The 121896-nt window shown below is 39.4% G+C and overlaps 1 protein-coding gene across 7 annotated transcripts; it reads left to right on the top strand.

Annotated features, from left to right (window-relative positions):
* The first annotated feature begins 704 nt into the window (after nt 1-704).
* On the top strand, nt 705-94216 carry NNT (nicotinamide nucleotide transhydrogenase). 7 transcript variants are annotated; one of them, XM_033421162.2, is made up of 22 exons: nt 705-791; nt 8602-8805; nt 13854-14083; nt 16389-16606; nt 20648-20735; nt 25660-25748; nt 29512-29699; nt 46816-46949; nt 47443-47634; nt 48184-48337; nt 51714-51875; nt 52678-52788; nt 53645-53790; nt 54995-55190; nt 58026-58259; nt 59556-59716; nt 60885-61064; nt 68288-68447; nt 70540-70621; nt 89402-89520; nt 91589-91704; nt 93249-94216. In XM_033421162.2, exons 2-22 carry the CDS (start codon nt 8655-8657, stop codon nt 93396-93398), a joined length of 3261 nt encoding a protein of 1086 aa, XP_033277053.1. In that variant the 5' UTR covers nt 705-791; nt 8602-8654; the 3' UTR covers nt 93399-94216. The 7 variants fall into 7 exon arrangements, with proteins under 7 accessions (XP_033277053.1, XP_004265994.1, XP_049564364.1 ...); XM_004265946.3 differs by having other exon boundaries at nt 766-923; XM_033421160.2 differs by lacking the exon at nt 705-791 and adding an exon at nt 1178-1329.
* Nucleotides 94217-121896: the final 27680 nt, after the last annotated feature.

Here is a 121896-nt window from a genome sequence, read left to right as displayed (position 1 = left end):
TTAGTTTTAATCCTTATCAACTACTCCTGCCTTACTGTACTTGCAGTATCTTGAAATTGTTTCTAGGGTTGCACTTATCACCGTTCATTATTATTTTAAAACATGAGGCTGTATCCTTTCCTGTCTGTGAATTCTTCCAGGACAGGAAGAGTGTTTTTACCTCGTCTGGATGCAGTGGAAGTCCTCAAGTTGTAGGACCTTTTGTGTTGGTTAAAGACAAGAAAACTTCTCAAAATAAGGGTTTCCCTGTAGTTTATTTCTTTTTAAGGATATGGAATATGTTTGCCTCATGCCTTTGAGATTCATAATTTTTAACTCTCTTAGATATTTCAATTAAAGTAAAAATGCAGTGACCATACTGACACTTCGTGATGATTCAGCTTTGGGTAAGTGAACCAATTTATACTCTCTACCTTATTATTCCCGCTTTTAATCAGAAGACACCTGCATACTAAGTAACACAAGTCATTACGTTTCAGCGTCCTTTAGTTGTTTTGCCGAAATGAGCCCAGGCCTGGTCAGGACACTTAACGTCCACCAAGGGCGCTCTCCAGCCCCTGGATATTAATACGAACAGAAGCACACGACTTTCTACGGGCGTGCCTAAGAAGACCAGTCAGCAGATGTGTGTTAATTTTGGGGCCTTGACTTCTTCTCAGAGGAATTTAACTCCACCCTCCGTCCGGAATGGAAAAACAACGCCCCCATTCCCGCCCTTCACCACCTCCTGGCCTCCTCCCACTTGCCTTTTAGAAGTTCTGATTTTTCCTAGACAGCTAGAGGAAAGTCAGGTACCAAAAGTGGAGCTCTGTTATTTCATTTGTTCTGGTGGGACACTGGAGAGGCGATCACACTTTGTAACTGGCTCTCCAGGAGAGGACCAATGTAGCCCTGGAAACTTCAGCGCCTGCGTTGGGCTCCAGGTTTGATTGACAAGGACGGGCCGAGGGAAAACGCGGGAGTGGGGGCGGGTAGGCCACAGGTCGAGCCCGGGACAAAGAGGTTTTTGGCTGCCACCAAGGAGAGGGAAGTGTTCCTTGGCGTAACTGGCCTTTGTGCGCTAAGGGGCATTTCGTGAGGTGTTTTCATTCGGAGAGAGGGCTGGCTGGCGGGCGGGCGGGCTGGTGGAGGCGGCCGGGCGGGAAGAAGGGCCCGGCGAGGAGAGGGCGCTGGGCCGGGGTGGGGGCTGTGCTGTCGTCACGTGGCCTCAGCCACCACCGGCTTGGGGCTGTTCTTCCGGGTTGGAGGCGCCGCGCCGCGGGGCTGGAGCCCAGGTCTGCCAGCGCGGCGTCCCCTCGCAACCCGCGGCCGCCCGGCCTCCCTGCCAAGGTGAGCGTCAAGGCGCGGGCAGCCCGGGCGCGCTCCTGGGGCGCAGCTGGGGAGGGGGCGCGGGGCTGGTCCAGAAGATCCCGGCGCCCGCGGAGAAGGAGATCTGTCAAGGAGCCGAAGGGGGCGGGGTCGGCAGTGACCCCTGCACGTGGTGGACCCTCGGGAGCCTTGGGCCGGGAAGGAGAACAGTGCCTCGAGGGCCCCCTTTCTTGTCTCGAGCGGGGGCGACGTGGAAGCAAGTGGGGGATGGTGGATTCGAAAACTGCATCTTCGCTGAGGGCAGGGAACGAGGTGTCAGCTGTGCAGGTGCAGATTTTGGAGCTGTGTGGGGCGGCGGGAGTTGTACGGGGTTGTTTCAGGTTACAGGATGGAAGAAGGGAAGGAGGTCATAGAGGACTCTTGGTACGTGGTGCACCCAGAGAGGTGGCACCTGGACCCTCCGAAATTGTGCTTGAACCCGGAGGGAATTTGGGGTGGGTGACTGGCTGGAGACACAGTTGGTGTCGAAAGTTGTGAGTGTATGTCGGAGGCGGGCTGGTGGTGGTCGGGGCATGCCTCTATTGGGCCAAGAGTGGGGCCGGGGTTGGCAATGCGGGAGAGACAGCGGAGGGGGCAGAGCTGATTCGAACTCCGGAGGCGGAATGACTATTACGCCGCCTCGGCCAATCGGCTTCCGGGGAACGTTATAAATAGCGGTCCCGGGCAAATGCCAGCAGGGTGGCAGTTTAGTTGCAGAGGGAGGAGCTGAACCCGTGGCTTTGGGCAAAGTCACGCTGCCTGCCAGTCTAAGCTTTTGTAGGGTATTGTGTCCTTGGTTGGTATGTCTCGTTTTAGAAGTGTAACTTGTTTATTAAAGTTGCAGGCGTCCTTTATTTGCCCTCTGGTGCAGGGAAGTCCTTAAGAAATCTGTAAGGAGTCTTGTAGGACAGGCTGTGTTAGCAACGGTGAGGCTTGTGAGCTTTAATTTAAAATATTTCTCTCTTCTCCAGGGCACCCTTTTACTTGCAAACTTTGGCTTTTTTTTTTTAATTGAATGGACAGTTTAGGATTGCTTTCTTATTAGCAAGCGTGCTCAGGCTGCTTAGCTTTGCTGATGGAATCACTTTTCCACAAAGCTACATAGCATTTAATTTAATTTTTTTTGTGTGGTACGCGGGCCTCTCGCTGTTGTGGCCTCTCCCGTTGTGGAGCACAGGCTCTGGACGCGCGGGCTCAGCGGTCATGGCTCACGGGCCCAGCCGCTCCGCAGCATGTGGGATCTTCCCAGACCGGGGCACGAACCCGTGTCCCCTGCATCGGCAGGCGGACTCTCAACCACTGCGCCACCAGGGAAGCCCAGCATTTAATTTTTAAAGGAAATTTCCTGAAGTTTCTTGGAGAATGTGTTCATAGATCCCCAGGCTTCAGGTTACCTAGCCCTAGTTATTCATTCACTCAGTCAAACAATACTTGTTGATTTCCTCTATTTTGTGCAAGGCACTGGGCCAGAGGTAATAAAGTGAACACTGATAGCAATGAAGATACTGTGTCCTTTTAATCCTCACAATAACCCTATATGATAGGTGCCATTATGATTTAACCCATTTTAAAGGTGGTGAAATCAGACACAAAGAAGTGACTTGCCAGGGTGACACAGCTAATGTGTTGCAGAGTGGGGCCTTCCAACCAGGAGTTTACCCTCTTAGCCTCAATACTATCCTCTCTCAGGCGCTTGCCTCCGAGGATTTTAATCTATTAGGGGAGATATTTACCAAAATAACTTACATTAAACGGCTGTATGAATGCCATACTAAAAAAAAACAGTTTTTTTTTTCAATTTTGAGTTGTAAAGTTTTTCTCCATTGCTTAAAAGCCATAGAAGACATGGATAATAAAACAGCAAAGAGCTTTAAAGCGAAGATAGGGGAAAATGTGACAATTAAGATATTGAATACAGAGGGCCCTTGAATAAGGGCCCTCTGTATCTGCCGTTGCTCCCCATCCGAGGATTCAGCGGACCACGGACTGTGTATATCGTAGTAATGTTAATATTTACTGTTGAAAAATAACTGCCTAGGAGTGGACCCATGCAGTTCAAACCCCCGTTGTTCAAGGGTCAACTGTACTATCTTTGATGTTAACAAGTCCTAGGCTGTGATAGCATGGTTCAAATATTCTCTGAATATCTTTCAGGGTCATTTTTATTTTATTTAGGCTTAGTGACATTTACAAGTAGTCAGGGCTGATTTTCCAGGCTCCAGGCCATGAAATAGGACTTCAGCTTTAAAGCATTGCAAAATCTCATCTAATCATAAAACTTATAGAGCCTAATGGGGTCCTACGAAGGAGCTTTCCTGTGCTCCTTTTATAGATGAGCAGACTGGGGTGCTGAGAGATTCAGGTCAAACAGCGAGTGTGTGGCAGGCTTAGACTATACCCGGCCTGTATTCTAGGCAGCTTTGTTCTTTTGCTGGTGAGGTCTGGCTAAGCCTGACCAGTGAGAATGATGGTTGTTGGGGAGCTGGGATGATCCAAGAAGAGAAACTAGGGTAAGTGGGGAAGTTGGGATAGGACTAGGTCCTTGGTAATGGTAGTTCAAAATCTCCCTCAAGACAAGAATTATATTTTTATTTTTAAATTAAATTTAATTTTTTTTATACAGCAGGTCCTTATTAGTCATCAATTTTATACACATCAGTGTATACACGTCAATCCCAATCTCCCAATTCATCACACCCCCACCCCCACCCCCCTGCCGCTTACCCCGCTTGGTGTCCATACGTTTGTTCTCTACATCTGTGTCTCAATTTCTGCCCTGCAAACCAGTTCATCTGTACCATTTTTCTAGGTTCCACATATATGTGTTACTATACGATATTTGTTTTTCTCTTTCTGACTTACTTCACCGTATGACAGACTCTAGATCCATCCATGTCTCAACAAATGACCCAATTTCGTTCCTTTTTATGGCTGAGTAATATTCCATTGTATATATATACCACATCTTCTTTATCCATTCATCTGTTGATGGGCATTTAGGTTGCTTCCGTGACCTGGCTGTTGTAAATAGGGGTGCAGTGAACATTGGAGTGCATGTGTCTTTTTGAATTATGGTTTTCTCTGGGTATATGCACAGTAGCGGATTGCTGGGTCATATGGTAATTCTATTTTTAGTTTTTTAAGGAACCTACGTACAGTTCTCCATAGTGGCTGTATCAATTTACATTCCCACCAACAGTGCAAGAGGGTCCCCTGTTTTCCACATCCTCTCCAGCATTTGTTGTTTGTAGATTTTCTGATGATGCCCATTCTAACTGGTGTGAGGTAATACCTCATTGTAGTTTTGATTTGCATTTCTCTAATTAGTGATGTTGAGCAGCTTTTCATGTGCTTCTTGGCCATTTGGAGAAATGTCTATTTAGGTCTTCTGCCCAATTTTGGATTGGGTTGTTTGTTTTTTAATATTGAGCTGCATGAGTTGTTTATATATTTTGTAGATTAATCCTTTGTCTGTTGATTCGTTTGCAAATATTTTCTCCCATTCTGAGGGTTGTCTTTTCATCTTGTTTATGGTTTCCTTTGCTGTGCAGAAGCTTTTAAGTTTCATTAGGTCCCATTTGTTAATTTTTGTTTTTATTTCCATTTCTCTAGGAGGTGGATCAAAAAAGATCATGCTGTGATTTATGTCAAAGAGTGTTCTTCCTATGTTTTCCTCTAAGAGTTTTATAGTGTCCGGTCTTACTTTTAGGTCTCTAATCCATTTTGAGTTTATTTTTGTGTATGGTGTTAGGGAATGTTCTAATTTCATTCTTTAACACGTAGCTGTCCAGTTTTCCCAGCACCACTTATTGAAGAGACTGTCTTTTCTCCATTGTATATCCTTGCCTCCTTTGTCATAGATTAGTTGACCATAGGTGTGTGGGTTTATCTATGGGCTTTCTATCTTGTTCCATTGATATATGTTTCTGTTTTTGTGCTAGTACCATATTGTCTTCATTACTGTAGCTTTGTAGTATAGTTTGAAGTCAGGGAGTCTGATTCCTCCAGCTCTGTTTTTTTCCCTCAAGACTGCTTTGGCTATTCCGGGTCTTTTGTGCCTCCATACAAATTTTAAGTTTTTTGTTTTAGTTCTGTAAAAAATGCCATTGGTAATTGGATAGGGATTGCACTGAATCTGTAGATTGCTTTGGGTAGTATAGTCATTTTCATAATATTGATTCTTTCAATCCAAGAACATGGTATATCTCTCCATCTGTTGGTATCATCTTTAATTTCTTTCATCAGTGTCTTATAGTTTTCTGCATACAAGTCTTTTGTCTCCTTAGGTAGATTTATTCCTAGGTATTTTATTCTTTTTGTTGCAATGGTGAATGGGATTGTTTCCTTAATTTCTCTTTATGATCTTTCATTGTTAGTGTATAGGAATGCCAGAGATTTCTGTGTATTAATTTTGTATCCTGCAACTTTACCAAATTCATTGATTAGCTCTAGTAGTTTTCTGTTAACATCTTTAGGATTCCCTATGTATAGTATCATGTCATCTGCAAACAGTGACAGTTTTACTTCTTCTTTTCCAATTTGGATTCCTTTTATTTCTTTTTCTTCTCTGATTGCCGTGGCAGGGACTTCCAAAACTATGTTGGATAATAGTGGCGAGAGTGCACATCCTTGTCTCGTTTCTGATCTTAGAGGAAATGCTTTCAGTTTTTCACCTTTGAGAATGGTGTTTGCTGTGGGTTTGTCATATATGGCCTTTATTATGTTGAGGTAGGTTCCCTCTATGCCCACTTTCTGGAGAGTTTTTATCATAAATGCGTGCTGAATTTTGTCAAAGGCTTTTTCTGTATCTATTGAGATGATCATATGGTTTTTACTCTTCAATTTGTTAATATGGTGTATCACATTGATTGATTTGCATATACTGAAGAAGCCTTGCATCCCTGGCTCTTTTGTGGGCTAATGGCGGACGCTGGGAGGGCTCATGCCAAGGAGTACTTCCCAGAACTTCTGTTGCCGTGTTCTTGTTACCATGGTGAGCCACAGCCACCCCCCACCCCCGCCTCTGCAGGAGACCCTCCAATACTAGCAGGTAGGTCTGGTTCAGTCTCCCATGGGGTCACTGCTCCTTCCCCTGGGTCCCTATGCACACACTACTTTGTGTGTGCCCTCCAAGAGTGGAGTCTCTGTTACCCACTGTTCCGTTGAAGTCTTGCAGTCAAATCCCGCTGGCCTTCAAAGTCTGATTCTTTAGGAATTCCTCCTCCCATTGCCGGACCCTCAGGTTGGGCAGCCTGACGTGGGGCTCAGAACCTTCACTCCAGTGGGTGGACTTCTGTGGTATAAGTGTTCTCCAGTCTGTGAGTCACCCACCTAGCAGTTATGGGATTTGATTTTACTGTGATTGCACCCCTCCTACCGTCTCATTGTGGCTTCTCCTTTGTCTTTGGATGTGGGGTATCTTTTTTGGTGAGGTCCCATGCCTTCCTGTCGATGATTGTCCAGGAGCTAGTTGTGATTCTGGTGTTCTCGCAAGAGGGAGTGAGAGCACGTCCTTCTACTCTACCATCTTGGTTCCAAATTCCAAGAATTATGTTTTATTATCTTTGTATCTCCCTCAGTTCTTGGCATAGATTCAGTGAATGTTTCCAATGGGTGGCTGAATTCTGAACTTATATGCTCTCCATTCCCAGCCACGAATAACCGTAGAAGTGACCTGTGAATGAATGAGGAAGGTATTTATTGACTCAGGAGTGCTTTAGGACTGCGATGAAATGACATATATGGAAATGCTGTGAAAATATAAAACCTTCTATTTGAATGCAAAGAATTATTCACATTTTTGATTGCATGCCTGAACACATCTTGCATGCTCCCTCTTCCTTAGCTTTTCTCATAGTATTCTCTCCTTCTCAAATGCCTTTGCCTTCCTTTTCTTAGCCTTATAGGAGGACATGATCTCCTTTGATGCCTGGAACTTTGGATTTGTGTTACTCTGCTTGCCGTGTTATTACTTGTTGACTTTTCTTATCTCCAAGTCTGTGACCTATTCCAGTTTAATTCTACAGATGCTCCTGACGGCTGTGCCTCTGAGACTCAGCCCTCAGTACATGTTTGTTGAATTAAAGGACATCTTAAGAATAAGCCCTACCTGGATCGCGTACTTCTGTTCCCGTTGTTGCTTTCTGGTGTTTGTAGGAAGTTGCTTCAGGGAGTTGTGGCAGTAGTTATGACATAAAAAATGAGTTAGACCCTTCTGCCTCTGGAGGCTGGAAGTATGTTTATGGAGTCTGCTGGGTTTGGGTGCTGGACCCCAGGAGGGACTGCATGATGGGGCAGAGCCTAAAGGCATAGTTAGTGGAGTTAGCTGAGGTTGATTGATGGAGTTCCAGGTCCTCTACTTCTTCCCATTTTTGAAGGAAAGAGAGCATTGGGAGTCAGGGGGATGGTGGGAGTGCCTTCTATGTACCCCTGGGGATCTGCCACGGAGGGTGGTGGAGGTAGCCACTGAAGCCTCAGAAACAGCAAAGGTCAATGACACTTCACCTAGCTCAGTTAGAGCTGGCAAAAACTGCCCACTTGTGGGAACCACTGAGAGAATTCCTAGTTATGCCCACATCTGCAAGCACAAACCTATGTGATAAGGTTCACCATGGAATTTTTTTCTTTTTTAAAATTGGAGTCATATTCCATGCATGTTTAATTTTCTTGCGATGTACACCTAACAAACATGAATCTATCATTCACTCAGTCAGTCTGGGTTTGGGGGGGTATCTCACAGGATGAATATCCTGGTGCACTGAAAAGTATGTGGGTGTTTTCTGTATAGCGTGGTGGCTAAACAAGTACTACTGTATTGTACAGTATTTTAGACAATCTAAGGGAAATTACTGGTAATTTTGACTTTATGCAATTTTTGCTGGACAAGCTGACTTAGACAGTAACTTTCATGTAAGATGTGACTGGACTTTATAGCATTTTTTTTTAACTTTCCAGCTACATTAAGGATCAATTAGACTTATGTGACCTAGGCTTGGAATTGAATAGTGAGTTTATAACTACAATTTAAGTGGGAAAACGGATTCCAAGTTTTAAATACCTGAGTTAGAAACAAACTTTTGAAGCATCTTCTGTAAGTAAAGGACTTGGCAAATAAATTCATTGTAGATGCCCACATTTAGCTGTTATTTTCCAACCTCTTTGAATTAGCTTTTTTTTTGTTTTTAATGTTTTTGATGTACGAAAGGCAAAGTATGTCTTTCTCAGCACAGAAATGTTTCGTTTTCTTTCCTTTAGTGATTTACCTTCAAGGAAATTGGGGATTCAGAAAGTTGGGAGCTCCTGTGAACATGGCGAACCTACTGAAAACAGTGGCGACTGGCTGTTCCTGCCCTTTCCTTAGCAATTTGGGGTCCTATAAGGTTCTACCTAGGAAGAAGGATTTTTTACGAACATTTCATACTCATCAGGCGCTGCGGTGTAAAGCCCCTGTAAAACCAGGTAAAGTCTCACTTCACGTCATAGGAGCCAATAGATCTCCTGATGATAGATAAAGTAAGGCATGCAGTTTTACAGCCCTGTGTTTGACAGTGATCATTTTGAGTAAAAAACGAAATGAGTGCTTTCTTATATTTTCCATGCATGGAAGTTCCTGACTGTCAGTGCTAACAGAAAAGAAAATATAATAGAAAAAAAAAATGTCAAATCAGTTGAGTTGTACCCAGGAAGCTATTGCTCATAGTATCCATTTCTCCTAGCAGCTCTTCCTCTTTCCTGGTCGGTGTTGGGGAATTGTACATATATGGGTCAGCTATGCTCAGGAATTAGGAACTAGGTGTATTAATTGATCTGCATTAATGTTTCTTGATTTAGTAAATGGCAACTTCATCTCAGTTGCTCAGGTCAGAAACCTTGGAGACATTCCAGATCCGCATAGTAGGTATAGGTCAGCTCTACCTTTTATCCAGAATCTCTCCTCTTTTCACCATCACCCCTGTTACCATCCTGGTCCAAGCCACTACCATCTGTCACCTGGATTATTGCATTAGTCTTCTAAGTGGTCTCTGCTTTCTACTTCTGTCCCCGACAACAGTCTGTTCTGTACATGACAATGAGAATAATCTTTTTAAAATGAAAGATCATGTCACTCTTCTATTCAAAATTTGCAGCTAGCTTCCTAGGTCACACAGAGTAAGAGCTGAAGTCTTCTAGTGGCCTCCAAGGCCTTCCTTGCTAGGACCCCCACTTGCTTGTGTTCTGGGGTGCAAGCCAGAAGGAGGAGAGTGTCAAAGGGGAACCTTCTAAGCTGAGTCAGATCACTTTAGGCATCTTGCCCAGAGACCCTCCTAGCACTCTGTCTACACCTCATTGGCCAGAACTCAGACAGGTGGCAATATGTAGCTCTAAGGGAGACTTGGCCGTTTAGTTTTTTTATTCTGCATGGCAACATACTCAAATTAAAAATAGCATTCTGTTATTTTTAGGGAAGGAACAGCGTGGTTATTTGAGAGAAACCAGAAGTCTTTGCCAAATAGAATAATTCCCTTTTTGTTTGTAGGACTATTTGTACATTAAGGCCGCCTAAACTGCTAGGTGTTTTGAGTTTTTTTTTTTTTTTTTTTTTTTGAGGTACGCAGGCCTCTCACCGCTGTGGCCTCTCCCGTTGCGGAGCACAGGCTCCGGACATGCAGGCTCAGCGGCCATGGCTCACGGGCCCAGCCGCTCCGCAGCATGTGGGATCTTCCCAGACCGGGGCACGAACCCGTGTCCCCTGCATTGGCAGGCGGACTCTCAACCACTGCGCCACCAGGGAAGCCCCAAGGTGTTTTTGAGTTCTTATGTCTGCCTTTTGTAGACTTCACAGCTCTTTTCTTGTTCTCTCATGACACGTCACTATTGGCAGGGTACCTGCCTCTGAGAGCCCTCAGCCTTATCTTCAGATTTTTTTAAAGTGTTCTGAAAAGCCAGATTATCCAGTGTGATAAAATTGTGTATAAAGTAAAAGCCAATAACTACACTGAGCACATGGGAATTGTCCTTGTGAGTGAAAGCGCGGACTTCAAGATCTCTATATCAACTATGCATAAGACTTTTTTTGTTTGTTTAACTTCTGGTTCTTGACTGTTTCCTAGATAATTATTTTTTACCTCTAAAAGATGAGGGTCCTATTTATTCCGTAATATAACCACACTTTCATTACCACATTGAAAAGCATGAAAAGTAATTTCAGTCAGTATTCATATTTTCTCAATTTTTTCTTTTCTTTTCTTTTTTTTTTTTTTTAACAGTTGCTTTGTTCAAATGGTGATCCGAACAGGGTCCGTGTCTTGTATTTGCTTGCTTGTCTCTTAGGTCTCTTTTGGTCTGTATGTTCCTCTCCTCTGTTTTCTTTTTAATTTATTTGTTGAAGAATTTAGTTCTGTAGAATTTCTCACATTCTATCTAGGTTTAGCTTATTGAATTCCCTTGGTATTATTTAACCAGTTTCTCTGTCGCTTGTATTTTCTGTAACATTTAGCTAGAGCTAGAGGCTTGATCAGACCCAGGTTTGCTTTTTTTGGCAAGTGTACTTCATAGGTGATGCTGTGTACTATCTGTTGCAGCACATCAAGAAGATTCATCAGTGAGTTTAGATGCTGTCAGTGTGATCCATCTATTGTGAAGTTCTCATCAGTTTTTCACTCAAACGCTGTAGCAGTCATTTGATGATCATTAAGTAAATCCGTGATTTTATCAGGGGCTTTAAAATGGTGACATTCTATCATTTTATCTTCATTTATTAGTTAGAATTTTTCTATTAAAAAATCTTTCCCTGTATTATGTCATCCCTTGGTATCCATGGGAAATTGGTTCCAGGACTTCCTGTGGATACCAAAATCTGCAGATGCTCAAGTCCTTTATATAAAGTGGTGTAGTATGTGCACATAACCTCCACACATCCTCCTGTACACTTTAAATCGTCTTAGGTTACTCATAATGCCTAATACAATCAAGTTTTGCTTTTCAGAACTTTCTGGGATCTTTTTAATATTTTTGATCTGTGGTTGGTTGAATCCGTGGATACGGAGGGCCAACTGTATTTAGTCTCTCTGAGATTGTACTGGAAGGGTGGGTAGATGTTTGATTATTTTCCATTATTTACTAGTTTTGCTAATCAGCTGGTTTTCTTATGTATACATTTTCTACTTCTGCTCTAACAGATGATCACAAACTTACTGCCTTCATATAACACAAATTTATTATTTTACACTTACGGAGGCCAAAGTCTGAAATGGTTCTCACTTCCAGAGGCTCTAGGGGAGAATCTGTGCCCTTGCCTTTTCCAGCCTCTGGGGACTGCCTGCACTCCTTGGCTCATGACCTCTGCCTCTGCCTTCCAGTCCAGCAGCATAGCACCTTCAAATTATTCTTTGACTCTGACTCTTCTGCTCCCTTCTTCCACATTTAAGGACCCATGTGATTACATTGGGCCCACCCAAATAATCCAGGATATTCTCCCTGTTTCAAGGTCAGCTGATTAACAACCTTAATTCCATCTGCTACCTTAATTCTCCTTTGCCATGTATTGGATTCTGAGGATTAGGACATGGATATATTTGGGAGACCATGATTCTGCCTATCACACCTTACTTCCTCCAGAGTTGACCAATAAAACTTTTAGAAAATATTTATTTATTTATTTATTTTTTTGCGGTATGCGGGCCTCTCACTGCTGTGGCCTCTCCCGTTGCGGAGCACAGGCTCCGGACGCGCAGGCCCAGCAGCCGTGGCTCACGGGCCCAGCCGCTCCGTGGCATGTGGAATCTTCCCGGACCGGGGCACGAACCCGTGTCCCCTGCATCAGCAGGCAGACTCTCAACCACTGCGCCACCAGGGAGGCCCAGGAAATATTTATTTTTTGGATTTTGAAATATTTATTATTATCCTGAACTCATGGATTTTAACATCTTTAGATGTGTTTTACTACATTGCAATTAATTATCTTTTTGATGCTCAAATTGGCTCATATTTGGCCAGCGGAAGCCCTTTGAGGTTGGATCCTAAATCCTTTTGATACGACTTCATTTGTCTTTGGTAGAACCTAGATAATTTGAGGTTGTCAGATAAGTGAACTCCAGATTAGTTTATGTGGTTTAATTTTGCACATTAATTCAAGATATTTGCCAGCTTTCAATTATTTTCCTCCCTCTTCTTTTAAGTAGAGAGCAAGATTCAGCATATATTTGCCTTTGGCCTACTGTCAATTATTACTGCTTAAACAGTGTGGGATCTAAGACTGTATGTCCAAATGCAACTATTTTAGGTTGATTTAGTCTCTCTAAGGTCTCAATACATTACTCTGTAGAGATAATTTGATTTATCTTTTTATTATATATACTCAGAGTTTAGATTGCTAGAGTGGGTTTTCTAAACTTTAGTAAAACTTATATAGAAGCAGACGCTCTTCATTAAAAAAAATATCTGTTTGTGTCCATATATTGAGTAAAACAACAGAAGAAACTAGTCTACTTTAGCTAAGTCTGGTCTGAACCATATATAAATAATTTAACTCTGTGTTATACAGGTTCTTTTGTGTTGCAGGCAACACAATCACATCATGTTATATTTTGTGATGAGGGTTTATTTTTATTTTATGGATTCTTGGGAAGTATGGGAGCCCAGGAAACCCTTCATCTACTTCTTGGAAAAGTGGGATGTTATTCTGGATTTCATAGCCATGACTCCTCTGCATGTCCACTACTGATGTTTCTACTGTTGTGGCTGCTGACCTCCCTTTGATTATCTCATGGCTGTGTTTATGAATAGCTGCTGCACCCTTCTACTCTCTTTGTCCTTTTTGGTGGGTCTTGCATCCAAACTCCCTTTGAGAGAACCTGATTGGGTTGGATAGTCATTGGCCAACATGGAGTGTCCTCAGGCAGAGTTCCTGTATAAGTCATCTCATGGGCTGCTGGTTTTCCTTAGGTCTGGCCTGTAGACTGTTATCTCTGACCCAGCTGCCCACCCCTGGTCTAATCAGTTGTGGCCAAGAATGGAAGGTCTTAAGATACAACACTTGGAAATCTATGAGGAATTGCCTATGGCCAAATTGCCAAGAAAAGGACTTTGGGTGTGGCAGGCCATCAAAGTGTCTAGTGTAGGATTGTTTTTCAAAATAGTTAATTACTTCTGTCTTCCTTAAAGGTAAAGACCAGGAGACCATAAACCTGAGAGGGTTAGTTAGATGAGTGGGGTTAGCCTGTTGAGTGGCCTTTCAACGTATTTTTCCCTAAGAATAAGCTAAGCTAGTTACAGGCCTTGAAGAGAGCCATTTGGTTAAATAAAATATTTGGGTTTTCAGGAGAGTGGATATAAAAATTTCTAGTCATCTTATCAAAAAAAGTAAAAAAATTATGAGTATGAATCAGGAACATCATTTTGAACAGCAGCCTGTATGTGCAGTATATTTTGAACAGACTGCCCATTTCTGCTTTCTGAACGGTATTATTAAAACACTGACTTTTGGTGGTGTTATTTACCAAATTTTTTTTTTTTTGTCTTTGTTGTAGGAATTCCATATAAGCAACTGACTATTGGGGTCCCCAAAGAGATTTTCCAAAATGAGAAGCGAGTGGCATTGTCTCCTGCTGGCGTTCAGGCCTTGGTCAAGCAGGGTTTTAATATTGTTGTGGAGTCGGGTGCTGGCGAAGCTTCCAAGTTCTCAGATGATCACTACAGAGCAGCAGGTGCCCAGATCCAAGGGGCGAAGGAAGTGCTGGCTTCTGATTTGGTGGTCAAAGTAATTATTCCTTTCCCCCTTCCATTTATGGCATGCTGACTTTTCTAAATCTTCTTGTAGAAAGATTAAATTACCTCTTCTATGCTTATAGTTTTCCATACTTTCAAATGATGCTTTTTTTATCAAAGAAATGGTTGCATGTTGTGAATATTCTTCATGTTCCAGTAGAACTTTTATCAGGCAATGTGACCTATATTTAACCATGAGAAAAGAAGAAGTGATCTTCCTTTTTACATTTGCTATGTGGAAGTGCCCTTCTTATTGCCTAGGGAAAATTTGCAGTGCATGGTTCCTATATGTCCACAATACCCTCAGGTGAGTGTTTAACTGCTTCTAGAATGGAAAGGAGGCATGGAACTCCTCCTGGGACCGAATGTAGAATGATCTTCTGATACCTTGAAGGAATAGTGATTTAACTGACGTAGGTACTATTTCTAGAGAGGGAGGACTATTCTGGAAAAAGCAATGTTACAAATAAAAAAGCAATTTTACAAATAAAATCTTAAGTAAAAAATCATGTAGAGAAAAGAGAGACTGTATCTGAACGTTAACTTAAATCCTAAGCCTTCTGTAACCAAGGCAAGTAAGGAAGTATGGATTAAATAAGCATGATTATCTGGTTAAAATAAGCTGCTTACTTTTTCAGGATAGACCCGCTTTTTTCCTACATTAATTTCTCAGGGGAACTCAATCACGTCGTTTTTTTTACATACAGTCCACTGAATAACTTGATAGGGTCTTAAATCATGTTTTTTGCAGAGACACAAAACTTTTCTTCTATAGAAAATTAATAACAATATGATATGGAGATAAATAGTAATTCAGTTTAAGTTTTTAAGTGTTTAGGTATACTGATACTTGGTAATGTAACTTGGTATAATAAAAGAGCTTAGAGAAAATAGAAAAATGAGTATAACCCATTGTAATGTATGTTATAGGGACCAAAACCTTTTGAGATGTCCCACAAAAAAGGATTAGTAGGGTGCACATAAGTTTTAGAAACGCTCTGTGTTCCTTTTAGGGATTCACAATGCGTATGAGCATGTTAAATGCACTGAGAAATCCTATAATATAAAAACTTAAGTAACCTTATACTCGTACTAATAAACTACTTGATCTTAGGGTCTCTTTTTTGAGTCAAGTCTATTAATATCCTGAGGAACTAGAGACCCAAAAGCACCTTCAGGGAAATATGTTCTAGTGGCTTAACTCGCTCAGATGTCAACAGTCTCAGCTGAGCATTTGATAGGGGCCAGGAGAATTAATTCAAAGTTGTCCTCTAATTTTTATTAAATCTATATTATAGATTCTCACTGAGGAAAAATAGACCTTGTCAGAGAGTCTTAATTAAAGTCCAGAACCTAAAATCGCATGCATCACCAGATCAACAACTGAAATGGGAATAACAGATAAAGGTGTCTCATAGGTAAATTGAGATGAAATGCTGTGAAATGACAGTATTGACCCAGTGTTTGTGTTTCTGTTTCCTTTTAAAACATAAGTCTCAGAGTTGTTTTTCTTTTTCTGTGCTTACTAGCCTAAAAGCACTATTGCTGCAAATTGGGAGCTAATGAAATTATATACTTTAAGATTGATTTTAAACAGGGATGTGAAACACATTTTAAAACACCTTTTTAAATGGAATTTTAAAAAAGTTGGCTTGAAAAAGTGGACGTTTGAAACTTTCAAGCATGTGCAGTGTGTGTTCATTGACTGATACTTAACAGAATATATTGTAGCTTTTTGCTTAAACCCAATTCAGTAAGGCTACTAGTTTGAGTTGTGTTCATCTATAAATATTCTTCTGGAATTTTAAGGTGACATGAATTGATACATATTACCATGGATATTTTAGTTTATGTTGTTCTTAACTTCTCACTACTCCAAATGTTTGTGCTTGCCAAAATTAACAAGAGTTGATTCTTTGAACACACAACAAAAACTTCCTGCCTGTTTATTCTAATATGTCTTAATTTTACCAGAGTAATAGATTTTGGGAGAACAGGTTTGTTGTAGAACCTACATATTTTTTTACTGCTCTACCTGTCATTATCAAACCTGTCCCAACACTATTTCCAGGTATGTGTGCTCCTTACTCAGGACGAGGTCATAGGTTCAGTGAGATGATCGGTGGCATAGATCTTTGTGTGCTTTATTTTGTTTAGGAATTGAGTCAGAAATTTATTGCTGAGAGATTACTTCTGGAGTGTTATTTCAATCATGGCATATTATTTTAATTGTTTTGTTTACTTAAAACTATTATAAAGGCATTTACATTTTTAATTGGTGATGACTTTTTTCTTAGGTGCGAGCCCCTATGCTTAACCCAACGTTAGGTGTTCATGAAGCTGACCTTTTAAAAACATCGGGAACACTGATTAGTTTTATTTACCCAACCCAAAATCCAGACTTGCTAAATAAACTTTCCAAGAGGAAAACTACAGTTCTGGCGATGGACCAGGTTCCAAGAGTCACAATTGCTCAGGGATACGATGCGCTAAGCTCCATGGCCAACATTGCTGGGTAGGTTGATTCTTTTCCATTCCAGCCGAACAAAAGCACAATGGTACTATAGAAACACTCTCACTGTAGCTCTTCTCTCTCACAGTGATTTTACTTGTAATGATTGTGGGAGATTGCAGCCTTCTGAGAGTGCACTTAAATTATTTTTAAGACTTGTATTGTTTCACTGTCATCAGTGGGAAATGGCTCTTCACTTTGCATGCTATTGTACACTACTTTTTAATATTCATGGGGAGAAGGGAAGTAGTATTTCCTTCCACCAAAGGAAATGACTTTTTTTTTAATGAAATGCAATATCTTAATATCTGTTTTCATGAAAAACTATGGTAAGTAAACCATAGTGTTAGTAATTTCTAATTGTCCAAAAACCTTAATATAGTAAACTCATATTTTACTGAAGTCGATAGCAAGGGTAGTGATAACAATTTAGAACAAATGATTTAAAATTCACATAGATCTAGTACTGCTTTTTAGACTGTTAGTCATAAAGGATGAGAAAGGGAAAGGGTGCAATGTAGAAAGTCTTATTTTTAGTTTACTAATTATAAGGCTTCTGAGTCTATGCTAAGAAAGTACTTCTGACTTCCGAATACATAATGTCCCAAATTTTGTTCTTTGGAATTTATTTGTACTTTAACAGGGATACACTGTATTTCATGTGTGTGTGTATATATGTGTATATTTTTGTATATATTAGGTTGAAATTACTGTTTTTTCCCTCAGTTTTATTACAGTATGACTGACATAGAACATTGTATAAGTTTAAGGTGTAAACAATGATTTGCTATATATATATATATAGTGAAATTATTACCACAATAAGTTTAGTTAACATAAATTGCTGTTGTCATAGGGTCAGAAATGGTTGGATATTAGCAGTTTCATATGGTTCAATCTAATATTTACATATTGGTAGATTTACCATTTTAATTAGCTTTTACATAGGTAAATTTATAAAATATTTAATGAATAGGGAAAATGTGTGCGCTTGAGGAAGTTTCATCTTGTGTCAAAACCCATATTGATAACTGAGGGCTAACTATGGCCAAGATGGCAATAAACTTCATTCGCCCACCAGCACTAATTCATTCCCCATTGATTGCCTGGACCACTGTGTATAAAAGAATTCCAAGGCCCAATCAACTCAGAGGAATGTGGCTCTGACTGAGTAACCATGCCTGCCACGGGGCAGGGATAGGAATAACTATGTGAGTACAGTGTATTGCTGACTCTGCCTGGAGAGTGGGAAAAATCTGGAAGTCAGATGATGCTTATGAAATCAGCTCATTTAAGAAGCCTGTTGAATTAGATTTTAAGCATGAAAACTATTAGTAGTGACAACTTGCTGATATGAATGAGGCACCGACAAATGAAAATGTTTAAAAAATAAAATGGCACATGAAAAAAGACTAACCTGAATAGACTCTTAAAGCTAACACATGAACTGAAAGTTTTCTTAGGTTTCATATCTTAGATGTAGCATATCAAATGTGCCACAGATTCCACTTTGGGTTTCAACTTGTTCACATTTGATATAAATGAGATGCAGTAAACAAAAAGGACAAGTTAACAACACATTTTGTTGTCCTTATGTAATATGGCAAATGGTTGGTTTGAAGATATTTCTTGTGATGTGAATTAATACTAAGGGACAAAATAAACTTTTGTCATATTTCTTTAGTTTCTGGAAGAGTTATGCAATATGGGACTTAAACTTTTATATAGGAAATGTACAACGTAAAGTTTTAAGGGTGCTGTTGATTTTTGTCATGTGAAATGCACATGTGTGAAAGGTTATCGCCACCAGTAACTCTAGATCAGTGGTTTTCTGCTGCAGAATCTTTTGAGCAAATGAAATATGAAGCAGTATAAACAAATCCAATAAGAACAGAGTGGTCTTCATTGAATTGAGGGATGGAAGGGTGTGTAGAAACATTCTCTCCCTGTTCTCCATCCCAGCCACAATGGCCCCAGAGTTGGCTGAAATTTGAACTTTTGGGGATCCAGGGACACAGTTTAAAGAATCACTGCCTTATGTCCTGAGCTGGTATATGCAAAAGGCATAGTTTGAGATGAATCACCTAGTATATTTACCCATACAATGTGTGATAAATCATTATCTAACTCACACACACAGCTGTACTACCGTGAAGACACCCTCCTTCTAGTTCCCTGATGTTCATTCTGACCCTTTTTGCTTTCATCAAAAACAGGCCCACTAATTTAAAAAAAAAAAAAATGTCATGAAAAACCTAGGGGTGAAACAGGAATAAAGACACAGACTTACTAGAGAATGGACTTGAGGCTGTGGGGAGGGGGAAGGGTAAACTGTGACAAAGCGATAAAGAGGCATGGACATATATACACTACCAAACGTAGGGCAGTTAGCTAGTGGGAAGCAGCCGCATAGCACAGGGAGATCAGCTCGGTGCTTTGTGACCGCCTGGAGGGGTGGGATAGGGAGGGTGGGAGGGAGGGAGACGCAAGCGGGAAGAGATATGGGAATATATGTGTATATATAACTGATTCATTTTGTTGTGAAGCTGAAACTAACATACCATTGTAAAGCAATTATACTCCAATAAAGATGTTAAGAAAAAAAACAAACAAACAAAAAAAACAAAAAAAACAGGCCCACTTTTATCACCTTTTCCCACTATCAACGTTTTCTTGTACATTTCCTGTGTAATCAGTCTCGTTTTTTTTTCCAGTATAACAACTGAATCTTAAAACGTTAATTCCAAAATTAATTCCTTATAGTGGCCTTTGAATCTTTATCATGTTTTCTTTCTGAAAATTTCTATCACTTGGATTCAAAACTAACAAATAATGTAATCATTAAAATATTTTTCTGCTCTAATATGATTTAACTTAAAGTAATAGTGGTAACTGTTCCATGCTTTTGCATTAATTATTATATCAAGTATTATTTTACAAGAATATGACCAGGGAAAGGTTTTTTTGTCAACTAGCAGGTGGATCTTATCATTATAATATTTGCATTATGATATTAATCTTTGTATCATAATGTTAAGGTAGACTGTGTGTTACTGAGAGTGTGCAAAAGTGCCTTTTAAGTATAAAATAATATGAAATTAATGTAATAGGAAATGAAATTAGTGTAATAAAAATATCCTATTAAAGAAAAGGTGGTATAAATTACTAGTTTTTGATACATAGAGCATTTCTTTGGCTAAAAACATATTTACCAAGCACTTACTGTAACAGGTTTTATGATAAGGGCTTTACCTGCATTATCTCATTTAGTCCTCACAACACTAAGACTCTTTTTGTTCCCATTTTAAAGATGAGAAAACCAAGGATTAGAGAACTAAAGAAATTTGCCCAAGGTCACAAGCTAGTTAGTGATAGAACTTGGACTTGAACTGAGGTCACTCTGTCTCAAAATCCCATGGTTTCAACCATTAGAGATCAAGGGAAGTGTTTTTTGCTGAGAGGTTGGAATTTTATTATGTACAAGCATATAGCCAATCCATTTTTTTTAATTTGAAAGATTTTTTTCCTCTATTATATAAAGACTACACAGTCAAGAAGGAAAATTTGAACAATAAAGTAAAACAGAAAGTTTGAAGTATCTGTAGTCCCAGCTGCCAAAGAAAACCATTGTTAGCATTTTCTTGTCTTCCCTTCATTTTTTTTTATCCCAACTGAGCTTCTGTAGTGCTCATTAGAAAGAGGTCAGAGAGCGTCACGGGTAAGAGTGTGCCTCTGTAGGCAACATGCCAGGGTCAGACGTCTGGCTCTGCCATTTACTAGCTGAGAGACCTCAGTCAAGTCTCTTCACCTCTGTGTGTCTGTTTCCTCACCTATAAAATGAAGATAATAGTTATACTTATCCATAGGATTGTTGTGAAGATTAGGAGTAAGCATATATACAGCACTTAGAACTGTTTTTGACAGATAGTAGTCACTATAAAAATGTTAACTATTATTCTTATTCTTTAATAATTTCTCCTATATAAACTTAAGTTCTTTAATTTTATAGAATTATTTATCCATTTATTTTTCTATTTTCTTAAGCTACAAGGCTGTTGTACTAGCAGCAAATCATTTTGGACGTTTTTTTACTGGTCAGATCACAGCTGCTGGAAAAGTTCCTCCAGCTAAGGTAGGTAAAACTTTAATATTTCTTCATACTATGAATTAGGCAAGGGTATTATAGTTTTTAAATAGTTATTTAAAATTTTTTTGTTTGCAAATTATGATGTTCATGTCATATACAAATATATGGCAGAGCCTCAAAGCTACTTAAGGTTACTTGAAAACAATGAATTTTGACATTTCTGGAAGTTCAATTTTTTTTTCCTGTTTTTCACTTTCTAACTTGAATTCTTAAAGGGATTTTGGATGACTTGTTTATTAGTAATTGTTTAAAAAGCCTCGTGATACATTCAGCAAATTCTCAGCTTCCCAATGATTGTGACACATGGGCTCAGGAAAGACTTGGTTTTCTCACTTTTTGCCAAATTTTGGGTCCAGAGGACAGGAAATAGTAGGTGGTATAATCAGGGTGTTTGGCAGGGGGAAAGGGTGCGGTTTCTTTAATCTATATTGAGAGCAGAGAAGAGCAGTTGATGAGAGGTGGTGGTGGCTAGGTGAAAGAATCGACTATGCTGTGACCCTTCGAGGCCACGGACCCTAAATAATAGTGTAAGCCTTTCAGCAGAGTATAGGAAACAGGACCTTAAACGTTGTCATCTATCTGCAGAGTATACTCTGTAGGGTGCAGGTTTACTTGGTGCTTCCTGCTCTTAATTACTTTGTTATATCAACCCAGAGCTCTCACACAAAATAAATCTCCTAGAAAAAATGAAAAAAAGATAATAGCAGCTTTGAGAAATCTAGTTATACATGGCTTTAAAAACAGACCAGGTGAAGACGGTGGCACGTGGTTCAAGTGGAGGCCAGAAAACTTAACAAGAGAGTATGAGCAAACAGCACAGAGGTGTGATACGTAAAGTGATTACATCTGACTTCTTTCTCGGGATCGTAAGAAAAGGTCTGACCCTCATGGTGGCCAGAAGTTGGCTGCTGTTCTTAGACTGGCTGAATGCTTTGATGCACAAATCCACTACTCAGTTTTGGTTAGAATCTGTCTGGAAGGTGAGAGGAAAGCTGTTAATATAAGGGATTAAAAAGTGAAACGGAAGACAAGAGGTGTAAAGGAAGGAGAATCAGTCAGCTTTTAGAAGGTGGAAAATTGACTCTCTTTACTGAAAATTTAAATTGCAGCTTAAGGGATTTTAGTTACATGTCAGAAAAACTTCCCTGATATTGAAGAATTGGACAATGGATGGACTTATCAAGGTAGATTGCTTAGGGACTTCCCTGGCAGTCCAAGGGTTAAGACTCCGTGCTTCCACTGCAGGGGGCGTGGGTTCGATCCCTGGTTGGGGAACTAAGATCCTGCATGCTGTGCAGCACAGCCAAAAAAAAAAAAAAAAAGTAGCTTGCATAATATTTTATTGGGGTTTCCTTTAAACATGGAGTGTTCTTACATGTCTAGAATGAGCTAAAATCAATCGGTTGATGGCTTCTGATGTGCCAGGCACTGTTCTAGTAGCTGGAGATACGGCATGAACAAGGCAAAAAAATCCCTGCCACAGAAATTTACACATAGTAGGGACCACAGCGAGGAGATAAATAAACCATCAAACACATATGGGATATCATTTTAGATATAAAAGAAAGGAACAGCATGATATGGGGGTGAGTCATAGGAGCAAGCTACTGTAGTTAGGGTGATGGGGAAGGCGCCTCTGACATTTGGTTGGGACCTAAAGGATGGGAAGAAAGAAAACGGGGTTCAGGATTCTAGGCCAAGGGAACAGCACACATAAAGGTGCCGTGATGGGAAAGAATTCAGTGCTTCTGGGAGAGTGAAGAAGGCCATTGGTCTTCGAGTGTGGTGAGCAAGGTGGAGAGTGATCTGATGATGTGGAGCCTTTCTTCTAGGTCATGTTACAGAGTTCAGAGCCTCTTTTTTTAAAAAAATTATTTATTTATTTATTTATTTATTTATGGCTGTGTTGGGTCTTCATTGCTGTGCGCGGGCTTTTCTCTAGTTGTGGCAAGCGGGGGCTACTCTTCATTGCGGTGCGCAGGCTTCTCATTGTGGTGGCTTCTCTTGTTGCAGAGCACCGGCTCTAGGCGCATGGGCTTCAGTAGTTGTGGCACGTGAGGTCCGTAGTTGTGGCTCACGGGCTCTAAAGCTCAGGCTCAGTAGTTGTGGTGCACGGGCTTAGTTGCTCCGCGGCACATAGGATCTTCCCGGACCAGGGCTCGAACCCGTGTCCCCTGCACTGGCAGGTGGATTCTTAACCACTGTGCCACCAGGGAAGTCCCAGATCCTCTTGCAGATGAGGGAATGTCTGATTTAGGATTGTTTAGGAAAAACTCCACTCTTGCTCCTGTGTCTCTCCTTAACTTTCATATAGAACACTTCACTTCTGATACTTCCAGTCACCAAATGTGTGGGGATTTTCCCCACACCAAGCAATTCTGTGACACCAGCTGGGTGCCCTACAATTTCACTTAATTCTGAAACTATCTGCATGGAGATAGCATCAGATCTCACAGGTTAAGGACTCAAGCCCACAGGACTGTCCCCACCCACTTTCAGATGCCAGTCACAAGTCTAGGTTGTCACCTGTGCTTCTGACAGGTTGGCCGTAAGTCAGAGGTTCCCACAACCCGCCTTGGGTTCAGTTAATTTGCTAGAGGTGCTCACAGAACTCAGGAAAACAATTTACTTCCTATTTACCAGTTTATTATGAAGGACTATGATAAAGGATGCAGATGAACATCCTGTTGAGAGAGATGACTAGGGAAAGGTACGTGGGATGGGGTGTGGGGCTTCCATGCCCTCTTTGGACACCATTCCTGGAAGCTTCCGGAACCTCCTGGAACCCTGTACTTTTGTGATTTTTATGGCGCTTCATAACGTAGGCATGATGGATCATTAACTCCATTTCCAGCCCCTCTTCCCTTTTTGAAGAATGGATTCTGTGTCTTAAATCATGGGGTCTTTTGTTATTTCTTTTCTTCTCTTTTTTTTTTTTTTGCGGTACGCGGGCCTCTCCCTGTTGTGGCCTCTCCCGTTGCGGAGCACAGGCTCCAGACGCGCAGGCTCAGCGGCCATTGCTCACGGGCCCAGCTGTTCTGCGGCATGTGGGATCTTCCTGGACCGGGGCACGAACCCGTGTCCCCTGGATCGGCAGGTGGACTCTCAACCACTGTGCCACCAGGGAAGCACCCTCATTGTAGTTTTGATTTGCATTTCTCTAATAATTAGTGATGTTGAGCATCTTTTCATGTGCCTGTTGGCCATCTGTATGTCTTCTTTGGAGAAATGTCTATTTAGATCTTCTGCCCATTTTTTAATTGGGTTGTTTGTTTGTTTGTTTGTTTTTTTTTTGCGGTACGTGGGCCTTTCACCGTTGTGGCCTCTCCCATTGCGGAGCACAGGCTCCGGACACGCAGGCTCCGTGGCCATGGCTCACGGGCCCAGCCGCTCCGCGGCATGTGGGATCTTCCCAGACCGGGGCATGAACCCGTGTCCCCTGCATCGGCAGGCGGATTCTCAACCACCAAGCCACCAGGGAAGCCCCTGCTGTTATTTCTTGATTCAGGATAACTTGGCCCAGTCCTATGACTTTTACTTATTTTCATTTCATTTGTTTTTTTTTTAGTGGTGGTGGGGCTTCAGTGTGTGGAGTGGGGATTGGTGCCTTGGAGCCCAGCAGCGTCTTGTTCCCTCTGGTCCCTCTTTGTCCCCTTTCTTGTAGACTCCCCAGAGAAAGCATTCCCATTAAGATCAATTCACATAATCTCTGAGACACTGCCCAGGGGTCACCAGAGCAGAGTTCCACTAGCCTAGTCTTCTTAAAGAGGCAGAAAAAGTGGGCGTGATGGGTGGGTGGGAATTTATAAACTTCTCAGTTTCTGTGGGTGGCTTTTTATTTTTTTTTTTGACTGCGAAGTATAATAGGTCTTTTCTCTGGAAGGTCCATTCCAGATGACATTGTTCTTAGTTTGTTTCTTAGAAGACGGAGAGACTCTTGTTTCTGAGGAATTCTATGATTTTCTTGGCTCTGATCTTCCTTGGTTAGGGAGATTAGTTACATTGCTTCGGATTTCAGGTGCAGTTCATTGAAAGTGGATCAAAATTAGATGGTTGGTCACCTGCTGTTCCTTTTAGAAGCTCAAAATAGGAGTAGGTGTTTCACCAAAGTTGTACCCGTCTTTGAAACTTATTTTGGTATTTTATGAACATAGAAAACCTTAAAATTTGAGAGGGGAGAGGGAGCTAGAATACTATAATATATAGTATTAGTAGAAGTAGCTTTGATAGTGTGGGAAAGAACCTGTCAGTCTTTAACATACGTAACACTGATGGTGCTGTATGTAGCTTTTACACTGAGATGCTGAGTGTCACACTAGTTTTAGTGAAGTTTTTGGCCTTTGCCATCAGCTTTAAAAAACTTTTTAAAACAGTGGTGGTCCGGGGGAATTCCCTGGTGGTCCAGGTTAAGAATCCGCCTTCCAAAAAAAAAAAAAAGAATCCACCTTCCAATGCAAGGGACTTGGGGGTTCGATCCCTGGTTGGGGAACTAAGATCCCACATGCCGTGGGGCAGCTAAGACCCCGCACGGCAACTACTGAGCCGGCGAGCCACATCTAGAGAACCCGTGTGCTGCAAATACGGAGCCTGCTCACCACAACTAGAGAGAAACCCCTGCGCTGCAACAAAGAGCCTGTGAGCCGCAACAAAAGGTTCCACATGCCGCAAGGAAGATCCCGTGTGCTGCAACTAAGAAAGAAAAAACCCGAAAAACAGCGGCGGTCCAGGTACAGAGTAGCCTATCCACACAGTACATTTATTCAGGGCTGATCATCGCCGCCAGCACCACCTGTTGTATTACTGCGTGCTGACTGTGTACCCGGCCCTGAGAGTTACTAGCGGATGATTTTACATAATCAGTTGATCATGAACTTTATTTAAAACATATGGGTTCTGCCTTCTTTCCTAGATTCTGATAGTCGGTGGCGGTGTGGCAGGGCTGGCCTCTGCAGGTGCAGCAAAGTCGATGGGTGCGATTGTTCGGGGATTTGACACAAGGTGAGGGCTTTACTAGCGACTGCTGTTAAGGTAAAAACGTTTTGTTTTAGGTGGATGTTATGCTTTCCTTTTGCAAATTGAAGTAGCACGCTGAAACTGCTCTGTAAGCTCTTTTCATTTAAAAATGTATCCATTTGTTCAAAGTTAACTCAAAGTGAAAATGTATTACTTAGTGGAAAAAAAAATTTAAGGTCTCAGGCCCAGTACAGCAGAAATAATTTTTAAAAGTTGCAAATGAACCGCTCACACTCAGTCTTGTATTTTCATGTAGATTAGCAATGGGACCAGAGTTCTCTGCATCCTGACTTTCTAACATGTTGCTCTACTGTGTTTTATTTCTGCTCAGAATGTGTTTAGTCACTAGGTAGGGCATGAACAAAGATGTTTGTGAGTGTGAAGAAGGGGAGTAGTATGGGAGACATCTTGGAGAGCAGACTGGGGTGGGGGGGTGAGGGATGTGCTCGGCATCCAACAGACGGAAGCAGATAAAGCTGATTGGGCAGCAGTAGAGCTGCCCGGTGAAAGTACTTGATTATGTTCATTGCATATTTCTTTAAAGCAGACGTATCATCATTTTCCTGGAATTTCTTTAAAGAGAAGTTCAATTAAAATTGTTCTTCATTTCAGAAGATACTAGCTTTTATTACGTGCTTATTGAGTATTGTTATCATTTATGTGTTCTAATACTTTTTTAAGGTTGAAACATGTAGTTAGTTATTATCAGTTGAAGTCAGTAGAGGAAAAATACCATTGCTAATCTTGAATATAGAATGATGAAAAAGAAATGCAACCATTCAAAGTTAAAAAGAATATGACATTTCAGAGTAAAGACTGTTCCAATAGAATATGGTTTACAGTGCTTACCGGGAGTTTAGAGGGGTGATGTGCTGATAAAATGCTGTCTTGCTGAAATGAGAAAAGGCATTTCTGAAGTAACCAGGACACAAGCCAGGGATAGCCACAGTTAAGCATGTCATTAGTCCTAGCTTTTAATTTTTAATGTTTGCAGATGTGAAGTTATTGAAGACCCCCCAAATCTGGCAAAAGTAGGTTGTTCAAGTTTTCATTGTAGTGGACAATACTATTAAAGTGGAAGTGTATATATTTGACTTGGAGATGATGTGAAACTCAGTGTTGAGTTAACTACTGAGAATTTATAAAAGTTATGTTGATGTCTTTGGTTTAGATTATGTAGAGAGTAGACAGCTAGAATATAGCTGTTGCTTAACTTCAATTTTATTTACAGTTTATTAAGATAAGTATACAGTGAAGAAAGATGTGGCTGATGTAATGCTTTTCTTATAATTATAGCTCATTAGTTAATCTAATCACTGTCTTGAGACTGGGGGTTAGTATCATGTTATAAATGTGAAATCTAAATATATTGGAAAACACACTTGATTATAAATTCTTGTTGGAAAACTGAATGGTGTTATTTTCAGTTAAACATCCTAAAAACTTAAGGACAACTCATTGCCTAGCGATATTTTATGGGTGTGATTTTCTAAATTCTTTCAGACAATAACTAGGAAATTCCACTCATTGCCTATTGTCTCTATTACAAAGTTTATAAAGTCTTTACTTTCCTTTTTTGGTGTGTATTCCAAAAAGCTTTATTTGCAAAAACAATTGGCCGGTCAAGAGCTTTAGTTTTCAGATACCTGTACTAAATGCTTACTCTCTTCCAGGCATTGTGCTCTATGCTTTATTTTATTTGTTCTTTATTGTAAGTATATGAAATAGGAATAAATAACCCTATTTTACATAATGTTAAAAGAAATATAAATCAGTTTAATAACTTATCCAGTTTACTTTCTTTCTGATTGTAAAAATGCTTATTCTCCCAATTCAGAAAAATATAAAAAAGTACAAAAAGTGAAAATAAAATACCCTACAACCCTGCTAGAGATATAACTATTAACATTTTACTATATATGTTCCCTTTTCTACACATTAATTAAAAATGTAATTTTACTAATAGTACTATTTAACTTACTTTTTTACTTTTTTTTAACTTAGCAGTAGGTCATGAAGCTCTTTACTTATCTGCAAACATATTTAATGGCTGCACAAGATTCATTGTATAGAAATACAGTGACTTGGGGCTTCCCTGGTGGCGCAGTGGTTAAGAGTCCGCCTGCCAGTGCAGGGGACACGGGTTTGATCCGTGTCCGGGAAGATCCCACATGCTGCAGAGCAACTAAGCCCATGAGCCACAACTACTGAGCCTGCACTCTAGAGCCCGCGAGCCACAACTACTGAGCCCACGTGCCACAACTACTGAAGCCAGCACGCTCTAGGGCCTGCATGCTGCAACTAGTGAGCCTGCGTGCTGCAACTACTGAAGCCCGCACGCCTGGAGCCTGTGCTCCGTAACAAGAGAAGCCATTGCAATGAGAAGCCCGCGCACTGCAATGAAGAGTGGCCCCCGCTCGCCACAACTAAGAGAAACCCCGCATGCAGCAATGAAGACCCAAGGCAGCCAAAAATAAATAAATAAATAAAAAAAATAGACATTTCTAAAACTTTTTAAACCTGTATCCCTTTGAGTAACACCAACTCAGATTGGCCTAAACTATAAGAAAATGTGTTGTCTCTCCGAAGTGAAAATCCATGGAAAGGACTCCCTTTTGACACTAGAGGCAGCCGCTGGTCAGTGCCATCCAGGACCAGGTTCCTTCTGTCTCTCCTCTCTGCTGTCCTCAGCTCTGGCTGGTCCCCGCTGTGGTCACAAGTTGACCTCTGCAGGCAATCTGGGATACAAGCTTCCTTGTACAAGTCAGCAGAAATGGAGAGAAGCTCTTGTTCATCCATGCCTTACCTTTTCTGCCCTGCCTTCATTATCCCACCTCTGTGTCTGCTCCCCGACCATGACAGTTGCCAGGGGACTGATGGGCTTAGTCCACTGTTTCCCAAACTTCCGTTAAGGCAAGAATTACCTACAGCTCTTGCTAAAAATAGAGCTCCTGGCCCCTCTGCTGGAGATTGTAATTCAGTGGGTCTCGGAATGGGCCTGGGAATTTGAATTTTTAACAAGTGCCTGGAGCGATTGTTGTCGTTAGGGAGGTTTGGGATTCACTGTAGTGGGATGGATGTTGGTGAGTTAAACACTGTCCGCCACAGAGCTGAGAGCTTTGTTGGCTCTGGTTTCCCAACTAGTGCACAGAACTTGGCTAGCATTTACTTATTTATTTTTAAACTGAATGTATTTTTACGTAAGTTAAATGTGTTGGCTCTTCACATTTTGCCATTTATGCCATTTATAGATCGCTTTTCTCAAACACAATTTAATGAGGACTAGGGGCAAAAATCACTTTGTAACAATATTTCTAAATAGTCGTTTATGTGGGAAAAGTCCCCATAAGTCAGAACATTTACAAGTGAAGACCTCAACTTGAGTGATTTGAATGATGTCAAATCTGAACGTAGGTCAGATCTCACATCATCAACAGTGGGACTACTGTCAAGAAACTCTACTAACTGATGACTGGAGTTGGCAGTAGTGAAATTCCTTTTGTAACTTAACTAAGTAAGAGTTGGAATTTCCTATAGTTTTTTTTTTTTTTTTTTCAGAAAAAGATATTATCATAAGGGTGTTACCTGCCTTTAGAAAAAAATTCAAACGGTCTGGTCAGAGACCTCAAAAGAAAGTTTCTACTTTTGAATACATAGAGCTTTCTTAAAAATGTGTATGTAACTGATGATCTTGATTTCTGTATTAAGGACCTGAAATGACCACTGCTTTCCCTTCAATAATCACCAGGGCCGCAGCTTTGGAGCAGTTCAAGTCTCTGGGTGCTGAGCCCTTAGAGGTGGACTTGAAGGAATCTGGTGAGGGCCAAGGAGGATATGCAAAGGAGATGTCCAAAGAGTTCATTGAGGCTGAAATGAAGCTATTTGCTCAGCAGTGCAAGGAGGTGGATATCCTTATCAGCACAGCACTTATTCCAGGTGTGTCATTATATCAGTGGTTATCGATAAAGCACTTTTACTAATGATACTTTAAAATGAGGGTGAATAATTGTTTAACGTTTGCATTTCTTTAAGTAAAGATTGATTTACTTTCTAGAAAATGAGAAAGCACACGAAAGGCAGAAAAGACAAAATCACTGTGGCCCCTGGACGAACACGGTCATTAATAATTTGTATATTTTCTTCCAGTCTTTCTTCTGTGTATTTTTATCTATGTTCATAGATCATATTCTGTGTACAGTATTACATTTGTAAGCAGTTTGCTTTGTTTACACCCTTGACAATTGTTTTTTAATTTATTTCTGTTCTCTTTGTTAAGATACTACATTTCTATTGTAGGAAATCCAAACAGCACTGAAAAATATGAAAGAAAAAGTACAGATTGGAAGTTCTACCAGAGTGACCATTATTAATATATATTTTAAAAAATTTATTTATTATTTTTAAAATTTTATTTATTTATCTTTGGCTGTGTTGGGTCTTCCTTGCTGCGCGTCGGCTTTCTCTAGCTGCCGCAAGCTGGGGCTACTCTTCGTTGTGGTATGTGGGCTTCTCATTGTGGTGGCTTCTCTTATTGTGGAATACGGGCTCTAGGCGCGCAGGCTTCAGTAGTTGTGACTTGTGGGCTCCAGAGCACAGGCTCAGTAGTTGTGTTGCACAGGCTTAGTTGCTCTGCAGCATGTGGGATCTTCCCGGACCAGGGCCCGAACCCGTGTCCCCTGCATTGGCAGGCAGATTCTTAACCACTGCACCACCAGGGAAGTCCCATTATTAATATTTTGATGATCTTTTTTTTTTTTTTTTTTGTATGCGGGCCTCTCACCGCTGTGGCCTCTCCCGTTGCGGAGCACAGGCTCCGGATGCACAGGCCCAGCGACCATGGCCCACGGGCCCAGCCGTTCCGCGGCATGCGGGATCCCCCCGGACGGGGGCACGAACCCGCGTCCCCCACATCAGCAGGTGGACCCTCCACCACTGCGCCACCAGGGAAGCCCTGATGATCATTTTTTTATACATGAGAAAGAGAGGGGGACTTTGTGTGTGTGTATATATATTTATGGAATTTCCCGTATATATTTTTTACTAAAGGTTATGATGCTTTGTTACTTTGTAATTACTTCCTTTGACTTGTTTGGTCTTTGCAATCAAATCATGAGCTCTTTGATGGCAGGAATTACTTTTTAGTCCTTTACAACATCCTCTTCTAAAGAATAGATGCTTGATGTCAAACCAGCCAGCATTTATTAATCAGTAATAAACAGTAAACAGTAGCTTGATCTAGCAAGATTTGGGAGTGAAGAAACTCTCTACCTTTTATATTCCTATCTCCTCTCCTGTCCTTTGCTTCTGTTAGTGAATAATGAATACCATGCTGACTCTAATTTTTTTCCCTTTCTAAAAGAAAGTGGGCCAGATAATGAGAACTTACAGGGTTCGTGTTACTTGTGTTCGATCCTCCTAAAGGAGCCTTGCTTTCTCTAGGGGACTGTGGAAAATTAGGAGAAGCTGCTTTGTCATGAGGTTCTGGGAAAGGAGAAGTCCTCTTCTGGCACCCCCTTCCCCCAATCTGGCTAATATACACCCAGGGGCAGGAAGCTGATTGGCAGCATATCTGTGAGCTTGTGGGGGAAAACGTGCCTTTCAGGCTCTTCTTTTTGTCCTCTGTTTACCCATGTGATACCCAGTGGGTGAGCTCTTCTCTCCAGACATCCCCATCCCACCGGAGCTGGCTAGATGAAGCAGACAGCGGGAGAGTGACATGGGCTCAGCCCCTGGAAGAATCTGTGTGTGTGTGTGGAAATGAGGCTGGGGTTGGTTACTGGAGGTGGGTGCAGATCAGACAAGGCAGGGGCCACAGGTGGTGTTTGAAATCTGCCAGCGACAGTAGGACTCATGGACAGGTGGTGGCAGGAGAGCACTTCAGGATTCATCCTTTCCTTTTGTGGCGGTGGCTTCTGGCTCAGCTGTTGCAGGTGGCTTTGAAGGAAGGATGGGGTGGCTTTTGCTGTAGCCACCGTTAGACCGTTGAAAGGTAGTTGCCTGTTGGGGAGATGAGCTGGGAACTGACTGGATGTAACAAGTGGCCAGTAGAGGGTGCTAAAGCATTTACTCATGCAGTAAATGGTGAAGCCCTGAAAGCCCTGAAGCTAGTAGTTTCAAATCATTCTCTTTATAAAGAACTGAGTAGAACCACAGACATAGAAAACAAACTTATGGTTACCAAAGGGGAAGAGGGTAGAGGGATAAATTAGGAGTTTAGGATTAACATATACGTACTACTGTATATAAAATAGATAACCAACAAGGACTTACTGTATAGCACAGGGAACTCTGCTCAGTATTTTGTAATAACCTATGAGGGAAAAAGTCTGAAAAAGAATATCTATATCTATATATCTATATATAAAAACTGAATCACTTTGCTCTACACCTGAAACGAACACAACATTGTAAATCAACTAAACTTCAATAAAAAAATAAAATAATAAAAAATAGAAAAAATAAAATATATGTCACTAGGTTAAAAAAAAGAACTGAGTATACTTTGGATATAGTATATAGAATTATTATTGATGGTAAATCTTAAAGTAAGTTATAGAACTCAAGACTTCTTGTATAAAACACATATGGACTTTTAGGACCTACCCCCCATAGTATCTTTTTTTTTTTGAACAGAAAAAGGGCATGTGAACAGTTGACTAAACTTTAACTTCTTATTTTTTGTAAGTAGTTTACAGTAAGTGTACCTTAGCTGCAGTTCAAATTATATGATAGTGATAAAGAGGACTTGTTGAAGGTTTACGAGTCTGTTCTGCTGAGCCTTTCCTGTTTTCAGTCTTTTCTGAAGCCATCTGGTCAAAGCACTTTAAACTTGCACAAAGTCCCTGACCAGTGGATTGACCCAGAGTTCACACTCACAAGGCTGGTCTGAAAAGCACCTTTCTGTTACTTTTTTGGTAAGCCCCCCAAAAGAGAAAAGCTAATTTGAATATAATAAGGAAGAAGATGATATTTCTAAAGATCTTACATATCCCTAGGGGACTGAAACTTGAAAACCTCTGAGCATTAAAAAAAAAAAAAAAAATTGAAAAGATTATATAAAGGTACACATGCCCTTTGAAAACCAGTGTCCTTGGCATTGTACCCTTACTGGTGTTGGTCCTGAGCCTTTGCATAAGTCACCTGATGGTGTGTCTTGCTCCTGAAAGACTCCTGGAGCAGAAGTTGTTCTAAAGTTTTCCTTGAGTGGATCCAAAGGGGATTAAGTTAAATGTCAGAAGTTCTCCAAGTGGCGGTTCCTTAGACCGAGATCCTCACGGCTGTACTGAAAACCTGGCGTGGATAAGAACGTTGAGAGAGGAACATGGGCAATGAGCTCGCTTCAGGTAGCAATCCTGTGGAGCTGGTAAATTTTCATTCCTCCTAGGCACACGTCAGTCAGTGGGCTTGGACACACAATAACGTTGTACTCATGAGGATCCTGGGTAAAATGAAACGTTTCTGTAGCTAGCTGCTTATTATGCTGCCTGGTGTCTTGTACCATTGTCTAGACCCCCTCAGTTGGGTTGGGTGATGGATGCAGGGCTAGCATTTCACTTAGTGCAGGTAACTTCAAGAGAGGGCCTAGCGGACAGTCTCATTTTGTGGTGCTGTGCCCACGAGGGAAAGCTCCCAACCTTCCTGTCCAGCTCTGTGACCTTTAGGGTTACCACTAAAAAGTTCGGCAGCCTCCCTCTCTGATAACGTTCAGGCTGTGCTCATAATCTTTTCCAGTAAACCTTTTGAGACACAGGAGATTTTTTCAGCATTCTTATTATTCTGAAACCCTCTTAGAGAGACTTTTCATAGACTTGGAAGGTTTAATCAGGAAGAAACTGAATCAGGTTGAAAATCTAATTCGTAAATTAGGGATTACGGGGTGGGGGTGTGAGGAGGAATCACAGTGGTTTAGCAGTGACTGTGTGTTAGGCAAATTTTGCCTAAATTCCTGTGAGAATTAGGAGTACTGTGGGGCACACGCTAAATCTACCCTGACAGAGACAACTTTCTCCATTTAGAACCTTTCCTGATGACGCCTAATTAAAAATCGTAAGCATCATAGGGTCATCTGGTTTTCCTGCTCTCCCCTTCTCCACCTCGGGCCCTGCCCTCATTTCGTAATGGAACCATAGCTACTGGAAAGCCTGGGGTTTTGTTTAGTCATGACAGTGACGTGGACCACTCAAGTTCCCAGCATCATTAGGTAAAGGCATCTAAAGTCCTCAGGATTGGATCACCTCCCCTCCCTCCCCACCCCACCCCACCCTTAGGTGCTCTACATTTTGCACCCTTTGGTCAGGTATTTCTTGCCTTTCAGTTTCTAGTCCCGATTGAGCTTTTGGATCTCATGTGAAACTCATGTCTTGCTCTCTGGGCCAGATTTCAGTCACGCTCGCTGCTATTATCTCCTCAAGGAGGCCAAGGACTTTCAGGCCTTGCATGTATTGTTCCTTCTCTTTGGAATGCTGTCCCTGCCCTTCCCTGCCTTTTTTTTTTTTTTAACATCTTTATTGGAGTATAATTGCTTTACAATGGTGTGTTAGTTTCTGCTTTATAACGAAGTGAATCAGTTATACATATGTTCCCATATCTCTTCCCTCTTGTGTCTCCCTCCCTCCCACCCTCCCTATCCCACCCCTCTAGGTGGTCACAAAGCACCGAGCTGATCTCCCTGTGCTATGTGGCTGCTTCTCACTAGCTATCTATTTTACATTTACTTATAGTATATATAAGTCCATGCCGCTCTCTCACTTTGTCCCAGCTTACCCTTCCCCCTCCCCGTGTCCTCAAGTCCATTCTCTAGTAGGTCTGTGTCTTTATTCCCTGCCTTTTGAAGTCCTACTGAGCTCAGTAGTTTCTCCAGAGTTCCTGCTGTCTCCTGCTCCGTAGTAAACCCTCTTTTTTCGGCATTCATAGCATTTGCCCGTGCCTCAAATTCCAGTAGTTCTCAGTCTCACTGCCCTTTAGTTGCCCTGTCTCATCTCTGCCACGAGGGTGCTTACCAGGGAGCCTTGTGTACAGCTGTGGCTCAGCAGATGTTCCTGAGCTAATGTGGGTTCCTTCCTTAGTTCTCAGTTGGTACAATCCCTTTTGTTTTTCTAGTGCTATCCAAGAAAGAACACTCTTGGATAGGAATACTGCAGAGGCTAGTTTAAGACTGGGAAGCTAGCTTTCTTAAATTTTCAAAAGTAGGACACTTGCCACGTTTGCAGTTTGAGGTGTTGAGCTAGGCCTCTCAGGAGATAGAATTAGGAAGTAGTGGGAAGGTCTGTTCAGGAGTTAGAAAGTGTCCTATCAGGCAGGAGGGAAGATATTCATTGCTTGATTATAAATTATGATCCCTTAGGCCATATATCCTTGGGCCTCTTTTTAGGTATGATCCAGATTAGGGTAACAGTCCTTTTTATTTTTATCTATATCAGATAGGGTCTGTAGTATACACCCATCAAAGGAGCTTTGTGGCAATTTTGCATGACTCTGGAGAATTGGGAGGGAGTGTTTTCCCTTGATATACAAGGGCCTTACACATGTGAGACCAAACCTGAGGGATCTCACAGTCTCCTGGAAAATCAACATTGGTTTTGCATTGGATGCTGCCTGTCTCTTTGAAGCCATCTTTCATATGAAGTAGAAATATAGTACAAAAGAGTAACTTTCCATAGTAATTTTTTTTTTTCTTTGCGGTACGTGGGCCTCTCACTGTTGTGGTCTCTCCTGTTGCGGAGCCCAGGCTCCGGACGCGCAGGCTCAGCGGCCATGGCTCACGGGCGCAGCCGCTCTGTGGCATGTGGGATCTTCCCGGACCGGGGCACATACCCGTGTCCCCTGCATCGGCAGGCGGACTCTCAACCACTGCGCCACCAGGGAAGCCCTCCATAGTAATTTTCACACTTGTTCTTTTAGGCAAGAGAATAATTGATATAGCAGTATACTCTTCGTTTGTGAAACTCCACAAAGATAAATATTGTTTTGATGACTACACAAGGTCTTTCTCTAAAGTAAAGCTTTATTTTTCAGATTGTTCTTTTCATTCTGTAAACATTGTGGTCTTACAGGACAGTGATAGTTCAGGGATTTTCAACTTTTTTTGAATTATTTAACTTTCTTTTGCTGACTAATCTGATTCATCTACCATCCTCTCTTCCTTTAAATGCATTGTATGATTGTATGGAATTTTGTAATATTTCTTGTACAGAGTTTCATTTGTTTTGAGAATTTGGAAGGACAGAGAAAAATACTTAAATGTTGCAACATCAAGGGTTGGTAACCACAGGCTGTCTATACACGTCTTGGTAGCTTTCAACAGAGGCAGGGCAACTTGTCCTTAAGAGGAAGATGCCAAAACTGTGGAGTTTTCCATCGTCATTTATCAATCTTGACTATTTAGAGTGTGTTTGAGCACATTTAGTGAGTGACTGGGCCAAATTTAACAAATGCCCTGGTAGGAAGATTTATGGCCCAGAATTATCTTCTGGTTTGGTCTGTTATTTCTCCCAAAGTATGTTGCAAGATTGGAAAGCACTGTGCTTCCCTCTGTGGCAGTCCCTGAGTTGGAAAGGATTGGGAGGCTGAGGCTGTCCCGTCTCTGGTGAAACAGCACCCGATAGATAGAGTTACAGCTATAACCAGCACTTTCCACCATGGGCATTTCTGTTCTTCCTTATTTCCACTTTCTCTATACTTTCTTATGCCTCAGTATTAGTTAGGATGGTCTAGCTGCTAAAACAAATTCACCCCAAAGCTCAGACATTATAGAAAGTCCCTTCTTGCTCAGTTAACAGTAATAGGTGGTTGATACATTGGAGGGCAGCTTTCCTTCAGGTGGTCCTCTGGGGATTCAGGTACAGCAATATTGTCGTCATCGTTATGAGGCCGTGAAGGTCGCTCAGGGCACTGTCTCTGTTCCAGCCAGCTAGAAGTAAAGGGCCAAGGAGGAGTGTGCATGGGATGCCCAGAAGTGGCATGCACCACCCCTGCTCACATTTCTTCTGCTAAAGACCTAGTCACATGGCCAAACCTAACTACGAAGGAGGCTGGGAATGGTTGTCTAACTGTGCCCCCAGGAATAAGAGAACATTGTATTAGTTTGCTAAGGGTAGTGTAACAAGATCTCACAGACTGGGGAGCTTAAACGACAGAAATTTATTTTCTCACAGTCTGGAGCCTAGAAGTCCAAGATCAAGGTTTCTTTTGAGGCTCCTCTCCTGGGCTTGTAGAGGGCCTCTTCTTGCTGTGTCCTCACATGGTCTTGGTGTCTTTTTTGTGTTCACATTTTCTCTTGTTTTTAAGGATACCAGTCAGATTGGATTAGGGCCCACCCTGATGGCCTCATTTAATGTAATCATCTCTTTAAAGACTCTGTCTGTAAATATAGTCGTAGTCTGAGTGACCGGGGGTTAGGGTTTCAACATGTGAATTTTTCTGGGGACACAATTCAGCCCATAACAAATGTGGATTTTGGTGAGGAACTAAAAGCTTCTTTCCTCTTCCCCAGTTTTTAATTTTATCTGCTTATGTTTAATCCATTCATTGGCAATCAGATCATGGATTTAGAACCAGATAGAGTAGATTCAAATTCCAGTTCCACTGCTTAACAGCTGTGGCTCTCTGAACCTCAGATTCCTCATTTCTGAAAAGGAAGTAAACCTTTTTATCTTGCAGAGTTGTTTTGAGAACTACATGAAGAGAAAAGCCCAGTGTAGGGCCTGGCACGTAGAGCATTAGCATAATCACCTTTCTTCCATTGGTGATGCTTGGTCTTGCAAATGGTATCCAGACTGAAAAGCTTACTGACTGTTGCAATAGAAAGTCCAGACATTCTTGAGCATTATGTGGCATGTCAAAGATGTTCTCTGAAATCATCAGGCTTATGGACATACTCATGAAGTTACAAAAGCATTGCCATTAGATGGCAATCTAGCATGGATTTCACTGTGGAAAACCATGGCTTAACTTGCTTTTTATCTGACTTTTCTGAAGATACCCATTTCATTAAGGCTTTTCTGTCAATCTCATTCTGACCTAAGTTTTTTTTTTTTTTTAATTTTATTTATTTATTTTTGGCTGCGTTGGGTGTTCGTTGCTGCGCGTGGGCTTTCTCTAGTTGCGGTGAGCGGGGGCTACGCTTCGCTGCGGTGCACGTGTTCTCATTGAGGTGGCTTCTCTTGTTGCAGAGCACAGGCTCTAGGCGTGTGGGCTTCAGTAGTTGTGGCACGCGGGCTCAGTAGTTGTGATTCGCGGGCTCTAGAGTGCAGGCTCAGTCATTGTGGCGCACGGGCTTAGTTGCTTCTTGGCATGTGGGATCTTCCTGGACCAGGGATCGAACCCGTGTCTCCCGCATTGGCAGGTGGATTCTTAACCACTGCACCACCAGGGAAGTCCCCTGACCTAAGTTTTCTGACATGGAAAATGAAATAAACAGCATTATTTCTCTTTTAAAAAATAACCTCCTAATTATTTTATAAACAAATGTATAATAAATATTCATTAATTTTTTAGGGATTGGTAGCTAATGTACATCTAGACATGTATTGGAGGGAAAACAAAGAATGTTATAATTTATATAAGAATATTATTTAATGTATTATATATTTATATATATATAATATATTATATATGTTTCCTTTTTATGTTACCATTTAGGTTTGGTAAGTTGTTTTCCTTTTTTTGAGAATTCCCATAGCTTATGAAGCCATGGTAAAGCCTTGACTGATTTTGATTTTTATCTATACAGAATTTTGCAGCTATGGCAGGTAAATTATTGAGGTAATCCTCAAAAAATTTTTATAAATGTGTTCTTTAATTATTAGGTAAAGGCTTGTTTTTAGGTTTCTTCTTTAAATAGATCTTTAAGGATTTCTCTTATCTGCTAAAACATTCTGTTGACTAATCATATTTCCTACATATTACATTTAGAAATATCTCAAGGCATCCAATTTGTAACAGTCAAGTTTTTGCCACCTTGCTTTCTCTCTGGTTCCTTATACAAATAATTAATTAGGCAGAGAAAATTTTTATCTAGTTCCAGGAATAGAACTCACATATAAAGCTTGACTGGTTAAGCTTGGGTCAGAATCCCTTTATGTTCATGAACAAAGCTATCTGTAGCCTCTCTAGTGATAACAGAGATAGAGGGATTGTATCCGTGTGTTGCTCTGTGCACCTCGGGGCTGGCAGAATCAGAGACTTATTAGATTACTGGGTCAAATGTTCAGCAGTTTTTTGCCACATCCAATCTATTACATAACCAATTATCTCTTTTTTTTCATATGTGTACATATATGTATAAAAAGCCTTTTGTCCTTATCTGTAACATTTTTATAGTTTAAGACTCAATATTTTGGACTTCCCTGGTGGTGCAATTGCTAAGAATCCGCCTGCCAATGCAGGGGACACAGGTTCGAGTCCTGGTCCGGGAAGATCCCACATGCCGTGGAGCAACTAAGCCCGTGTGCTACAACTACTGAGCCTGCGCTCTAGAGTCCATGAGCCACAACTACTGAGCCCACATGACACAACTACTGAAGCCCACGTGCCTAGAGCCCGTGCTCCACAACAAGAGAAGCCACCGCAATGAGAAGCCCGCGCATCGCAACGAAGAGTAGCCTCCGCTCACCGCAACTAGAGAAAGCCCGCGTGCAGCAAACAAGACCCAACGCAACCATAAATAAAGAAAGAAAGAAAGAAAGAAAAAAAGAAGTAGACTATCATAAAGAATAGGAATGTGTTAAAAAAAAAAAAGGACTCAATATTTTAACCCCATCTATGATTTTGTTATTCCAAAAGAGCCTTTGGTGTGTATCAGTTAGGGTGCCTTTGGCTGCCAGAAGCAGAAATTCCAACACAGTCTGCCTTAAACAAGAAAGGAGATTTGCTGGGTTGCGTAGGTGAAGGAAGCCAGTTATAGCTAGGTAGGTGTGCATCGGGGCCCTGCTGTGCCGCTTTGTCCTCTTTTAGCTCCGCCCTCTCTGAGTTGGTTTCATGGTCAGGAGCAGAGGCAGGCCTCCATTGTGCGCAGCACACATCCGGAGGGCAAGGCAAGCCGTTCTCATGGCTCCCTCTTGAAGAGCAAGGGAACTACTTTTTCACAATCCCTTAGCACACTTTCCCTCATTCTTATTGGCCTTGACTGGGTTACATCCCCACTTATGAACCAATCCATGTAGGCAGGGCAATGAGATGCCCCTCAGCTTACACCTGGATTTCTGAACTGGTCTTCAGTAGGTGCTGAGATTACCCTTAGGCCAGCGAGGCCTGCCTCTGGAGTAGTTTCAGGTCATTTCTCCTGAAGCTCATGGACTGTGTGGAGAAAATGGAAATCAAAGTAGTGACAAGAGGATGCTGGATAAACACTAGTGCTCAGTATAAAATTATATGCTTAGAATGACATTTCTTACTGTATAAATACTGAAGTTCAGAACATTTTTACATGCTCTGTTTTGCATGTAGTCAATATATAGTATTGTGTTACATTAAAAATTATCCTTTATTTATAGTACTTGTTCATGAGAAATCTATTTTGGTTTGGAGACATATACTCTATAATTTATATTATTAATCTCTTTATTACTATACTGTTAAATATACCATGTTCTTGTTAAAGCAGAAAGTTTTTCTTTTTCTTTGTTTTTATAAATTTATTTATTTATTTTTGGCTGCGTTGGGTCTTCGTTGCTGCTTGTGGGCTTTCTCTAGTTGCGGTGAGCGGGGGCTGCTCTGCGTTGCAGTGCGCAGGCTTCTCATTGCGGTGGCTTCTCTTGCTGTGGAGCACGGGCTCTAGGTGCACGGGCTTCAGTAGTTGTGGCTCGTGGGCTCTAGAGCACAGGCTCAGTAGTTGTAGCGCATAGGCTTGGTTGCTCCGCGGCACGTAGGATCTTCCCGGACCGGGGCTCGAACCCGTGTTCCCTGAATTGGCAGGCAGATTCTTAGCAACTGCACCACCAGGGAAGCCCAGAAAGTTTTTCTTGAGCCTGCTTAATTTGATGGCTTACAGGCCAGGAAGTTAGGAATTTCCCCATCTGATTAAATGCCATTGAATAATTCCGGTAAATAATGCTAAATGCTCTTGGGAATTATTATAAAATTTTGTGGTAAGCCTTTTTCATCTTGGTGTCTTGTTGTTCTTAATATTTTTAGTGGTTTCCTATTAATTTTTCTTTCTTTCTTTTTTTTTTTTTGTGATTAAAGTTGTTTGTGAGGGCTTGATTCTTTTTCCAGTAAGATAGAATCTGAGAATTTATTGATTTCAGATAATCACGTTAGGCCTGATTTATTCAGAGAGGTATAATATATTGCAAAACTTTCCAGTAAATCTTTAGCTGTTGAGATTTAGTTTAAGCCAAATCTCTCTTTTTTTAATTTACTGTTGTAGAGAGGCCAGTGGTATATTCTTTTGCTGCATAGTAAAAAGTTGTTAAAGCTGTTTTTAGAAAGAAGTAATTTTTTTCTAGAAATCTTTGAATTTACTACTTTAAAAACTGCATCTTAGTATTCGTTTAATGAGAAAACCCATGAGTATGAAAAGATCCTATGAATTCAGTCACATTTCAGAATAACTGTGTGAATCACAGCCATACATACATATGTCTAGAAACAGTGCACATGTGTGAGGCGTTTTTTTCTGTCTATTGGCAGTTCTGGGTGCACACAGAGATTCAAGGATGCCTTACACTAATCTGTGGCACCTCTACCCACCCTAAATAATGGCCATCCAATTGGGAAACTATAATTAAAACTTTTAGATGAGTGCTATAAGTATCTTAGCTATTCTCCTAATAAATCTTTGAATGCAACTAATCTTTGAATGCAACCTGTTTCAATCCTAAACTATTAGACCTTAGAGCTGTAAGTAAAGCTTTCCTTCCCCATCTAGCCTGCACGTGGTAGGCACTAAGTTATTACTTGAGTCAATGAATGGATGAATCCTTGAATGATGACTGTGAATGCATGTTGTCCTACCATTGTCTTGGCAAAAGTATGGAAATAAACTCCCAACTGGGAGGGAACTGAGTAATCTTACCAGGAACTTAATGTCCATGAACCATAAGGAGCCAAGAAATATTTCATGAAGTTGAACATCTTTCACCCACAGTTTGTATTGTGCCAGGAAATATATTAAAAAATTTTTTTTCTCCTTGTTAATTTTTTCAATCAGTGATTTTTGGGGGAGGGTGGTTTGAAGAGATGTAACAGTCTTGTTCTTTTTGTGTATCTCATCTTTTGCAGATAAATGATAAAATTAACAGAAATGAGCAGTCAAAAGGGGAAAGCCCAATTGTGCCTCTAAAAAAATACCTCTTATCTGCCTTCTTTTATTAACTCTTCTGCCTTCTACAGTCCTGTCTTGAAACACCTGATATGCTCATTTGATCTTTTATCCTTGTGTCTAGGATCTGCACAGGGCTGTCACTGGGATAATTATGGGACATCTCTATATGGGACATCTCTAATTAAACATTGGATATATTCTTTTCTATGTTACATATTATAAAAAAATCTGTGCACATCTTCCTATTATCCATCCTTAGTTATGTTTCTGTCTGCCTGTATAAGTGTTTGGATTCACTCTTTGAAAGGCTGTCCTAACTGTATAGCTTCCTTTGCTGTAGCAGGGAGGGCAGAGGATTTTGAGTGCAGTGTTTTCAATTGGTAAGTTAACAGACTGGTTAAGGGCATTTCTAAGTTATTTAATTCTTCTAGTGCAACTCTTTAATCTCTGTCCTCAGCTTAAACGGGGAAACTTTAAAACTTTATGCTTTATCTGTTTATAAAAATAGTATGACTTGTTGGAAATGCAGTAAAGTACAAAGTAGAAAATAAAGATCATTTGTGATCCTTCTACTCAGTGAAAAATACTCTTAACATTTTACCATTTTCTTTCAGCCTTTTTTCCATGCATTTTTATCATGTTAGATGAAGATAAAATATCTTTCTTACTTTCTCCACTTATTATTATTATATCATAAGTTTTCTCCCTTAACATAATAAGTCAATAAGAACTCTTTGCAAATATATTTTAATGGTTTGTGGAATTTTCTTGTTTGAATGTGCTGTATTTAATTTAACTGTTCTCCCAAAGTTAGCCTTTTCATTTATTTCCAGTTTTTGTCAATTAAAAATAATGTTCTAACATTTTTTTTCTGCTTTATTCTTGTATCTGTACTTTCATTGATTTCCCCAGGATTAATCAAACCTTAGAAGTAGAATTACTGGATGAATGAATATCAATATTTTTGGCCTGTTGATACACACTTGATCTACTATGCTTTGTTGAAAGATTATACAGTTCATAATCTCATTAGTAGATTTTCCAGCTAATTGTTTCATTTCAGAAGTATTTGGATTTTGTTGACTCTTTCAGTTTGAGGGCAAAAATGTATCTCACTCTTTGTACTCACATTTCTTTTAGTCTTACTGAGGGTGAACTTTCTTCATTTGGTTGTTACCATTCTCTTTGAATTGGCCATTTGTATTTGCTGTTTATTTATCAATTAGGATCTTAGTGTTTTGTTTTTATTTAAATTTCTGTGAGATTTTTATTGTATTAATTTTTTATCATGTTTATTTTTTTTGAGGATAGTAATACATACCTTTTTCATATTTAAGCCTATTGATATTTTCCTTTGTAATTTTTCCCATTGCTGTAAATTTAGGAAGTACTTTTCAATACAAAGACAGGAGAGATATTCACCAAGTGTTTCCTTTTTTTCTTTTCTTTATGGGTTGATTTTTTTCTTTTCTTTTTTTTCTTTTCTTTTCTTTTTTTTTTGCGGTACGTGGGCCTCTCACTGTTGTGGCCTCTCCCGTTGCGGAGCACAGGCTCCGCACGCGCAGGCTCAGTGGCCATGGCTCACGGGCCCAGCCGCTCCGCAGCATGTGGGATCTTCCCGGACCGGGGCACGAACCTGTGTCCCCTGCATCGGCAGGCGGACTCTCAACCACTGCGCCACCACGGAAGCCCTTCTTTTATAATTAATTCTGACCTATAGAGTTCAGAGTTCAGTTTGAAGTAAGGTATTAGGTTTGGGGAATTTTTTCCCCCAAAACCTAGCTAATCATCTTATTCCTTTTGTTCCTTCCATTTTGTGATGCTGCACTTACCTTACATTACATTTTTATCATAGTAGGCCGTCAGGGTAGGATAGTACTTTGAAATTTCCTTCTCAGTCTTTCCCTCCCTTGGCCTAATCTTTTGAGGATTTGCTCATTTGGAACTTTTTTGTGCTACTCTGCTCCTCTTTTGGCTCCCTTTCTTCCCTTCTGTTTTTAATTTGCATTTCTGCACTTTTCAGAATTTTCAAAAAGTTAATCCACATGTGAGTTCTTAAAGGCAGCTGCACTGTTATATTCATCATTGTATTCCCTGTAGCCCTTATTGAATTTTTAAAAGTATGACATGAAAAGAAGCTCTTCTAGAACACTTGGGAGATAAGAAAAAGCCAAAGAAGGAAATAAATTATTCTTAGTCTTACTACTCAAAGACGTCCTGTTATTGTTAAACATTATACTCTACAGAATTTGCTAGGAACTATATAGTATATGTAATATTGTGTGTGTGTGTGTATCTACACACACACACACTTGAAACATTCATACATATGTATATGTAAATTTTTTTTTACTGAATGGGAACATCCTATACATACTGTTTTGTTGTGTGCTTTTACTTGTAATAATTCCATGTCTTTTAAACATTCCTCTGTAACTTAAATCTATTTTGTTAACTTACCCTCCTGTTATTTGGCTATGTACTAAGTAAAATACTGTTATGTGAAAGAAAATGCTATCCTTTCAAAAGCGGTTGAATTTCAGAGTGATAATATGGACGGAACACCTGTTACCTCTGTTATGACACACACGTGTGTGTGTGTGTGTGTGTGTGTGTGTGTGTTGTGTCAGCCACTGCAAAATTGTTTTGTGAAGGTTGAGTAAGTAAAATCAAAGAAGAGAAATAGGTGGTAGGTACATCAGATGTTTTCTAGGGAGCCTAAATGGTTTTGGCCACTTGACGTCTTATAAAGTGGGCAGCATTACAGATGCAGGGTCTGATCTGTAGCTATAGATATCTCAGAAGGAAGAAGGAATCCAGAATGTCTAGGGCGGGAGAAATTAGTTAGATGCCAAATCCAATTTGTGAGGTCGATGGTCGTAAAGTTGGTGTGGTTAGAATTCAAAGGGGTTGCACCTGGATCCAACTTGGTTCTAGCCAGAAGAGTAGCGTAAGGCACGTCGACCTAAGACTGGAGGGTACAAGTAAGGTGGGAGGAAAGGCTGTGGCAAACGAGAGTGTGGTTAATAACGAAGGGGCTCTGGACAAGGGCTGGGGGTGGGTGGTGACGACAGTAAATACCTGCAAAGTACAGGTTAGCCCTTTAAATTCGCCGCTTTATGTAGATGCAGCCACGTCATCCAGAGCTTTACATCACTGCAGTGCTGGTCAGCATGACCTTTAGTTTGGGACGAGTCCTCAGATGCTGTTGTTTGCATCCCCAAATTCCCTTGCTCGAGTAATGTTTAAGTATTCAAGATACCTTTAGTGGACTACAGTGCGGGAGGGTAGAGGAAAGGAATACGTAGTTCCAGAGAATTTTGAGAAGTGGCGAAACTACCAGGACCAAAGGGTGTGTTGTCTTTGGGAAAAGATCTCCTCATTCTTGCTCTTTTTCATGGAGACTCAGAAGAGAGAACCAGAGCTTCTCTAACAAACCATTGTGGCTGGAGCAGAAGGTCCAGTGGGACAGTAGTGAGGAGAAATGCTAAGAGGAGTGCTTCAGCCCGGGGAGAAAGGCCTTGGGTAATAGGAGGCTTAGGAGTTGGGCTTGATCTTGGAAGTATAAAGTTCGCATTGAGAAAGGAGGTACACCCACACGTATCTTTACAACTTTGTCTTTCACACGTGCTACAAAAAAAAGGTTATTTTTCTTTTTTGAATCGCATATATTCCAGTCAAGTAGATTGAAAAGCAGATTATTATCATGCAAATTTTACTTTGAGTTGATTTCCATTTATAAAACTGACAGTGCTTTTACTAAAATTCTGTAGACACAGAGTTGAAAACTTTCGAAAAGGAAAAAAAAGATTAGGCCATTAATTCTCTGCTTTCCTGTGGCCAGTCTCGCAAGTTTATTTCCTTTCTCTTTTGGCTTAGATATTTACACTGTTTTATGAAACTTGAACGAGGTATTATACCCACAGTGTGGACCCCTGTTGAACATATTAATTTATGTTAGCTTGAAAAATCCTTATGTTTGGTGCTTTATCCTCTATGAAAGAATTAGTAAACGATTTATTATAAGATGTGAAATATCTCATGAGGGGCAGGCTCCATGAGAACAGGGATCTTTTCTGTTTATCTACCAGGACACTCCCAGCACCAGGCATGGAGCTCGACTCACCAGAGGTGCAGAATACATAGTTGTTGAGTGGGAATAAAAATGTATGAGTGGTTCCTAAGATTGTTTGGAGTTGTGGTATCCTACTGTTTCCATTTCATGGTACTTCCCTGTCTCTCCTCGAAGTTATCCTGTGTTAAATTAAGGTAGATTAATATAGCATGTGGGAAAATCTGGTGCCATTGGTTAAGACGATTGGAAATACTCTATTTTGTCAATTCATAGATTACTGTTGAATGTTCCCTTGACGTTTGTGATCTTTATGAATCGTCCAATTTGGGTGCACATAGTTTCCTTACTAGCTTATTTATTATGCATTTTTAAAGAAACAGGCAAAATGTTGATCTCTTCATGAGTGGTACAGGGTGTAAACCAGTTGGGAAGAGCAGTGCTAGCTGAAATTTCCATGCTTAGCAAATGACAAGGCTTGCTCTCTGGCTAAGCGGCTCCCTCCCACCCACTGGCTTTGCAGCTCACACTCATCCTATTTCTTCCTTAGGAGACTGACCAGTCTCACCTGTGTTATGAACTTTAGGGGGTCTCTTTGAAAGAGTTATACATTCAGATGTTAAATTCCTGGGTACCCAGAGACTACTGTAATAATTAGAATATAAAGTTTTAAGAAATTACCATGTAATTTGTACTCTTTTCTTTGGTTTTATTAGGTAAAAAAGCTCCCGTTTTGTTTAGTAAAGAAATGATCGAGTCCATGAAGGAAGGTTCAGTTGTTGTGGATTTAGCTGCTGAGGCTGGTGGAAACTTTGAAACCACCAAGCCAGGAGAACTTTATGTTCATAAGGTACAGCACAAAGCTTCCTCTATCTATGAACCTGTTCCTATATCTTTATTGATTTGTGAGAGGGTGTTTATTGCTTTAAATATTTGGAGAAACTGAGGCCTGAAATTTTCTAAACTTAAAAACAGTCACATTTAAAGCTCCTTTTTTTTTTGTGGTACGCGGGCCTCTCACTGTTGTGGCCTCTCCCATTGTGGAGCACAGGCTCCGGACGTGCAGGCTCAGTGGCCATGGCTAATGGGCCCAGCCGCTCCGCGGCATGTGGGATCTTCCCGGACCGGGGCACCAACCCGTGTCCCCTGCATTGGCAGGCGGACTCTCAGCCACTGCGCCACCAGGGAAGCCCTAAAGCTCCTTTTGAAATATGTATTTGTGAGTGTGTGTGTATATTTATAAAGATTTGTAATTTCAGAACTTAGCCTTGACTGAGAACTGTCCTAGAAAGAATATGGGCATTTAGTAACAGACCTTTCTGACTGTATTTTTGTTTGTTTAGGGGATTACTCACATAGGCTACACAGACCTTCCCAGCCGAATGGCCACTCAGGCCAGCACCCTGTATTCCAACAACATCACCAAGCTCCTGAAGGCCATCAGCTCTGACAAAGACAATTTTTATTTTGAAGTGAAAGATGACTTTGACTTTGGTACAATGGGTCACGTCATTAGAGGAACTGTAGTGATGAAGGTAAGTGAAGAGATCTGTTTCTCCTGTGTTTTCATTATATATTTGTTTTAGGATTTTTGTTTACAGAACGATCCTATTTTGGAATTGGGATATATTCTAATAAAGTATCGATGTGTTGGGTTTATGCCAATAAAAATTGTTTAAAAATGTAGAACAGTTTAAAGAAAAATATTGCAAGATTTATCTACATGTGTGACTCACCTAAAATATGCATTGCTTTTGATAAACAGAAACAAAAAAACAGACAAAAAACCCAGAATTGAATAAAGTCAAAATTAAATATTCCCCCTCCCCCACCTATCTGCTTTTAAGTTTGTTCTGTATTCTTCCTTATATGTTCTGTACACGTACTAATTGTACATCTATGTGTGTATGCATGACACAGACATTATTTATATACATGTGTGATATATATTTATATAAAGTGATATTATAAATTACGTGAATTTCTATATTTATTTAAAATTACTTTTCAAAGAAGAGTTTTTCCCCAACACTGGATTGACTGAATGCTGGATTAAAAAGTGCTATTTTTCTGATTTCTGTTAGGATGGCGAAGTGATCTTCCCTGCTCCCACACCGAAAAATATTCCTCAAGGTGCCCCAGTAAAACAGAGGACAGTGGCTGAGCTGGAGGCCGAAAAAGCAGCTACTGTCACGCCCTTCAGGAAGACGATGACATCAGCTTCTGTATATACAGCAGGTGAGGGTCCCATCTATGAAGATTTAGTCCAAATTCTTTGAATTTTGTGAGTTATGTATTAATTGTCAAAATTAGTAAATGAAATGCTGTTGTCCTTTGTTGGATTCCATCAGGACTTGGGCCTGTTAGAAGCAATTTTCACATACATGTCATCTGTCCCACCTCTGTGGACGTGGAGACTGCATTGTGTACCCTCAGAGATGCAGGCACTGGGATAAATGCTGGATTGAATGAGTGTGAAATAATACATAGGCTGTTAGTACTTTTATAGAAAACATTTAAAATATCGTTAATATTTTTATATATATCAAATATAATGAGTATTGATGTATGACAGATTGTGTTGGTGTTAAGTGCATGTAAATGTGGTTATTGGTTTATTTTTTGTGGTTTATAAAACATTACTTGTGATTATCTGCACCTCTGGATAAGACTGGGGAGCCAAATATTTGCATTGAAGAATGAACAGTAAGTTATTCACCTAGTAAAAAAAAATTCAATTTAAAAATTTTTATCTCTTTCTTTACAATTTAACATAGATTCTTTGTTTTCTAATTCACCTTCATGAAGGCAGTAAAGAATTATCGTAAAATAATGATAAATACTCATTCTGGCTATGAACTGTTAGAGTCTGAAATATGGATATTTGATTTTAAATTGGTTTCTGTCTCATAGAATGAAGTAAAAATGTTTAGATTTGCTTAGAGCCAAAATAAAAACAAAACAAAAACAAACTATAAAGAATAAGGACCAGTACAAAGCACACAGAATTCTTGTAGCCTCAGCATTCTCCAAATTCCCATGTGAGTCCAGATGTTTTAAAGCTAAATATGTAACTCTCCTTGAATAAAGAGCAAGTCTCAGCAAAATGACTGAAAAAGCCTTTAGTTGAGAACATTGTGAATAGATGGAGCAGTGTCCCTATTTGCTCTTACTTGTTAAAAAAAAAGAAACCATATTACTGTTTTGTGCATGGAGAGTATTGTCAGCAGGGTTGTAAATTTCCATTTCTCTTTACAATTCATAAGGAAATGTAGTGAGGCATGAATGATGATTTATTTTTCTAGGTTTCTCTTATGTTTATTGAGTCAAGGTTTATTGCATTTTAATAGATATGACATTGGCATATTCCAGTGAATAAAAGGATGGCCTTATATTTATTTTCTGTACCCTAAAACTTCCTCCTTTATAATAAAACCAAGAGTTTTTCTTGTGTATTTGTTAGGAATCTATTTGACTAGCATTCTTCAAAGAATGTGATTTGCTTTTTTTCCCTTTTCTTTTTTCTCTGTTTTTCTTTTCTTTTTCCTCTGTTATACAAACTAAATGTAGCACATTTGACATTACTGAATGTATTATAGAAAAGACTTTAGTTTATTAAATAGTTAATAAGAAAACCTGGGGCTTCCCTGGTGGTTCCCTGGTGCGGTGGTTAAGAATCCGCCTGCCACTGCAGGGGACACAGGTTCGATCCGTGTCCCGGAAGATCCCACATGCTGCGGAGCAGCTAAACCCATGCACTACAACTACTGAGCCAGCTCTCTAGCGCCTACAAGCCGCAACTACTGAGCCCATGTAGCACAACTACTGAAGCCCACGTGCCTAGAGCCTGTGCTCCGCAACAAGAGAAGCCACTGCAATGAGAAGCCCACGCACCGCAACAAAGAGTAGGCCCTGTTCACCGCAACTAGAGAAAGCCCTCACGCAGCAACGAAGACACAATGCAGCCAAAAATAAATAAATAAAATAAATAAGTTTATTAAAAAACAAAAGAAAAGAAAACCTTCAGATGTGGGATTTCTATCTTAGATGCCCAACACAATTGACTGCAGGTTATGGTAATTTAGTGCTTCTGAACTAATGTGGGCATTTAATGAGTGCTAGGCATTGTGCTAAAACACTTCACGTGCCTTAGCTCGTTTATTCCTTATAAGTACTCAGTAAAGTGGGCATATTATTATTTTATTTTTCCAGATGACGACAGAGAGGGTTAATAATTTTACAGATGAGGGTACTGGAGCACAGAGAGGTTAAGTAACTTGCCTGAGATCACACAGCTGACAAGCAGTAGAGCCAGGATTTGAACCAGGCAGTCTGGCTTAAGAAAACATGTCCTTAAATATAACCCTGTACAGCCCTTCTCCGATGTTTAACTGAAACACAAAACAATATTCTGTCTAACTCTCCCTCCAGATGGTTAACAGGCCATCCATTGGAACACTGGAAATCTTGTATGTGGGTAGGAAAATAAAAATTAAAACTACAGAGACTTCCCTGGTGGTCCAGTGGTTAAGACTGCGTGCTTCCACTCCGGGGGGCACTGGTTCAGTCCCTGGTTGGGGAACTAAGATCTCACATGCTGTGTGGGGCAGTGAAAAAAATTTAAAAAAAATTTAAAACTACAGTCTTATTGACTGATGTAAAGTAAAATGAATGTCAACTGCTAATGTTCCAGCTATGCCACTTATAAAGAAATAGTTTATATCAAGGGATAAAAGTACCTTATTCAAAAAAGTTAAATTCCAGCTTTCTGGTCACCCATTATCAGTTGGTTTTCACTGACCACTAGGTAACCCTTTCCTCTGTTGCAGAACAGCCATCCACATGTTTGCTATTAGGAAAGGCGATAATTAAAGATGTATGTTGAGAGCTGACTGTTTGTATTCTGCACATTCTTAATTTAATTCGTATTTTTTTTTTTTCCTTTTCTTTGTAAAATCCTGTTTGCTGACTTAGTGTTGGGGCTGGAGCTGACTACCCTGGCCAGCAGTCCAGTCCAGATTCAGGAGCAATTGCAAAACTTCTGTCCCGGGTGGGTGGAAGCCATATGTTTTGGGGAGGTGCTGGAGTGAATGAAATCCTTCCTACTCTCTTAAAATCCTTCTTCCTCAGCCAAATCTGAGAGTGACATGAACTTGGCCTCACAGAAGTCTGTCTTATAAAGGTTGTGTGTTGCCCAAGTAGAAAATGCTTTGGTAGATCCTTTATAGGCCTATAATTCTGGAATAAAAACACTTGTATAAACACATGTGGCACTGTCAGTGAAAGTTAAAATGGGGAAGAGGACAAGTTATACAGAGGAAAATGTGCAAATTGTTATTAAGGTGACTCATAAATTTTACTAGATGTTTAAAATTTATTTTATTTTGGGGAGTGGTGGTCAGGAAGTTGAATTTTGTTCGCAATACCTTTAACTCCCTTTCACCACCCCTCTTCCCAGTCATGGAACATCTCAAAAAATCTCATTATTGGCAAGGGTGTGGAATTTTAAAGCATTGACTGTCCCACATGTTTGTTTGTGTGTGTGTGTGTGTGTGCTTTTAATCCTCCCGAGATAATTGGATGTGAACTCACACTCTTTCCTCTCTTTCTCTAGGTCTCACTGGGATACTGGGTTTGGGCATTGCGGCTCCCAATTTAGCCTTTTCCCAGATGGTGACCACTTTTGGCTTGGCTGGCATTGTGGGCTACCACACTGTCTGGGGAGTGACCCCCGCTCTCCACTCACCACTGATGTCTGTGACTAATGCAATCTCAGGTTTGTTCGCCTCTTGTTTTCCCTCAATTTAGGTTTTCAAGGGCTTATTCAACTCTAGGAGTGCTTTCCATGAGGTTTATAAAGTCTGTGTTTTCCAAATTGTAGGACTTGGCATCTTGGTGGTTGTGGTGACTCGGGCTCCCGGAGGGTGCAGAGGTGGGGTTGGAAGTGAGAGGCCGATGGAGTGTGTCATACCTTTGGGCTGCTCCTGTTGCAAGCAGTGCAGAGCTACTGTTCCTTCTTTCAGTTATGATTTCCTTTAAAGAAGGGATTCCTCTGATAAAATTTGGAAACAGTGTTTCACAGCGGCAGCATGGTCCATGCAGGGTCCACACAGCTACGTGGACAGATGTGGGAGCTGCTGTGGCTTGGAAACCATGGCCCCAGTGGGCATCTCTTGCACAGGCATGGCTTTCAGGATCTCCACCGGGAACAGGTCCAATTCCAAGAAGTACTATGCTCAGGAAAGCCCAAAGCTATGGGCTTTCACCATCATATATTTATTGTTCATGCATAGTATTTTCCAGTTGTGTAACCACCAGAGGTCCCTTTGCACCATGAACAATGTTGTCTAGTAACATTATTGATTTATATCTTTATCAGGGGAACAGAGCTAGAAAGTAAAGGTTAAAATTCTTATGCAAAAGGAGAAAATGTTTTGGTAACTCTTTGCCCACAAAAGTACTTCAGTGAGAACTTTTTCCTTTATGATGCATGTGCTTGTGAGGTCTTTCAGCGATGACATTTGATTTGGCAGCACGACGATTAGCTACTGTTTAATATATCCATGCTTTCTTCCCAGGGTTGACCGCAGTTGGTGGGTTGGTGCTGATGGGAGGACATTTGTATCCTTCCACAACTTCTCAGGGCCTTGCTGCTCTTGCCACATTCATATCCTCAGTCAACATTGCAGGTATGAGGACAGTGAAAGAACCCAGAGTGCGATTTTTAGTGGAGACACGAGAAGCAAATATAAATCAATATAAAACAAACATTCTGATTTTTAAGGATTTAATCATGCCTTTAAAAAATGTTTCACTCAGATGATAAATGCTCTGTGTGAAGGAAAATTAGTTATTTTGTCCATTGGTAAGTTTTAGAAACTATTTGATAAGAGAACACCCCTCCCCCTGAATGCCCCGAAGGTTAACTACAATGCCTACAGGTTAACTGGAAAGTTATTTAAGGCATAGTTTTGAATTAAGCTGACTTAGAGCTCTCACCATAACATCTTTAAATGGGTATAATTTTAGATAAAACTTTAGCCTTTTGCCTTATCCTGGCCTATGTTCCTGAAAACTGAAAGCCTAGCACATCACTTGTATATGAAACTCATTCGATGATATTTTGTAGCTATAAATTCTTTAACGTGTCCAAACAGACCGGGTGCCAGCTGATATGGTATTTTTTCTTTTATCACTTATTATAGGGTTTAACAAACAGAATAACCTATTAGAAGAAAACCCCTGGCCTTTGATCTTCTGCATTCCCGAGCTGTTTGAATGGCTGTTTATTGTTAGTCATGCAGAAATAGTTGGTTTTATACTCTGAGAGCAAATTTTCTTCCTAAATGTATTAAGGGTTCCTCCCCTCAATGTAACTGGCTTGAATAATAGAATAACTTCTAATTTCGAGGTTCTGAAATGTTACTTAAAATGATATTTATTCCTAGATGATAAAGATGTGCTTAAAATAGAAAACTTGTGGCCCTTTAAAAATTATGTTGCTCAATGAGATACCTCTTTCTGTTTTATATTTACTTTGATAAGGTGGCTTTCTGGTGACTCAGAGAATGCTGGACATGTTCAAACGTCCCACCGACCCCCCAGAACACAATTACCTATATCTGCTCCCTGCCAGTACCTTTGTTGGAGGATACTTAGCTGCCCTCTCCAGTGGTTATAACATTGAACAAGTAAGAGTCTCTTTTGAAAGCTTTTACTTTTGTACTGTGTCTTCATCCCAAGTAGACCTAACATTATCATTACCAAAATTCAAATTCTATCAAGCAAATACGACAGTAACTTTTGAAACATCTTGGTCAAATAGAGCATTCTCATCCTCTAAGAATCAGGACCTTGGATTCTAGAGACAGATTTGCCTGCCAAGTCTGCAAGGATGGGTTTACCTGTTTGTCCCTAAGTTCTTCCACATGTAAAAAGAGGCAAGAAGTTTATTAGTAACCTTCTTATGTATCTGGCTGGATTGTTGTAGGGATACAATGAAATAATCAGTAAAACATTTTTATTATTAGATATCATTAGTCCTTTTCCTACTTACTTTCTTCCCCTGTGGATCCAGGAGATGTTATGCCAGTGCATTTAAAAAAGCTAATTTAAAAATGCATGCTGTGTAGAGAAACAGAAATAATCAAGTTGAACTTTGAAAGTTCCATGTCTAAATATAATTTATAATAGAGACTCAACTTTGTTCCAAACTCAGTCATACCTTTCTTTTCAATGACTATTTCAGCCTCTCTGACAGCTGAAAAATCATGTCTCCTTTGGTTTCTGCTGTTTCTAACATGTACTATTTGTTGAATGAACACAATCTTTTTTGAGAAGAGTTAGAACAGAGAGTCAGGGAGACGTATGTCTGCATCCCAGATTTGCTATTTACTGATCGTTTGCCCTTAGAAAAATTATGTGGCCTCTTTAAGCACTGGTTTTCTCTTTTATAAAATGAGGATGATGATTCTTTCCTCCTGTGACTCTCATGAGACTGAGTTACAGCATAAGTAAAGTATACAGCACGGTCTCTGGCACTTACAACCTCAGGGGATGGCTCACTTATAGCATTAGGTCAGGTCTAGATCCCATAATAACTCTATTTAAATTTAGGTACTTTTATATGCATTTGTATGCTATCAAGTCCAGAAGAAGCCAATGTACATAAATGGTATAATTGCAAGTACAATTTAAAGTATTTAATATGGTAATATCCTTAATGGATAGGAAAATATATTGAAATATTTAAAAAAAGAGCTCTATTGGTCCTTCTATTGTCTGAATTTAAAATTGTCCTTAGAGAATCGTGTTTCCTCAAGAGGAGTTCTCCTTAAGCTAGTAGACTGAAGGTTTTGATAATCTCTCTCTTTCTCTTCCCTTTCCTTTGAAAAGATTGTGTACCTGGGCTCTGGCCTGTGCTGTGTTGGTGCCCTGGCCGGGCTTTCCACCCAGGGAACTGCGCGTCTTGGCAATGCATTGGGCATGATTGGGGTGGCTGGAGGCCTGGCAGCCACCCTTGGAGGCCTAAAACCGTGCCCAGAACTGTTAGCTCAGATGTCTGGAGCAATGGCTTTGGGCGGTACCATTGGTAAGCACTTGTGGGTTTCTGCCTTTATGTAAGTCCATGCCCTTTGAACACCTGACGGCAGTTAGGCTCAGAGATTTAAGAATACTTTTTTAGGAGTAAGAACTTTTTAATTGCACTTCAGTTTCTGAATATACATATTTCTGTTTGAGGCCCATATTGATGAAGGAATTAAATTGCCTTAATGGAAGTTGCTTCAGTAAATATTCTTTTGGCAAAAAGTCATCACAGTTGGTGTAATTCTCATTCAGAAGTAAACATTTTAAAACACTGAGTAATATCAACTGTGTCAAAAGAGTGGGCTGAGAAATGCCTTGGGCTCAGTTCTTGTTTTCCTTTATTGACTCTGTCCAGTTAGCTGATAATTGAACAGGGAATTGGAATACTTATATGTGTACTATCTATAGGCTCATCTTTTATTCTGCTGGGTATAAATAACAGCAGAAGATTCTGCTTCAGAGACCTGTTAAAAACGTGAAAAACACGTGCCAGCAGAAAAAAACACTCTTTTAGTCTTATTCAGTGGTGTGCTGGGGTTGGTTGTTAAATTTTCAAGAATCTTTCGAGCTGGTTATTAAACACAGCTATTATCAAAGATTAAATTATATAAACTTAAAATTAAATAAATTAGAAACAAAGGTAATAATCCTAAACACTCATGACTTTCTAATGAATTCACTAGCTTTTATTATCTCTTCTTTTGAGATTATCCATGTGTCTTGTGTCTGTGTGGTAGAAATACTATGTAATGATGGGGCTTCTGTACATCTCTTCCTGAACCCATATTTAATGACATCATGTTGGTAGCTTGAGAGCAGCCATGGCAGTTGTATTTACACCATGGAAATCAACAAATCTATGAATCTGTGTTTCATTTATTGTTTTGTTCATTGTCCATACCTAGTAAGGTGATGGAGAAAATATTAATAATGCAAGCTTAAACTTAAAAGTGTGTTTTGTCATTACACTGTGAATTGCGCAAAAAAATTGAGCAAATATTCTTCCAGTACTTGGAAACTATTATCAGATTCAGCAAAATTGCCACTCACATGGTTGACAGTGAGTGAAGTTCTTATATACATCTCGTTGTTTCACTCTCGTCTTACTTGTTAGAGTAAACAAAAATCTCAACCAACATTCGTGTGGGAACCACACTCATTCATCAGTTGCAAACACTAGGTTGGCTACATATACCAGAATTTGGTAACATTCTGTGAGTCAATTGGTTATATGAAACTTACAGTAAAGAGTATTGTATATATTTTTATTGTTTAAAAATTGTGTGCTGCATACATTTTTATGAGTAAAAACTCATGTATGTATTTACACATGCACGTTTTTATTCTGAGGGGCTGGTGGTTAAATACTTACCAAGCACAGCATTAGCTTTACATCTCCTTTTATACTTACCTGGGAAAGCTGGGCATCCTTTCTTGACAGTCCCTGGAAAAGCACTTGAAGCAAAATGCCTGTGCTGTAGGTTCATGGCAGGACAACCTTTAGGCATGACCTTTGCAAACGTTGTGAGCCCCAGTCCTTCTATTCCCCCTACCTGTAGCCAGGCAACTCCTTCAGAGTCTCCTGATTTGGTTGTTTACTACTCAGATATTTGCATTTCATTACCTTTGGACTTGGCTCCCATCCACTCACCTGAAAACCTAGACCTTCTTCATATTCCAGCTGTTCCTTGTGTGCTCAGGGGCAAATGTTGGCTGATAGGGAGGAGAGCCTGGGTTATTCACGCAGTGGGGGGTTTTTAAGGGGTTTAGTTGGAGCTTTAAGTAATCTGAAGAAGCGTTAGTCCGGGAGAGTGTTCAAAGGTTGTAAGGAACGTTGATGCTGTGTGTTTGGGTTCTTTGGAGTTGGGCATTGGTGAGGTGTGTTGAAAGAGCCTGCTATTTGAAAGGGTATTTAAGCCAGTGTTCTTGCCGGAATAGTCCCTGTAAGAGAATATTTTGCCAGGAAGCAGATAAATACTTATTAATGACAATGATGAATAACCTTAAGAGGCCTTTTTTTAAATTGAGGTATAATTGACATATAATATTATACTAGTTTTAGATGTACATAATAATTTGAGATTTATATATATAGATTGCAAAGTGATCACCACAATAAGTCTAGTTAACATTCGTCACCGTACATAGTTAAAATTTTTTTTCTTGTGATGAGAACTTTTTTTTTTTTTTTTTTTGCGGTACGCGGGCCTCTCACTGCTGTGGCCTCTCCCGTTGCGGAGCACAGGCTCCGAACGCGCAGGCTCAGCGGCCATGGCTCACGGGCCCAGCCGCTCCGTGGCATGTGGGATCTTCCCGGACCGGGGCACGAACCCGCGTCCCCTGCATCGGCAGGCGGACTCTCAACCACTGCGCCACCAGGGAAGCCCGTGATGAGACCTTTTAAGATCTACTCTCTTAGCAACTTTCAAATATGCAGTACAGCTTTATTAACTATAGTCACCATGCTGTACATTCCATCTCCAGGACTATTTATTTTATTACTGGAAGTTTGTACCTTCTGACCCCCTTCACCCATTTTGCCCACCCCCCATCCCACCTCCCGCCTCTGGCAACCACCAATCTGTTCTCTGTATCTATGAGCTTGGTTTTTTGTTTGTTTGTTTGTTTGTTTGTTTCAGATTCCACATAAAAGTGAGATCCTATGGTATTTGTCTTTCTCTGTCTGACTTACTTCACTTAGCATAATGCCCTCAAGGTCCATCCATGTCAAGATTTCCGATTTTTTATGGCTGAGTAATATTCAAGTGTGGTCTTTATTGGGTTGTTTCTCAAAGGTCTGTCAAGTTTTAATTTCTCTTTGACTTTCACTTTCCAACAGGACTGACAATTGCGAAACGCATCCAGATTTCTGACTTACCTCAGTTAGTTGCTGCTTTCCACAGTTTAGTGGGCTTGGCAGCTGTGCTTACGTGCATAGCTGAGTACATTGTAGAATATCCACATTTCGCTACGGATGCAGCAGCTAATCTTACCAAGACCGTGGCCTACCTCGGTACTTACATCGGTGGTGTCACGTTTAGTGGGTCTCTTGTTGCCTATGGAAAATTGCAGGGTAAGTGATTCAGTATAACATAGAGGTAAATATCTATTATTTAGGATGTTTAGGGGTCCATTTCAATTTCAGAAAATAGCTTAGTAGTGGAACCTGTTAGGCGAAGAGTATTTGTATGACACTATGAAAGTTTTTTTTTCTCCATAAACATGGCTTCCCTTTATTGATCCTTACAGATCTCACAAAGCTTTGAAGCCATGTTGTCTGCAGACAGCTAGTGAAGGAAACTAATGCACAGAAATTCACATAGAGGGACTAGTTGACCTTTGATAATGTGTATGAACAAAATAACGTCTTTATAATCCTTGGTTAGAGATGCTGGTGTAACATTCACAGAAATGATTCATACATTTTCCAGAATAGAGAGAGGCTTATTGAATAAATTTGTGTGATTAGTATACAGTACTTACTTTTAAAACAAATACACATTTTAGGGGGCTAGCCTGGCAGCTTTTGCTACCGCTAAAGCCAATCATGAAAATAGAAGTGGAGGGGAAAACCTCACATAGCTGCTTTCAGTGTTTTCATGAAAAAGCAAGTCTCTAGAGAAACTAGTTTGTCATTTAAAAACCTGGTCTTGTCTCTCAGTAATCAAGTCATTAGAATTAAGTGGGGAACTTCCATGAAACTTAAAAATCGCAAAAGAACTTAAAGCCTACGATATTGTCTCACGCTTTGTCTTTATTATTTTATTTTTTTATGGAGCTTATATTCTTGGGGAGGAGACAATCAAAAGGAAGATAAACCAAAAAATAAATAAAACAGCAGTGGCAACTTTTACAAAAGAAACAAAAAGGGGCTAAGAAAAGGAGAAGATGTACCATAAGTAAGATGTTAGTACATGCTTTGTCTTTAGAACCAACTAGCAAACAAGGACCCTTCTCCCTTGGGCTCAGTTGATACAATCAGAAAGGCTAATGTTCTAGGACTCTGTTTTGACATTTTCAATAAATAAAACCACACTTAACTTCTGTATTGGTCATACGGGGGGAAAAAAAAATCACTTTTCATGATTCCATGACAAAGAGTAAGGAAATTGTTGTGTGATCAAAGTAAAGGACAATTAAGTCAAGCCCTACTTTTCCTACTTCCATTAATATTTATGTGTAAGAACTCTAATTTACTTTTATGTTTCAGTAGCTGGTGATATAAAGTGATATTTTAAGTAGCATGTTTGTATCCTAATGTTAAATTTTGGTGGTTTAGGATTAAATGACACACACTTAAGAGTGTGTGCGTGTGAGGGAGTTTCTTGTGACACGTTCTAGGTTCTGATTCCCACATGCTTGGCCCTAGGTATCCTGAAATCCGCCCCTCTCCTGCTCCCTGGAAGGCACCTACTCAATGCTGGCCTGCTGGCTGCTAGCGTGGGTGGAATCATCCCGTTCATGATGGACCCCAGCTTCACCACTGGCATCACCTGTCTGGGCTCTGTGTCAGCTCTGTCTGCTATCATGGTAAGAGGTCAGAGATGGAAAGCACATTCTTAGCGAGGAACTAAGTATTTTGTTAGGTTACAGTCTAATCTTATTTCTATCTCTTCAAGACCCCTGATGGAATAAAAATGTTTCAAAATGCTGTTATGTATTCATCTTTGGATAGTCTGGAAAATATAGAAAAGTGTAAGGAGAAAATTACTCTTTCTCTTCACTTACTAATTCCTGTCAAAGTTGTCACATGTGACATCTTTTTTGCTCTGGGGTCTTTTCACTGGATCAATGTGTTGGTGAATGGGAATTTAAAAAGCCAGGGGTTTCATTTCTGTTCATTAGGTGCCTGCTGTGTGACAAGCCCTATAAAATAAGTGTCAGAGAGTCCCTGCCCGTTAGTTGCTCTCACATTTGTTGGAAGCTCTGATACCAAACCAAATAATCATATGAAATGAAATGCTTTTAATAAACCCTGTGTGTTCGGTGAGGGAGTTCAGTGAAACCTTTCAGGATAGGTTGGCCCCCCTCTTCCTCTCCAGTTACTGCTTTAGTATATGGATACATACAGTATTCTTTAGGTGTCTGTATGTCACAGTTTAGCATTCTATTTATAGCAGTGTATAGAGCAGTGTATAGCTCTGTGCCATTCATTGATTACTTCATGTTTGTCTAGTATACTCTTAGTATATACTTTATAGACAAGGTTTATGTTTAAAAATTTTTAAATCATCTACAGTGCTTAGCACAAAGTTAGACATACAGTATTGCTTAGTCACCCTAAACCCTATCCTCAGATTTTCAAGCTAGTAAGACTGGGCTTATATTTTAGTTTTAGCTGCTTCACTTGGCACCAACAGGACCCTCCTCATCAGCTAAAGTCATAAACACTGTGACATTTACTCAGCGCTGTTACTTTTTTCCGAGTGTAGACCCCTCTCCAATTTTTGCCTGCTCTTCATCACTCCCTTTTAGGGATTTAGGGATTTTTTTGCATAGGGGTTGTGGTTCAGCGTTTGCACTTGTTATATCTGTAGGAGAGTTGGTCCGATAGGGGTCACTCGTTCATTACCAGGTGTGGAACTTACATGTAAATGTATTAATTGGAAAACCGGAATGATTAGGAGCCATGATGCTCAGTGTCAGAGGTTTCTTTTCATTGCATGAATTTTGAGTTCCACTCTGGTTTTTCTGCTAGGGTGTGACTTTGACGGCTGCCATTGGGGGTGCTGACATGCCCGTGGTCATCACTGTGCTGAACAGCTATTCAGGCTGGGCCCTGTGTGCAGAGGGCTTCCTGCTCAACAACAGTCTGCTGACCATCGTGGGTGCGCTCATCGGCTCCTCCGGTGCGATACTGTCCTACATCATGTGTGTGGTAAGGAAACAGCCAATGGAGGAAAAGGAAATGCTGTTCTGAAAATGAGGACCTGTTTGTCATTTCTTTTATTTGCAGTAAAAATGACTGTGTTGGTTCTTTTTCTCTCCAGCAGAAATATCAGAGTGTTTCGTTTGAATACATTTGCCATACTGCTTTTAAAGTACACAAGTGTAGATAACTTGGAAAATTAAGTATAAGATAAAAATCTTCTAACTCCCTCCATCTGGTGATAAACACTTAAGATTTTATTTCCTTCTATTCTTTTTCTTCGTGTATTGCATATCTGTGTGTTTACTTATCTGATCATATTGTACACTGTCTTACGTTGAATTTTTTTTTTTTTTTCCCCCGGTACGCGGGCCTCTCACTGTTGTGGCCTCTCCCGTTGCGGAGCACAGGCTCCAGACGCACAGGCTCAGCGGCCATGGCTCACGGGCCCAGCCGCTCTGCGGCATGTGGGATCTTCCCGGACCGGGGCACGAACCCGTGTCCCCTGCATCGGCAGGCGGACTCTCAACCACTGTGCCACCAGGGAAGCCCACGTTGAATTTTTTTAATCTTCCAAATTATAGTCTTACCACTTTCTTATCATTAAAAATGCTTTTTAAATATGATTTTAAGGGTCTTCATACTAATCTAGAATATGGATATTCAAGATTTATTTAATTTTCCCTAATGCTGTACTTTAAGGTTGTTTGATTTATCTTTCTCTTTGTACCTAAATACATTTTGGCACTTCTGATTTTTGTCTTAGGATGATTCCTAGAAGTGAAAGGGTGTGCTCGTTTTTTGGGCTCTGCCTACTTACTGCTGTGTGGTTTCCAGAAAGCTTGCTCCAATTTACACTCCCACTCGTCATCTGTGAGAGTGCCTGTCTTGAAGTTTTGTGGTCAGCATGATTTAGAAAAAAAATTAACAAGACACATACTTCCTAGCTTCCTTTTTGTTTCTAATTCTCTTCTTAATGGCAAGAAGATATCCTGCAAATAATTAAAGTTTTGACTAAAAAACTTTTTCAAATTATAGCTATTATTCTCTAAATAATTGTTTTGAATGGCTGTGAAAGGACAAGCATGAAACTGGGTGAAGTTAGAATGTGACTTTATGCTGATTAATAACTCAGGCAGAAAAATAACTTCACCTTCATTCTTTTATTACAATTATAAAAATACCTTATTTTACAACTCAGAATTCCTCTTACGTCTTTAATTGAAAAATCTCATTGCAAATTGAATGCTGAAGTTATCTTTTCATAATTAAAAAATTAGTTTGCTTTGGCTATATTGTAAAAAACAAAAATTTGAAAGTCTAAGTTCAAAACAAGCTGAGAGGTTTTAAATTAAATCCCCCAAGTTCAAGGAGTTTGGACAGGTGTTTCCTACTGGAAAAGTGTCAGGATTTGGAGTTTTTATTTATTTAAAAATACATTTATTTATTTTTTAATTTATTTTTATTTATGGTTGCTTTGGGTCTTCATTGCTGCGTGCGGGCTTCTAGTTGTGGTGCGCGGGCTTCTCATTGCGGTAGCTTCTCGTTGCAGAGCATGGGCTCTAGGTGCATGGGCTTCAGTAGTTGTGGCTCGCGGGCTCTAGAGCGCAGGCTCAGCAGCTGTGGCACAGGGGCTTAGTTGCTCCGCGGCATGTGGGATCTTCCTGGACCAGGGCTTGAACCCATGTCCCCTGCATTGGCAGGTGGACTCTCAACCACAGCGCCACCAGGTAAGCCCGAGGATGTGGAGTTTTTAAAAACAAATGTTTATGAAGGAGAAAAATTTATTCAGTTGTATTAAAAATAGTTTTCTCTAAAAATGAACTTTTAACCCTTAGTTTGACTTTGCTTCATTTGGTGAATTTCAGTGACCAGCAGGGGGCAGCAGATTGTCATTAATACTTAACAGTTTGTCAAATACTGATTTTACAATTAAATGGGAGTATTTGTATTTTTACAAGGCCAGTGGCATACTTATGGGGAGAGGAAGTCGGGGCTTGTATATTGTTCTTGGAGTGTCAGCATGGGTACCTTCTTATCTTTATCCTTTTTCTCTTAAATGGTTTTCTTTAGGTTCTTAAATTTATCAACAGTATTTCCCAAATTTCTGTCTGTGTCTTTTATTTCCTCTCCTTTCCCTTCTTTATTTAGTTTCTTTTATTGTTGGTTATAGTAACTATAGTAACCTTTGCAGTAGCATTAACTAGAATAAGGTATAAAAGGCACTTGTTGAAAGTACTCTTTTCTACATGTGCTTTTGTAATTATACCATATTTCTCTTAATTTTTATCCATTCTTTCATATTTCTTGATCTGTTTTTTCTAGTTCTTCTGTTTCTTTTCTTTCTGTTTCCACTGCCTCAGGCATGCCATTCCACTGTCAGCATACCTCAGATATTTTTTATTCCTATATTGTATGTAAGGCTAACAAGGTCTCATAGCTGTCTGTGACCATAAGTATCACACTGGGTCAGATATGTTTTTTGTAATAGTAAATTGTAGTAATTTGGATTTGAAAGCAGTTGAAGTTTAATTTTTAAAAAATATTACTCAGTTGCAAAAATAAAAGATGTTTAATGAAACATCTTTCATTAAGGAAATAGAAAAAGATAAATAAGGATATAAAATAATCTATAATCCCATTACCACTTAACTGTTAACACTTAATATTCTAATTCTTGTCTTTTTTCATATGTATATATTTAAATACATTCTATGTTAACGTTTAATTTTCTAACCAATAAATTTTAGTGTCTACATGTTATTATATCACAAACATATACCATAATTTATTTATCCAAGTCCATGATATTAGTTGTTCTTAACTTTTTTTTTCTGCAGTATTCTTCCTTGTGTCTTGTTTATTATTTTCTTAGGTCAAATTTCTATAAGTACAATTACTTGATTAAACAGAATAAGATCTTTTTGTTGGGTGTAGATATTGATAAATTGATCTCCAAAGGACTCTGCAGTCAAAGCTCCCACCAGTGTGATGTGCAGAGTGCTTGTTTTACTGCTCATGTTCTACTCCTATGACTTATTACAAAACAGACAAGACAACAACAAAAACACACCTGCATGGTTTTCAATTTCAAAGATAGAAATTTCCTTTTCTTCTAAGTTTTCCTGCTCTGACTTTTCACATTAATACTCATTGACTCTTATCTTTATTATAAGAAATTGTTTATTTCTTATAATAAACTGTTTATTATAAGAAACTTTCTCCATGGCTTGTGCTTAGCAGCTCAGAGTGGTTCATAATAATAATATAAGTGAAATAGCTCCTCGTAATTGGGCATAGTAGAATATGCTGGGTGCTTTACAAATATTAACTCTTTTGATCCCCAAACTAATTCTGGAGGTAGGAAATATTATTCTCACTTTACAAGATATTTTAAGACACCATTTATTTATTTATTTATTATTTTTTATCTTTTAAAATTTATTATTTTATTTTATTTTTTGGCTGCGTTGGGTCTTCATTGCTGCACGTGGGCTTTCTCTAGTTCTGGCGATTGGGGAGCTACTCTTCACTGTGGTGCACAGGCTTCTCATTGCAGTGGCTTCTCTTGTTGCAGAGCACAGGCTCTAGGCACGTGGGCTTCAGTAGTTGCAGCACGTGGGCTCAGTAGTTGTGGCTCGTGGGCTCTAGAGTGCAGGCTCAGTAGCTGTGGCACACGGGCTTAGTTGCTCCACGGCATGTGGGATCTTCCCGGACCAGGGCTCGAACCCATGTCCCCTGCATTGGCAGGCGATTCTCAACCACTGCGCCACCAGAGAAGCCCTAAGACACCATTTATTATTCGCCTTTGTGTTTATGGAGCCTGCCCTAGCACCTGGCACATTCAAATGAGTATAATAATTGTTAAATGAACATTAGATGAATATTCTATTTGTTAGCTCATTTCACGTTTTGGAATCCTCTCCAGATAGGTTATGGTAGCAGAAACACTACCACATATCAAACATCTATTAATATTACTAGTATGTTTACCTTCATTATTTTATTATTTATTGAAGGAAACATGCAAGTCCAAACCAGCACAGAGTGGTTTTATTATGTGAGAGGGAATGGAATGCACCCTAAGTGTAATCAGCATCCCGAAAATTGAATTTTTGTTCTGACAAAGAATTCTTTTGGGTATCCTCTGAGCCTAATGCTTGGTTACACAACACCCAGTATTATAAAAGCTGAAAAATGTTGACAGTGTCAAACAGCCAGCTCAAATGAATGATTTGCTTTCTATCCAGATGTCGTATAGACATTGAACTCTTTATGATTTTGCAGTCCATTTACTTGAGATAGTGTCCAGATTGCCTGGGATATAGAAGGCTTACAAAAATGCAGCCGCATTCTCCGAGCAAATTTTCTGATTTTTGCACTTTGCTGCTTGTTTCCAAATGAAAAGAAAACAGAACGAAGTAGATCAAAGCCAAACCAAAAATAACTTTTTTTTGCCTTGCAATCAACAAATTAGCACCTACAAAGCATTGAAATGAGAGATGCTAGTCAATGGTATACATGTTGTTATTGCTTTGTCTATTTTATGACCTTTCCTTTGTTTTCATATTTATTTCTTAGTTTGCTTGGAATTATGTGAATTAAGGATCTCTTTAATGTAGCATACAATTTTCATTACAGGACTTAATAACTTGAAAGGAACAGTCTTGGACAGTGTTGCAAATACTTTGTCTTGGAAGTTGGCAACTCTTCAATCTGTGGATCAGTGGTCACAGGACAGTCTCATTAATCACTTAAGCAAGCAAAAAAAAAAAAAAAAAAAAAGAAGGAAACAAAACAAAGCCCTAAACCCTACACATTTGTTGGAACTGTGATGTTGCGTTGGTAAATTCAGAGATGAAAATTAATTTAGTTTAGTTGTTAAGAGACCACATGGAATTAGCTTAATGGTGATATGATTGTGGATATGTATTTAACAAGTTGACTTTGATTGTTAAACTACTGTGTGGTTCCCTAATTTCTCTTTGTAAGATACCATCAGAAGTGGGTACACATTAATAAAATGTCCTCAGAAATTCTTTCCCTCTCCTCCATTCAGTTTTATAGGAAGAAAAGGAGGGTTCCTTTTAAGCCAAGTTAAAGTGGTCATATTCTTCTACATCCTGTGCCTCTGTCATCTCTCCCTTTATACAGGACTGTGTGATGCAGGTGATGCAGCCTCTTTGTACATTTCACTTTTTTTTTTTTTTAAAGTTATCTATTGCAGAAATATCTCAGTGTCTGAAATTGGCCTTTGAATCAGTTTTTAAGGGCAAGAATTTGGTAGAATGTATTTCTGGTAATTTTGTTTCAGAATCCTGTGATTTAAAACTAGAAAAGATTTATCAAAATCAGCAAATGTTGAATGTTTGGGAAGTGTCAGGTATGGCTATTTGGATTTTCATTCAACCTTGGATTTAAGTATAGGAGGTTGTGTTAAGAATTTAAAACTCCACGTTGGATTGAGATGAAGAACTTAATTAAAAGCATGACTTTAATTTTTCTCTGACCCTCTTGTCTGTTAGTAATATGCATAAATATATTCTGAACTTTATTTTATATGTAAGAAACTTAGACAAATCCACCAGACTCTGGGCTTTGTGAAATGTGAATGTTATATCTGGTAAATGGGGTTAGGTCAAAAGAACAATTTAAAAAACTGACAACATTTTGATCCACATCTTTGAAACTTATGATAAGTCAAGTGTGGCCCTTTGCTCATCTTCTCTGCTCGTTTCTTCCCTGCCTTTGCCTCTGTCCCACTTCTGCAGTATATGTAATTCTCTCTCCTAAGGTGGTAGCAGGCTTGCCTATCTTTGGATGAGTGGTCATGTTTTTTTTTCTCTGATGTGTTCCTTATCACTGAAAATCTCCAGGTGCTTTTTGCTCTTTAAAAATAAAGTGTCTTTTTTTTAAAGTATAGGTTGACACTTATATAGCTTTAAAATAGTATAACTGATGGATCAATGATATGTTTATTACAACCCTTAAAATAGGATTTAATTTTTTGGAATTCTTTATGAAGTGGTACATTCAGCTATGATCATTTAGAATGACTACTTTGATCACACAGTGATTTGAATTCTTAAAATTTTTTTTTTTTTTTTTTTTTTTTTTTTTTGTGGTATGCGGGCCTCTCACTGTTGTGGCCTCTCCTGTTGCGGAGCACAGGCTCCGGACGCGCAGGCTCAGCGGCCATGGCTTACGGGCCCAGCCGCTCCGTGGCACGTGGGATCTTCCCGGACCGGGGCACGAACCTGCGTCCCCTGCATCGGCATCGGACTCTCAACCACTGCGCCACCAGGGAAGCCCCTTAAAATGTTTTTGATTACTCAAAACATCTAGCTTCCTGTCTTTTTTTTAACCACCACACCTCTAGAGGTCTCCAAACAGTTTTCAAAACCAGATCCGTTATTGTCACATATTCCAGCCGTGGTGTTTGTATGGTACTTTGTTGGATGATTGTAAATGAGCATGCAATAAATGCCTTCCTCTTACTTTTTCCTGACATTATTTTTCTAGTTAAAAGATGGGTGTAAATTTTAGCGAAGCAGTGTATAAACTAACTCATTTACCTTTTTTGGAAGTGAAATATTTTAGAAGGCTAATGATGAATCCAGTCACTTCTGTTATTACTTCATGGAGCTGTAGTTGATTTGGAAAATAAGACAGTATCAACTCCCACATTTCCTTTTTTCCTGATGACAGAGGGCAGCAGACTTCTAAATGATAGGGATCCCTGTCCTTTGACTCCTCCCTGTTGCCTTTTGACAGCTTGCAGCTGGCATCAGAATTCACCTGAGATCTGTAGAGTCCCCTTGTAAAATTTCTTATGGCTATCATTCTCTTTTACTCTGGTGAAATACATGTCAATATGGAGGTAGAACTTGCTCAATCAGTACACAGATAATAATGACTAGATCTGAGTTTTTCACATATATGTCAATATGACTGGTAATTTTCCATTAAATTTTTAAAAATTTATTTTGACTGAAAAGATATCAGCGTACACTTGATTTTATAGAAAAAAATGATGTGATTTCCCAGATGTCTTCTTATCATTTAAATTTTTGAAATAATTTTCAGAAGCTAGATCAAATTGGTTTGGTTAAAATGTTTTAGGTGATCAAATAAGCCTCTTCAAATGATTCTGAATACCATATACACAGGATTCATACCATTTTCAAAAGTTATGTGGATTAAGCTCTCACAGTCACAATTTTACTCTCCAGGCAATGAATCGCTCCCTGGCTAATGTGATTCTTGGAGGCTACGGTACCACTTCAACAGCTGGTGGAAAACCCATGGAAATTTCTGGCACACATACAGAAATCAACCTTGACAATGCAATTGACATGATTCGAGAAGCTAATAGCATTATTATTACTCCAGGTAAAAAACCAAAACCCCAAAGCAAACAAACAACCTGTAATAGCGGTTGTAATTGATTACATTAAAGTAATTTCTTGTAATAGGGAAAAAAATCAAAGTGGAACGTCTTCACTTTTGAAAACGTAATGGAAATTTAGAAGCAGCCCTGTGATTACTAAGTGGAAAGTCCTGAGAATTCTTGGCTTAGGTTAATATCTTGGGAATCACATAGAGATTCTATAAATTGAGGTAGTGGATTCTACTGTGTCTTTTTGTGGTTCTGTACAGATGTTTAAATCATCTTTGAGTCTTGGTTATTTTTTTTCTCATTGGTAAATTTTGGGCCTATGTCAGCATTAAATTAGTATATGAAAGTGTCTAACTTACTTGTTAGACTCGCTCAGTAAAGGTTGGTAAATGTTAATATCTTTCTTTCCAAAAGTAAATATTTAAAAAATCATTGAGAATCATGTGGTTTCCAACAAGATGAGGTAACAAGGCCCAGTAGAAAGGACTTCATCTAGGAGTCATAACACCTTACTTCTGTTTTTAATTTTGCCTCTGACAATTGACATATGTGGACCAAGTCAGTTAATCTCTTCAGGCCTCAGTTTCCCAATTTTCTGAGGTTTAGCCCAGTACTGCTTTACTCATCGCAGAATGCCATTGTATTTATTACAGGCAATACATTGATTCCAGATTAGGATTTTTAACTCTATCATGCTATCATAGACGTTTTCTATAAAGAAAGTCAATTGATTTGATATGTGGGTAGTTTGCTGGTTGGTTATATACTAAGATGTAAATAAATAACAAACCTTAGCAGGATTGAATATTCAGGTGCAAGCCTTCTCAAGTGGGGGCAATATCATTTTCTAGGGGTGTTTGAAACTCGTGGGTTTGGGGTTTTGGTTTGTCTCCAGGACGGGGCTGCTACTGTCAGCTGGTGTGTGGGAGCAGGTAAACTAAATATTCTGTGAAGCCTGGGACATTCCTGCAGCATGGCTTGTCCCAGCCAGAGTGCTTTGGCATTACCTGTTGAGAAATGCTGTGCTGGAGTGTGAAGGGGGAGAGTAAGAGACAGCACTCTTTTCCCTTTAGGCATTTTCCATCTAGTGGAGAAGTGAGATAGATAAATAATGCACGGTGGGTTATGATAGGGCTGAATTGGATGATACAGACACTTTTTCTACCATGGGAAACCTAAGAAGGACTGTTAGGAAGTGAGGATTTGTATGGGGCCCTAGAGGATGGATGGCACTGGGCGGGGGCAGAGGGAGTACCTTGAGCAGAGACTTGGTCTTTGGAAAAATGAGTGTAGGGAAGTGGGGACAGATGTGAGATTCATTGCACAGAGAGGAGGGACAGAGCACAGGGGTTCAAGGGGAAGGGAGATGACTGACATTTTCGGTCATACCTGTAGGACCATCAGAAATACGGAACACTTTATTCATTTATTTATTTTTTGGCAGAGGGGGAAGGTTTTAAGTTCTTATTTGGAGACGTTAAGTTTGTGGTGGAGCTGGGACAGCGGACAGGCTGAACTCGAGCTCAGTGAGCCTGGAGACAGGTTGGGAGCCGTCAGGTGGTTGTTGAAGCTGTGGGATGGGCTGAGATTTTCCAAAGACAGAATGAGGTGCAAAGTTAAAGCCCTGGGGAGCTTCATCATTTAAGGGCGAGGGCACAGAAGGAGAAGATCTGTTCAAGAAAATCGAGGAAGAGTGGTGACAAAGTCAGGAAGGGCACCAGGGGACTGTAATGTTATCAAAGCCAAGTAGGGAGACAGTTTGAAAATGTTTATGTGAGAGCAAGTGAGAGCCTGTGCACAAGTGTGTGTGTGTGTGTGTGTGTGTGAGTGAGATGTGATGTAGGGAGTGAGTGCCTAGCAGTGTCAGACACTGTAGGAGACTGAGAAGGGACCATGAGAATTTGAGTTTGAAATTTAGGCCAATATTTTTAAAAGTCCATATTGTAAGTTTTTTGTTTTCACTTCTAGTCCTGTTAACTGATTGCCCTTTTTGGCATAAAAATATGTTTCAATCAAGAGAGAAATTGTAGTTCATACAATCTGAAATAAAACCCCATTCTTCTGTGTTCTTAATGTTCCTTGTAGGCTACGGTCTCTGTGCAGCCAAAGCTCAGTACCCCATTGCTGATTTGGTAAAGATGCTCTCCGAACAGGGCAAAAAAGTCAGGTAAGTGCTTGCAGTTCGTGTGTTAAAGGAAAGGAAAATAGATGACCTCCTTTCCCTCCTTTTGGTGACTGTTTCTTCAAGTGGAGTTTTACCTGTGAACACTAGGTAGAGAAACTATTATAAGTTGTAAAAGACTCTATTCTAGCCTTAGGCTTACCTGTTAGTCGTCGCTACCTCTGATAGCCTCGAACCTAAATATAGTCTCATTTTAGAAAAGGAAATTTTATTGTACTAAATTCCAGGATAGTTATCAGTAGGGAAAAAGAGAAACCTGGTTTCTCTGTGGTTTGATTTGGGGAAGGAGGTCAAGCAAGGCATCTGTATCACGTCAAGTTGTGTCTTTTTGGTGTCTGTTGTTTACACTGAAGAAAAACATCTCAAATGAGTGGTCTCTGAAGGGTGAGACCCGGTGGTGAAACTGTGGCTGGTTAATAGTTGACTGATAAAGCTCTCACACTCAGGCTGGAAAAGACTGCAGAAAAATTTCTTTTCCTATATATAAAATAGGTAATCAATAAAGCCATACACTTTTTGAATTGTGAATTAGAATGGCAGCTGTTCCTGCTACTTGCCATTTGGGCACTGGACTCTGCTCTTGGGCGGATATTAAGCAGAATGGCAAAGTCAAGGACTCTGCATTTCTAGATTATTCCCCATGACCTTGGATAAAGCGTTTTGTGGGGTGTAAAAATGGGGCGGGGGGTGGTGAACCCTTGCAGTACTTTGCGTCTGTTCTGCGCACCTTTGGATCCACGTTCTGGAACTCCGCTGTTAGGAAGCAGCGAAGAAGGGACCGTCTGGAGTTGTCCCTGGAGCATAGCTGCTTCTTGTTGCGTGGGGAGACGGGTTCCCTAGCAGTTTCACTGACACGGTACCGTAAGTCAGAGCGGCAAGATAACTCTCTTGTTAAATACAATTAGTTTGTTCACCAGGATGTTAATGTATGTTGACAAAACAGTTAATGTCTGTTAATAAAAATTCCTTTGAGCTGTCAATCTTACACTTTTGTCTGGAGGCAGATGATAAGAAAATAAGCCACAGTGTGCCTAGAACTAGTCAGACTACCTGTGCCAGACTGGATGCAGAGTCCTATAATCTCCAGCTTGAATGTCCCAACTATTAATAGCGGTAAAAGAGACTTAGATGATGAAATCAGAGGGTTATCTAAAATATTTTAGTGTCAGCTACATTTTATTTCTTCCTTTCTTCTCACCCTTTTTTTCCTTCTTCAGTCCTTTTCTTGCTCTTGACCTATATAGTGAGTCTGTGCTTTTCAAATACACAGAATCAAGATACTGTTTCATGATAGGACCATCGTTTCTGTGATGTAGACAGTTTCCACGTTTGGTAAAATCTTAGATGAATTGAAGATAGAAAATGAGAAAAGGCATCCTCTTTGTTTTCTACTTTTCACATAAAAGGTCTCCTTTTCATAACTTATTCCTGTTTTCATAGAGGGTGTTAAACAGTGCTTCCCTTTTAGTCGTAGTCTTGCCACTTAAAGCATTTGCAGACCTGCAAGTGGAAAGGATGTGTTACAGAATCTTTCATGATTTTCCTAAAAAGAAATTGTTTCTCTTTATTCAATCCACATGTGAAAAATTCTAATGTATTAGTAATGCCTTCTATCACCACATAACTGTTTAGGAGATGAGTGGCAATCATAATAAAACAGAGAAAGATGGCTTTCATGTCTTAGTTATCCTTAGGGAGGGGAATGATTAATTTGACATACCTCTCTTATTACCCACTGGTCAGTCCAGGTTGTGGGTGCAGGTTGAGCAGCTTGACGGAAGGCAGGATGTGAAAGGAAAGGAATTAAGAGGGAAGGAAAAAAAAATCTGAAAAAAAAAGGGATAAGACAAATGAAATTTTAGTTTCTGACCTGATTAAAATTTGAATTTTATCCATGAGGACATAATATAAACTGCTGTTTTAAGAGGAGGATTTCTGTCACACTGCATTGGAAAAGTAATTATTTGACTTAAGATTTATAGCAGATACTTAATTAAACATATATGAAGAGTTTCTCAGTTATAATTTGTTTTTTATTGAAGTAATTCTGTGGCCAGAGCATCAGGCTTTTCATGAGAGCTTTTGTTTCATATAATCGTCATCGATTTTTCAAATAAGTTATGAATAATAAATTTATTAATAATTTATTATGTAGGATCAGAATAAAATTATTGGTCAGCCTAATCTCTACTTGTGAGTTAGGAAGAGTAAGCCATTTATACTGATCTATTTCATATTAAAGATGAAATATATATTAATATGTCCAAGGGTTTTTTTTGACTATAATATGTTGAATTTTCAACATGGGCTTTGTAATCAGTTATGTAAATCTCACATTTGAATTAAATGGAAGAGAACTATTCTTGCTAACATGATGAGAGTATATTATCATATTTTTCCTTCCTAGTGTCCGTGTGGGATTTTTTTTTTTTTTAAAGGGAATATAGCAACTTTGTTGATTTTGCTTTATTTGTGTCATCTTTCCATAGGAGAGATGCAGATTTTCTTTATGAAGTTAGGACTGTGTATATACATGGATGTTAGCTTTTTCTTAAGAGGCAAATGTCTGTTTGAACAAGAGATGGCTGCAGCGGTTACCTCGTATTTTAATGAAATAAATCTGTATTTACAGTTTGTGGTAATTTAGTCCTTTCATCACTCTGTGGAGCTCCCACGGTGTTCATTGAGCACAGCTGCCGGGCCTCTGCTGTTAGTAGATCTTTGTGCCTCCGGACCCCAGCATGCCCAGCATCCAGATGTGGTGACATATTAGCACACATTCCGCATGGAAACGTGCCAGTGTGGACATACGATTGCCATCAATTAGTTATGCCCAAGTGGTGCCAAGAAAAATTGCATCTGTCGTACAGTCTGTCTGGCTTCATGGCCCATGGTTGATTTAGAGACACTCCTGTTTTCCTTTACTCTGGCCATAGTCCTAACATGCTCACAGAGAGTTGAGATTATCTAGTGAAGCACATGACATTTCATGACAAGAGCTCATTTCAGAATGTCATGGAAGTTCACTGACTTAGCTGTTCTTTAGTGGCCAGGATATTGTTGCTTCCCGGGCACCCAGAACACCTAATTTATGCTTGATCTCTGAAAGCATTTTATTACAAAAATCTTACGATACAAGAGCACAGACATTTTTTTCTCTTTGTTTCCCAGTCTTTGGATTGATGTGATAGGCTTTTCATTGTAAAGCTGAGATAATCTTTCCAAGGAATAATTCTTAGAAAGAGGTATATATGTTTTTCTTTTTGCAGTTAATCACTGCTTGATTTTCTTTGTATAAAGGCATTATTGCTTTTAAATTTATGAAACCACCTTTCAACTTCTTTGATCGACTAACTGATGTTATATATTGCTTTCGTGTTAATGTTCAACTCTATCTTTCTATTAGTAATTTATTGATAGAGACTTATTACTAGGTACTGAGAATACAAGAATGTGTAAGCCCCGGTTCCCACTCTCAAAAGTTTATAGATATAAAGAGAACAAATTGATCAACAAATGAATCAGTGAATGAATTCCATTTAATGTGATAGTATGCTAAGAAGAGTAGAGTAGAAGGAAGGTAGGAATGCAAAAGAGAAGAGTAGATAAGTGTCCGGGGGATATTTTAAACTTTTTATACTACTCATAACATGACATTTTTTTTGCAGGTTTTAAAAAATAAATATTTACTTTTTCATCCTCTGTCTAAACACATCTAGCTGCCAGTGGTATTTGCAGTTTAATAGTGTTTTACAGTCTTGTGTGACCTGGCTATAAGTTTAAATATATGTTATTTTTACTAGGAAACCCATTCTTTGGAGACAGTTGAAGATGAAATGTTTTGTTGATCTAACTGGATTTTCCTGTTTTTCATGGATTAAATGTAATCTAAATAAACAAGAGTTCAGCCGTCTTGGATTTTGTTATGTTTTGGGGTACAGGAAGAGCTAGGACACGCAAATTTGTCAAGTAATAAAGGTACATGCGTCTGACAGTAGAAGTTAGGCCAGATAAAAGATCCAGTATAGTAGTTAAATAAAGAAATAGATATTATTTATGAGTTTCTTACCAGCTTTGCAATACTTTCTTATCAGCCGTGACTATTCATGTTAATGACAATTCACTGTATGAATAATTATATAGTACTTTGTGCCAGGCACTGTTCTAGGTCCTGAGAATACATCAGTGAATACAAAGATCAAAAATCCTGACCCTGTGGAGTTTTACATTTGCTGGGAACTTAGATAATAGGTGTTAAGATATTCTGAATTGAGGACGCTTATAACCTCATTGTGTTTCCAATTCAGATGCTAGTTGAAATGATGAAGAACAGCAAGAGCATAGGTCATTATATCTGAGTTTCAGAGTTACAGCTGGCACTATTTGGTGATGAGTTAGCCAGTGCTTCTGGTTTTCTGAAAGAATACGGTGTGTTTCTTTGCACTGAGCCTGCCTTCTTGTAAAACATGGTGACAGGTGGGTGGGTGTGATGGGAGTTATTTGTGTAATTAGTCAAATGAGTGAAACTTTTGGTAGAAGAGAGGAAAGCTAAAGAGTACATGTGTATTCACTTACATCTCTATATTCAATCTATGGTATAAAATTGCCAGTAATCCCTCAGAGCAAAATATGTATGTTAACATCTTTATTGGAGTATAATTGCTTTAAAATGGTGTGTTAGTTTCTGCTGTATAACAAAGTGAATCAGCTATACATATACATATATCCCCATATCCCCTCCCTCTTGCGTCTCCCTCCCACCCTCCCTACCCCACCCCTCTAGGTGGTCACAAAGCACCGAGCTGATCTCCCTGTGCTATGCAGTTGCTTCCCACTAGCTATCTATTTTACATTTGGTAGTGTATATATGTCCATGCCACTCTCTCACTTCGTCCCAGCTTACTCTTCCCTCTCCCCGTGTCCTCAAGTCCATTCTCTACGTCTGCGTCTTTATACCTGTCCTGCCCCTAGGTTCTTCAGAACCATTTTTTTTTCTTTTTTTTAGATTCCATGTATATGTGTTAGCATACGGTATTTGTTTTTCTCTTTCTGATCTCATTTTATTGATTTGAGTCCTCTCTCTCTTTTTCTTGATGAGTCTGGCTAAAGGTTTATCAATTTCGTTTATATTCTCAGAGAACCAGCTTTTAGTTTTATTGATCTTTGCTATTGTTTCCTTTGTTTCTATTTCATTTATTTATGCTCTGATCTTTATGATTTCTTTCCTTCTACTAACCTTGGGTTTTGTTTGTTCTTCTTTCTCTAGTTCCTTTATGTGTAAAGTTAGATTGTTTATTTGAGATTTTTCTCGTTTCTTGAGGTAGGCTTGTATTGCTGTGTACTTCTCTCTTAGAACTGCTTTTGCTGCATCCCACAGGTTTTGGATCATCATGTTTTGGTTGTTATTTGTCTCTAGGTACTTTTTGATTTCCTCTTTGGTTTCTTCAGTGATCTCTTGGTTATTTAGTAATGTATTGTTTAGCTTCCATGTGTTTGTGATGTTTTTTTCCCCCTGGAATTGATTTCTAATCTCATAGCATTGTGGTTGGAAAAGATGCTTGATATGAATTGAATTTTCTTAAATTTACCAAGGCTTGATTTGTGACCCAAGATGTAATCTGTACTGGAGAGTGTTCCATGTGCACTCAAGAGGAAAGTGTAATCTGCTGTTTTTGGATGGAATGTCCTATAAATATCAATTAAATCTATCTGATCTATTTTGTCATTTAAAGCGTGTATTTCCTTATTAATTTTCTGTCTGGATGATCTGTCCATTGGTGAAGTGAGGTGTTAAAATCCCCCACTATTATTGTGTTACTGTCGATTTCCTCTTTTACAGCTGTTAGCATTTGCCTTATGTATTGAGGTGCTCCTATGTTGGGTGCATATGTATTTATAATTGTTATATCTTCTTCTTGGATCGATCCCTTGATCATTATGTCATGTCCTTCCTTGTCTTTTGTAACATTATTTTAAAGTCTATTTTATCTGATATGAGTATTGCTACTCCAGCTTTCTTTTGATTTCCATTTGCATGGAATATCTTTTTCCATCCCCTCACTTTCAGTCTGTATGTGTCTCTGGGGTCTGAAGTGGGTCTCTTGTAGACAGCATATAGATGGGTCTTGTTTTTGTTTCCATTCAGCGAACCTGTGTCTTTTGGTTGGAGCATTTAATCCATTCACATTTAAGGTAATTATCGATATGTATGTTCCTGTGACCATTTACTTAATTGTTTTGTGTTTGTTTTTGTAGGTCCTTTTCTTCTCTTGTGTTTCCCACTTAGAGAAGTTCCTTTAGCATTTGTTGTAGAGCTGGTTTGGTGGTGCTGAATTCTCTTAGCTTTTGCTTGTCTGTAAAGCTTAAATTTTCTCCATTGACTCTGAATGAGATCTTTGCCGGGTAGAGTAATCTTGGTTTTAGTTTCTTCTCTTTCATCACTTTATATATATCATGCCACTCCCCTCTGGCTTGTAGAGTTTCTGCTGAGAAATCAGCTGTTAACCTTATGGGAGTTCCCTTGTATGTTATTTGTCTTTTTCCCTTGTTGCTTTTAATAATTTATCTTTGTCTTTAATTTTTGTCAATTTCATTTCTATGTGTCTCGGTGTCTTTCTCCTTGGGTTTATCCTGCCTGGGACTCTCTGCACTTCCTGGACTTGGGTGGCTGTTTCCTTTCCCATGTTAGGGAAGTTTTCGACTATAATCTCTTCAAACATTTTCTTGCGTCCTTTCTTTCTCTCTTCTCCTTCTGGGACCCCTATAATGTGAATGTTGGTGCATCTAATGTTGTTCCAGAGGTCTCTTAGGCTGTCTTCATTTCTTTTCATTCTTTTTTCTTTATTCTGTTCCACAGCAGTGAATTCCACCATTCTGTCTTCCAGGTCATTTATCTGTGCTTCTGCCTCAGTTATTCTGCTATTGATGTATTTTTCATTTCAGTTATTGTATTGTTCATGTCTGTTTGTTTGTTCTTTAATTCTTCTAGGTCTTTGTTAAGCATTTCTTGCATCTTCTCGATCTTTGCCTCCATTCTTTTTCCGAGGTCCTGGATCATCTTCACTATCATTATTCTGAATTCTTTTTCTGGAAGGTTGCCCATCTCTACTTCATTTAGTTGTTTTTCTGTGGTTTCCTTCATTTGGTACGTAGTCCTCTGCCTTTTCATCTTGTCTGTCTTTCTGTGAATGTGGTTTTTGTTCCACAGGCTGCAGGATGGTAGTTCTTGCTTCTGCTGTCTGCCCTCTGGTGGATGAGGCTGTCTTAGAGGCTTGTGCAAGCCTCTTGATGGGAGGGACTGATGGTGGGTAGAGCTGGGTGTTGCTCTGGTGGGCGGAGCTCAGTAAAACTTTAATCTGCTTGACTGCTGATGAGTGGGGCTGGGTTCCCTCCCTGTTGGTTGTTTGGCCTGAGGTGACCCAGCTGTGGTGCCTACCAGCTGTCTGGTGGGGCTAATGGCAGACTCTGGGAGGGCCCATGCCAAGGAGTACTTCCCAGAACTTCTGTTGTCAGTGTCCTTGTCCCACAGTGAGCCACAGCCACTCTCTGCCTCTGCAGGAGACCCTCCAACACTAGCAGGTAGGTCTGGTTCAGTCTCCTATGGGGTCACTGCTCCTTCCCCTGGGTCCCGATGCGCATACTACTTTGTGTGTGCCCTCCAAGAGTGGAGTCTCTGCTCCCCCCAGTCCTGTCCAGGTTCTGCAGTCAAATACTGCTAGCCTTCAAAGGCTGATTCTCTGGGAATTCCTCCTCCTGTTGCTGGACTCCCAGGTTGGGAAGCCTGATGTGGGGCTCAGAACCTTCAGTGGGTGGACTTCTGTGGTATAAGTGTTCTCCAGTTTGTGAGTCACCCACCCAGCAGTTACAGCATTTGATTTTATTGAGATTGCGCCCCCCTTACTGTCTCATTGTGGCTTCTCCTTTGTCTTTGGATGTGGGGTGTCTGTTTTGGTTAGTTTCAGTGTCTTCCTGTCGATGAGTAATTCTGGTGCTCTTGCAAGAGGGAGTGAGTGCACGTTCTTCTACTCCGCCTTCTTGAACCAATCTAGGAAACAGTACTTTTTTGCCTTAATGGTATCTATAGAAGGGTTAAACGTGGCCTTTTGAAATTTGACACTATTCGACACTTGAATATTAACTGCGACCAATGTGTGCGCTGTTGGCAATTATTGGCCTCAGTCTATATTGACAATATAATTTCTCTAGTTTTTTTTGTGTAGTTGCAAGTACAAAGAATTTCTGGCTTTCGTTGGACCATATTGATAGTGGGATTTCAAGGTAAAAATTAGAAAATTAATTCAGAAATGTTGATAACAAACCACATTTGTTTTAGTGTAAAAATTTGTGGGTTTTTTTTAATGTAAATGATCATTAAAAATGTGCATTTATTTGAGCAATACAGATGAGCATTTATATCACAAAATGTATTTCAATAGACTATTATAGTTTCAGGTTACATTTATTAAGGGCTTATGTATGCCAGGCAGTGGTCTAAAGTATAAAAAGCTCTTTACATGAACTGTGTCCCTTATATCTCACAATAATCCTCTGAAGAGGCTTTATTATGAATCCCATTGTACACATGAGCAAAGTGAGGCACACGGGTAAACTGTCCAAATGTTTTGAACGCAGGCAGTGGCACTCTAGAGCTTTTAACTGCTACTCTTTACTACTTCCCTGAAATCTTTCTCTAAAAAGAGATGATAGAAAGTTTGAGTCAGTGTACTTCGTTGGGCACACTATGTTCCTTAAAACCCTTTCTGGGCTTCCCTGGTGGCGCAGTGGTTGAGTCCGCCTGCCGATGCAGGGGACGCGGGCTTGTGCCCCGGTCCCGGAAGATCCCACATGCCGCGGAGCGGCTGGGCCCGTGAGCCATGGCCGCTGAGCCTGCGCGTCTGGAGCCTGTGCTCCGCAACGGGAGAGGCCACAACAGTGAGAGGCCCGTGTACCGCAAAAAAAAACAAACAAAACCCTTTCCTTCCCTCCCTTTATTTGAGTCGCTCTAATAGAGTGCCAGGTACTGGGGGAACTGATAAATAAGAGACAGTTCCTATTCCCAAGTTGCTCCCAGTTTGGAGAGCACAGTCTTCAGCCAGTTCGTATGCTGCAGTGCATCGTAAGGAGGAGGAGCATAAAGAAAGAATTCTGGGAGCATGGAGGATTTTTCCGTGATCGCGTTTTAGTAGTTATTCCCCTTCTGTAGCATTACGTTATAGACAAGGACAGCTGATCCTGTTTTGTGAAGCATGTATACAATAAAGATAATTTTCATGGTTCATGGGGAAGAACCAAAAGGCTGGTAGGCTTTGCACTTTGGAATTCTGGATATTCTTCATGTGGTGACGGAATGTTGATGAGCTTTGGCCCTTAGTTCCTGGCATTTGCTGGTCATGGGCAACCAATGTCCGATATAATTAACTTTAATCCATACTTTGAAGATTAGCCAGTTGCATGGGCCAGAATTGTTGTAAATTCACATGGACTCATCAGCCTGCACATATATATTTCTCCAAATTTAGTGTGTTCTGTCATTTCTCTCAAAACATTGGCATTCTCTTGGAATCGCCTGGCATGTGTTTCTTTCCAACTTTAGATTCTTAAAGTTTACTATAACAAATTATTATGCAAACAGATATAAAGTGATCTGTCCTTTGGGATATTCAGCATAACATGTTAGTTAGCTTTATGACCGTTTACCCTTCACAACTAGCTCAACAGAAACATTGTCTTTATGCAGTCTGCAGCTAATCAAATATTACAATAATAACAAATACATTTGGAGGTCTTTAATTTCTAATTTGGACCAAGACACCTCACTTAAAGCATAAAGATGATTGCCAGATGGAATAATTTAAAGATAAGCAAAGGCAGCATTAAAAACAAATAAATAAATTAAATTTTTTTTAAATTACTGGAATCAAGGAGGGATACAGAATTGAAATACAAAAGTAAACCACAAAGTGTGTATTGGTTTACTCAGCTAAATTAGAATCTCTGGTTCATGGAATTTTAGGACTGGAAAGGGAGTTTGTGGTAGGCTGAATAATGGCCCTTAAGATACCCACCTCCGAAACCCCCAAACCTGTGAATATGTTACCTTATATGGCAAAAGAAACTTTGTAGATTCAGTGAAGATTCTGAGCTGGAGAGATGATTCTGAATTATTTGGGTGGGCCCATGTAATCACTAGGGTTCTTACAAGAGCGAGGAAGGAGGGTCAGAATCAGAGAAGGAGGTGTGACAATGGAAGCAGAAGTCAGAGTGATGTAGCCTCAAGCCACGGAATGGGGGCCTCCAGAAGCTGGAAAAGACAAGGGACGGATTTTCTCCTAGAGCCTCTGAGAGAAGTGCAGCCCTGCCAACACCTTGATTTTTTAGCACAGAGAAACTGATTTTGGATGTCAGACCTCTATAATCAATTTGTGTTGTTTTAAGCTACTACAATTGTGGTGATTTGCTATACCAGCAATAGGAAGCTAGTACAGACCTTAAATGTCATGTTAGCACAGTGACTCTTAGTCTTTCTTAAGCCTCACCAATCAGGTTTTGGGGAGAGGAAGGGACCTGGGGGAAACAGGAAGCACTTATTGATGCTCAGAAGGATTGAGAAATTAGGAGAAATTTTTTTTTTTTTAATTTTATTTATTTATTTATTTTTTTGCGGTACGCGGGCCTCTCACCGCTGTGGCCTCTCCCGTTGTGGAGCACAGGCTCCGGACGCGCAGGCTCAGTGGCCGTGGCTCACGGGACCAGCCGCTCCGTGGCATGTGGGATCTTCCCGGACCGGAGCACGAACCCGCATCCCCTGCATCAGCAGGCGGACTCCCAACCACTGCGCCACCAGGGAAGCCCTAGGAGAAATTTTGGGTGTCCAAGATTTACTATGAAGATCTCAAAAGAGCACATCCATTGCAGTTAGTAGTATAGGACTGAGGTAGAGGAATGTCTTGCAGTTGTTCTGGGAATCCTCAGTTCCACCAAAGCTGCTGCTCTCGCTTACTAGTAGTTTTTATCCCTCCTCCTCCTCCCATGAATGAAGAGCTGTCTCAGCTATCATAACTGCCTTGACTATGTCCACTGCCAGCCAACCATCCTTTACATTTATTTGTCAAATCCCCTTGAATCCATTTTGTACTGAATTGGTGGTTTGTATGTCAGCTCAGATTAATGAACCTGTCTCTGCCTGATCCACAGAAAAGCCTGAAACTTTCCCTAACTAGGAAATTTGTTCTAATTGTTGACAGAAAGTATTTTTTTTAAGTTAATTGCAACTCTTTCTCTTGCATTTGAAGACTGTTTTCTTTTCTTCTGTTTAATGAAAATGAGGAATATTTGGTCAACTTCTGTTTTATTTGGTCTGCTTGAAAATCAGTTTTGCCTTTCTTTTTCTAGCCAATTTATCTTTTTTCACTTAGAGCATGTTATTTTCTAAGTTGTTAGGTATTTTGTGTTTCTCTGGAAACTTATCCAAGTGCCCTCTGATCCTTTTAAGCTGCAACTCCCTGAACTAAATCTAGTTATTTAGTTTTATCATTGGATCTAGTCAGTGGTAGAAGATAGAGTACCTTTTCCTGATGTGCGAAAACAACCCTGCATTAATTTTGAATGTTGACTTGAAATTGACAGTTGAAATACAGATTGGCATTAACTTTGAATACAAATCAGCTGATTAATGCAATTTGATGTGTTAACTATATTACTAAGAACCTCCATAATGTGAAATGACCTTTTCAAACTAAAATTTTTGATTTTAAGATGTGTTCTTTTGGAAATTATTTTGTTTCATCATTATTAAAAAATAATGACACATGAGGGTCCCTGAATTTAATTATAGAATCTCTGCCTTTGATGGGGCACATTCTTTGTGCCTTTAGTTCTTCCACTTGATATTTAATTGTTTTGTGTTTGTTTTTGTAGGTCCTTTTCTTCTCTTGTGTTTCCCACTTAGAGAAGTTCCTTTAGCATTTGTTGTAGAGCTGGTTTGGTGGTGTTGAATTCTCTTAGCTTTTGCTTGTCTGTAAAGCTTTTGATTTCTCCCTCGAATCTGAATGAGATCCTTGATGGGCAGAGTAATCTTGGTTGTAGGTTCTTCCCTTTCATCACTTTAAATATGTCCTGCCACTCCCTTCTGGCTTGTAGAGTTTCTGCTGACAAATCAGCTGTTAACCTTATGGGAGTTCCCTTGTATGTTATTTGTCGTTTTTCCCTTGCTGCTTTCAATAATTTTTCTTTGTCTTTAATTTTTGCCAATTTGATTACTATGTGTCTTGGCATGTTTCTCCTTGGGTTTATCCTATATGGAACTCTCTGTGCTTCCTGGACTTGGGTGGCTAGTTCCTTTCCCATGTTAGGAAAGTTTTCGATTATAATCTCTTCAAATATTTTCTCAGGTCCTTTCTGTCTCTCTTCTCCTTCTGGGACCCCCATAATGCAAATGTTGTTGCGTTTAATGTTGTCCCAGAGGTGTCTTAGGCTGTCTTCATTTCTTTTCATTCTTTTTTCTTTATTCTGTTCCACAGCAGTGAATTCCACCATTCTGTCTTCCAGGTCACTTATCCGTTCTTCTGCCTCAGTTATTCTGCCACTGATTCCTTTTAGTGTAGTTTTCATTTCAGTTATTGTATTGTTCATCTCTGTTTGCTTGTTCTTTAATTCTTCTAGGTCTTTGTTAAACATTTCTTGCATCTTCTCGATCTTTGCCTCCATCCTTTTTCCGAGGTCCCGCATCATCTTCGCTATCATTATTCTGAATTCTTTTTCTGGAAGGTTGCCTTTCTCCACTTCATTTAGTTGTTTTTCTGGGGTTTTATCTTGTTCCTTCATCTGGTCCATAGCCCTCTGCCTTTTCATCTTGTCTATTTTTCTGTGAATGTGGTTTTTGTTCCACAGGCTGCAGGATTGTAGTTCTTCTTGCTTCTGCTGTCTGCCCTCTGGTGGATGGGGCTCTCTAAGAGGCTTGTGCCAGTTTCCTGATGGGAGGGGCTCGTGGTGGGTAGAGCTGGCTGTTTCTTCCACTTGACATTTAAAGAACATAAAGTTAAAATATTCTGTACACCAAATATTTTGCGTATACCAAACAGTGCCTTAAAATACATAAAAAATTAGTTTCAATTTAAGTTCTTCTTGGCTGAGATTTGGTTTGTTAATCTTGGTAATTTATTTTATTAGGTATTATAAGGAACTGTTAGCTGGGGAGAAAAAGAAATACAGACTCTGCCCACTTAACCAAATGCCCACTGAGCAAAGTATCCAGATGTTCTAACAACTACTTATTATTGATCAATTTCAATAAAGTAGCTGTCAGAGAAAGCACTGAAAGTCTTTACTGATTTTTTTTTTCTTTCTCTGTTGAGCTCTCTTTAAGACCTTGCAAAATCCTGTTCCTCATTCAAGCTTTACTCCTTAGACTGAGCATGTGCTGCTGCTGATTTTTATCTGAACCAAACTTTATTATGATGGTGGCAAAATGGTGGTCTTATAACCCCACTACATTTATCAGTTGATGGTCTACCACTATAGGGGAGAGTGTTCCCACCCTCCCGACCTTCCTTTCATCCTTTCCTTATTGACTTATGAATCTCTTATCGGTCTTGACTCATGAATTCCCACTTTCCACAGTGGGTTATAATCCATGACTATCCTTATTTATTTATTTTAAATTTATTTATTTATGGCGGTACGCGGGCCTCTCACTGCTGTGGCCCCTCCCGTTGCACAGCACAGGCTCCGGACTCGCAGGCTCAGCGTCCATGGCTCACGGGCCCAGCCGCTCCGCGGCATGTGGGATCTTCCCAGACCGGGGCGCGAACCCGCGTCCCCTGCATCGGCAGGCGGACTCTCAACCACTGCGCCACCAGGGAAGCACTATCCTTATTTATTTTGATGTTCAAATTACTTTCTTTATACACCTTAGTGTCATACGTGCCTTTAAAGACCCAGGTCCATGTCATTCTTTCATGCGCATTCAGTTTGCTTTGTGCTCTGCCTTCTTTCTCACTTTTTGTAAGGATTACACAAATTCAGTCTTTCCTCTTTTTTACAATTCAATTGTTTATTACATGTAAGTGAGCTTTACCTTCTCTGAGTTTGTTATTGTCTTTTTCTTACTGCTTCTGTTATTTCCTGTGAACCTAAGGGATTGTTCATCCCTCCCCATCATTGAAGAAAGGTTTAAAAGTCCTGAACTAGAGACTGTGATGCTTGTTTACAAAATCAAGCACCTCTGAAACTTCATTCATCATGCCTTTTCTTTTTCTACATTCATGTAATCAGCAGGCTTAGGAGTATATTTTGGTTATTTCAATATACTGCATTTTTCTCTCTATATTTTATATTCATGCTTAAAATTCTATATTATTGTTAAAATATTAAAATGACATTCATGTTCAGGATTGAGGGTTAGTATTAATAACTCCCATTTAATGAGCATATAGTTTGGTGCCTGGAGAAAATTTTTTTTCAAATGTTTTATCTTATTGCCATTGTAAAGGTATTAAAATTTTAAAGTAGACCTCTCAACTCAAGAGTCTGTGTAACATTTTGGAAATGCTTTCTTTCCAAAAAAGCATTTTCCTCAAATGCTTGAGGCAGTTTGAAAATAGCTGCAGTAGTGCTGAATATAGTTTGTGTTAACTACATGGAGAGTATAAACATGAATTGTCAGTATTTTGCCTCATTTCTTTTGTTTTCAGGAGTGATTAAAAACCCTGGTTTGGAACAGACAATGAAATTAGGATAGCAGTGTCTAGCCAAAAAAAAAATCTTGGTTTTAGAGAACATTTAAAAATTTTTACTCAACTGTTGAACTGTTACATTTCCAAAAAATGATTAATTTTATTTATTTATTAATTTTATTCTCACCAAAATAAAGTAGTAAATCAACTATACTTCAATTAAAAAAACAAACAAACTGTAGGTAGCCCCCTGAGGGAAGAGATGATAAATGCCTTTTAAAAGAGTCTTACATATACACACCACTATATAGAAAATAGATAACTAATAAGGACCTACTGTATAGCACAGGGAACTCTACTCAGTACTCTGTAATGGCCTGTTTGCGGAAAGAATCTAAAAAAGAGTGGAGGGACTTCCCTGGTGGCACAGTGGTTAAGAATCTGCCTGCCAGTGCAGGGGACACAGGTTCGAGCCCTGGTCCAGGAAGATCCCATATGCCACAGAGCAGCTAAGCCCGTGCGCCAGAACTGCTGAGCCTGTGCTCTAGAGCCCGTGAGCCACAACTGCTGAGCCTGTGTGCCACAACTACTGAAGCCCACGCACCTAGAGCCCGTGCTCGGCAACAAGAGAAGCTACTGCAATGAGAATCCTGCACACTGCAACGAAGAGTAGCTCCCACTCACCGCAACTAGAGAAAGCCTGCACGCAGCAACGAAGACCCAACACAGCCAAAAATAAATATAAATAAATAAATAAATAAATAAAAGAGTGGATATATATATATGTATAACTGATTCACTTTGCTGTACAGCAGAAACTAACACAACATTGTAAATCAACTATGCTCCAATAAAAAATTTTAAAAAGTCTTAGATTATTAATAGTCCATTCTATACAGTTCATTCTACCTCCTACCCCTAGTAATTTTTCAGAACCTACTTCCCCATCATTTAAGAGGTGCTGGTAAATGTTTTGCATTGTTGCAGGTACTTTGTGTACTAAGAGACATTTTTTTCTCCTATGTCCATGCAAATACTTAATTAAATTAAAAAAAATTTATAGCTTATAGTATTGTTTGAAACTTTCTGGGTGCTCAGTTTTTCTCAACACTGTAAATTGGATTCTTAGAATTCCTTGTTTCACCCATTCAAGCAGAGATAAATAGGTATTTCTCAAACCTCTTCTACAGAGTTTAATATAGCCCTTGGCATGATGTGGGCTTGTAATAACAGCTGGTTAGTACTCTATGGGAAAATTGAGAGAGAGGGAGCTATTAAGTAACTTACTGAACATCATGTAACTAGTTAACTTGAGCTACTAACTAAACAAAAATACCTCTTAAATGCTTGACTATACTGCCTATATTGTATAGTAGTGAAAAGACTCTTGAGGCAGAAAGACCCGAGTTTGACTTACAGGTTAGCTATACTAAAAAAGTTGTGCAAATTGTATAGCACATCTCAAAGAGTCAGTATTAGTCATTGTGCCAAAATATATGCCAGCAGCCCCTCTTATATATATTCTTGCTCTCTTCTTTTTTTAAAGTACAGGAATGTAGCTCTAAAGCCCAGTTTATTTAACTAAGTCCTGGATTTGAATCAGCTGCTCTAAATTCTAATTCTTGATGGAGATTATTAAAGATGATTAGGGATAGAATGAAATAATATATAAGAAATTTGTAAATTATATCACAATATAAAAGCATGAAGTATTAATTTATTTTAAATGAAGTTAATTTTTTCCCACCATAAAATTGTTCATTCTCATAGAAAATTTGGAAAACATTTTTAAATAGAGGAGAAGTAAAATGATTATCTGTTGTACAACCACCTAGAGATAACTGTTTTGTTTCCTTTTAGCCCTGAGTTTCTGTTTTTTTAAACATAAGTTGATTATTTAGGAACTTTCAGCGGTCCCAGAATGAAGATTATATAAAAGAGAATTTGAGGGACTTCCCTGATGGTGCAGTCATCCAGTGCAAGGGATGCGGGTTTGATCCCTGGTCCAGGAAGATCCCACATGCCGTGGAGCAACTAAGCCTGTGCACCACAACTACTGAGCCTGTGCTCTAGAGCCCGCGAGCCGCAACTACTGAGCCCAGGCACCACAGTTACTGAAGCCTGCGCTCTCTAGGGCCTGCGTGCCACAACTACTGAGCCCACGTGCTGCATTTACTGAAGCCCTTGTGCCTGGAGCCCATGCTCCGCAACAAGAGTAGCCACTGCAATGAGAAGCCCACACACCGCATTGAAGAGTAGTAGCCCCAGCTCGCCGCAACTAGGGAAAGCCCACACGTAGCAATGAAGACCCAATGCGGCCAAAAATAAATTAAAAAAAAAATTGATTAAAGAGAACCTATCGTTTGATATCTTGTTTTCCAATTACAAGCTCCCCAGTAATTCAGGCTCTTCATTATCAGATTATCTTCATTCAAAGATGTAGAAAACCATATATCAGTTATTTGGACAATATAAACAGCCATTTTATAGCTCTTTTCAGGTCTGCTTTTGGGAGGGGTCAATTCCTATGCTTTTTTAATCTGTTCCTAACAGGGACTATGTTACGAGTGGGGAGGTCTGGCTTGGCAGCAGTTCCTATGAAAAGTAACTGGGCATCTTTTTTTTTTTTTGGAGTACAACTGCTTTACAATGGTGTGTTAGTTTCTGCTGCACAGTAAAGTGAGTCAGCCACACGTATACATACATCCCCTCTTCCTTGGATTTCTTTCCCAATTAGGTCCCCACAGAGCACTGAGTAGAGTTCCAATAGGGCATCTTACATAACTGTCAGTGATAAAAACCAGCAGTGTGGTGTGGGAGCTGTTACAGACCTAGGCTTCTGAAAGGGGCCTGAGGGTATGACTTTCTTGCTGTGCCTTGTGCATCTAGATCACATCCAGCATATTGTATTTACGGTGGGGGACTGAGGTTTGAGCTGGACAGTGACAATATAGGAACAGGTGACTAGGACAGCAGTGAGTCTAGAAGTCCTGTCAGTCATTGAACAGTTGAAAGAATTGAAGATGTTTTGCTTAATAGGCATCCTAGGTTAGCTCAGAGGAATCCACATGTGAAAGAGGGAGTAGACCCTCAGACTACAGACCTTGGAAGGCAATGAGTTGGGGGTTCTTTTTGGTTTAATAAACTGAGCATGTGTGATATATATCTATATATCTATAACTATATATATATATATATAGTTATATATATAACTATATATATATATATATATAGTTATTAGGATTTTCTAGCAATGGAATAGAGCTAGAATGGAGTTCGTTTCTGGTCACTGAAGGTATTTAAGCTGAGGTTGGATGGATCCCTGCCTAGAGGTAGTATAAAATGCATTTCTTCACTGGATTCATTCATTCATTCACTCACTCACTCACTTTTTATTTTGTCCTTCCTGTGTGCTACGGACTGTGCCCAGTGCTGGGGAGACAGAGATCAATACTGTGGGCAAGAGGCTGGATTACATGACTTCAGAGATCCCATTATGGCTGTGGTTGAACGAAATTGCCTGATGCTTCGGTTTCTTTGGCCTTAACGAAAGAGCAGATACCTGATTTGTGTATTCCTCTGCCTTTTAAACACTCCAGCGTGTTACTATCACATTTCTTCTGTGATGTGGAGCAATGCTGCATATTACTCGCTGAAAGTAGGCCTTTAACTTATGTGCATGACAGTGTTTTTCATGGCAAACGTTTAATTCCAGGCTGACTTCAAAAAGATTCAAAAATTATAAAGTATCATGAGAGAACATAGTGCTTATTAAATGTAAGGTGATATTATTAATGTTGTTGGGAGTTCATTGAACTTAAAACATATATGGAAGAGTCAGGTTCTAAAGTCACACTTATTATTTTGAGAGGAGTTACACTGTGTATATACTGAGATCTGGAATCTCCAAACCTTACTATTTGTAGATTGACTGTGTATCTAGACGGATTCTATTCCTGCTTGTAGAGATCAGATAGTACCAGGAGAAGCAGAGATGCCAAGAACAAAGTGTGCAGATTCGGAGGTGATATTGGGGTCTCTGTACGTTTCGGCCCATCAAGTAAGGCCAGCTGTTCATTTGTTTCATGTCTAGGTTTGGAATTCACCCAGTTGCAGGCCGGATGCCTGGTCAGCTTAATGTGCTGCTGGCTGAGGCTGGGGTGCCGTATGATATTGTGTTGGAGATGGATGAGATCAACCATGATTTCCCAGGTAAGTGATGGGGATAATGGTGAAGTTTAGGTGTTCTTAGTATGAATAGAGTGATGCCAGTCTTAGGGCATAAACTGTGGGATTACTGAAGACCTACTAGTCAGATGAAGAGTAACCTGCTCCTAGTAAGGATGCAGTTGAAATTAAATAAGCGAAAGACAGTACTGAAAAAGGTGCAACAGGTTTGTAAGCAGCATGGGTCATTTTCTCCCTCTGAGGAGATCTGAAGGATGGTGAAAATCTTGGGAGGCAGTGCAGTGGACTGCATTGCAGAGGGATTTGGAACAGACCTGGCTTTGGAATCCAGGTCCTGAGTCTCATTTGCTTGTGGCCTTGAACTAGGTACTCAACCTCAGGTTCCTCATTTATGAAATTGCTTCTGCTGATGATTTAGTGTCTGATTCTTGCCAGTGTCTGAGATTTTACTGGTTTTCAGTTGTACCAACTCATGGTCAGTAAGTAGTTTTCTGTTTTCTTTAAAGTACTAGGACTTCACTAGATAAGGTGTTGGACTTTGTGGCTGTCACTGGGTGGATGCTGAATGCTAATGACATTTGGCCCAAGATCATGTTTGTTAAAATTAAACCAGTTCCCTCTGGCACGTATCCACTGTAAACTTAAAAAGTACTGTTTATTAGAGAAAAATAATGAAATTGTGTGTATGTCTAGATTCACATGGCATTTTTGGCAGAGTTCTAAGGTACCTTATATTATGATCCTTAAAGAGGGAATTTAGACCATTTTAATTTTATGCCCCCTTTCAGATTTCACTGTTGTTAAATTATGTGTGAAACCTGCCAGTTCCAGGAATTATGGACACAGCTTTAATATAGTACAGACTCTTAGACCATTTTCTTTTAGACATTGAATTGCATATTAAGTAGTCATTTTAAAAGTTGAAAATGGAATGCAGATCTTTTTTTTTTTTAACATCTTTATTGGAGTATAATTGCTTTACAATGTTGTGTTAGTTTCTGCTGTATAACAAAGTGGATCAGCTATACATATACATATGTTCCCATATCTCCTCCCTCTTGCGTCTCCCTCCCACCCTCCCTATGCCACCCCTCTAGGTGGTTACAAAGCACTGAGCTGATCTCCCTATGCTATGCAGCTGCTTCCCACTAGCTATCTATTTTACATTTGGTAGTGTATATATGTCCATGTCCCTCTTTCACCTCGTCCCAGCTTACCTTTCCCACTCCCTGTGTCCTCAAGTCCATTCTCTACATCTGCATGTTTATTCCTGTCCTGCCCCTAGGTTCTTCAGAACCATTTTTTTTTCTTCAGATTTCATATATATGTGTTAGCATACGGTATTTGTTTTTCTTTTTCTGACTTACTTCACTCTATATGACAGGCTCTAGGTCCATCCACCTCCCTACAAATAACTCAATTTCATTTCTTTTTATGGCTGAGTAATATTCCATTGTATATATATGCCACATCTTCTTTATCCATGTCACAAAGAAAGAAAACTACAGACCAATATCACCGATGAACATAGATGCAAAAATCCTCAACAAAATACTAGCAAACAGAATCCGACAACACATTAAAAGGATCATACAGCATGATCAAGTGGGATTTATCCCAGGAATGCAAGGATTCTTCAATATACGCAAATCAATCAGTGTGATACACCATATTAACAAATTGAAGGAGAAAAACCATATGATCATCTAAATAGATGCAGAAAAAGCTTTTGACAAAATTCAGCACCCATTTATGGGAGTGCAGGTCTTTAATGTTACTGGCAAGATCATTTTGGGATCATGAAAGAGCTATAAAGTCAGATTAGGTAGATCCATTGAGGGGAGGGAAAGCATAATAATGCAAGCTCCAGTCAGGGTGCTCAGGTTCAGATGCAGGACCTATTGCTTTTAAGCTGTGTGACATTGGCTAAGTTACTGAACCTCTCTGATAAAGCTCTTTGTACAATACCTAGCACAAGTGTTTGTCCTGTAAATTTTAGCTTCTGTTGTTGTTGTTATAAAGTCAGGTCACCATAATTTGCCTGAAAGTAAAAGTGACCCTTTTAATTTTTATATTTTCTTTTATTATGTAGACACTGATTTGGTCCTTGTAATTGGAGCTAATGACACTGTTAATTCAGCGGCTCAAGAAGACCCCAACTCTATTATTGCAGGCATGCCAGTCCTCGAGGTCTGGAAATCAAAGCAGGTAAAGTTTCAGACTTGTGTTTCATTCTAATAATTAAAAGTCTCTTAAAACACACACACAGAACTTTCCTTGGTCACTTGATGAGAAATGATGATGCCTTTTAGGAGGCTCAGGAGTTAGAGTAGATTTAGGGTCCAGCTGTCTATATGCAGCTTCTGTCTGTTCTGTGGTCACCAGAGAACCTGAGTGAATGCCCTGATCTCGATTAGAACTAAAAGAGATTATCTGGATGGATTAACACAATCTGTAACTACAGCTGAAAAAGGACCTGTGAGCTTTCGGGATGAGTCTGGCTGAATTCCAGGCCGAGTCCAGTGAAGCAGATGGCTTCCCTCCAGGACAGTGAGTCAGTATCATCGCCTTCACATACAAAGATGAGCACATTTTTTCATTTAAGTTTTTTGAAAGGGAATTTGTATGTTATGGAGTGTACAGAAGAAGGGTGATTTAGAAAACCAAATAATAACATGGAAGGAAGCAAGCCCTGCTCACAGCACATTACTTCTGAAAAAGCTAATTGCTAGATTGTAGAGAATGCAAACACTTATAAATTTTCCTCTGCCCCGACTGGGCAAGTCTCTTTACACTGTCAAGTCATATCTGCATTTTAAGAATCATTATAACGTAACGTATATTTTCCCTTTAATTTGTCTCTCTTTATTGTAAATGTGTGAGTTTTAAACATAGTATTTGTGGTGAGTGAGTAGATACGACATGCACTTGTTCATGTGTATATGGACAGTTGCATCGATCACCAGTATTTGAGTTTGTAGGGTACATTACTGTATCAATGGTATATGGAACATGAATAAATTTGCTCTGCTTCCATTTTTGAATAGAATGCGTGTCCTAAAAGACCATAGAAAGGCTTTTCATTTCATGAAGAATTGACTTGATATTCAACAGGACAGCAACATCCATTAATTAATTAATTAACATTAATTGTAAATGTCTAGAACACATCAGTATTAGAGATGGATGGACTTACCCCTTCATTTTTCTTCGTGGAAGCATTCTATTAGTAATTAGCTCTGTTCTGTGACACACTAGATTGCTCTTTGGGTTCTTGTCTTATATCCTTTCTGTCTCATATCCTTTACTTTAAAGCAATGGACTAAGAATCATACCATTTTCCCACTCAACTACATTTATCTTAGGATGGGTAGTAGAAGCTTATGCACTAAATTTGTTCTCTTTAGCCCATTCAGAGAAAGATGCTTATTTTTCTGACTAGAAAATGTTATACATAGTCTTTATAGAGAAAAGCACTGAGAAAAAAAATCACTTATCACTTGGAGGTACACTGTTGTTAACATGACCTTTTCTCTAATGGATATAAGAGTATGGGCACATTTAAATAATTAAAGTTAATACAGAGTAAACATGCATTTAAAACTACTCCTTGTGTATTTTAAGTCTTTGTAGTAAAGAATTAGTAGTGGTACCTGCTTTGTTCAAAGTCAGGGCAGGGCAATGTTTGTTTGCAGAACAAGTCCTGGCCAGGTCTGTTAAATACACCATCTCACTTAATCTTTGGTTCTTAGGTCATTGTTATGAAGAGGTCCTTAGGTGTTGGCTATGCTGCAGTGGACAATCCAATCTTCTACAAACCTAACACAGCCATGCTTCTAGGCGATGCCAAGAAGACGTGTGATGCCCTTCAGGCGAAAGTTAGAGAATCCTACCAGAAGTAAAACATAAAGATCAAGCTGTTGTCTAACAAAGCCACCTCTTCACTTGTGGGAACAGGCAAATAAGTTATTAACATATACAGCTGATACACATCTATATCAGAGCTCTTGAAAGAAAAGGAAGACTCTGAAGAAAGCAAAGCAAATACAGGGAAAATTTTCAAGAGCAACAATCCCTCAATTTTAAAAAAAGGATTGACAAGTCTAAATGTCTTCCTGTGCATAGTTTTTGTGTTATGAATTCCAAAAGTATTTTACACAAGGAGAAGGAACAGCGTCATTTTAGATGTAATCCATTTGGATTTTCCTCAACAGTCAGCAGTGTTTTAAGAAATTAGTCTTTATGAATTTTTTAGGACTTACATTATACATAGATTTGAAAAAATCTGACTCAGTGTAAACATTACAGCCACCTGCATTTATGTGTTTTCAACAAATGTGACTAATTTGAAACTTTCATCAACTCTTGAGCTGTCCTCTTACCATTTAACCATAATCTGAATTAAACATATCACATCAGTTTCAATTTTTCAAACTGTACTTCCGATTCTATATTTCAGGGGTGTATTTTCTCACTTCTATTTTAATACATTAAAGGACTAGATAATCTTTCAGAGATGCTGGAAACAAATCATTTGCTTTGTATGTTTCATTAGAACACCAATGAAACATAAAATTTGAAATCAGCATTAATTGTATTTTTTAAACCCCATTTCCAATTGGAGATCTCTCTAATTTCAATCAATTTATAATGTGTAGTACTGTGTTAAGTGCACTTGAATGGAATTCAACTATTTGACTAATAAAATGAGTTCACCATGTTTGCATAGTGATGTAGCAATTGTCTCTGGTGACGAAAGGCTAAACTCAAGTAATTCTGCCTGTTATTAATATCTGAGGAAGATTTTGCTACCATGAAATAGATGAGATTAATCTGTCTTAACTGCTTGGAAGAATAATTTTTTTCCCAAATCAGAGTGTGTTTTAAGGTGTTATGTAAATGATAACATTTGAGAGAAATGGTGGCACTTTTTAGCTACCTCTTTGTTTAAGCGCCAGTAAAGATTATGTCTTTTTAGCACCAGTAAAGATTATGTCTTTTGCAGTAAAAGCGTAGATTTTCTTCGTGACTTTGCCATTATGCCAAAATCTCTGTATAGGTTGAATGTGTGAAGAATATTTGGAATCTCTCTCTCTCTCTATATATAATTAATTTGGCATTAAGTTTCTTGAAACAATTATTAACATGTAAAAAGTATCTCTAAATCAGAAAAAGAAATAACTGGTGTGAAATTTTTTACTATAATACTCATGTTTATTGAGTTGAAAACTCATATTATTTGTTGGTTTAGTAATCAGTTTCTTTCTTGCTGTGCCTGAGATTAAGATCTGTTTGTGTGTGCATGTGTTTTAAATCAGGAAAGAGTCCTTTTTAATTTTTAAGTGGTAAATGCAATTTGTTAATGGATCTCAGGTCATTTGTAACCTCAAGACTGAATTATATCATGAAAGTTCTATTAGAAGAAAGTAAATAGTATCTTGAGTCATGCCCTTTTCCTTTTCTCAAAGTAGTTGTAGGTATATCTGGGAAGCAGCAACTTGGATTTTTTTTTTTTTGAGATAATTCCTGCATTCAATTTAAATTAAAATAATTATACTTTGATTTATTTCCATCATTTATAGTAAATATTTTTCTATATTTTAAAAATTTAGGATGATCTCATTTCTTTGGTACTTGCTAATCCTTTATCATTCAGTTGTGTTAATTGAATTGAAAATTCATGCTCTGGTTGGTTTTATTTTACTTTATTGTTTAAGTGATTTAAGGGATTTTTAGATATTTAATTTCTTAAAGTAATACTCCAAAAGATTGTTGATCTTGGGTTATTAATTATGGTGAGGTCTAAAAGCAACAAAAATAATTTTTGTTCATCTTATTTTATTATTTCTCCCTTTCTGATAAGTCATACAACTGGTAAATAATGACTTATTTTTATTCTGTATTGATCTGTTGTTTGCTATGTCTTTTTGAAATTCAACTAGAAATAATTTTTTTTTTTTTTTTTTTTGCGGTACGCGGGCCTCTCACTGTTGTGGCCTCTCCCGTTGTGGAGCACAGGCTCCGGACGCGCAGGCTCAGCGGCCATGGCTCACGGGCCCAGCCGCTCCGCGGCATGTGGGATCCTCCTGGACCGGGGCACGAACCCGTGTCCCCTGCATCGGCAGGCAGACTCTCAACCACTGCGCCACCAGGGAAGCCCTAGAAATAATTTTTTAAAAATCCATTATACCCTACAATCTGTTACCAAAAAAAAAAAAAAGGCAGTAAAGTGCTAACATTGATTTGTCTTTTTGCCCTTATTAACCATCCTTTATTTTCTCATGTTTGTCTTAATTTGGGAGTTTGTGTTTAAGTTACGCATCCAACTAAGGAATAGTATATAGTAAATGTATAAGTTTTTATACATTCTATCTATCTATCTATTGATTTATCTATCTAACCTTGGACAGTTTTCTGATACATAAATCTCTTTATCATTCTACATACTCTTCTTTCTAGGGTTGTAATAGAGAGACTAAGAGAGAGGACTAATCTGTTCATGCAGTAGACTTTCAGTTTTTCCTGAGCCAGTGAATATCAGTTAAGTATTTGGTAATGAATCTGGAAGGTGGGCCTTGGCCTTTCTGATTCCATTTAAGTCATTACCCTAACTTTCAGATTTTACTGTTTTCCTATCCAACACAAATATGGGATATATTATGTATCATTTAGCTTTAGGGTTTAATTCAATTTATCTGATCCCAAAGCCTTAGTTTGTATAATTAATAACTTATAACCCATATGTTCATCTGACTTAGAGGCAAATTTTCTAGTCCCCTAAGGCATAAGTCTTTTTAATTAAGGCATTTTAGTACTGGAAAGTTGGACAGCTCTTTTGTATAGATAGGGGAGAATAGTTCAGATATCTAATTTATAGCTCTTGCCAGTTTTTGAGAGTCTTTGCCAACAAATATTACTGGGGCAGAACGTAAAAAACAAAAACAAACCCAAACCCAAAACTTCACTCCAGTGGCAGCAACTTTCATAATCCAGCTGCTCTTTAGATTCTCAAGGGAAAGAAGAATTAGGTTAATTAACAAGGAGAAAAAAAAAAAACTTTTTTAAGTGAAATTTTTGAAGTGTTGATTTACTAAGGCAGCAAAAATAGTAACATTTGAATTTCAAAGCACTCAAGATTGCTGTTCTTAAACTCTTATTTCTTAGATTTATGTATTGGGCTGAGGAATTGAACTATTTTCTTCACTATTTAAGTAATTATAGACATTTAACATGGTATATACTGTAAGTCTGGATGCAGATCTTTCGGATGCTGGTAAAATAGTGATATAGATGATGAGACAGTAATTAGAATGACCAATATTTGAAACTGTTACATATAATGATTAAGATAGTGGTAGGAAAAAACAGTTGGATCATAGTAGATAATTCATTGGGGGGAAGAGTGGAAAACCATATTGGATCTCGGTCATGTTGATTGTGAAAGCATATGACTGCCTTGTTCTATATGAAATATTTGTACTTCATATTCTTGCCAAAGATTACAGCCTTGAGCTCTGCTTATCAGTTCTTTCCAAAAGCCATCTGTGAAGAATAATACTAATGGAAAGATTGCTTAAATGATATGGAGTCCAGTTTGCCCCTGGATATTTCAAATTTCACTCATAGACCAACTTCTTCAGAGAACTGGGTGCTTGGGCTGCATTGTCTTGGTCACTGTGAGTAACAAAGACATGAAGGCACTGGAATGGAGAGGGTGCTGGTGAGTTCAGGGGGGAAGTCCATGTGGCAGCAGTGGACTGGCAGGGACCAGAAGTGGTTGTCACGGACTTTGAGAAGAATTGAGGAGGGGATGTGGATTTGGGGTATGCAGGTGACACCTTGAGGTGATGGTGGCCAGTTCCTTCCCCTCGCAATGGAGAGAAGTGAAAAGGGGAGTGCGAACTCAGCAGGGGGCCGAGGGTGCTCCTGTTTCCTCTACTATAAAGATGGAAGAGGAATATCTGATAAACATTTTCTCATTCTCCTTCCTGTTGCATTTGGGAAGATGAAAAACACAGCAGCAATGTGATCTGATGTACAGGATAGTAAAACCCCATGGAATGAGTCATTTAGGAATTGAAATAAGGCCATTTTTCCCCCCATCCTCCTACTTTGTTTTTGGTTTACAGTAGGAAAAGCAGAACTTGGAAACTTCTACAGTAAGGTCTAGGACTACATGTAGCCTGTGAACTTTGATTTAAACCAGTCCTTTCCTGGAACTGATTTTCCAAATGCCAGTGAGTTGCCATCCACCAGCCTTGGTTTTTTTCTTGCTTCTTTGTCCCAGTTAGGAAGTGCGCTTTCCGGAGTTTAATACGGTGGCTAAACCAGTACAGCAGAGTCTTGTGCTGATTAATTCTATTCAGACCTTGCGATTCTAGTCCTCTACTGCACACACAGGGTTAGAACTGAAAGGTCACATCTAAAGCTCTCCAGAGAAATGGGAGAAAGTGTGACTAAATACATAACTCCTTTGAATTATGTCAGCAGGGTGATGATTTTTTCCCCAGAGGGATGAAACAGAATGTCATGGCTTTATCTTTAGAATGTTTCGTCACTACTCTCCAAGTTTACTGGAATGCTATGCTTCAGAAATCACACCTTCTAGAAAAGGCCTTTGAAAGCTTTCAGGGCTTTACTGATTCATGGAAAATTTTATTCTTGCAAATTATAGTTAGCTCTGTGGTTTTGTCCCATTGGGATATATATGGGCGTGGAAGCTTAGGCATACTTCAGGTCCACACCCTTGTGTCTGGGGATAACTGCTTCATTAGTGTTGGGTAGAATTATAGTAACTTGGAAACATGGTCTCATAAAGATTAGAATGATCATTGTAAATGAGACTAATAGAACATCTAAAGACTATGGCAAAAAATCTTATGAGGATACTGTATACATAAGAATTTCAGAGTACCTATACTGGCTTTGGTCCTTGCTGTAATGCGTCTCACCCAGAATACTGTCCGTGAAAGTAGCAACAAAGGTGGATTTTAGTGATGAACCCAGATTGAATAGTTGGATAGCAGTGTCACTATGAAAGATGTTACTGTTTTCTACATAATGAATCACTTTTGGTCCTGCTTATTACACTTCTGGAGTGTGTCACCTTTTGGTAAATTAAGCTATTTTAATAAATATATTACCATGCAGGGCAGAAGGAGGGAGGGGGTGCATTTTTATGTGTGTTACAATTGACTTCTATTCAGTATTTAGGACTCATTATCTTGAAGCTTATCTTAGCTTTTACAAAAAAATTCTAGATAGCAAGACTCTGCCTTATAGTTCACTTTAGTAGCTCAGTGAGTGGGTAATAGTAACAGTAGCTATTAGTTAATGATGCTCATTTTGTGCTAGACAACCTCCTATCAACATCCTGAGGGTTTTCAGTGCACTCTGCCATATGGTAGAGTGGGACTTAAACCCAGATCTGGCTGACAGCCGGCAGGTCCACTATCCACCCTGTTGATGTTTGTTAAACAAAAATAGCTGAAGGAAAGGATAGCACTCATGAAAGGGAAGATCCACATCATTAGAAACTATTTAAATACTTTTTATTTGTTTGTTTCGTTTTTTTTTGCGGTACGCGGGCCTCTCACTGTTGTGGCCTCTCCCGTTGCGGAGCACAGGCTCTGGATGCGCAGGCTCAGCGGTCATGGCTCACGGGCCCAGCCGCTACGCGGCATGTGGGATCTTCCTGGATCTGGGCACGAACCTGTGTCCCCTGCAACGGCAGGCGGACTGTCAACCACTGTGCCACCAGGGAAGCCCCTGTGTATGTTATTAATTGTAATTTTGAACTGGTGAAATTGGAAAACAGAGCATCGCAATCTTCCTGTAATTACCCTGTGGCAGATGGAACAACAAGAACCATATTTTCTTTCAATTAACTATTTTTTTCTTACATTATGAGTGCTTGGTTGTTTCAGTAATGTTATGGTTCCTATTTTATGCATAAGCTTTTGGGCCTCTGGAATGGTATTTTCCCCCCATGGAATTGCAGGAAATTGAGCAAAACAAAGAAGATATTAAATCACGGCTATTTAAAGCTGCCATGATTTAGTATTTTCATGCTACCACTTGCAATAGACTACAAGGGAGAACATGGGGCAATAAGGAAGAGCTTAGCGTAATAGGTGTTCCCAGAGTACCTGAGCCTGAGGATGAGAGGGGCTTGTCAAGGTGGAACAGAGCGTGAGAAGAGTCACTGAGCATGGGGGACCATTTACTTCTGTGGTATGGGGAGGAAAACCCCTGGGAAGAGAGAGACCAAAGGAGCATTTCATGAGATGGGTGAAAGCCAAACTACTGTAGATTCCAAATATGGAGGTAAGGAATGTCAAAGGAGAGAAGAATCAATCATTGGCATGATATTTTTGGAAGGGATGTGGAATAAGGAGTTGCAATTCAAAGTAAAAGAAGTCATAAAAAGAGTTAATGGTAGCAGTAATGACATTTTCTAGATTAGAAGATGATGTGAGAAATTGCTTATACTTGAAATGTTCTGAATTCTGTTCCCTCCACCACTGACTTGGTTTGGCCTCTTCTCAGTAAGTATAAGTTACGGAGGTAGCTTATAGAAGAGAATCATTGCCTGGGGAAGAGTAGGAAATTCTGGTGAGCATTTGCAGAGAAGTGTTCTGGAAGATAAATGAGAGATGATTAGGCACACAGGGAAGGAACAGGTAAATATTTAAATGGAGGAGAAAGCATGTGAAAATTAACGGAATCAAAATTCAAAGGTAGTCATTCTCTTCCAATGTGGATCACGATATAGTTTTTTTATTGAGTGCTATTAATGTTTTAAATAAAACTTGTGCTAGAGGACTAGTATTTTCTAGGTTATTTGTGAGGAGGAGGCTGGGCGTCATGACTGTTGAAATAGTCACTTTTTTTTTTTCTTAAATTATGGGTGCTTGGTTGTTTCAATAATGTCATGGTTCCTATTTTATCCATAAGCTTTTTGACAAATAGCCATTTGCCAATTTTGCTTTCCTTACGCTGCTTTCAAGCAAAAGTAAAATAAAAATAACATTCCTAGGATTTTTCACAATATGTTCCTTACATAAGTCATTGAAGTTATGATGATCAAAACATCTCATTTAATGACTTCAACCATTTCTGCTAACAAATATTAAAATTAGGTGAATCACATTTCACCACCTTTTACAAACAGATTGAATGGTAGATTCAGTTAGTGATTCTCCTAATGAATGATTCCTTTTTCCAGAGGACATCATTTACTACCATGGGGGATTTAAAACACTTGTAAAATCTGTCTTCTTTGTGGCAGACAGTGGGGGTGTGGGGGGAGAATGTTTGAACATTTGATAAAAAGAGAAGGCTAAATTTTTTTTTTTTTTTTTTTTTGCGGTACACGGGCCTCTCACTGTTGTGGCCTCTCCCGTTGCGGAGCACAGGCTCCGGACGCGCAGGCTCAGCGGCCATGGCTCATGGGCCCAGCCACTCCGCGGCATGTGGGATCTTCCTGGACCGGGGCACGAACCCGTGTCCCCTGCATCAGCAGGCGGACTCTAAACCACTGCGCCACCAGGGAAGCCCAAGGCTAAATATTTTTAGTGATGCTTTGGTGTAGTATATGCTCACATACAGAGAAATACAACATTTTTAGGAATTCAAAGAGCACTCATTCTTGCATGTGGGGATCAGTCCTTCTCTGACTCTGCTTTGGGCAGTGGGGCATTAACGAGTGACGTGCAGACAGAGTCTTGATAAGTGCCTGTGCCTTGGGGCTTGGCCTTTTTGAAAGTTCCCTCCTAGGAGCCTGTTGCCTTGATATAAAGAAGCTGGGCTGAATCACGAGAGGCAACTTATAGAGAGTCTTGGAGGACTGGTGTTGTCTTGGACTTACCAGCTGAAGGCAGCTGCATGAGCTACATCCATGGGGCAGGAGAACCACCAGCTGAACCTTGCCAGAATGTCTAACAAACAGAATTCTGTGAAATAACAAATTGTTGTTTGGATGTGGTTGGTTACACTGCAGTGGAACACTGAAAGAAACTATGACAAAGCATTAAGAGCAAACTTGGTTCCCTTTTTTTTTTTTTAAACTATGCATTAACTTAGTTCTGACTGTTCCTTTTTCTACCCCTTCCTTGGATTCCTTATTTCTTTCCATTGTCTCCACTTCCCCTTTTCCTGTGGAAGCATAATGGTCATTCTTCTAGGCAGCATGAGTTGGGAGACACTTGGAAACCCTGCTTACCCCAGAATATCTTCCTTATCTGTCTGTCCTGGTGCTTGAATCTTCAACATTATTTAAATAATGATTTTCCCGCTAAGCTAAGAATTTACATCTCCAATGATGAACATGCAGCTATCTGGACACATAACATTATTCTTTGTCATTCACTACTGAGCCAGGATTAGTGTGTTAGTTTCCTTTCCCAAGAAAGGGCTAAAGGAAAGCGACTGCTACCAGGCCCTTGCTTGCCAGAGGGCCTTGCCCACACGTTTACTCCTGCCTGCTAGGCTCTCCCCTGATTTTGCCATCCAGTTAACTATGACTTTTCCTTCAGCTCTTGACTCCATTGATACTTTCTTAGGGAAGTGTCCCAGAACCCCCAATTAAATCAGTTCTCATGTTATATGTACGCATAGAACCAAATATCTCTTCTTCAGAGAAATTTTAATTCAACTTTTTTTTATACGTAATTATATTTGTACCTCCTGGAACTATAAGCTCCAAAGGGATAGAGATCTTGTCTAATTTTGCCCACTGTAGTATCATCAATACTTAGCATATATTCTGACATCTGGAACATATTCAATACATATTTGTTGAATGAATGAATGAATGAATGAACTGAGATTCTGAACAATTAAATCTTCTCTTACCTCTGTACTTTAGAAATTTTTGTGCCTGAACTGGGTGTTTCGTTACTGTTGTGGGCAAGAAAGCAGGCACATGGCATTCTAAAAGCTCCATGAGATATTTCAAGAGGGGAAGTAAAAGCTAAGAGTGCTACGCTGAAACTAAGACTTATTAGAGCAATGTGGACTCCCTTACAATGCCTCTTCATTTAAATTCTAACCCATGGATAAAAACATTCCCAGAAGCAAGAAAACTAGTAAGAGCTGACATGAGTACTAGCATGCATTGTAAAAACATCACTGGGCTGCCATAAAAATTATTTTTGTTTTTCCATGCAATAATAGTTAAAAGCTTCCTTTTCTTTTATAATTAAACAATTTTGGATTTATGAAGGAAGAACTATAATGCTTTTTTAATTGAGGTATAATTGCCATATAACATTAGTTTCAGGTGTACCACATAATGATTCTATATTTGTATACACTGTGAAATGATCACAATAAGTCAGAACTGTAATGCTTTAATACACTTTGCAGTTCTCAGATTTATCTTCATTAAAGTCTGTAATAATTAAGTTGAACAGAAAAAATGCTTAGAGTGGGCTTACTAATATGAGCAGAAAAAGGAAGTATTGGAGCTTTATGTTTTATTTTAACATTGCTGTTCTGACTTTGAATGGGTTGAGCAAGAAGAGCAATCATGGGGCTTCCCTGGTGGCACAGTGGTTGGGAGTCCGCCTGCCGATGCAGGGGACACGGGTTCGTGCCCCGGTCCGGGAAGATCCCACATGCCACGGAGCGGCTGGGCCCGTGAGCCATGGCCGCTGGGCCTGCGCGTCTGGAGCCTGTGCTCCACAACGGGAGAGGCCACAACAGTGAGAGGCCCACATACCGCAAAAAAAAAAAAAAAAAAAAAAAGAAGAGCAATCATGATTTAACCAATATTCCACTATGAATAGCATTTTTATAATTCTTTGAGGGCTCTGAGTCAAAAGCCTCCAGTTTTATTTCTTTAGGGATAACTGCTATTTGTTCTTCAATTTAGAATATTTGGGAAGTAATTGACCAGGGGAAGCATTTCCCAAAATGTGATGGGAATGGCAGGTAAGAGAAAAATAGGTTCTATGGTTATAGAAGTTTAGAAATGCTGGATTAAACAAAATTCAATGGTAGTTTTCTCTTTTTAATCACAGGACTGATATGTGCTGTAAATTTCCAAGAAGAAAGGGTATAATATACAGCATTTCCCATTGTCATCTGATCACTGAATTTTTAAATTTAATTAAGCATTTTTATTTATTTATTTTTTGCTTAACATGTTCTTTGGAATTTAAATGTATTCTGCTAAACACTTTGGGACATGTAACCCAGAGAGAAGTCTCCTCTTACACATATGGGAAGGTATAGAAATTTACCAAACCCCTGGTGACATATTTCTCTCCTGTCGTTTCCCTTAACCACAGCCCTATGAGCCTCCTATTCTAGGAACTACTTAACTGTGTTTCTGTTCCTACAACTGTGCTAATTATAATAACAGCTAAAACTCATTGAATACTCCCTATGTGCCTGGCATGATTCTAAAGATTTTCAATGTAATAACTCATTAATCACAACAGAACAATCCTTTCAGTAGGTATCCCATTTTACAGATGTGGGAGCTCAGAGTTCAATTAATTACGTAGGTGGTGGAGTCAGGATTTGAACCTGGGCTGTCTGGCTCCACTCTGAACCACAGTACTATGCTGTCATAGAACTGATTTGCCAACTAACTTTTTTTTCTTATAAATTTATTTTATTTATTTATTTTTGGCTGCGTTGGGTCTCGTTGCTGTGTGCGGGCTTTCTCTAGTTGTGGTGAGCAAGGGCTACTCTTCGTTGCGGTGCGCAGGCTTCTCATTGCGGTGGCTTCTCTGGTTGTGGAGCACAGAGAGGCTCTAGGCATGCGGGCTTCAGTAGTTGTGGCACGTGGGCTCAGTAGTCGTGGCTCCCGGGCTCTAGAGCGCAGGCTCAGTAGTTGTGGTTCACGGGCTTAGTTACTCTGCGGCCTGTGGGATCTTCCCAGACCAGGGCTCGAACCTGTGTCCCCTGCATTGGCAGGCGGATTCTTAACCACTGCGCCACCAGGGAAGCCATTTGCCAACTAACTTTTAGAAAACAACTTCTTGGTAAGTTGGGAACTATTTGTAATTTGTGAACTCTTTGGGATTCTAAACAAAGAAGCAAAGAAGTACAGTTTAATGTACCGGTTTGACATTCGCTTAACATCATGCATGTGTTTGGCAGAGTCAATTTTTCCGAAAGATTTCTTCACCTTTTAGAAATACAGAATCTGTCATTTTGACATGGTGCCATGAGAAGGATCACTCCTAGAATATGAACTACTTGTTTTTAAGTGCAGGCCCTTCTTGAGTTTTCCTTTTCTTTCTTCCTCCCTCCCTCCCTCCCTCTCTTCCTTCCTTCCTTCCTTCCTTTCTCTTTCTCTCTCTCTCTCTTTCTCTCTTTGTTTCTTTCTAATACTGTAGCTGTGGATCTTGTTATGTACTTATGCATACATAGCCATACAACAGGCTACAAATAATTCGACTACAAAAGCACATCGTGGTTCTGGTGTTAACTACTTCTCCTTCTTTACTGGAAAGTTATGAAGGCTGTTGTCTAGTCTGGTTTGGACAGGTTCTCTGTCCTGCCTCTATTTCTGGCTTTCCTTTTTGTTATTATCTGAGTTCTCCATTATCTTCTGAACTTCTTTATTTCATGCTAGTCCATGTTTCCTGTAGAGGTTGATTCTTTACAGTAGAGCTGATCAAATTTTTGCAGAAAATTGCCTTTCCATCCACAGTTTAGACTCCTCCTTTCTTTATACTAGCCCAATATTTCTGCTAAACTATTTTCTAGTTCCTCTATATTACCTTAGAACTAGTCTTTCTGATATGCTTATTTATATAATACATGTAAAATTAAAATAAGATACAAAACCATATGGATTATTAGGGGCAGAGCATAGCTGAAGCTGTATAATAATCTAAGGAAACTAATATTGCTTCTCAGTTTTAATTACAGTTTTGGTTTTTGCTCGCAATTGCATAAAATTAGCAAAGTTCTCTAAAGCAAGAGAACTTAACGTTAATCCAATACTAGTTTATCTTCTCTACTTAAATGCTATTTTCTTTCCTTTACCAGTCAGGCTCTCAAGTGGGTAGTTTACTTTTGCTCATACTCTTTTTAGGCCTCAAAAACCTTTGTTGTTGGTTCCTACCCTAAATTTAGCAGAAATTATTCTCTTGAAAGTCAACCATGATGCCCTTATCACCAAATGTAAACCTCAGAACTCATTTTCTTGGACATCTCTAACATTTGACACCATTGACCAGCCAGTATGGAAAATGTCTCCTTTTTTAGGGTCCTACTACTGTAACTACTGTAATTAATTTAGCCTGTGAGCACATTACCTCTTTGACACTTATTTTTATTATATTGAACTTAACTAAATCCTTAACCGTTTCCTTACACAGGCTGCTGATAATTAATTTCTCTCCCATTTACACTTCTTTACTTTTTTTTTTTTTTTAACTTATTTGGGCCTATTTTCTTTTTAAAAAATATTTATTTATTTATTTTTGGCTGTGTTTGGGTCTTTGTTGCTGTGCGTGGGCTTTCTCTAGTTGCAGCGAGTGGGGGCTACTCTTTGTTGTGGTGTGTGGGCTTCTCATTACAGTGGCTTCTCTTTGTCGCAGAGCACGGGCTCTAGGCATGAGGGCTTCAGTAGCTGTGGCACTTGGGCTCAGTAGTTGTGGCTCGCGGGCTCAGTTGCTCCACGGTACGTGGGATATTCCTGGACCAGGGCTCGAACCCATGTTCCCTGCATTGGCAGGCGGATTATTAACCACTGCACCACCAGGGAAGTCCCTGGGCCTATTTTCTATCCTTGGGGATCAGGAACTTGAGTCAGGTGAACTTTGTGTCACCTGCAAGTATGGCATCAATTTTCTCATCGAATTCATTGAGAAGAAAAATATTTTCCTTATTTTGTAGGGCTTAGGACGAAACAGGACAACACATGCTACACACTCTTCTCCAAGAGAGTGACTTTGATTTGTTAATCAGGACATTTAAAGTACAAACAGCAATAAATCTATTGAACTCACATTTCTTCACTTTTTGTCCAGAAGCATATCTTTAAAAGCTTTGTTAAATGTTTTCCAAAAATACAGAGAAATAGGGAAGTGACTAACTTAATAAACATACAAAAATGGTTACGGGTTAGTTTTGGTAGCGTTTGTTTCTTATGAACTAATCATGATTCACACTCAACACTGTTCCCTTTTTAGATGCTTATAGTCTGAGATTTTAATAATTTGTTCTAGAATGTTGTTGAGGACAATTAGTATATTTCCAATCCATCATTTTCAATATCAACTTCTTGCCATTTCTGGAAGGTAAGGAATATATTTGCCCATGATCAGTCTTGTAGCATTTTTCCTGATTCCTCAAAGATGGCTGACGACAGAGTCATCAATCTCAAGGTGTGTTCTGAATTTATACTTGGATATAATATGTACGAGTCCCATTTGGGCACATTGTAGAGAAGTTAGGAGGTTCTTTATAAAGTCTCTCTTCTACCTTTTCCAGCTAAAGTTGAATATACTTTACACAGAAGAATGGAAAATAGGATTCGAGGAGATCAACTTTGCCTCTGCTCCTTGTTATTATGGCATCAGCTACCATGGTTCGAAGACTTTCACCTCTCATGCTCTCATTTTTATCTAAATATGATTTAAAGAGCCTAGTTTATTGTTCTATTGTTCCACAATCTTGACCTCATGTTATATTTTACCTTCTTTGACAACTTTCTTATACCTCTGTGCCACTTTTAAAATACTATTCTTGATTATGAATCCTTTTATGATGTTTACTTCCTTTTAAAGTTCGAGATCCTAGGAATGCCGTGCATTGTCTTTCTTGCATAAAATATACCCATAAGTATCAGCTAAGATTTCCAAGTTTTTTAAAAAATTAGGGCAAGAATCTAAAAACATCTTCAAACCAATTTGAATGCAGAATTCTTCTAGAATGTTCTGTTTCCCCACAATCGTCTGTACTTGTCTAACTCCTACCTAATTGGACAGCAGTTTTCGAACTTATATTTGATTGATTGATGTAGTAATTATTTAAGTTGTGTAGTTAATATTGTGTAACTACAACTAAAACTGGCATAAACATATTTTGGAACAAAATCCAACTGCCTCTTGTTAAGCATCCAACTCAGCTGGTAGGAACAGATGTTCATGAGTGTTTAGAAAGCCTTCTAGCCCTAAGCATTCACTGTGCAGTGAGTATGAGTCAATATATTTTATAGACGTAATGGAGAGCTTTGGTTAATGTGGTGAGTTGGTTAGAATAGATTAGAATTCTATAGCATAGAATAGGTTAGAATAAGATGTGTTCCTTGCCTTCTGAGGAAATTGCAAAATGGAAGCCAATTCTTTCTGACCCTTCTGATTAGAATTGATTAATTGTAGTATAGTGGTTCTACACTACATTATACTCTATCATAACACCTGTAATACTTTGTTTCCCTAAAGTCTGTACTTACTAGACTATGGGCTCGTGGAGGGCAGAGATTGTCCTTGATAAATGATTAGGTGAATGTATTTAAGAAATCATAATGTGATACATGAAAAGAAGGAGGAAAAAAGCAGAACATGGGCTGATATAGAAAAACATATTTCAAAAACCATCCAGGGTTATTGGTACTGTAAAATGTGCCATTTAAAATGCTGTCTAAGGACATACAGTCAACAGTAGCAGAAAGGCCAATGGAGTTGGAAATACAAAGCAAGCTAATTCTCATTTCTAAAAATTTAAAACAAGAAAGCTTGAAATACATATTTTAAACCTTAGCCGTAATGTTTGCATTTAACAAATCTTCTGTTTGAGAACAGTGATATAAAATGGTGCTAACTTAGGCTTTATTAGTACAGATTAAATCCTGTTCACCAGGAAGAATCATTCTGTAGTTATTCTGTTTCTTCACTAGATGGTGCTTATGAGCTAATGAGAAAAAAGATTGAGTTCATGGTTTATTCATTTAAGGGGAAACACAAACTTGTGAATTAAATAGAATAAGGCAATAAAAAATTAGAAAAATTTAAGACAGCTCTTTACAGTTGTTAGACTACTCGGAGAAAAATCTCATCTTCCTTTCTGATAAAAATGTTAAGCTCTAGGGAGAAAAAAAATTGTGCATTAAGATCATTAAATCACCAAATTCTGAATGTTCTGTGGGCTGATTGTCCAAGTCTAGGGAACTAAAAAATTCTCCTTACTCTCCTTAAAATACAACATTAATCTTTGGCTGGAAGTAAAACCATTTAAATTGTTATATGATGACAGTATCATTTCATTTCATAATGTTATTTTGTGAAATGGGTTGTTGACTAGATTTTAAATGGTGTCTGATAGGCAATACTCCCTTACTTCCATTTAGAGGCATTAGAAGTTAAAAGTGTAGAAGTTAAAAGGGAAGGCTCTGGATTCATACTGCTTGAGTTTAAACCCCAGATCTGCCACTTACTAGCTGTGTGATCTTGGTACTTTACTTCTCTAACCTTCCTTTTCCTCATCTTGCAAAACGAGGGTGCCGTGGTTTCCATTTCATAAGATTACTGTGACTTAATATATGTAAAAGACTTAGAACAGTGCCTGGGACATAGTAAACCCTCAAAAAATGTTAACTTTCATGACATTTCTTATCATTTTTCACTTACTAATGAAGACTGATAAGTTCCCAGTCACAAAACAATTCGGGGAAATACCAATTTAATTACATTAACGCCCTTTCCTTCCTTTCTCTCATTCTGGTATTCTAACCTGTTCCTCCTCTGCCTTTATCTATGAAACTGACTTATATTTTACCAAATTACTTATTTTGGGAGCAGACTGTCGCTTAAAGTTCAATAGAGGCATTTATATTCTAATGTGTGGTGTTTGGGATAGCTTAACTTCTGAATTTCAGGAAAAGATGGTTTTATTTCCTCATTATAGTTTCTGAGACTGAACAATTGCAGTGACTGATAGCAAACTTTTCCTAGTGGAGCGTCTGTTGCTGACAGGTATCTGAAGGTTGCCACAATGGTTGGCCAGTATCATGGCAAAGATAGACAAATATATGAGGAAGAAATTATTGAAAAGAAATATATATATATTGTCAAAATAGTGGCAATACAGATGTGAGAAAAACCATGGAAGGACAAACATTCGAATAGATATATTAAAACTGAAGAAAGGCTATGTCCACTTTTAGGAAGAATCATGAACAAATTCATGAGTCAGAGTTTTTGTTTACAGTTCTATTTTTAGTGTGTATGGACCCCGGTGCCCCAATTCACAGTTATTAACATGTGATATGTTTGATAGGACCTGTGTCCTTTGCTCTCAAATGTAGGAGATGATATATGAACATAAGATGATGGCCACAGGCATCTGGTATTTACCAAAGAGTTACTCTGTACTGGGTGTGGTGGTAGGAATTCTACCTGAAGTATTACATTGAATTCTCACTGCAACTCTGCTAAGTAGCTATCATCTTCATTCTAGAGTTGATGAAATTGGCGTTTGGAGAAGTTAAATAGCTTTTCCTAGATTACATAGTCAGTGAACAGTGGTGCTAGTATTCAAACCCAGTTCTGTCTGACTCCAGAGCCTCAGCATTTACTGAGATGTCAGTTCAAACAAAGACATTGTTTGAGTTGATTCTGGAGGTATAGACGGCACCCTAAATGACACATTTCCTAATTGGTCTTCCCTGCTGAGACATTAACTTGTCGACACAGGGCATTATGCTTCCTTAGTTCTCCTCATGCCTGGACAGTTAAAGAATCAAATTGTCCTTCATAATTTGAAGATGATACCACCGCCTGTGAGGCTGTGGCTGAGAAAAACCAACATCTGACAAGCAGTTCTTTCCGCATCATGTATACATGCAGATTGCTCTCTGGTTTGTGGCTCAAGCTCTGTTGGCAGAGCCTCACTTCTGTATTTCGTTATGCCAAAGTGTGGTTAGCTGAAGCTTAGTTTGAACAAGACTGCACTATCACTGATGCTATATACTCATCAGGGCGTTCTCTGTTTTTGTCCCCAGCCATTTTTAGCTTTGCCACACCATCCTTTGGATTGAAAGTTCATCAGAAGTCTTTAAGCCTCCCAGATTTTATATGCAAGACCTGTTTAAATAGTGTGCTATGGTCCCTTTTAAAAACATGTCTGGTCCACCAGATCTGAGTTGTAATGATTCACTATGTCAAGGCTGGTGGACCAAATGAACTGCAGCCTTGGCTACTGGGTCTTGCCATTTGTTGTTCTCAGGCCTGAGACGCGTGTTCACAGGATGGGGGATGGTGGCTGTGTGTTAGAGTTAAAGGGAGGTTTGATCACTCTCTCTGTTTTTATAAAACTTCACTGTGGTCTGGTGCTTGACTGCTCTTCAAGGGCTCACCAGTTTGTACTTCTTATCTAGTCACCCTATGACCAATTGTCCATGTAGATAGACAGCTGGTGGCTGAGATTAGGGAATGCACTTGATGACAGCAGGTCATGATGGCTTGGCATTCACCGTAACAGAAAACAGCTGCAGTGAACTCATCTCCTTTGTACAGCACCATCCCTCCTCCAGATCTTCCTTCTCCTCCTCTTTTGGGAAACATTTACTGAATGCATACTGTAAGCCAGGCATCAGGCTAAGTCAGCGATACTCAACTTCTGCACCTTTCATATTTTGGTCCAAAAAAGTCTTTGTGGTGGGGGGCTGTCCAGTGCATTGTACGATATTAAGCAGCATCCCTGACCTTTACCTACTAGATGCCAGTCGCAGCCTCCCCTCCGCCCCTAGTCATAACAATAAAAATATCTCCAGACACATTACTAAATGTCCCTGGGCGGGGGGCAAAATTACCAGTTGAGAACCACTGGTCTAAGGATATTATCTAATTTAATCCTCATAACAACTCTATGAAATGGGTAGAATTACTTATTATTTCCCATGCTTTTCCTTCTACCTAGATTAACTTTGCTTCCACTCTCCATCTAGAGAAACATCTTAACCGTGATAGCCTGAGCTCTAATGTCCTCTCTTCTATGACGTTAGGGCCGGCCACAGCTCATATACCTACCACTCCCACTCCAACAAGGTGCCAGAGCATTTTGTATTTATAGGTAGAACATGAATGTAACAGTAAGTGACCTAAAAATATGAAAAGGAAAGAAATAAGATTGTATTCTGAGTTAAAATGTGTAATAAGTGCATACTATAACATAGACTTATAAAGTTACCTTAAAGAGACCGAATTGTTCTGTGGCTTAAAAGATTTGACTATTTCCTGTAAAAGAATTACTGGATTCAAAGAAAAAGCTTTGTCCATTAGAATAGGGCTTATATTCATAGAAATAAAGTCAGAAGCAACCACTGATGGGTAAAGTAGGTCCTGTCAGGCCAATGTAGCACCCAGTTAGTCTGCTGGTTATATCTACTGTGGAGATTGGGCCATCAGAGTAGTAGAGCCTGACTTTGTTAGGTGTTTGATCATCCTTTAAACTGTTGTCTCCTGAAGGATGGAGCACATGCCACTGGGCATAGTCAAGATGATGTAGGTAATGTATGTACGTTCGTAATAATGTAGACTTGTGTGGTGAGAATGTTATCCACTTAAAATTTCTACCAGATGTTCTGATACAACAAGCAGAAAGTTTAATTTTGGGGCTAGTATGTCTTTAATGCCTGATACTAATCTTCCTTTTAAGTATAGAGAGAGCAGGCCTCAGGCTTAGAAACTTCCTTCACAGGTAGTAATAGTTTCTAGTTAAATTTAATATTATTGCTTAGTTTCCATTAACTTTTATTTCTATAATATATTTTCTTGAATTGATCAAAGGCAAATGATGTTAGTTTTCTATTTTAGGCAGTGATTTAAAGTTTCTTTTAAAACTAATAAGAAAACAAAATGAACCCATTTCAAGAAAACATTAAATAAATAATCATATAGGTGTGGTAAGCAGATATGGTGAAGTCAGGTAGGATTAGGGTGACCAACTCATCCTGACTGGAAAACAGAAAGTACTGAATCCCACCTCAGTTCTGCTTAAATTGAGACCCTAGGTCACCCTAAGTAGAATATGAGAATGCTTGGTGTTTCAGAAATGCTCTGTCACTCATTCAAATGGCAGGAAATGCAGTTCAGCTCAGATAATTCTAATGAAGAGACTTACAGAGGTGTGAACAGGTTGAGAGATCAGACAGTGTCTACTGAGGTGGTCCACAGAGACTAGAACAACTGGAAATTATTACCTACCTGGAGGAGGAAGTGGTGTTTCCAGGCTCAGAGCCCAGGGAGAGTGGAGCTGGACCACAGATGTTGAGATTCCCAGTGGCAGTTGTGGTCTTGAGGGATGAGGCTCCTGCCAGATAAATGGAACCAAGCAAGGAGGGAGCAAGGAAGAAACATCCCAACTCTTCCTTTTCCCACTCTCTAATTTCATGCTGGTGCCTTTCAGTAGCTGAATCCAAACAGAAGCCTCTGGCCAGGAGGGTAGGGGCGTGTGTACAGGCCATGGGGGCCAGCCTCTCTGGATATAGTGCAAAGCAAAGAAGGGCAGAAAAATGGATCTGGAGTAAGGGAAGGGAGCAGAGAAAAACCACATAAATTCCAAGTTCATTAGATCATCTTCTGGTACGGCTTCTGATATAGGTACACGGAGAGAATACGCTGGTCGGCCTGACCCGTGAGTGATTTTCCTCATTAAATATTGATGAATCAGCATGTTGGTTTTATAAACCGGGATTTTGTAAGTGTTGTCAGATTTCCCCGAGTCTGGTGAACTCTGGGATCCTGTTGGGATGGTGCTCTGGAGAAACAAAAAGATTCTGGGCTTGGAGAATTCACCATAATGCTGCCTTGTGCTAGATTGTGTGAGCAGTCAACGGGCCTCCCTCAGGCAGAAAAGAAATACTCCAACCACTTCACAGTTGAATGAGCTGTACTTCTTTGATTAAAGTTTTACAGTTATTGTCTCAACTTAAACACTCTTTGAGTTATCCAGTTGCCACAGGGAGTGAATTTCTCACCCATGAACATACCTTGTTCAAGAACTAGATTGTACCTCTTATACCCAACCCATCATGGTGGTTAAATCCAGAGTCTTTAGTGTGTCACATAAAGTTCTTCAAAATTTGGTTCTTGATTTCCTCTTTAGTTTTTGCATGGTGTACCTTTTTGGGATAATTTTACTTTCAACTTTTCTATGCCCTTCTGTTTTAGATATGTTACTTGGAAATAGTTCGTTGCTTGATTTCATTGTTAAAAATCTAGCCATTTACATACATGCACGTATATACACACAACCACATACATATTTATAATTATATTTATTTCTCTTTCTCTATATATTGAAAACCATTAAGTCACACCAATATTCCATCCCCATTCTAGCGGGGTTCTATTTTTGTCTCTTTCCATATTTGTAACTCAACAATGAGAAAACTTGCTCACATTACCCTAAATATATTTACTAACGTGACCAATCCCACTGTAGGTGTCCAGGTTCCTAATGCTGCTGGGGCACCGTCCCAGGGGATGCTCTTTTTACCACACTGGTTCTCCAATATGTTATACGCACCTGCTCCCCTTATGTGAATGCTCTCCTCACCCTGCTTGGGCTTTGACACCCACAACTAGCTGCCTGCCTGCATGGAACCCTCTTCTGTTCAGATCCTTATTTCCCCCTGCTGGGCTACCTCTGTGTGTGGACATCCTCATCATCCTGCTTAGGTTTTCACCTCTGCACTTGGTCACTCACCTGTATGGACACACTCTAGTGTCCAGACAGTAGTAGTGGTTTGGATATCCTTCTTGCCTCACTTGGGCTCTGATACTCCCTGGCCACTTTCCCTTGTGAAGGTCCTCCTCCCCCTTTTCCGTGTCTTGAACCTAATGCCTTATCCCTGGCCATCCCCTCCACACCCATGTGGACTCCTTCCTCATCTTGCATAGGACACCTCTCTGTTGGACACCCCATATCAGACCACCCTATTGCATGGATGTCCTTCTCACCCTGTTTGAGCTAAGACTGCTCTCCCACGTTGATCCTCTCTTTACGCTGCTTGGCCCGTGATTCCCTACCCCGAGCCACCCCTGTCTATGGATGCCCTCCTCCCCTCAGTCCTCCCCTCAGTAAGGCTCTGACTTCCCACCACAGGAAGCCCTCCTATGTGGATACTACTTACTGCGCTCAAGGCTATGATACCCTATTCTGAGCTACCATAGCTCCCCCAACTAGGGGGAGCCTACCTTGCTTTGCTTTTCCTAATGGCTTTAGGACCCAATTTCTAGGGATGGGAAGATAAGGAAGGAAAGAAAAGGGAAGGGAAATAGGAAGAGCTGACTTATATTTTTAAAAAGATCTCTCTGCTATTCTGTTGAGAGCAGACTGAAGAGGACCCAAGACAGAAGCAGGGATCCCAGCTGGGAGGCTAGTCATCTCTCAGTAAAATGTCAGTGATTCCAGTTAGTATGTTAACAGTGGCAGTGGTCACATTCTATACTTATTGTTAAGATAGTGCCAATAAGATTTGCTGATAGAGTGAAAAGAGTTAAGGATTACTTTAAAGTTTTTGGCCTGAACAAGAAGAAAGATGGTGTTGCCATTTATTGGAATGAGAACAATTTGGAGAGGAGTAAGTTTTGGGGTCGGAAATCAAAAGTTCAGTTTTGGACATATTAAATTTGAGATGCCTTTAATCATCTAGATGGAAATGCTGTATATAAGAGGCAGGAGTTTAGGGAGACATTGGGATTGAGGGTCATAAGGGTATAGATGGAATTTATAGACTTGAGCTCATCTTCGAGTGAGTATAGAGAACAGAAGAGGTCTTAGTACTCTAACATTTAAAGTTTTGGAAGATAAGGAACAATCAGAAAAGGAGACTAAGTAAGAGTGGTCGTTGAAGTAGAAAAAGAACCAAGAGGGAGTGACATCTCAAGCCAAGAGAAGGAAGTGTTTCAAAAGAATGAAATAAGATTGCGGATCCAGCAGAGAGGAAAACTGGTGATGCAGAGGTGAGTAGGAGCAACTGCAGAAGCCATGACCTTGATTAAGTGAGAGCAGGCGAGAACCATGGAAACATGGAAGAGTTGGTCCTTGCTAGGAGCATGGGCAGTTCACCGATTCTAACAGGCAGGGAGGCAGGGTATGCAGAGTGGTAGGTGCGGTGGGGGGAACACATGGAAGTTACTCTTCTGATGGCTTCTATTTTCTCAGTAAAATAGGAACTAAAGCCCAGAGCTGAGGGGGAGGAGGCAGAGGATGTATTTGCAGTTTGAATAGATAAGTGTGAAATAGATTTCTGGGCAAATAGGACAGTGAATGGACCAGGGAAATGAGAATTGCCAGGCAGTAAGAAGAGCCCTTTTTACGTAGCTGGAAATAAGTGTAAAGTGACACCCATTGTATGGTGGTTTGCTTTTCTCTAGCCACATTGGGTTTCTCAGGATATGCACAGAGTAGGCAGAAAGTTGGATTTTAGTACAACTAGAAATTTATGAGAGGGGCGAGGGAGTTGACTCTGAAGTACCTAAAAAATGCTAGGCTACTGAAATATTGCTCATGTAAAGTTCTCAGGGGTTTTGTATTAAATTAATAAATCAGAATGTTTAAAAAAATTAATATGTTAGTCTGTTGGTAAATGGGAAATACTAAATTCTCCAGTTGGTTAAACAAAACAAAGCAAAATCTAACAACTTTACTGAAAATTTTACATTTTTGTTTGATATCAATTGATTTATTCATTCATCAAAGATTGGTTGTTTATATATGTGCCAGGGTCTAGTTTAAAGCATTGGGGACACACAGAAGAAGGAGACATGATCTCTACTGGCTTGGAGCTTGTATTTTTATTATTTGATACATAAAATTAAGAGCTTATACAGTAATTACAAGACAGAATCCTAAATACTAATAGATGATAGGAATAATAGGAAGGGTTCTAGAATCTGACTTACTGAGCTCTTATTCCAATTCCTCCATGTACTTGCTATGTGAATTTCAGAAACGAATTGAACTTTTCTAAGCCTCAGTTTCCATGTTATACAATGGAGATAATAATAGTACCTTTTTTGTAGGGTTGTTATTAGGATTATGCTATTTAATGCATTTTGGACACTTAGTAGAGTTATTAGCTCATGATGAGTTCTCAATAAATATTAGCTATTATTGTTATTATTAAGACAAACATATACAAAGTGTTTTGCAAATACCAAAGAATGAGCAACTGACTGAGGCATGTTTACACTATTAGTTTGTTCCATAAATGGTGTTTGCAAAGCAATAGGTGAGAGTTAGCCTACCCAAATTATCATACACTAGAAATGACCTTCCTAATAAATTTATGAAGTTATACTATAAAAAATGGGCAACCAAGTACAGTTGGTCCTCCGTATCTCCGGGCCTGCAGATGGAAAATATTTGGATAAAAAATTCCAAAATGTCCCCAAAAGCAAAACTTGAACCTCATGCTGGCAACTGTTTACATAGCATTTACATTGTATTTACATTGTATTAGGTATTATAAGTAATCCAGATATGATATAAAGTATATGGGAGGATGAGCAAAGGTTGTATGCAAATACTATGCCATTTTATATAAGGGACTTGAGCACCCTTGGATTTTTGGTATGCATGGGAAGGGGTCCTGACCCAATACCCCTCGGGCATTGAAGAAAGTCTGTATTTACATGACAAAGAGAAATGTAAATGTATTTTAGAGGCAAGATAATGGATGAGCACACAATGTGGGCATAGACATGGGAACTGCATATCAGACTGGGCAGGAATCAGTGAGAAACAAAGTGATGTGATAAATGGAGCGATGGAAATTCATGAGTGGTAGTATGAAACTGAACTGAAATTTCCACTGACCAACAGTTCTCTTCACCTAAGGCATTTTCAGTAATGTAATTTTTGCTCTTGAATGTAGAGTTAGATATCCGTTCCCACCACATCAGAGGAAACTTGTATTCAACATTGATAAATGATCCATAAAGTGTTCATGTTTTGTTATGCAACTGAGATAGTCTTTAAAATGGTTTGTTGAAATACTTTTTTCCAGTTTTGTAGCAAAATAGTTACAAACGGCTAGAAAATTTCATCAATCCATCTTATGTAACTGTAATAGCTACTATTTATTTAGTTCTCATTATGTGTTTTACTAAGCACTTTGTGTGTGTGTGTGTGTTTAAGATCTTCTTTAAAGCTTACAACAGCCTTGTTAAATAGGCATTTTCATATCCACTTGACAAAGTGAGGCTTAGAGAAGTTAAACAGCCTGCACATGGGATACACACCTGGGTAAGTGATGGGGAAGTAGGATTTGAATGTAGCTTTTTTTTTTTCGCGATACGCGGGCCTCTCACTGTTGTGGCCTCTCCCGTTGCGGAGCACAGGCTCCAGACGCGCTGGCTCAGTGGCCATGGCTCACGGGCCCAGCCGCTCCGCGGCACGTGGGATCTTCCCGGACCGGGGCACGAACCCACGTTCCCTGCATTGGCAGGCAGACTCTCAACCACTGCGCCACCAGGGAAGCCCTTGAATGTAGCTTTGCCTGACTCCAAAACTTGTGTGCTTCCTATGACTCAGAAGTATTTTTTTCAGAAGTTTAATTTTTATCATTTAAAATGGTATAACTGGGGACCTTCCCTGGCGGTCCAGTAGTTAATACTCTGTGCTTTATCAGCTGCATAGCACAGGGAGATCAGCTCGGTGCTTTGTGTCCCCCTAGAGGGGTGCGATAAGGATGGTGGGAGGTAGACGCAAGAGGTAGGGGATATGGGGATATGTGTACATATATAGCTGATTCACTTTGATATACAGCAGAAACTAACACACCAGTAAAGCAATTATACTCCAATAAAGATGTTAAAAAAATAAATAAAATAAAATGAAATGAAAACTATTCAACAAGTAAAAGCAAACAAACAAACAAACAAAAAAGGACTCTGTGCTTCCCTTGAAGGGTTTGATCCCTGGTCGGGAAAATACCTTGTATTTTCCATTTAATATAGTTTGAAGTTATCGCCTGTATCTTTGGGAAGAGATTATGTTGATCAACTATTAGATTTTATCCAGCCTTATGAGTGGTAAATGGTATGCTGTAATTTTGATTTATATTTCTCTTATTATGGGTGAGGTTGATCAGATATTCATATGTTTAAGGGTCATTTGCATTTCATTTTCTGTAAACCACTGTTTCTCAGCTGCAGGTGATTTTGCCCCCCAGGGGACATTTGGCAATATCTGGAAACATTTTTGTTTGTCACAACTGGAGGGTGGTGCTATTGGCATCTCATGGATAGATGCCAGAGGTGCTGTTAAACATCTTATAATTTACGAGGCAGTGCTCCCACAACAAAAGGTTATCTGGCTGAAAATGTCAATAGTGCCAAGTTTGAAAAACCCTACTGGAAATGTGTCTATTGATCATTTCTCATATAGAGTTGTATTTCTTAATTTTTTCCTCATTGCTAGAAATTCTTTGTAGGGTTTGATATCACTGTTCACGAAGATTGATACTCCCACCTATAGAATCCAGCATCTCCATGAGACTTGCTTTGGCCAATAAAATGAGCACTGAAGCGCTTTCTCTGTAGATGCTTGAAGAAACAGCCCATGGTCAGGCATGCCCTTTTTCCTCTGCCTCGGCAGAAGCGTGTGTTGAGATGAAGCCTCCATTAGTTTGGGTCCCTGAGGCAAAATGATTATAGCGCTCACTGCTGACGAAAAAAGGACACAAAGTGTAAGTGAGAAATAATGTTTTATGCCCCTGAAACGTTTCAGGTTGTTTGTTACTACAGCAAAATCTAACCTATTGTGATGGCTATAATCCTTTTATATTAAGGGTGTTAACCTTTTGTCTGTGATGTAAATTTCAAATAATCTTCCCATTTTGTCATTTGTGTTTTTACCTAGCTTATGAAATTTTTTGCCTTATAAAATTATTATTTTTAAATTTGTATAAATGTAGTCAAATACATCAGTCTTTGTGATTATTGCTTCTGGGTTTTGAGTTCTGGTTAGGAAAGTTTTTCTTACTCTCAGATCATTCAGAAATTTGGTTATGCTTGTGTCTAGTACTTTCGTGGTTTTATACATTTAGATCCCTAATTTACTTGGTATGAAAGCTGACTTTCATATGACTCTTCAGTTGTCTCCAAACCACTTATTAAGAACTCATTTCCCCCAATTATTTGTGATGCTTTGTTTATTATGTATTAAATTTCTGTATGTACTTCGGTCTATTTCTAGATTTTCTATTTCATTGGTCTGTCAATATCATACAATTTTAAGTACAGGGGCTTTAAAATATATTAAATGTCTGTAAGACCACCCCTTCTCATTGCTCTCGTTTTAAGAATTTTGCTTACGGTTATTGCTTATCTCTTTTTCCAGACTTTATAACCAACTTGTCTAGTTTTTGAAAAAAATTATGAGAGCTATTTTTATTTGGATTTAGTTAATTTATAAATAAAGGTAGGGAGAGATGACATCTATATGATGTAGATAGAGTTCTCTTTAAGAACATGGTAGATATTTCCATTTGTTCTGCTTTTGTGAGTTTCAGAGAATTTTAAAAATTTTCTCAAATAGGTTTTGGATATTTCTTTTAACCTGCTTTAAAAGTATGCCTTGGATCATTGCTGTTTTGATAAGGCAGGAAATACTCCGTATTGATTTTTTAAATCAGTGGAAAATCTGAGTCCTTACTCTACTGCAAATTGGCTACAACACTCTAGACTATCCACCAATGAATCTGTAATCTAATTTTCTTTTTTGGAATAAAGGGAACAGGTCTTGTTTGAGATCTCAGACTGTGGGATGAGAGGAGCTATAAAATGCAAGCTAGTGGTAAGGTATTCTTCAACTCATCATTGTTAGTTTATGTATTTTATAAACAGTTCTCCTTAACATTTTCCTCTCTCAAAGCACATAATCTCTTTTTCAATTCCTGCCTCATATTATATTGCATGAGACAAATTCCCCGCAGTACAGAACATTCTGAAAATTTGCTATAAAATAATATTAGATAATAGAAATACTGAGCTCATATATTCTTAATTACATAAATCAAATGTATATACAACACAAACCTAGCCTAATTTTGTTTGTACAACTTGGGGTAAATGAAATCCTATAGGAATTAACCACAGATTACAAGGCTTATAAATGGATGTTCCTGTGAAAGAGAACCACTTTCTGGAGCAGGTTGTTAAATTATCAATGAAAGTGCAATTATCATTGGCAAATAGTTGTGGTGTAACCTAAATCCAGGACATTAAGCATTAATATTTTACTTGTTCTTTTCTTCAAATAAAAATTTTCTTTCTCAAGCTAGGTTTTGCTAAAGAGGTAGATACGCTTTAAAACAGAAATAGTCATTCCATTTTGTTGCTATTCCATTTTTAATTGAGTTTTTACAAATAGCTTTTTTTAATTAAAAAGAAAAAGTTGTGATAAGATTTTGCTCTCCCCAAACTGTCAGAGGCAAGTGGCATAAGGGCAACATAGTTGTGGTTATAAGCGTGGACCCCAGAGGCACTCTGCTAGGGTCAAATACTGGAACGGCTAGTCTCTGGCTATGTGACGTGGACAAATCAATTAACAAATTAATCATTAAGTAGCTTTGACCTAATAGTGTTGATGTGCAGATTAAATCAGCTAACATTCTAAACGCTTAGAGCATCTGATAACAATTTTTTTTTTTTTTTTGCGGTATGCAGGCCTCTCACTGTTGTGGCCTCTCCCGTTGTGGAGCACAGGCTCCGGACGCGCAGGCTCAGTGGCCATGGCTCACAGGCCTAGCTGCTCCGCGGCATGTGGGAACTTCCCGGACCGGGGCACGAACCCGTGTCCCCTGCATTGGCAGGCGGACTCTCAACCACTGCGCCACCAGGGAAGCCCCCGATAACATTTTAAACGCTTAGAGCAATGTCTGACAAATAGTAAGCTATGTAACTCTTCGATAAATTAAAAACAAAAAGAACATACTTCACTTTACTGTCTTTGTCAGCATCTTGTTTCAGATGAAGTTAAGTCAAAATCAACATCAAAGATGCCTTTAGGTAGGGGTAGGGACAAAGGGAGAAAGCTCAAGCCAGGAAAGGCATGACTCTGCTTCACTTGTTGTGGTAATAATGGTGGAGGGATTCACAGGCTGATTGTTTTCATATGACCCGTGTCTCTCCACCATCTGGTAAACCTACCTCCTTCCATCCACTGGGAAATTCCTCTGAGTCTGCCCAGTATAAGAAATAGGATCCCACAAAGCTTGTGGTAGAGGCAATCAGCTAAATTTGCTGCCTCTGAAGGAAAGCCCTGGGAGCAGAAACAACAGTAAAATCATGACAAGTCAGCAGATAGACTGTTCTATTAAAACTAGTTAGAGCTAACCCTGTCTACTCATATTCTGCTTAACAGAATCCTCAACCACTTCCCATTTCATAGAACGCTTGTCCCATACTCGTTAACTAG

The sequence above is a fragment of the Orcinus orca genome, chromosome 3 (genome assembly GCF_937001465.1).
Source record: "Orcinus orca chromosome 3, mOrcOrc1.1, whole genome shotgun sequence".
NCBI lineage: Eukaryota > Metazoa > Chordata > Mammalia > Artiodactyla > Delphinidae > Orcinus > Orcinus orca.
Note: the sequence above shows the minus strand (reverse complement) of the source record. Positions and strands in the feature narration are given on the sequence as shown.

What these genes read in the sequence shown, in the direction of transcription:
- NNT (XM_033421162.2), top strand. Translation starts at nt 8,655, where the DNA reads ATGGCGAACCTACTGAAAACAGTGGCGACTGGCTGTTCCTGCCCTTTC. An exon ending in CAGCACAGCACTTATTCCAG is followed by an intron (nt 29,700 to 46,815) that starts GTGTGTCATTAT and finishes TGGTTTTATTAG; the next exon opens with GTAAAAAAGCTCCCGTTTTG. An exon ending in TGCCTATGGAAAATTGCAGG is followed by an intron (nt 58,260 to 59,555) that starts GTAAGTGATTCA and finishes GCTTGGCCCTAG; the next exon opens with GTATCCTGAAATCCGCCCCT.